General features: G+C 42.5%; 1 long non-coding RNA gene across 1 annotated transcript; it reads right to left on the bottom strand.

Annotated features, from left to right (window-relative positions):
• Positions 1-16,203: 16,203 nt before the first annotated feature.
• On the bottom strand, positions 16,204-87,642 carry LOC143214119 (uncharacterized). Its single transcript, XR_013010101.1, has 2 exons — positions 87,435-87,642; positions 16,204-16,406 (listed from the first exon to the last, which is right to left on the bottom strand). It is a non-coding gene; the product is annotated as an uncharacterized LOC143214119 (long non-coding RNA).
• Between the last annotated feature and the right edge of the window lie 49,396 nt (positions 87,643-137,038).

Raw genomic sequence — 137,038 nt, 5'->3', positions numbered from 1 at the left:
GTATCGCGAAAACTCGCTCGCCCGAACTTGTCCGATTCTTTCCGAACCCGTCCGACGAGATCGGGTAGCTTGAAACGCGCTCGAGCCGAAAATTATAAATTAAGTTTCTTTTCCCTTCTACGACACATTTTTTTTTGCACGAAGACGTTTCAACACTCTACACCTACCGAACCTTAAAAGTAACTGGTAAATGTTGCTTTGTATGAAAATGATAAGATTGATTTTATTTAGACTTTTTGCAGCTCTCCTATTGTAATATGTTAATGTATTAGCTCGTTCGGAAAGTCATTTCGTTTTCTCCTTTGCTGAAGAAATAATTCAATTCAATTTGATTTCTATTTCTTGCAATCAATATAGTCAATTTTTATTTTGCATTGTAACAGACCTACATAACGTAGGCCTGTTACGAACAAACCCCTGTCACACCCTCCACCCGTGCGTCACGGACATCGAAGGACCACGACAACCCGGCCTAGGTAGGGAGATCACGACGACAGTCGTGATCTAACTCTACTCCTGTCCATCCTGCCTGCGTCCTACGCCACTTACAGGTTCAGGTAGCACTCTCACGGTCACACGTTCTAAGCTCACGGGCACCGTAGCATTACCATCGCGCACTGTATCCTGAGGCACCGTATCCTGAGGCACCGTATCCTGAGGCACCGTAGCTTACGCGTCTGAAAGGCAGCGAGCATAATTTATTTGCCTGCAACCGACTCGTCTCAGTTATTTCACCCGTACCGACTCCGTTCCTCGCGTCGTCACTCCACTTGTCGTTTAGGACCATGGATCGGCGAGCTGTTCAACATCAAGGAGCCCGGACGCGAGGAAGCCGAATGACGACGAAACACACTCGTTACATGGCGTCCGAACAGGGACCGAAGGAAAGGCATCCGCGTCGCGATTACCTTTTCAAAATAGACGATCACCGGTTCAACTCGATAACGCGCGCGTAAACAGAGGACCAGTACGCCGCGTAACACTCCTGAGCCGCGTTGAACCGTGACCGCGCCGGCACACACACGCGTTTCGTACCCCCGATGCCATCTCTGGATGCGCACCGGTATTACCTGCCCCGAGAGTCGAAATTTTGAACGCACCGTTGCAAACCCCCGCCGAGGAAATCGGTCAACCACCGGGACTACGGAAGAACGCCGTCAACAGTGGGCCGATCTGATTAACCTGCAGATCACCGACCTCTTCAACATGACCGAACCGAAGACCCCGCAATTCTTAAACATCATGCAACCAGGCACGTCCCGACAAGCCGACCCAATGGACAGCGCCAGGTGAACGGCCGCAGAAGACCAAGACGACGCCGGAAAGAAAATGGACCGGATGCGGAAATGGGCATGCACAACGGACGGCAAGGACCCTTTCCGGTTCCTCGAACGGATAGGGGAACTAGCCCATTCATACCACATCTCCGACGCGGAACTGTTAGAAGGAGTGCCGGAACTTTTACGAGGAGACGCCCAAGACTGGTACCGGAACAACCGCTACCAGATCAGCACATGGGAAGAATTCACCACTGACTTCCTGATGGTCTACGCCGAAAATAAGACCCCGGTGCAACGAGAACGTGAAGCACGAGCACGCGTACAGAAACCCGGGGAACCGTTCCATGAGTACATGAACGCGCTCACCACCCTCATGAGACGAGCGCTCATCCCAACGGACGAATATCTAGAGACCATTTACGAAAACATGCTGCCAGATTACACGGCCATCATCGATCCAGAATCGATCTCCAGTATCAGAGACCTGCTCCGACACGTACAACGCATCGAGAGAGCCATGGAACGAAAAAACCAGACTCAACGTGCTACCAGCCGGCCCCTCGCCGCAGCTACCACCGAAAATCGAGATCACATACCAAGCCAGCCACGCACCGAACCAATCGAGGTACGGCTCGCCCAACTGAGCAACACGCCCCGCGGGGAAGGGGACGCCAGCGCGATTCAAGGTGACAACACCAACAATTACAATCGAGTAACACATTGCTGGCGGTGTAAACAACGGGGCCACACCCGTTTCGAGTGTAGAAACGCCTACCGGAAATTTTGCTCGCGATGTGGTCGAGACGGAATACTCACGAAGGAGTGTCATCCATCGGGAAACGACGCACGGGGCTCGTCGCGAGCGGGCGAACGCCGGCCCCAGACAAAGTATACGCCCCGCCCCTTCCTACCGATTCGAATATTAGGAAGGGAAATCGACGCCTTGCTCGACACCGGTGCCCAATTGTCTTGTATTAACGCCGAAGCGTACGAATGGGCACTCGAACAAGGCATGCGAGCGTCCGAACCGAGCACGCTGATCAGCCTGGCAGACGGCACGAGCATGCAACCCGCCGGCCGCATACGACTATCATTCACCGCACTAGGCACCGAAAACCAGCAGGACTTTACCATACTGCCGAATATGGGTCCGCCAGTATTACTGGGCATTCAAGCCATCGCGGCACTCCGAATGAACCTGAAACCGCCATACGACATAGCAACCTGGCCCACCGCCTGCTTGTCCGAACCATGCCAGCAAATGGACCTCCGCGTACCAGATGAAGGTGCCCGCCGACAGTTCGACGACTTCCTACAAGCAGAAATGAAACTATTTGAAACGGTACCGGGACGAACAAATCTCATCGAGCACCGTATCAAATTGCTCGATGAAACCCAGAAACCTGGCAATGCAGGCGATAATAAACGAGGAAGTCGAAAAAATGCTCGATAACCGAGTAATAGAGCCGTCTAGCAGCCCGTGGAGCACACCGGTGGTAGTTGTGAAAAAAAAGGACGGAAAGCCCAGGTTCTGCGTCGACTTCCGTCGACTGAACGACCGATCCGAAAAGGACGCGTACCCACTGCCGCATATCCAGGCTACTCTCGACAAATTACGAGGGGCAAGATACCTGACCACCCTCGATTTAAAAAATGGGTACTGGCAAGTCCCACTCGAAGATGCCAGCCGACCGCTCACCGCCTTCACGGTACCAGGAAAGGGTTTATTTCAGTTTCGAGTCATGCCGTTCGGTTTACATTCGGCACCCGCCACATTTCAACGGCTGCTCGACAGAATAATCGGTCCTCAACTCGAACCATACGCGTTCGTGTACCTGGATGACATAATCATCGCCAGTAAGACCCTCGAGGAACACCAGCGACATTTACGAGAAGTCTTTCGACGCCTCCGCGCAGCCGGACTCCACCTGAATCCCGACAAATGTCGATTCTGCGTTAGCAGCCTCCGCTACCTCGGACACATTGTCGACCAGCAGGGGATACGAACCGACCCAGAAAAAACGAGTGCGATCGCAAAGATAACCGCACCCAAAAACATCCGGGAAGTTCGACGTTTCCACGGCATGGCCTCATGGTACCGGCGGTTCGTACCAAACTTTGCGGAAGTAGTAGAGCCGCTCACACAGCTTACACGGAAAAACGCAAAGTGGAAATGGACCGAGGCCGAGGAGAATGCATTCCAGACACTGAAGGAGAAACTGGTCACCGTACCAGTACTCGCCTGCCCGGACTTCGAACAGCCGTTCACTCTCCAGACCGACGCCAGTTACCACGGCCTGGGAGTCGTGCTCACACAGGGTCCCGCCAACGAGGAAAGAGTTATCGCATATGCCAGCCACACGCTGAGCACCACAGAGCGAAACTACAGCGCAACGGAGAAGGAGTGTCTGGCCGTCGTCTGGCGAATTCGGAAAATGAAACCTTACCTAGAAGGTTACCATTTCACGGTTCTCACAGACCACCAGGCACTTCGTTGGTTGCAACAAATCGACAGTTCAACCGGACGACTGGCGAGATGGGCCCTCGAACTGCAACAGTACGACTTCGACATCCAGTATCGGCCAGGAAAGCTGAACCATGTAGCAGACGCATTATCCCGCATCGTGTAACGACTCCTGGTACGAGAAGAAGATGGAAGCCGTGCAACACGATCCCGCCTCAGTTCCCGATTTCCGGATTTACGAGGGAAAACTGCAACGACGAATACCGCATCAGCTCGATTACAACGAGCCAGATTCCGGAAACGCATGGAAAATATGCATACCGGCGACCGACCGAGAGGCAGTGCTACGGCAATTTCACGATGACCCCACCGCGGGACACCTAGGAATCGCCAAAACGAGCGTCCGCATTGCCCAGAGGTACCACTGGCCAGGGATGTTCCGAGACATCGCACGACACGTTCGCAGCTGCGTCAGCTGCCAACAATACAAGTCACCGCCTGTACCACCACCAGGACGCCTCCACGCTAATCCAGGGACACAACCGTGGCACACCGTGTCCGTAGATCTGGTTGGGCCACTGCCGCGATCACGCCGCGGACACATCTGGCTACTCGTCGCACTCGATCGCTTTTCGAAGTGGGTCGAACTCACGCCCCTTCGAAAAGCCACCAGCACTGCTGTCGCCGCGGCGATCCAGAAGGATATTATCCTACGTCACGGAGCGCCACAGATCATTATATCCGACAACGGACGCCAATTCATTGGAGAGGCGTTTACCAGTCTACTACAGGCAGCCGGCATCACGCACCTCCGTACACCTCCGTATGCACCACAGTGCAACCTGGTCGAGAGAGCAAACAAAATCGTGAAAACAATGCTAGTTCAGTACGTCGGGAAAAACCACGACCGCTGGGACGAAAAATTAGACGAGGCAAGGTTTGCCATCAACACCGCATGGCATGAGGCGACCGGATACACGCCGGCATACCTGAATCAAGGCCGAGAGTTAAGAGTACCAGGACAGCAAGCAGCAGACGAGCCAACTGCCACCCCGCACCAACGCTGGAAAAATCTACGAGAAGCCCAGGAACTGGCCAAACTTCACTTAGCGCAAGCCTTCGGCAGACAAGAGAAATATTACAACCTGCGACGCCGCGAGTGGAGACCGGCCATAGGGGATCGCGTTTGGAAAAAGGAACACATCCTGTCCGACAAGGGAGCGGGCATAGCTGCTAAGCTAGCCTCAAAATACAGCGGTCCCTATACGGTACAACGCATAATATCGCCAGTTATCGTTGACCTCCAGGACGGAAGGAGAAAATGGATTCGGCACATCCATATCCAGGATCTCAAACCGGAACACAGCCCCGAAAACGACGCTCGCCCAGAGAGCGCCGAACCGGACGCGCAACCAGATACCCCTGCGGAACAAACCAGGGTACCTGCACCCGCACCCGCCCCTGCCCCGACTGCTACTCCGGCCCCACGCGGCCGAGGCCGACCCCGAAAAATAATCCAGAGCATTTGTCCAGTTCACAGAACCAGTTCAGTTCACCAGCAGCCAGGCACACACAGCTCAAAGGAGCCGCGAAGCAAGGAATCAGGGAACGAAGGTTTCCCCACACCCGCACGCCACCGCGACACACTGACGCCAATACGGTACCAAGGGAAAAACGCGACGTGCCCAACAACATGGTACCTACTACCAAATGGCCGACGCATTGAGGTACCACTACGGCTGACCACCTCCAAACGCTTCCTGGCGTCTATAGGGGACGAGAGGTGGGTCCTAAAATTCGACCAAGCCGGACGACTGAGGCGATGCCGACAACGAGAGGGGAACAACAACGACGCAGCACCACACTGATATTACATACACATATACACCTTTTGTTTTTCTGACACCAGCCAGTATTACGAGTTTCTTTTGTAACAATGTATACCAAACCTGTTTCTTCTGAATAAATCAGTCTCGCCGCCTTTCGCTCGTCACCCCGAAGAAGGAGGGGGGTGTAACAGACCTACATAACGTAGGCCTGTTACGAACAAACCCCTGTCACACCTCCACCGGTTATACACGACGACGCGAATCTAGTAACGTACCACCGGCCTCCTGTCATAACAACAACACCGCCTGTACCGCACGTACCCCGCACCCAGGCCCGTATTCCAACGGGAATCCAAATCAAACTTCCAAAATACTGTTCAGAAGAAGGTATACGTCACCATCAAAATACCGCACCGCACCACCATCCCTTACCACCAAACCATCCCTATAAAAGCCGTCGCGAACAGACTAGAATCACCTGAGTCTACCAGTAGCCATCCGGGAATCACCTCGTACGATATTCCAGTGCTCTGAGTATACTACCTGTAACCGTCCACGTCTCCGCCGTTATCGGCATCCTGTTTCCGCTGGTACGAGCCGTGCTCTACCTCGAAACAACCGGTGCGTCACCGGTCTTTTTCGCTAGGCGCGTCGCCTCCGAGAGTCAACGAACAAGAAGTGGTGTGTCACCCCTTCGGCTTCGTCGAAGAAACCCTGTCGTCCTGTACTTCCGCTAGTGCGAGCTGTGCTCCACCTCGAAACACCCGGTGCGTCACCGGTCACTTTCGCCAGGCGCGTCGCCTCCGAGAGCCGACGAACAAGAAGTGGTGCGTCACCCTTTGACTTCGTCGGAGAACCACCTGTCCCGTTATCCTGTCGCTCCGCTGGTGCGAATTGTACTCCACCTCGAACATACCCGGTGAGTCACCGGTAAATTCCGTGAGACGCGTCGTCCACGAAATCGGCCGAACTAGAAGTGGTGCGTCACCCTTCGACGTCGCCTAAGAACCGCCTAAAAAGTCACCCTCGTGAGGCGAGTCGCTCACGAGGCCAGTCGAGCCAGGCAAGGTGCGTCACCTTGACCGAACTCCCTGAACGACTGTCCGGAGGAACTTCGATGACCCGTGCGTCACGGACATCGAAGGACCACGACAACCCGGCCTAGGTAGGGAGATCACGACGACAGTCGTGATCTAACTCTACTCCTGTCCATCCTGCCTGCGTCCTACGCCACTTACAGGTTCAGGTAGCACTCTCACGGTCACACGTTCTAAGCTCACGGGCACCGTAGCATTACCATCGCGCACTGTATCCTGAGGCACCGTAGCTTACGCGTCTGAAAGGCAGCGAGCATAATTTATTTTCCCGCAACCGACTCGTCTCAGTTATTTCACCCGTACCGACTCCGTTCCTCGCGTCGTCACTCCACTTGTCGTTTAGGACCCTGGATCGGCGAGCTGTTCAACATCAAGGAGCCCGGACGCGAGGAAGCCGAACGACGACGAAACACACTCGTTACAGCATAAAGATCCGCAGTCTATCCGTGACACACCCTCGGGTGGCCCGGTGGCCCGAGAGTGGCTCGACTTCGTCAAGCGTGTTCAGGCCTCAGACAGAAGCGGACAAGTTCGTGCGAACGCAGAATTGAATCTCGAGTATCGCGAAAACTCGCTCGCCCGAACTTGTTCGATTCTTTCCGAACCCGCTCGACGAGATCGAGACACTCCCGGGCAGCTCGAAACCCCTTGGCAGCCCGATGCACTCGGGTAGCTTGTAACGCGCTCGAGCCGAAAATTATAAATTAAGTTTCTTTTCCCTTCTACGACACATTTTTTTTTGCACGAAGACGTTTCAACACTCTACACCTACCGAATCTTAAAAGTAAGTGGTAAATGTTTCTTTGTATGAAAATGATAAGATTGATTTTATTTAGACTTTATGCAGCTCTCCTATTGTAATATATTAATGTATTAGCTCGTTCGGAAAGTCATTTCGTTTTCTCCTTTGCTGAAGAAATAATTCAATTCAATTTGATTTCTATTTCTTGCAATCGATATAGTCAATTTTTACTTTGCAGAAAGATCCGCAGTTTAGTAATGACAAACGGAAGCATTGCCATCCCTACACGATAAACGAAATTACTTTCCGAACGACCTGATAGTATGTAGTATGTAATTTAAATAAAAATATTAATTTTGTCAGTAAAAAGAAAGACTGCTGCTGCTACACATTTGTACAATAGACATTTACTTTACCGACATCTACCACATAGCACGTCCTACATTAGTGCGACCGTGTTGCCCTCTTACGGCGAGGCAAAATCGAGCCCCGTTCTCCGTGCAGTGTCGCGGCAGCAGGGATCCAAAACGCAACATTGCTGCGACGCAGTGCAGCTGCAGATCGGAGCAGTTGGTTGTCTGGGTATATGTATAATTCTCTTATTGTATTCTTATTTCCGTCATTATCACCATTGTAATAATTGTTTACAATATAATCGATAGTTTATAGATGAAGGAAAAATGAAAGTAATTACTACGTAATATTCTACAAATGTATTAGGACCTTGAATAAGTTCTCGCTGTTTCTTTTACAAAATAAAAGCTTTATTTAAATTATAAGGAACAAAAACATTTCATTCAAAGTATTGCCCATCACTAGCGACCACTTTCTCCCATCTTTCTGGTAGCATATGAATTCCGCGTCGGAAAAACGACATGTCTTTTGAGGCTATCCAAGAATCGATCCATGTTTTAGCTTCTTCATAAGAATGAAAGCGCTGGTCAGCTAGGCCATGTGCCATCGAACGGAATAGGTGAAAATCAGAAGGGGCTATGTCAGGTGAATACGGCGGGTGGGGTAGAACTTCCCATTGAAGCGTTTCCAGGTAGGTTTTCACTGGTTTTGCAACATGAGGCCGAGCGTTGTCATGTAGCAAAATCACTTTGTCGTGTCTCCGCTCGTATAGCGGCCGTTTTTCTTTTAAGGCTCGACTTAAACGCATAAATTGAAGTCGATAGCGCTCCCCCGTGATAGTCTCATTCGGTTTGAGCAGCTCATTATAAATTACACCCTGCTGATCCCACCAAATACAGAGAAGAAGCTTCGAACCATGGATATTTGGTTTTGCAGACGATGTTGATGCATGGCCGGGCTTAACCCACGGATTTCTACGCTTTGGATTATCGTAGTGTATCCACTTTTCATCGCCAGTCACGATGCGGTGCAAAAAACCTCTTCTTTTCTGCCGTTGAAGCAGTAGTTCACACGTGAGAAAACGCCGTTCGACGTCTCTCGGCTTCAATTCATACGGTACCCAATGTCCTTGCTTCTGGATCATTCCTAAAACTTTTAAACGTTTTGAAACAGTTGACTCATCTACTTGTAATGTTTTTCCAAGTTCTGCTAGCGTCTGACATCGGTCTTGATCGAGTAATTCCTCCAACTTTTCGTCTTCAAATTTTTTCGGTGCGCCAGAACGTTCTTTATCCTCAAGTTCAAAATCATTATTTTTGAAGAGTCGAAACCAGTCTCTGCATGTCGTATCCGACAAAGCATTGTCACCATAAGTCTCAACAAGAATTCTATGTGCTTCAGCTGCAGATTTCTTTTGAATAAAGTAGTGCAATAAAATTCCCCGGAAATACACTTTATTTGGCACAAAAGTAGACATTTTCAGAACTAAGAAAAGATTACTTTGCACTTAACACGTAAAAAGATTACTTTACACTAAAGTGAACTACCATACACTGAAATTTAAGGTTAGATACACTACTGCCTTGCATGTGTGTTACCATTCGAAATTTCACGAACGTGTGGGGGCTACCATAACATATATAATGATGAGATGGTGTTGCTAGCGGGCCCTGCCTTAGACGGTGGGATGTCGGAAGGCGGTTGAGGACGGTATATATGCTAATTGTTGAGGAACGAGTACTTGCGGGAAAGGACCTTTCGAGTGCCTGTCCCTCTTGTGGCGCATGTATGAAGTTCGGCCTCCACGTCGTGTAGTCCCTACAAACGGGGTACTGCTACTGCCATCTTTGAAGAAACAGCGAGAACTTATTCAAGGTCCTAATATTAATTTCTTCAGCTTTTCTCTCATGGTAACTAGAATTACTTTGTTGTGGGCTAATTTTTTGCTTTTTGCTACTTTTATCCTAGCTACCTGAACCAGAGAGTATATGAGAGTGCTCACGCCCGGGTTATGGCCGTGCCACTTTTGGCTGCCATCATCTCTTTTAGTCCGGACAAGAACCCGTCTCGACACTTAGTCCGGACAAGACTAGGGCTGTTCGAGTACTCGCAAAATGCGAGCCGAGCTAAGCTCGACTCGATTGGTCGAGTCGAGTCGAGTACTCGCACGAAGCGAGCGGCTCGATCAATCCAGTCGAGCTTAGCTCAGCTCGCACCGATCCACAGTGCGCCGGAATGCCTGTTTCTTGGACAAAATTCAATAACTTTTGTTCTGTTTATGATAGAGACATGAAACAAAGTGGGTTTTTTTATTTATATTGAGAGCAATCACAATATGATATTATTATAAATATAGTATTTATTCAAACATTAAAAAACGATATTTATAAACAAAATTTTGTTTTATTGGTGGTTTTCAGTAGATATATGAATTCGCAGTTCAGTTCTTCCGAAACTGAAACTTCGTTTTAATTTAAATTTTTTTCATAAATAGCAACTGATCGGAATTGTGGAAGAAATACTAAAAGTTGCATTATACAACTTCTTTATGTAGACCTATATTGAAAATTTAACAAATACGCTTTGTAGATCTGTGTTAATTGAACAACAAACGTCTACTATTTGATCTTCCTAAAATTCGCGTACAGATTCGCTTGACACTAATTTCCAACTGAATTTTTTAAATCTTTTTCTCAAAAACTGAATTATTTTGACATAGTATGAACATTGTTTTAAATCGATATGAAGTAGTGACTTTTTCGATTTTTGTCAATGGTTCGGCGCACTGTGGCGAGCGTGCGATTCGTACGAAACGAACGGCATGCATGAAGGAATTGATCCGAAATAAATTCAAGCGTAATACGACATTGAAGTTCTCGCCGTGCCACGTTTAAATTATTATATTGTACAAACTTTAAAAAACGCAATACTCTTAAAAAAATAATTTTAAAAATATTTTATTTGTCTATATTTCAATATATGAACAATACTTCCAGCAGATACGATTAGAATCCCACACCGAATGATTTTCTTTTTCGTTAAACACTTTTTTTTCTTCTTTCTTAACCATATAATTGTTGTAGTGATATTTCTCAAATATATTGTCAAAGCAATATTTATATTGCATTTTTACGTTTGTTAAAAATGTTCAATATTACATAATACACATACAAAAGGTAAAGAAATATCGAAAAAGTTGATTTTTATTTTTTTTAAGTACATTGCACTATATATATATGGTATATATAAAATTCTGAAAAACATTAAGAAAAATGATTTCGACAATATCCCATTACTGAATTTTTATAAAACTGTTATCTCCCATACTTCAATAGGAAATATGCATTTTTTTCGAATGTTTTAAAATATGCAATTTTTTAAAGACGTTCGCATAATTCGAAAATCTGAAAAGCATATGCATTAATAATCACGATGGGACACAACTAACATATTAATATAAATAAACGAGTTATGTACTCTGGAAACTTTAAAATAAAACTCATTTCACGGCTACACATCAGATACATTGTATACATTGTTCGTTTCGTGTAAGCCGTTCGCTTCGGTGCGAGTAAGCTATCTTCTCGCATCGGTGAGATCGGTGCTTTGAAAAATATATTTAATATATCTCTACAACAATTATATGGTTAACAAAAAAGAAAAAAAGCGGGATTCGATTCGCAGCGGGAGACCTTGCCGTCTGCACTAATTGTATCTGCTGGAAGTATTGTTCATATTAATTGAAATATAGGCAAATAAAATATTTTTAAAATTATTTTTTTAAGAGCATTGCATTTTTTAAAGTTTGTACTTTATTTTTCTGAATACAAGAATGTTCACTATTACATAATACACCTACAAAAGGTAAAGAAATATCGGAAAAGATTATTTTTATTTTTTTTAAGTACGATGCACTACATAAAAAATTCTGGAAAAAATTAAAAACGGTTGTTTTAACAATATCTCATTATTGAATTTTTATATACCTGATATTTCCCAAACTTCAATAGGAAATATGCATTTTTCCGAATTTTTGGTAATTTCCAATTTTTTAAAACCTGTTCGCAAAGTCTGTAAAATCTGAAAAAATATACATTAATAATCATGATAAGACACATCCAACATAATAATTTAAACGTGGCACTGCGAGAACTTCAATGTCGTATTACGTTTGAATTTATTTCGAGTCGATTCCTTCATGCAAGCCGTTCATTTCGTACGAATCACACGCTCGCTGCGAGCCGCGGTAAGCTCGACTGGACTCGCATCGATGCAAATAACTCGCACCGATGCAAGTAACTAGCACCGATGCGAGCCGATGACGTCGACGCGAGTAGCTCGCTTCGATGCGGGTAGCTTGCATCGATGCGAGCTACTCGCATCGTGCGAGCCGCTCGCTTCGTGCGAGTACTCGACTCGGCTCGACCAATCGAGTCTCGACTCGACTCGACCAGTCGAGCTCGAGCTTAGCTCGGCTCGCCTGCAGCCCTAGACAAGACTCCGTCTCGACACTTAGTCCGGACAAGAATCCGTCTCGACACTTAGTCCGGACAATAACCTACGTCATCTTTGGCCTTGATCAGAACGAATAGTTTATATCGTTTTATATAAAACATGTAACTAAGATTCTTTCACGAAGTGAAGGAAATATCCTGTATTAAAATAACTGCAAAAAATAATTATTTAATAAGGTCTAATAAAAGACAGGATTGCAGAAGTAGACACGTCGTACGGAATAACTAATTTAATTTTTTATTTAAACAAAAAAGATCGAACAACATTTAAGCTCTACTTCCAACAAACTAGAAAATGTATGTACAAGGTACTATTTACTTAGGACTTTTAGAAATTATATTTGGTTTGAAAGTCGCAATTTAACTATGGACTGGAAAATAAAAGAAAGGCGAAACAAAACAATTAATCGAAAATAAAAAAATCATTTATTATCACAAATTAATATCATTTATTACACACACACTCAAAAAACACAAATATTATAATACATAGACAAATATAATCCAAATAATATAAAACAAATAAATAATTATTATAATAAATAACAACTATATATTGATAGGGATGCAATAAAAATTAACTAGGTGAAAGCCGATGGAGGAAGTATTGACCTTTTGGCAGGCAGCGATGACAGCGATGATTCTGCATATAGGAAAATGCATTTTATTATTCAAATCTGAAGGTTTCTTTTACTCTATTTAAATATGTATTATAATCTACTTAAACCTATTTAAAAAATAATACAGATTATTTACATGTTCAAAAAATTATATTTGTTGAAACAATTTAATTTACCTAGAAAATTCTGTTTATAAAAGGATACGAAAACTTTTATCTGAGCAAAAATATACTTTGTTTAGACAATTTTTCTTGCTAGATTCTGATAAAAAAAGATGTTAACTAATAAAAAAATATTTGTTTTAAACTTGATTTGTTTCAAAACGATTGTTGCAAAATTTAGCATATTTAAAAACTGTACTTGCTTAAATAGATTGTATAGTTAGAAAAATTAAATTTATGAAATATTTGATTATCTAATACATTTAAATAAAAAACATATTTGATTGAATTGTAAATGATTAATTAAACTTACATTAGCGGATCTTGATCATTTCCATCGTTGACTCAGCTTCTCCCGACTCGCGTTTCAGCTACTCGGTCCACCGAAACGCGAGCTCGGAGAAGCGTGGAAAAATTGACGACGATGGTCTGTATCTAATTCAAAGATCCTTTCGGATCCTTCAAGATCCTTTTGACCAGCTCGAGGCTTGAATGAACACGTTCCGAGGCCCGAGGGTTGGGCCCCCTAGACCTGAGCCCAGAACACAATAGCAGTACAATAAACACGGCCGGGGGATTGCCCGGCCGTGTTTATTGCACCACTCGGCCAAGGCGCCCGAGGCACCGATGATAGGCAAAAATATTGAATTAGATACTTTTTCCAAGATATCTTCACGAGTAAAAGCAGTAAGCAGTGACCGAATTCTATCGAGTTTAGACTTTTCTTAATCGGAAGAACGCCACGAACGGTCTCGTGGCACTTTCGTGAGGGCATCACGGAAAAATAAACAAGTTCAGGATTCACTTGTCAGGGGTTTCATGCCGAGCTACCTGGCTTCACGAGTCGTGAAGATATCTTGGAAAAAGTATCTAATTCAATATTTTTGCCCATCATCGGTGCCTCGGTCGCCTAGGCCGAGTGGTGCAATAAACACGGCCGAGCAATCCCCCAGCCCTCGGGCCTCGGAACGTGTTCATTCAAGCCTCGACCTGGTCAAAAGGATTTTGAAGGATCCGAAAGGATCTTTGAATTAGATACAGAAACTAGTTACAAATGTATCCGTAGCTTCGGATCCTTCTGCTTCGGATACAAGAGTATCTAATTAAACGTCGGATACAAGTTACTTTTGTATCTATATCTTCGAGAGTAACTAATTACAAATTTTGTATCTATTATTCGTGATCCGAAATTTGTATCTAATTACATATTTTGCCCAATCCTGTTTAGAAGGCATATCTTAGATTTTCATTATAGGCACAGATAAAAAAGTTAAAAATCGTAACCTGTTAAATCGTAACCATTTATCTTCAAAATTCCAAGCAATAGTAATTTAAAAAAAAAATTCTTATACATTATCTATTAAAGTGACTTTTCTAACATCTTAAAAAAATCCATTTTTCGTAAATCCATTCCAATATGTCCACCATGGAGATAGAAGAAAGGTCAAAGAGTCACTGCACACGGTGTGCGAGTTGATGGGAAAACTCCAAGATGAATTGCTGCAGCTCTCAACTGACCGTGGAGGTCTGCAAAGTATATGTATAACACATCATTGCTATTGAGGCATAGAAAGATGTCCGAGTCATTCTTGGTGGCACCGACAGTAAAGTAATAAAGAACCATTCTTGACACTAGTGCGCTGGTAAAGAACGACTTCATTCCATTCAAACCGATGCACAGTGGGCCCAAACGCCAATCTAGCTGATAAAGTCGTATTTTCAATCATATACTATTACTTACTTTTTTATTTGTTTCCATTCTTAAATCCCTGTAGATGTTTAAATTATATTCTGTTTTGCTCTGAAGACTTTTGATATAGGGTAATATTTACGCAAAAGTCTATAGTCGCTGCGGCCTTTAAGAGTCCCCCAGAACGGTCAGTGCTTTTGCTACTGGTAAACGTTAATATTAAATGCGAATATTTTGCCTTTCATGGGTTTTGTAGAAGAAAGTACGTACTTTCATTCTGTAATTACAGAATTTGCAAAAGTTAATGAATTTTCCAAATACCCGTGTTCAAAGGTAGACAATTTTTTACTTCATGCATTTCAGTTTTTCGAATGTAAGTAACCAAATTTACGCGTATTCGTCGAATTTCCTGTTTGATTTCGTAATGTAGACTCTGTTTTTTAATTCTTGTAAAAATCAGCTGCCAGAATTTGCCAGAAATTGTTTAATGTAACTTTAAAGTTTGGAACAGTTTGCGATCACTCATAAAGAGGGTTTAAGATTTTTGTGGTTCATAGTACTGACTGAGAGGAGTAAAAAATGTTTAATCAATGTAGGTCATAAAATTAATACTTCTAGTGTAAAACGGAATTTTATGTTTTCTTGTGACAGCACATAAACGAATAGGATGGCTGTATAAGATTTAAAAGACTGATACCTTATAGTACTTACTTAATTGTATTTGATATAAAGAATGTTTTGTGAAAGATTTTTTTTAATATTATAAAAATTGACAGGATTAGAGTAAAAATTGCACGAGTAAATATGACAAGCATTGATAACTGTGTGTCCACGCGGCGATAGATGAACACTCAGTAATCGATGAAAACTCTGAACAGGATTCTGGTTATTATAAATGTTTTTAGAATCCAAGACTTTCGGTTTTCTGTGCAAGTCAAGTAACTGGTAATTACCTGTCTATCATAAAATAAGGACCGCGACCGGGCGCGACCTCGGCTGCGGCCGGGAAGTCTCAATCATGGTTGGGAGAAATAGTCCTCGGTCGTAAGGTTTTTCCCGTAACAAACACGAATTTTTGGAAAAAATGGCTATATTTCCCTGTCCAGAGATCGTCAGTATCTCTCCTATAGTGTAGGTGTCTATTCAGTGCATGGATGTGTGTACAAAACTAATCAAGTGTGTATGTTTGTAAATATATGTGAGGTTTTTATTTTAGTGTCCGTTTCAGTTCATTTTGTGACTAAAAACGCTAGTAACTTTAATTTCCGCAGAAATGCTCTTTCTCTCTAAAATTACATTAATGTAAATGACTATAAAAAGTTTAAAAAATTTTGTTGTGTTCCAAATTACCATACATTTAAAGATTGAAGTCTCCCGGTTACAGCGACTCCATACAAGTTGCAATAAGAAGCTGCGTTTGATCACTATGATTTTTTATCAGCTAGATTGGCATTTGGGCCCACTGTGCGATGAGGGTTTCGGGGGTTTTACCTCTTCATTAAAAAGGTATCGATGGCCAAGAGTGGTTACTAATATTGTTCTCGAGGTATAAATAGGGTCATTTAGTCGTATACAGTCTGCTGGTAAAAATACCAACTCGAGACCAGCGGTATAGACAACGGCTCATAATAGCGGTCCGCTCGACTCGTCTCTACCTGAAACGGGGGGTACGTATTTTATTTATCGACATAAGTCCCCAACACGGGTCTGCCGAGGGTCATTTATACGCCAGGGATACTATTCTTTGAGTTTTTCCGAACGCCGAGAAGTGTAAACATATTTTTATGGAACTTTCACCAACATATCGTGGCATTTTTCTTGAGATTTACATAATGGTAGCACTTTGAATATTGAATATCGATTTTCTTGGCTTGTTTCATGTTTAGCGAGCTAAAAAAAATAAGACATTTTTTCCTATAACTCTGATTCAGCGACTATATCGGCACATCCACTGAAGGTGTACGTCTTTGAAGTCAATCGGTCGACTAGACTCTAGTCACTAGAGTTTGAGATATCATGTCAGCCATGTAAAAAAACTTTGTTTCGAGAAAAATGCGTGTTCAAAGTTTCTCATACCCGTTATATGAGAATGGCATACTTACGACTAGTCTGCTAACCCAGGTCCATACAATGGTCCTTCCTCGTGTTCAAAAAGTCCTGTTTACTTTCAGAAAATGCAAAAAATAAAAAATCAATTTTTTTAGTGGTGTAGACTAGAATACCCACTTAATAATAACTGTAGCTAAAAATATTAAAAAATCGGAGATAGTGTTGATGACAATACCTCATTATTAAATTAAGGGGGCCGTCTCCTAGCAGATGACGGTCGCGCGTGAACACTCACACACCGCTAGAGTACACTCACACACCGCTAGACCACGTATACGTACGCGAGAATTGCTAGGATCAGGGAAATGCGTTCTGATTTCTCGACAATGCAAAGACGGGGGTTTTTATTAGTCAAAATTGCTAGATAAAAGATCAATCTAGCGCGCTGTTTGCTTCAAAAGTCGTTCTTTTACGTTTCCGAGCAATAATTTTGCAATATTCGGCTGCATGTTGCCCGTTAGATGGCGCTGCAGTCACGCCGGCGTACTAGCCTCTCCGACGGGCAACATGCAGCCGAATATTGCAAAATCATTGCTCGGAAACGTAAAAGAACGACTTTTGAAGCAAACAGCGCACTAGATTGATCTTTTATCTAGCGATTTTGACTAATAAAAACCCTCGTCTTTGCATTATCGAGAAATCAGAACGCATTTCCCTGATCCTAGCAATTCTCGCGTACGTATACGTGGTCTAGCGGTGTGTGAGTGTACTCTAGCGGTGTGTGAGTGTTCACGCGCGACCGTCATCTGCTAGGAGACGGCCCCCTTAATAATATTCAAGATGGTGGCATTTACGCCTCGATATGAAATCTGTATTTCTTCGAATTCTTCCGGGTTTTTTATTTTTTACAACTAGAGTTTGCAACTACAAGATTGGGAAAAATTAAAATACACCTCTATCATTATAATTAATGTTATATTTAATTTATATTAATTAGAGATTTGTATATTAGATCTATATCTTACAAGGGAACATATTCAGATGCGAAATTCGGATTTTGATAAAACTTTGGGAGTTTATAGTTCTTTGAAAAATATTTGATACGTATTTTTTTTTATCGGCAACCATCCACTTTGAAGGGGTGAAAACAGCCCTCAAAGTTGGGGGTCAAAACCATACTTTTTGAGATATCTCGGAAACCAGAGGTTGAAAAAATTTGAATTTTTTTAAAATTGTGTGTTTTTCAATGGACAATGTAGTCGCGCAAGAAAATTTTAACAAAAGTTTTTTGTTTAAACAATATATTAAAAATTTGATTTCTTTTTGTAGTTTCTCTTATTTATTGTTAGTTAATTTTAATGTAAACTTGGGTGCGTGATCTTTGATCCAAAATAGGAGATACATGTTTCAGGATTTTCTTTTTTTTTTGCCATTTAACAATAATTATGCATAATGGAATATAGTCTTGCACTTGGCGTGTGGGGGAATTCTGGCTTGTTTTATCGAAATATAAGCATTTAGTATAAACGTATATAGTATTTTAAACAATACCACTGGATTACATGTCGTTTATTGTTTTATCAGCAGCTAAAGAAGGTGGCGTAGGTACCAGCGTGACGCGGTGCTAATTACCGCGGCGGAGTAAGGGTACCGACTGGTATGTATAGCCAATTCGTCTGCGAATTTCTGCGGTCGTTGGGCTTTCGGTCAAAATATACCTGGAGCCTTTTCAAATACACTGTGGATCCTTCAAATAATTTACTTTTACTGATTGTTTATTTTTAGATTCGTTTTTACAAACATGAAGGTCAATCTGATGAACATTATAAACATTTTGATGGAAACATATCACAGCAATAATAACAAGGAAACACCCAACAACCGGAGAAATTTGCAGGAGAATTGGCTATACATACCAGTCGATACCCTTACTCCGCCGCGGTAATTAGCACCGCGTCACGCTGGTACCTGCGCCACCTTCTTTAGCTGCTGATAAAACAATAAACGACATGTAATCCTGTGGTATTGTTTAAAATACTATATACGTTTATACTAAATGCTTATATTTCGATAAAACAAGCCAGAATTCCCCCACACGCCAGGTGCACGACTATATTCCATTATGCATAATTATTGTTAAATGGCAAAAAAAAAGAAAATCCTGAAACATGTTGTTACGTCCCGGAGTCTGACTTTTGCGAAAACTATCGTTCCGCGACCCATTCCCCTTACTGGACGCTCTCAAATGCGATACAACCTTTTGTCCACGCGGCACGTTACGTCCGACGTCTGACTGGGAACCACGACTTTCGCGAACATGCGTATTCTACTTAACGCTTACAGTAGATTCGCCCCAAAGCGGCGGACGAGAACAGAGATAACTGAGACGGCGCGAATCTTCGCAGGGAAATATCTAGCAACTTATCGGACAGTTGAGTATAGCGATCGGTGAAGACAGGCAGGCTTCCTTTATGCGAACTGCTTCCGTTGCTCGCTGACGGCTGCAGTCGAATCAGGCTGGATCGTCGTAGGAAGGACGATGATCCTCACTCGTCCTGGGAAGATCACGTCGTCGGTGATCCTCGGTTGGCGGGAGATACCCCGCTGTTGTCCTCCGTCCCGCGTTCGTTGACGCGCATGAGCTTTCGTAATTGATAGCGACGAACGCGAATTGAATAGGAAAGCGCGAGGATGTAGGGAGAAGAACTAAGCGAGACTCACTTATTAAATTAATAACTGGGAATATATTTGTAACGTATGAAATGAAATTATAATGAACTAGAAGCGCGTGATATAGCAGGACCGCTCAAAGGCGGATGAGAGCGAGGACTCGTCGGAGTCTGGACCGGGACATCCAGGAGGCGACGAGCCTCGCTGGAGTCTTGAACGAACGTGACAGACTGGCTGTCCGAATTGAACTGACTAACTCTTTTTAGGATCGTGAGGTCGAATACATAGGTGTCTTATTTTCTACCGGATGTCTCGTTAGACATAACGCTATGGATGTTATGAGAAGCGCGCGATTAATGATTACGGTGAATGCTACGTGATACTGCTACGGGGAATACATTAAGATATGATTATTATACAAGGGTTAAGATAAGAATGGGTATATGGTATGAGGTGAGAATCGGATCTGATGAACGGAGCGAAGTATGACTACTTATAACTAATCAATATTCTTAATAATTACGGTTACAATATCCTACTCTTATTGGCTATGCTTATAACCTATGGCAACACGTCGGCAGACGTGACAATGTATCCCCAATTTTGGATCAAAGATCACGCACCCAAGTTTACATTAAAATTAACTAACAATAAATAAGAGAAACTACAAAAAGAAATCAAATTTTTAATATATTGTTTAAACAAAAAACTTTTGTTAAAATTTTCTTGCGCGACTACATTGCCCATTGAAAAACACACAATTTAAAAAAAAATTCAAATTTTTTCGACCTCTGGTTTCCGAGATATCTCAAAAAGTATGGTTTTGACCCCCAACTTTGAGGGCTGTTTTCACCCCTTCAAAGTGGATGGTTGCCGATAAAAAAAAAATACGTGTCAAATATTTTTCAAAGAACTATAAACTCCCAAAGTTTTATCAAAATCCGAATTTCGCATCTGAATATGTTCCCTTGTTAGTTACATATCTCTTCTCTATCTCTATCTCTATCTCTATCTCTATCTCTATCTCTATCTCTATCTCTATCTCTATCTCTATCTCTATCTCTATCTCTATTATTATATATAATAAAATCGTGTCTGTCTGTATGTTTGTAACGGCAACACTTGAGAACGGCTCAACGTAGAAAGCTGGGGTTTGGACCGTTAAACGCGGCGTTTCTTCGGGAAGGTTTAGGAACAAACCGCATTCAAAAAAGTCTATTGGTTCAAAAGTTGTGACGTCATTAGTGAAAAAAGTCAACTTTTTCGCTCTCTTTTCGGCACATTTCTGCTTATAACTTTTGATCGAATGGACTTTTTCGAATGCTCTTTGCTCTTAAACCTTCCAGAGAGAGAGAGAGGGAGAGCGAGAGGGAGAGAGAGAGAGAGAGAGAGAGAGAGATATTTTTTACAGAGATCTTTAGAGAGATCTTTATTACATCTTTTTTCCTTTTTTATCCTTTTTTATCTTTAATCGTTTGCACTATGCCATCTCGCAAGCGACCGAATCTTGGAAGGAGGTCGCACAATGCCGCTAAAGTCAGGTGTGTTCGAGAAAACGAGACCGATCTCCAACGTCAACAACGCCGGAGAGATACGAGAGAAATACAATCTACTCTCAGGTTCCGAGAATCAGAAACTCAACGTAACGAACGCTTAGCTTCTAATAGAGCTCGACTTTCAAGATCGCGAGCTACTGAATCGGAGGCTGAGCGTGAGCTACGTTTCACCTCTGATAGAGCGCGGCATTCGGCTTCACGGAGTAGAGAAAGTTCTACACAAAGGGAAGTTCGTCTGGAGTTAGACCGCCTCAGACCAGAGATGGGCAGTATTCAAATAAAAAATTATTCAATAAATTTTTGAATAAAAGATAAATAACTATTATTCTTTATTCGAGGGCTTGAATAAAAAAGTAACTATTATTCAAAAATTATTAGAATAATTTTTTATTCACCGAGAATTTATTCAAGCTTAGAATAAAATTTTTATTCTTTATTCTTATTCTTTATTCTTATTCTTTTTTCTCGAAAATGAATAAATCCATGAATACTTTCGGCCAGCTCGAGGCTACAATGAACACGACCGACGCCCGAGGGTCGAGCCCTGAGGCCTGAGCCCAGAACACAATAGTAGTGCAATAAACACGGCCCGACAATCCCCCGGCGAGCCAGGTAGCTCGGCATGAAACCGCTAAGGAGCGAATGGTGAACTTATTTATTTTCCGTGCTACCCTCACGAAAGTCACACAAGCCAATTCGTGGCGTTCTGCCGATTAAGAAAAGCCTAAACTCGACGGAATTAGGACCGTTTCTAGTGGTTTTATTAATTAAAGTATGCTCGAAATTTTTATTCTAATAACTTTCTGGCCATCACCGCGCTAGCGCGACGAAGCGACGGGGACTTGGGACGCCTTGGCCAAGTGGTGCAATAAACACGGCCCGACAATCCCGGTGACAATCACAGTGATGGGCAGAAAGTTATTAGAATAAAATTTTCGAGCATACTTTAATTAATAAAACCACTAGAAACGGTCCTAATTCCGTCGAGTTTAGGCTTTTCTTAATCGGCAGAACGCCACGAATTGGCTCGTGTGACTTTCGTGAGGGTAGCACGGAAAATAAATAAGTTCACCATTCGCTCCTTAGCGGTTTCATGCCGAGCTACCTGGCTCGCCGGGGGATTGTCGGGCCGTGTTTATTGCACCACTTGGCCAAGGCGTCCCAAGTCCCCATCGCTTCGTCGCGCTAGCGCGGTGATGGCCAGAAAATTATTAGAATAAAAATTTCGAGCATACTTTAATTAATAAAACCACTAGAAATGGTCCTAATTCCGTTGAGTTTAGGCTTTTCTTAATCGGCAGAACGCCACGAATTGGCTCGTGTGACTTTCGTGAGGGTAGCACGGAAAATAAATAAGTTCACCATTCGCTCCTTAGCGGTTTCATGCCGAGCTACCTGGCTCGCCGGGGGATTGTCGGGCCGTGTTTATTGCACCACTTGGCCAAGGCGTCCCAAGTCCCCATCGCTTCGTCGCGCTAGCGCGGTGATGGCCAGAAAATTATTAGAATAAAAATTTCGAGCATACTTTAATTAATAAAACCACTAGAAATGGTCCTAATTCCGTTGAGTTTAGGCTTTTCTTAATCGGCAGAACGCCACGAATTGGCTCGTGTGACTTTCGTGAGGGTAGCACGGAAAATAAATAAGTTCACCATTCGCTCCTTAGCGGTTTCATGCCGAGCTACCTGGCTCGCCGGGGGATTGTCGGGCCGTGTTTATTGCACCACTTGGCCAAGGCGTCCCAAGTCCCCATCGCTTCGTCGCGCTAGCGCGGTGATGGCCAGAAAATTATTAGAATAAAAATTTCGAGCATACTTTAATTAATAAAACCACTAGAAATGGTCCTAATTCCGTTGAGTTTAGGCTTTCCTTAATCGGCAGAACGCCACGAATTGGCTCGTGTGACTTTCATGAGGGTAGCACGGAAAATAAATAAGTTCACCATTCGCTCCTTAGCGGTTTCATGCCGAGCTTCCTGGCTCGCCGGGGGATTGTCGGGCCGTGTTTATTGCACCACTTGGCCAAGGCGTCCCAAGTCCCCATCGCTTCGTCGCGCTAGCGCGGTGATGGCCAGAAAATTATTAGAATAAAAATTTCGAGCATACTTTAATTAATAAAACCACTAGAAATGGTCCTAATTCCGTTGAGTTTAGGCTTTTCTTAATCGGCAGAACGCCACGAAGTGGCTCGTGTGACTTTCGTGAGGGTAGCACGGAAAATAAATAAGTTCACCATTCGCTCCTTAGCGGTTTCATGCCGAGCTACCTGGCTCGCCGGGGGATTGTCGGGCCGTGTTTATTGCACCACTTGGCCAAGGCGTCCCAAGTCCCCGTCGCTTCGTCGCGCTAGCGCGGTGATGGCCAGAAAATTATTAGAATAAAAATTTCGAGCATACTTTAATTAATAAAACCACTAGAAATGGTCCTAATTCCGTTGAGTTTAGGCTTTCCTTAATCGGCAGAACGCCACGAATTGGCTCGTGTGACTTTCATGAGGGTAGCACGGAAAATAAATAAGTTCACCATTCGCTCCTTAGCGGTTTCATGCCGAGCTACCTGGCTCGCCGGGGGATTGTCGGGCCGTGTTTATTGCACCACTTGGCCAAGGCGTCCCAAGTCCCCATCGCTTCGTCGCGCTAGCGCGGTGATGGCCAGAAAATTATTAGAATAAAAATTTCGAGCATACTTTAATTAATAAAACCACTAGAAATGGTCCTAATTCCGTTGAGTTTAGGCTTTTCTTAATCGGCAGAACGCCACGAATTGGCTCGTGTGACTTTCGTGAGGGTAGCACGGAAAATAAATAAGTTCACCATTCGCTCCTTAGCGGTTTCATGCCGAGCTACCTGGCTCGCCGGGGGATTGTCGGGCCGTGTTTATTGCACCACTTGGCCAAGGCGTCCCAAGTCCCCATCGCTTCGTCGCGCTAGCGCGGTGATGGCCAGAAAATTATTAGAATAAAAATTTCGAGCATACTTTAATTAATAAAACCACTAGAAATGGTCCTAATTCCGTTGAGTTTAGGCTTTCCTTAATCGGCAGAACGCCACGAATTGGCTCGTGTGACTTTCATGAGGGTAGCACGGAAAATAAATAAGTTCACCATTCGCTCCTTAGCGGTTTCATGCCGAGCTACCTGGCTCGCCGGGGGATTGTCGGGCCGTGTTTATTGCACCACTTGGCCAAGGCGTCCCAAGTCCCCATCGCTTCGTCGCGCTAGCGCGGTGATGGCCAGAAAATTATTAGAATAAAAATTTCGAGCATACTTTAATTAATAAAACCACTAGAAATGGTCCTAATTCCGTTGAGTTTAGGCTTTTCTTAATCGGCAGAACGCCACGAAGTGGCTCGTGTGACTTTCGTGAGGGTAGCACGGAAAATAAATAAGTTCACCATTCGCTCCTTAGCGGTTTCATGCCGAGCTACCTGGCTCGCCGGGGGATTGTCGGGCCGTGTTTATTGCACCACTTGGCCAAGGCGTCCCAAGTCCCCGTCGCTTCGTCGCGCTAGCGCGGTGATGGCCAGAAAATTATTAGAATAAAAATTTCGAGCATACTTTAATTAATAAAACCACTAGAAATGGTCCTAATTCCGTTGAGTTTAGGCTTTCCTTAATCGGCAGAACGCCACGAATTGGCTCGTGTGACTTTCATGAGGGTAGCACGGAAAATAAATAAGTTCACCATTCGCTCCTTAGCGGTTTCATGCCGAGCTACCTGGCTCGCCGGGGGATTGTCGGGCCGTGTTTATTGCACCACTTGGCCAAGGCGTCCCAAGTCCCCATCGCTTCGTCGCGCTAGCGCGGTGATGGCCAGAAAATTATTAGAATAAAAATTTCGAGCATACTTTAATTAATAAAACCACTAGAAATGGTCCTAATTCCGTTGAGTTTAGGCTTTTCTTAATCGGCAGAACGCCACGAATTGGCTCGTGTGACTTTCGTGAGGGTAGCACGGAAAATAAATAAGTTCACCATTCGCTCCTTAGCGGTTTCATGCCGAGCTACCTGGCTCGCCGGGGGATTGTCGGGCCGTGTTTATTGCACCACTTGGCCAAGGCGTCCCAAGTCCCCATCGCTTCGTCGCGCTAGCGCGGTGATGGCCAGAAAATTATTAGAATAAAAATTTCGAGCATACTTTAATTAATAAAACCACTAGAAATGGTCCTAATTCCGTTGAGTTTAGGCTTTTCTTAATCGGCAGAACGCCACGAATTGGCTCGTGTGACTTTCGTGAGGGTAGCACGGAAAATAAATAAGTTCACCATTCGCTCCTTAGCGGTTTCATGCCGAGCTACCTGGCTCGCCGGGGGATTGTCGGGCCGTGTTTATTGCACCACTTGGCCAAGGCGTCCCAAGTCCCCATCGCTTCGTCGCGCTAGCGCGGTGATGGCCAGAAAATTATTAGAATAAAAATTTCGAGCATACTTTAATTAATAAAACCACTAGAAATGGTCCTAATTCCGTTGAGTTTAGGCTTTCCTTAATCGGCAGAACGCCACGAATTGGCTCGTGTGACTTTCATGAGGGTAGCACGGAAAATAAATAAGTTCACCATTCGCTCCTTAGCGGTTTCATGCCGAGCTACCTGGCTCGCCGGGGGATTGTCGGGCCGTGTTTATTGCACCACTTGGCCAAGGCGTCCCAAGTCCCCATCGCTTCGTCGCGCTAGCGCGGTGATGGCCAGAAAATTATTAGAATAAAAATTTCGAGCATACTTTAATTAATAAAACCACTAGAAATGGTCCTAATTCCGTTGAGTTTAGGCTTTTCTTAATCGGCAGAACGCCACGAAGTGGCTCGTGTGACTTTCGTGAGGGTAGCACGGAAAATAAATAAGTTCACCATTCGCTCCTTAGCGGTTTCATGCCGAGCTACCTGGCTCGCCGGGGGATTGTCGGGCCGTGTTTATTGCACCACTTGGCCAAGGCGTCCCAAGTCCCCGTCGCTTCGTCGCGCTAGCGCGGTGATGGCCAGAAAATTATTACAATAAAAATTTCGAGCATACTTTAATTAATAAAACCACTAGAAATGGTCCTAATTCCGTTGAGTTTAGGCTTTCCTTAATCGGCAGAACGCCACGAATTGGCTCGTGTGACTTTCATGAGGGTAGCACGGAAAATAAATAAGTTCACCATTCGCTCCTTAGCGGTTTCATGCCGAGCTACCTGGCTCGCCGGGGGATTGTCGGGCCGTGTTTATTGCACCACTTGGCCAAGGCGTCCCAAGTCCCCATCGCTTCGTCGCGCTAGCGCGGTGATGGCCAGAAAATTATTAGAATAAAAATTTCGAGCATACTTTAATTAATAAAACCACTAGAAATGGTCCTAATTCCGTTGAGTTTAGGCTTTTCTTAATCGGCAGAACGCCACGAATTGGCTCGTGTGACTTTCGTGAGGGTAGCACGGAAAATAAATAAGTTCACCATTCGCTCCTTAGCGGTTTCATGCCGAGCTACCTGGCTCGCCGGGGGATTGTCGGGCCGTGTTTATTGCACCACTTGGCCAAGGCGTCCCAAGTCCCCATCGCTTCGTCGCGCTAGCGCGGTGATGGCCAGAAAATTATTAGAATAAAAATTTCGAGCATACTTTAATTAATAAAACCACTAGAAATGGTCCTAATTCCGTTGAGTTTAGGCTTTTCTTAATCGGCAGAACGCCACGAATTGGCTCGTGTGACTTTCGTGAGGGTAGCACGGAAAATAAATAAGTTCACCATTCGCTCCTTAGCGGTTTCATGCCGAGCTACCTGGCTCGCCGGGGGATTGTCGGGCCGTGTTTATTGCACCACTTGGCCAAGGCGTCCCAAGTCCCCATCGCTTCGTCGCGCTAGCGCGGTGATGGCCAGAAAATTATTAGAATAAAAATTTCGAGCATACTTTAATTAATAAAACCACTAGAAATGGTCCTAATTCCGTTGAGTTTAGGCTTTTCTTAATCGGCAGAACGCCACGAATTGGCTCGTGTGACTTTCGTGAGGGTAGCACGGAAAATAAATAAGTTCACCATTCGCTCCTTAGCGGTTTCATGCCGAGCTACCTGGCTCGCCGGGGGATTGTCGGGCCGTGTTTATTGCACCACTTGGCCAAGGCGTCCCAAGTCCCCGTCGCTTCGTCGCGCTAGCGCGGTGATGGCCAGAAAATTATTACAATAAAAATTTCGAGCATACTTTAATTAATAAAACCACTAGAAATGGTCCTAATTCCGTTGAGTTTAGGCTTTTCTTAATCGGCAGAACGCCACGAATTGGCTCGTGTGACTTTCGTGAGGGTAGCACGGAAAATAAATAAGTTCACCATTCGCTCCTTAGCGGTTTCATGCCGAGCTACCTGGCTCGCCGGGGGATTGTCGGGCCGTGTTTATTGCACCACTTGGCCAAGGCGTCCCAAGTCCCCATCGCTTCGTCGCGCTAGCGCGGTGATGGCCAGAAAATTATTAGAATAAAAATTTCGAGCATACTTTAATTAATAAAACCACTAGAAATGGTCCTAATTCCGTTGAGTTTAGGCTTTCCTTAATCGGCAGAACGCCACGAATTGGCTCGTGTGACTTTCATGAGGGTAGCACGGAAAATAAATAAGTTCACCATTCGCTCCTTAGCGGTTTCATGCCGAGCTACCTGGCTCGCCGGGGGATTGTCGGGCCGTGTTTATTGCACCACTTGGCCAAGGCGTCCCAAGTCCCCATCGCTTCGTCGCGCTAGCGCGGTGATGGCCAGAAAATTATTAGAATAAAAATTTCGAGCATACTTTAATTAATAAAACCACTAGAAATGGTCCTAATTCCGTTGAGTTTAGGCTTTTCTTAATCGGCAGAACGCCACGAATTGGCTCGTGTGACTTTCGTGAGGGTAGCACGGAAAATAAATAAGTTCACCATTCGCTCCTTAGCGGTTTCATGCCGAGCTACCTGGCTCGCCGGGGGATTGTCGGGCCGTGTTTATTGCACCACTTGGCCAAGGCGTCCCAAGTCCCCGTCGCTTCGTCGCGCTAGCGCGGTGATGGCCAGAAAATTATTACAATAAAAATTTCGAGCATACTTTAATTAATAAAACCACTAGAAATGGTCCTAATTCCGTTGAGTTTAGGCTTTTCTTAATCGGCAGAACGCCACGAATTGGCTCGTGTGACTTTCGTGAGGGTAGCACGGAAAATAAATAAGTTCACCATTCGCTCCTTAGCGGTTTCATGCCGAGCTACCTGGCTCGCCGGGGGATTGTCGGGCCGTGTTTATTGCACCACTTGGCCAAGGCGTCCCAAGTCCCCATCGCTTCGTCGCGCTAGCGCGGTGATGGCCAGAAAATTATTAGAATAAAAATTTCGAGCATACTTTAATTAATAAAACCACTAGAAATGGTCCTAATTCCGTTGAGTTTAGGCTTTTCTTAATCGGCAGAACGCCACGAAGTGGCTCGTGTGACTTTCGTGAGGGTAGCACGGAAAATAAATAAGTTCACCATTCGCTCCTTAGCGGTTTCATGCCGAGCTACCTGGCTCGCCGGGGGATTGTCGGGCCGTGTTTATTGCACCACTTGGCCAAGGCGTCCCAAGTCCCCGTCGCTTCGTCGCGCTAGCGCGGTGATGGCCAGAAAATTATTACAATAAAAATTTCGAGCATACTTTAATTAATAAAACCACTAGAAATGGTCCTAATTCCGTTGAGTTTAGGCTTTCCTTAATCGGCAGAACGCCACGAATTGGCTCGTGTGACTTTCATGAGGGTAGCACGGAAAATAAATAAGTTCACCATTCGCTCCTTAGCGGTTTCATGCCGAGCTACCTGGCTCGCCGGGGGATTGTCGGGCCGTGTTTATTGCACCACATGGCCAAGGCGTCCCAAGTCCCCATCGCTTCGTCGCGCTAGCGCGGTGATGGCCAGAAAATTATTAGAATAAAAATTTCGAGCATACTTTAATTAATAAAACCACTAGAAATGGTCCTAATTCCGTTGAGTTTAGGCTTTTCTTAATCGGCAGAACGCCACGAATTGGCTCGTGTGACTTTCGTGAGGGTAGCACGGAAAATAAATAAGTTCACCATTCGCTCCTTAGCGGTTTCATGCCGAGCTACCTGGCTCGCCGGGGGATTGTCGGGCCGTGTTTATTGCACCACTTGGCCAAGGCGTCCCAAGTCCCCATCGCTTCGTCGCGCTAGCGCGGTGATGGCCAGAAAATTATTAGAATAAAAATTTCGAGCATACTTTAATTAATAAAACCACTAGAAATGGTCCTAATTCCGTTGAGTTTAGGCTTTTCTTAATCGGCAGAACGCCACGAATTGGCTCGTGTGACTTTCGTGAGGGTAGCACGGAAAATAAATAAGTTCACCATTCGCTCCTTAGCGGTTTCATGCCGAGCTACCTGGCTCGCCGGGGGATTGTCGGGCCGTGTTTATTGCACCACTTGGCCAAGGCGTCCCAAGTCCCCATCGCTTCGTCGCGCTAGCGCGGTGATGGCCAGAAAATTATTAGAATAAAAATTTCGAGCATACTTTAATTAATAAAACCACTAGAAATGGTCCTAATTCCGTTGAGTTTAGGCTTTTCTTAATCGGCAGAACGCCACGAATTGGCTCGTGTGACTTTCGTGAGGGTAGCACGGAAAATAAATAAGTTCACCATTCGCTCCTTAGCGGTTTCATGCCGAGCTACCTGGCTCGCCGGGGGATTGTCGGGCCGTGTTTATTGCACCACTTGGCCAAGGCGTCCCAAGTCCCCATCGCTTCGTCGCGCTAGCGCGGTGATGGCCAGAAAATTATTAGAATAAAAATTTCGAGCATACTTTAATTAATAAAACCACTAGAAATGGTCCTAATTCCGTTGAGTTTAGGCTTTCCTTAATCGGCAGAACGCCACGAATTGGCTCGTGTGACTTTCATGAGGGTAGCACGGAAAATAAATAAGTTCACCATTCGCTCCTTAGCGGTTTCATGCCGAGCTACCTGGCTCGCCGGGGGATTGTCGGGCCGTGTTTATTGCACCACTTGGCCAAGGCGTCCCAAGTCCCCATCGCTTCGTCGCGCTAGCGCGGTGATGGCCAGAAAATTATTAGAATAAAAATTTCGAGCATACTTTAATTAATAAAACCACTAGAAATGGTCCTAATTCCGTTGAGTTTAGGCTTTTCTTAATCGGCAGAACGCCACGAAGTGGCTCGTGTGACTTTCGTGAGGGTAGCACGGAAAATAAATAAGTTCACCATTCGCTCCTTAGCGGTTTCATGCCGAGCTACCTGGCTCGCCGGGGGATTGTCGGGCCGTGTTTATTGCACCACTTGGCCAAGGCGTCCCAAGTCCCCATCGCTTCGTCGCGCTAGCGCGGTGATGGCCAGAAAATTATTAGAATAAAAATTTCGAGCATACTTTAATTAATAAAACCACTAGAAATGGTCCTAATTCCGTTGAGTTTAGGCTTTTCTTAATCGGCAGAACGCCACGAATTGGCTCGTGTGACTTTCGTGTGGGTAGCACGGAAAATAAATAAGTTCACCATTCGCTCCTTAGCGGTTTCATGCCGAGCTACCTGGCTCGCCGGGGGATTGTCGGGCCGTGTTTATTGCACCACTTGGCCAAGGCGTCCCAAGTCCCCGTCGCTTCGTCGCGCTAGCGCGGTGATGGCCAGAAAATTATTACAATAAAAATTTCGAGCATACTTTAATTAATAAAACCACTAGAAATGGTCCTAATTCCGTTGAGTTTAGGCTTTTCTTAATCGGCAGAACGCCACGAATTGGCTCGTGTGACTTTCGTGAGGGTAGCACGGAAAATAAATAAGTTCACCATTCGCTCCTTAGCGGTTTCATGCCGAGCTACCTGGCTCGCCGGGGGATTGTCGGGCCGTGTTTATTGCACCACTTGGCCAAGGCGTCCCAAGTCCCCATCGCTTCGTCGCGCTAGCGCGGTGATGGCCAGAAAATTATTAGAATAAAAATTTCGAGCATACTTTAATTAATAAAACCACTAGAAATGGTCCTAATTCCGTTGAGTTTAGGCTTTCCTTAATCGGCAGAACGCCACGAATTGGCTCGTGTGACTTTCATGAGGGTAGCACGGAAAATAAATAAGTTCACCATTCGCTCCTTAGCGGTTTCATGCCGAGCTACCTGGCTCGCCGGGGGATTGTCGGGCCGTGTTTATTGCACCACTTGGCCAAGGCGTCCCAAGTCCCCATCGCTTCGTCGCGCTAGCGCGGTGATGGCCAGAAAATTATTAGAATAAAAATTTCGAGCATACTTTAATTAATAAAACCACTAGAAATGGTCCTAATTCCGTTGAGTTTAGGCTTTTCTTAATCGGCAGAACGCCACGAAGTGGCTCGTGTGACTTTCGTGAGGGTAGCACGGAAAATAAATAAGTTCACCATTCGCTCCTTAGCGGTTTCATGCCGAGCTACCTGGCTCGCCGGGGGATTGTCGGGCCGTGTTTATTGCACCACTTGGCCAAGGCGTCCCAAGTCCCCGTCGCTTCGTCGCGCTAGCGCGGTGATGGCCAGAAAATTATTACAATAAAAATTTCGAGCATACTTTAATTAATAAAACCACTAGAAATGGTCCTAATTCCGTTGAGTTTAGGCTTTCCTTAATCGGCAGAACGCCACGAATTGGCTCGTGTGACTTTCATGAGGGTAGCACGGAAAATAAATAAGTTCACCATTCGCTCCTTAGCGGTTTCATGCCGAGCTACCTGGCTCGCCGGGGGATTGTCGGGCCGTGTTTATTGCACCACTTGGCCAAGGCGTCCCAAGTCCCCATCGCTTCGTCGCGCTAGCGCGGTGATGGCCAGAAAATTATTAGAATAAAAATTTCGAGCATACTTTAATTAATAAAACCACTAGAAATGGTCCTAATTCCGTTGAGTTTAGGCTTTTCTTAATCGGCAGAACGCCACGAATTGGCTCGTGTGACTTTCGTGAGGGTAGCACGGAAAATAAATAAGTTCACCATTCGCTCCTTAGCGGTTTCATGCCGAGCTACCTGGCTCGCCGGGGGATTGTCGGGCCGTGTTTATTGCACCACTTGGCCAAGGCGTCCCAAGTCCCCATCGCTTCGTCGCGCTAGCGCGGTGATGGCCAGAAAATTATTAGAATAAAAATTTCGAGCATACTTTAATTAATAAAACCACTAGAAATGGTCCTAATTCCGTTGAGTTTAGGCTTTTCTTAATCGGCAGAACGCCACGAATTGGCTCGTGTGACTTTCGTGAGGGTAGCACGGAAAATAAATAAGTTCACCATTCGCTCCTTAGCGGTTTCATGCCGAGCTACCTGGCTCGCCGGGGGATTGTCGGGCCGTGTTTATTGCACCACTTGGCCAAGGCGTCCCAAGTCCCCATCGCTTCGTCGCGCTAGCGCGGTGATGGCCAGAAAATTATTAGAATAAAAATTTCGAGCATACTTTAATTAATAAAACCACTAGAAATGGTCCTAATTCCGTTGAGTTTAGGCTTTTCTTAATCGGCAGAACGCCACGAATTGGCTCGTGTGACTTTCGTGTGGGTAGCACGGAAAATAAATAAGTTCACCATTCGCTCCTTAGCGGTTTCATGCCGAGCTACCTGGCTCGCCGGGGGATTGTCGGGCCGTGTTTATTGCACCACTTGGCCAAGGCGTCCCAAGTCCCCATCGCTTCGTCGCGCTAGCGCGGTGATGGCCAGAAAATTATTAGAATAAAAATTTCGAGCATACTTTAATTAATAAAACCACTAGAAATGGTCCTAATTCCGTTGAGTTTAGGCTTTCCTTAATCGGCAGAACGCCACGAATTGGCTCGTGTGACTTTCATGAGGGTAGCACGGAAAATAAATAAGTTCACCATTCGCTCCTTAGCGGTTTCATGCCGAGCTACCTGGCTCGCCGGGGGATTGTCGGGCCGTGTTTATTGCACCACTTGGCCAAGGCGTCCCAAGTCCCCATCGCTTCGTCGCGCTAGCGCGGTGATGGCCAGAAAATTATTAGAATAAAAATTTCGAGCATACTTTAATTAATAAAACCACTAGAAATGGTCCTAATTCCGTTGAGTTTAGGCTTTTCTTAATCGGCAGAACGCCACGAATTGGCTCGTGTGACTTTCGTGTGGGTAGCACGGAAAATAAATAAGTTCACCATTCGCTCCTTAGCGGTTTCATGCCGAGCTACCTGGCTCGCCGGGGGATTGTCGGGCCGTGTTTATTGCACCACTTGGCCAAGGCGTCCCAAGTCCCCATCGCTTCGTCGCGCTAGCGCGGTGATGGCCAGAAAATTATTAGAATAAAAATTTCGAGCATACTTTAATTAATAAAACCACTAGAAATGGTCCTAATTCCGTTGAGTTTAGGCTTTCCTTAATCGGCAGAACGCCACGAATTGGCTCGTGTGACTTTCATGAGGGTAGCACGGAAAATAAATAAGTTCACCATTCGCTCCTTAGCGGTTTCATGCCGAGCTACCTGGCTCGCCGGGGGATTGTCGGGCCGTGTTTATTGCACCACTTGGCCAAGGCGTCCCAAGTCCCCATCGCTTCGTCGCGCTAGCGCGGTGATGGCCAGAAAATTATTAGAATAAAAATTTCGAGCATACTTTAATTAATAAAACCACTAGAAATGGTCCTAATTCCGTTGAGTTTAGGCTTTTCTTAATCGGCAGAACGCCACGAAGTGGCTCGTGTGACTTTCGTGAGGGTAGCACGGAAAATAAATAAGTTCACCATTCGCTCCTTAGCGGTTTCATGCCGAGCTACCTGGCTCGCCGGGGGATTGTCGGGCCGTGTTTATTGCACCACTTGGCCAAGGCGTCCCAAGTCCCCGTCGCTTCGTCGCGCTAGCGCGGTGATGGCCAGAAAATTATTACAATAAAAATTTCGAGCATACTTTAATTAATAAAACCACTAGAAATGGTCCTAATTCCGTTGAGTTTAGGCTTTCCTTAATCGGCAGAACGCCACGAATTGGCTCGTGTGACTTTCATGAGGGTAGCACGGAAAATAAATAAGTTCACCATTCGCTCCTTAGCGGTTTCATGCCGAGCTACCTGGCTCGCCGGGGGATTGTCGGGCCGTGTTTATTGCACCACTTGGCCAAGGCGTCCCAAGTCCCCATCGCTTCGTCGCGCTAGCGCGGTGATGGCCAGAAAATTATTAGAATAAAAATTTCGAGCATACTTTAATTAATAAAACCACTAGAAATGGTCCTAATTCCGTTGAGTTTAGGCTTTTCTTAATCGGCAGAACGCCACGAAGTGGCTCGTGTGACTTTCGTGAGGGTAGCACGGAAAATAAATAAGTTCACCATTCGCTCCTTAGCGGTTTCATGCCGAGCTACCTGGCTCGCCGGGGGATTGTCGGGCCGTGTTTATTGCACCACTTGGCCAAGGCGTCCCAAGTCCCCGTCGCTTCGTCGCGCTAGCGCGGTGATGGCCAGAAAATTATTACAATAAAAATTTCGAGCATACTTTAATTAATAAAACCACTAGAAATGGTCCTAATTCCGTTGAGTTTAGGCTTTCCTTAATCGGCAGAACGCCACGAATTGGCTCGTGTGACTTTCATGAGGGTAGCACGGAAAATAAATAAGTTCACCATTCGCTCCTTAGCGGTTTCATGCCGAGCTACCTGGCTCGCCGGGGGATTGTCGGGCCGTGTTTATTGCACCACTTGGCCAAGGCGTCCCAAGTCCCCATCGTTTCGTCGCGCTAGCGCGGTGATGGCCAGAAAATTATTAGAATAAAAATTTCGAGCATACTTTAATTAATAAAACCACTAGAAATGGTCCTAATTCCGTTGAGTTTAGGCTTTTCTTAATCGGCAGAACGCCACGAAGTGGCTCGTGTGACTTTCGTGAGGGTAGCACGGAAAATAAATAAGTTCACCATTCGCTCCTTAGCGGTTTCATGCCGAGCTACCTGGCTCGCCGGGGGATTGTCGGGCCGTGTTTATTGCACCACTTGGCCAAGGCGTCCCAAGTCCCCGTCGCTTCGTCGCGCTAGCGCGGTGATGGCCAGAAAATTATTACAATAAAAATTTCGAGCATACTTTAATTAATAAAACCACTAGAAATGGTCCTAATTCCGTTGAGTTTAGGCTTTCCTTAATCGGCAGAACGCCACGAATTGGCTCGTGTGACTTTCATGAGGGTAGCACGGAAAATAAATAAGTTCACCATTCGCTCCTTAGCGGTTTCATGCCGAGCTACCTGGCTCGCCGGGGGATTGTCGGGCCGTGTTTATTGCACCACTTGGCCAAGGCGTCCCAAGTCCCCGTCGCTTCGTCGCGCTAGCGCGGTGATGGCCAGAAAATTATTAGAATAAAAATTTCGAGCATACTTTAATTAATAAAACCACTAGAATCGGTCCTAATTCCGTCGAGTTTAGGCTTTTCTTAATCGGCAGAACGCCACGAATTGGCTCGTGTGACTTTCGTGAGGGTAGCACGGAAAATAAATAAGTTCACCATTCGCTCCTTAGCGGTTTCATGCCGAGCTACCTTGCTCGCCGGGGGATTGTCGGGCCGTGTTTATTGCTCTACTATTGTGTTCTGGGCTCAGGCCTCAGGGCTCGACCCTCGGGCGTCGGTCGTGTTCATTGTAGCCTCGAGCTGGCCGAAAGTATTCATGGATTTATTCATTTTCGAGAAAAAAGAATAAGAATAAAGAATAAGAATAAAGAATAAAAATTTTATTCTAAGCTTGAATAAATTCTCGGTGAATAAAAAATTATACTAATAATTTTTGAATAATAGTTACTTTTTTATTCAAGCCCCCGAATAAAGAATAAAAATTTTGTATCTTTTATTCAGTACCCGGAATTTTTATTAAAATAAAAATTTTGCCCATCTCTGCTTCAGACATACGACTCGAAGAAGTGATGAGGCAGTGTTGGTGCAAGAAAGAAGACCAAATGAAGGACACCAGCCTGGTCTATTGGGCGCTGGACAACAACCGGAGGGACTTGCTCTGCTGCCGTGGATAAGAAAAGACATGGGTGGATTTCAATATAATCCATTAATTAATTATCACGTGGAGTCTGATATTGGACGAATGGAACGCGTGTGTGTCTTTTGCAATGCTTTGAAGTGGAAGGGAGAGACTGTTGGAATGTGTTGTAGTTCTGGCAAGGTCAGATTGTCCCTAATTCAGTCGCCTCCAGAGCCACTTAATTCTTTATTGACCGGTGATAGGCCTGAATCGCGTCATTTCTTCAAAAAAGTACATTCATATAACTCTGCATTTCAAATGACCTCATTTGGAGCAAATGTTATATCCGAGGGTAACTTCATGCCTACTTTTAAAGTCCAAGGGCAAGTTTATCATTTAATCGGCTCCCTCTTGCCTTCCGAAAATGAAATTCAACCGAAATTTCTGCAATTGTACTTCATTGCAGATTATCTCTCTCAGGCTGAGCAACGAGCAGGTAATTTTACCAATATGAACATTGCCTTGCTCAGGGAACTTCAAGAAATGCTACACAACAGCAATTCTTATGTTCAGAGTTTTAAGTCCGCCGTTGATACCCTCCCTGCCGGAGCAATTCCGGATTTGCAATTAGTTATTCAAGCTGATAGACGTCCTCGGGGGGAACACAGGGGTCGGTATAACGAACCCACTACTAACGAGGTAGCGGTGTTGCTGGTCAACCAGGAGTGTAGCTGTCGTGATATTATCATCAGTGGCAGGGGTGGTGAGCTGAGGAGAATATCAGAAACCCACCGCTCCTATGACGCTCTCCAGTACCCTCTTATGTTTCCCAGAGGGGAGGACGGCTACAACTTCTTGATTTTCCAAGTTGACCCCACCACTGGCGAGGAAAACGACCGCAAGAAAACATCGGCCCTCCAATTTTATGCGTATAGGATGATGATCCGTCAAAATGAGTTTAATCCCCTAATCTATTATAGGCAACTCACTAATCAGTTTTGGGTAGATATGTATGCCAAGATAGAGACCGAGCGACTGACGTATCTTAGAACTAATCAGACAAGACTGAGGATGGAAAGTTATATTTACCTCCGAGATGCCTTGGGCACGGATGAGGACCCGCAAAATATGGGCCAGTTGGTAATCTTGCCTTCTACCTTCACAGGAGGCCCTAGGTACATGCACCAACGTACCCAGGACGCCTTCTGCTACGTGCGCAAATACGGGAGACCTGATCTATTTATTACTTTTACTACCAATCCACGGTGGGGTGAAATAGTAAGGGAACTTCTGCCAGGTCAAGGCCCCCAAGATCGACATGATGTAGTATCTCGGGTCTTTAACCTGAAACTCAAAGTCCTGATTAATTTACTAACAAACAATCAGTTATTTGGAGCTGCTTCCTGCTACATGTACTCGGTTGAGTGGCAGAAGAGAGGCCTCCCCCATGCCCACATTCTTCTCTGGCTGAGAGAAAAGATCAGGCCAGCTCAGATCGATGACGTGATCCGAGCTGAGTTTCCCGACCCTGCACAGGACCCAGAACTCTACAGTGTTGTTAAAAACCACATGGTTCATGGGCCCTGTGGTTTTCTCAACTTGCTGTCACCGTGTATGAGAGAAGGTCGGTGTAGCAAGAAGTACCCCAGAGCATTCGTGAGGGAAACCATCGCTGGAGATGATGGCTATCCTACCTACAAGCGAAGGTCTGCCGCTCAGGGCGGGTTTACTGCGACACTTAGGTACGGTGGCCGTGATATTATCGTAGACAATTCCTGGGTAGTTCCCTATTCCCCTGTCCTTTCGAGAACTTTAAAAGCCCATATTAATGTAGAGTTTTGTAGCAGCGTCCAGTCCATAAAATACATTTGCAAATATGTGAACAAAGGTAGTGACCAGGCTACCTTTGGTGTTAGGAACAATAGGGACGAGATCACGACTTATCAGAGCGGAAGATACATTAGCACCTCCGAGGCTGTGTGGCGTATTCTCTCATTTCACATCCACGAGAGATTTCCTCCAGTGATCCGCTTGGATATTCACTTGGAGAATGGCCAGAGGGTTTACTTCCAGCCTGAAAACCTTCAGGAAAGGCTGGAAAACCCTAAAAACACCACATTGATGGCCTTCTTTAAGTTGTGTACAAAGGACGCCTTTGCCAGTACACTCCTGTATGAGGAAGTTCCTTCGTACTACACTTTCAACCGACAAAGAGGAGAGTTCTGTCGTAGAAAGCAGGGCACACCCGTGGAAGGACATCCAGGAGTAAAGAAAGAGCATGTTATTGGGCGAGTTTTCACCATCCACCCCAATAACACAGAGTGTTTCCACCTTAGGATGCTATTGTACAATATCCGAGGCCCCACTTCATTCGCCAGCCTAAAGACAATTAATGGCGTGGTCCAGCCAACCTATCAGGCTGCCTGTCGAAGTCTAGACCTGTTAGAGGATGATGAGCAATGGCATCAAACTCTGACAGAGGCAGCAGTCTCTGATAGCCCCAGAAAGCTGAGAGAACTGTTTGCCATCATTTTAATTTTCTGTAGTCCCTCAGACCCTCTTGAACTCTGGCACCAATTTAAAAGAAGTCTTTGTGAGGATGTGTTTAGGGACTGGCGAAGGAGGTCTATAGACACGTCTTCCAGAGTTGGGCAAAATGTAATTTCAATTACAATTACAATTACTTGCCAATTACTGTAATTTGGAATTGCAGAAATACAATTACAATTACATGTAATTGTAATTGGTAATTGCAATTACTGTTGTGAGCTGACGAGAAGATCCCCGGGGGGCACAGAGGCAAGAGGGGTCTCCAGCTAGCGCCGCCTACCCCCACCTCTGACGGTCCGTACTCGCCGCCTACCCCCACCTCTGACGGTCCCGTACTCGCCGCGTGACCACGCCCTTTCAGCTGCTACGTCACAAGACGCATAGTAGTAGGATTCCCGTATTTACAGAGGGCTACGATGTTTCACGACTTACAGCCAATATTCAATGCCGTGAATACGAGGATCCTATTGCAGTCATCAAAAGTGACAATTTACACAAGGAGAATGCAAAGCCTTCGCGTCACAGATTTAGTTGAGACTTTACAGAGTTACAGATCTCGTTCCCCTGATTACGAATATACCCCATTATAGAGGCAACTATTCAGTAATTTTCAAGATATTTGCAAATTAAAGTTTTGTGGACGCAACATGTCAGTTTACATAGTTCACTCTTTTACTAATTGTAAGTAATGGTGTGGCGTAGCGGCAGCGAGCTGAACTGCTATGCCGTGGACTCGGGTTCGAGTCCCGTCGTGGTAACTTTTTTTATACTTTTTTTTTAGCTTTTTACATTAGAGACAGAGAGCGAGAGAGCGGGAGAGAGAGAGAGCGAGAGAGAGAGCGGGAGAGAGAGAGAGCTTATAATATATATACGATTATTAATATGTGCTGTAGAATGTTAATGTCAATACTGATTTGAACATTTTATAATAAGAATAGGAAAATAAGAAAGTTTTACGTCATGGCAATTTTCCAGCAGTATTCTGAATTTTGTGGCTACGCCGTTGAGTACCCTCACTGAGTACCCTAGGGTACGTCTGATTCCCTCTCTTCGTCACGCGACTCGAGTAGTGGGGGTGACTGCGTCAGCCAATAGAACGCTCTAGTCGAAACTGCGTGTGAGCCTAGGCGCCCCCCCTCCAAGCCAACCAATCGGGTGCGCATTCTTGCCTACGTCACCGCATTCCTGCCAGGGATCTTCTCGTCAGCTCACAACAGTACTTTCCGCTGTTTAAACAGGACAACGGTTTAGATGTACTGTTGTGAGCTGACGAGAAGATCCCTGGCAGGAATGCGGTGACGTAGGCAAGAATGCGCACCCGATTGGTTGGCTTGGAGGGGGGGCGCCCCTTTGGTTCGATACTTAAATTTTGAGGAGATGGCATGGAGTAATGAGAGAGAGGCTGGCCTCCATTGGATTGGACAGCCTCTTCTAACAGTGCTAAGCCCCTATCATAGCACTGTTCCTCAACATCATGGGAAGACGTCAGAGTTGGGCAGGAATTAATTACATGAGTAATTAATTACATCTTCAATTATAATTACATGTAATTGTAATTGTATTTCTGCAATTCCAATTCCAATTACATGTAATTGTAACTGTAATTGTTAGTAGCAGTTACAAGTAATTGTAGCCGGTAGCTGCAATTACTTGTAAGTCTTGTAACTGCTACTAACAATTACAGTTACAGTTACATGTAATTGGAATTGGAATTGCAATTACTTTCGCTCAACCAGTAATTGTAATTGCGGACCACAATTACAATTACAGTGATTCGTCAAGTACTGTTGTGAGCTGACGAGAAGATCCCTGGCAGGAATGCGGTGACGTAGGCAAGAATGCGCACCCGATTGGTTGGCTTGGAGGGGGGGCGCCTAGGCTCACACGCAGTTTCGACTAGAGCGTTCCATTGGCCGACGCAGTCACCCCCACTACTCGAGTCGCGTGACGAAGAGAGGGAATCAGACGTACCCTAGGGTACTCAGTGACTCGACGGTGCGAGCAGTTTATAAGCAGTGCAACGCAGATAACGGCTCCGCGCTTGTGATACATAAAGTGTGATAAAAAAGCTCAAAAAGTGGAAAATTTTGTGACGGGTAAGAACGTTTAATAATATTACACACTGGCTGAAAAAATTACAACAAAAAAATTAATAGTTTAAAAGCTATCAGCAACTAAAGATTCCAAGCGGCCAACGGCCGCCGGCAAATTCAAAAAAAAAACAAACAGAATCAGAAATTAAAGTACTATTATACTAAAAATAATTCACCCTCAAGGCCCACAAGGCACCAAATAACCCGAAATTCAGGAATATTACTGCTAAGCTCAAATTTCGACCGATACTAAGTAAAACAAATGAAAAAAAAAGAAAACGAAAAGTGACAGGTACAACGGTAGAGTGGACAAAGAAAACGCGACCGCGGAAGTTTTGTCCGACTCCCAAGTGAAAACGGTGAAGAAAGCGAAATTAAATAGAAAATATCTACTGCCAAAAACTTACTGGGACAGAATAAGAAACAGTAGGTCTCACTTAGAACAATAAGAACCTTGTGAAAGTGAACTGCCACTTAGGTTAGGAAACCTGTCAAAAGACACAACAGTAAATAGGAAATATGGAAGACCCCGGAGGCACAGGATCCAATATAGAAAAGATTAGGGAACTCATACAAAACTCCCTTAGCGATGAGAGCCTACATATACTCTCAGGAAGCATGACCCCCACGGAAATCAAGGAACTAATGAGCTCTACCATCCGAGAGGCAAGCGAAAAACCAACGGTGAACAAGACACAAGGAGGAAAATCAGACCCTGGAAAGAAATTTAGCACCATTCAAGAATCTGACCCAGACAGTGAAACTACGGAACTAGAGGTCTTCTCTGAAGTGGAAGAGAAGCTAAAGAAAACGGACAGGCAGAACTACAAAACACCGATACTGGCAAACATATACAACCCGACTAACAAAGGAACGGAGGCAAACCAGAACAGAGAAAAGAAAACGAACACCCCAAAAATCACTAAAGTTACAACATTACAACAACAAATGAACCTTAGAGATGAACTCGAAAGAGGAAACGTAGGGTTACAAGGAACCAACAACCAACAGAACACAGAACCAAAGGAAGGAACAGACAACAAGCACGCAAAAACGACAGAAGAGGAAGAAATCAACGACAATAAGCCAGACACAGATACCGAAACAGTAGACAGAATGCTCACCTCGGACGAGATCATTAGGAAATATGAAACAGGATCGGGGAGCCTCTACCTCAAGAAATTCCCCCGGCTTTCTAACATAACAGCCGGTACAGAGGAAGAAAGAACGTACAGGATGAGAAATTACGACGTCAATGTAAACGTCACTGAGGTAGTCAACAGCATCCACACCCTACAGAGGAACTTCTTAGCAATCGAAAGAGAGTTACAAAAATCCAAATACACAAAGAAAAGTACAAAACTACTGACAACTATAACAGTAAGTGAGATGAGAGAGACGATCAAACAAACCAACAAGCTTCTTAACACACTCGAAGCACAAGACCGTGAGGTACAAGACATCCTCGAAAATAAAAAGAAGCAAGTAAAGAGACTTCTGGACCTCTCGGCGGAAATAAGGTCAACAAAAGAAGACAAAACAGGAAAGACTAAAAGAAAGAGGGACTCCCCGACAGACGGAAGAGGAATCCATAAACAAATACGGAGAGTCCAGGAAACGGAAACAAGAGACTCAGACGCAGACAATGAAACCAATACTACGAACGATGAAGCCACCCCCGCAAAAGACAGATTCAGAACACAGACACGTAAACATAAGAGATCCACGAAAACGGAAACAACTAAAAACTCACATATGTTCATATTCGGCCAACCGAACCACAATACAGAAACGTCTTCTAAACAGGTGACAGACAAAGATACTAACGCAACTAACAGAACACCTGCAAACAACACTAACAAAATTTCGTGGGCGGACGTAGCCAGGAAGTCTGCGCCCTCCACTTCAGATGGACTAGAACAAAAGAAGGGCAAACAAATTAAGAAACTTGAGATACAGGCCTCCAAGAGAAACAATGCCATAATAATCAACACTAAAATAGGAACACCCGACGCCGAAAATAAAAAGGAAAACGGAAGAGAAAAAAATAAAACTTTCGCTGAGATCCTTACAGAACTCAAAAACAAAAAGACACTTGATCCCAAGGAAATCACTAACGTCAGGAAAACGAGAGAAGGTAATCTTCTTATAGAAATCACGGCGAACGCAAACGCAGAAAAAATCAGAGCACAAGTAGAAGCAGCCACCGATAACTTGTACCCGGTGATCAAAAAAGTACAGAACACTACAATAGAGATAGACAGTGTAGAACCCTCCATCACAGAGGACGAGATACAGAAAGAATTGTTCAAATACTTAGAGTTGAAAGGCAATACTTCAGACATAAAAATTATTAAAAAATACACAAACAACAACGGACTTCAAAAATTCATTGTCAGATTCCCTACCCCGGACAAAAAGATAGACATTGCAAGCAAAGAAAGGCTGAGATTAGGATACTCTATCGCAAAAATCAAGATCCTTCCCAACATCAACAGGTGCAACAGATGCCACTCTCTCGAGCATCAAACAACAAACTGCAACAAACCAGCTAACTATATAGTCTGCCGAAAATGCAGCGAAGAAGGCCATCTTATGGAAAAATGCACTAATGCACCTAGCTGCAGACTCTGTAAGGAAAATGGATATTCTCAAAACAAATGCCTACATGTTACAGGCTCTTTAAACTGCCCGTCTTACAAAGAGCATGTGAAAAACCTATAAGAAGCAACCCGGCTCATTCTGGAAACCATAAAATAGAGACAAAAGAAAAAAGAAATGGAAGCACAACAGGGAAAAGGAGCAGTGCTGGAACATCGATCAAATTGCTACAAATAAATCTAAATCACACCTACCGAGCGACAACAAACCTTGAGTTCAAACAATCCCATATGGAATACGACGTGATAGCGATTACCGAACCGACAATAAAAAATAGAAAATGGATATACAATAAGAAAAACACTGCAGCAGTCCAAGTCGGGTATAGATCCACGATCTGGCACTACCAAGACCGGAACATCATAGAAGACCACTGGGTAGCAGTTTACATAAGAGATACCTACTACTTTTCCACGTACATCTCACCAAACTGCAAATTCGAAGAATACAAACACATAGTAGACGAACTCTTCACACAACTCCTAAACAGGACGGACAATAACTTTGTAGTCACCGGGGACTTCAATGCCCACTCCCCGGAATGGGGTGATAAGAGACTGGACCAAAGAGGAAAATACCTGGCCCTGGCAATCCACGAAAATAACTACAAAGTAATACAAACCATAGGTACCTACACCTTCAACAGAAACGGACGAAATTCTAAAATAGACATCGCCTTCGCACCTACGGCAAACTACAAAAAATTCAATAGAGCAGAAATCCTCAAAGGAAATACAGAATCGGATCACCTTTACATCGAATACATAATGGACTCAGCAACAAATATGCCACGTAGATCTCTACTAGACCCGACAAAATGGAAGCTCACAGAAAAAAACAAGGTGAAATTACACGCTGAGCTTATAAAGAGACTAAGCCAAATCAAGACGCTAGATCACTATTACAACAAAAACGACCTAACAAGAATTTATAGTAAAATAGAACAGGAAATCACAGTTTTTCAAACAGCAATAAACGAAACCTGTAGCAAAACTCTAGTCCGATCAAAGATGTTCCAGAATAAAAAGGAAAACCACTGGTGGTGCGAAGATATAAAAAGACTAAGAAGCCTCACAAATAACACCAGAAGGAAATACTTAAAAATTCTAAAGAAAAGAAGAAATAAAGAGCACCCGGAAGTGGAAACAGCCAGGGTAAAGTACTGCAAGAACAGACTGACTCTTCAAAATAAAATCAAGAAAGCCAAGGCACAGTCCTGGGAAAAATTCATCTGCAGCTTGAAGAACAACCCATGGGGCAAACCCTATCAGATAATCAGAAACTTGATCAAAGAGAAGAAACAGGCACCAATCATCACCAAAGATGCCGCTTCAGCAACACTAGATGCACTCTTCCCTGAAGACAAGCCAGAGCTATGTCTACAAAGAAGAAATAAAGATATCATGGACCCAGAAAATCCTGATACTTCCATCGGTGTTCCAATAACATACATAACACAGCCAAACGGCGATACATACGACATGCACACACAGAAGCTAGTCGCATTCAGACCTGTCACAGTAGAGGAAATCACGAAAATAACAAACGACCTTAACAACAAAAAGGCACCCGGCAGAGACAATATGAGCGCGCCTATATGTAAATCTATAGTACACGCGAACCCACAGCTGATCACAAAAATCATGAACTCGTGCCTAAGAACAGGATACTTCCCCAATCAATGGAAGGTACAAAAAGTGATCCTAATCAAGAAGCCGAACAAACCGGACGGCGTACCAAGCAGCTACAGACCACTTGCCTTACTAAGCACCTGGGCAAAGATACTGGAGAGACTAATCAAAAACAGAATGGAAGAACACTTGGAGACTAATCCGCTGCACAAAAACCAATTTGGCTTCCGTAAGAACAGAGGCACGATTCATGCCATCTCTGCAGCAACAAACTTCCGTGACGCTGCCACAAAGAAAGCACACTACACAGCGATCGTAACATTGGACGTCAGGAATGCGTTCAACTCGGTGACATGGAAGGCCATTAGAGATGCAATAACAACGAGAGGTTTCCCTGCAAACCTACAGAAAATCTTATTCAATTATCTGTCAAATAGATCGCTGATTTACGAACCACAAAACAAATCTTACACGATTAAAAGAGAGATTCACCGCGGAGTGCCTCAGGGAGCTATAATAGCACCGCCGATGTGGAACATCGCATACGACGACATATACAAACTGGAAATACCCAAAACCGTCAACATCATCACCTACGCAGACGACGCAGCACTATTGGTTTCCAGTAGAAATCTAGAAAAAATGAAAAACGATATCAAAACGACAATAGATACAATAGAAAGATGGATGGGCACCAAAGGACTAGTGCTAGCAAAGGAAAAGACGGAGATGACCCTACTAAATAGAAAGAGAATAGACTCACCGTTTGAAATCAAACTCAGAGAGGACGTAATCATTACACCAGCAGAGAGTATCAGATACCTTGGAATCTACCTCGAAAAAAATAATAGGTACTTCACGCAAGTTGAGAAGAGCACGGCTAAGGCAACAAACGCTGCAAACTACCTAGCACGTCTGACACCGAACATAGGAGGTCCAGGAGCACCGGCTCGATACTTGTACTATTACGTGTTCGAATCCATAGTAATGTACTCCGCAACTACATGGGCCATGGCCATTGAGGTTAGAAGGAACTGCAGACTCCTACAACAATCGCAAAAACTGGCTTTAGTAAGAGTGGTGCGAGCGTATAGGACCACCCCTCTAATATACCTGAATATACTTACTGGAATCCCGAACATAATAGAGACAATCAAAGAGAGACACAAGCTCGCAACATGGGAACTTCAATTCCTAGAGGGATCAGAACCGCCGAACACCCACCTTCAGTCAAGAATACCAGGTCCAGCTCTGAGAACTCGAAGAAACATCAGAAGGAGGATAGTAGAACACCAAATTGTTTCAAACAACGAACGCAACAATCAACCAAACACACCACGGACAACCAACGAGGGAACACCGCAAAGAAATACAACACCGACAACAGTAATCTTACAAGACCGCCAGGATCAATTAAAAGGAGAAAGGAAAAGACAGAGAGAAAGAGAAAGATTAAATACTCTCAGAAACCTACAGGAGAAATGGGATAAAGAATTCTCATCTAAGCTCCTCTATGAGTGGATTCCGGACATGGGAAAATGGCTCTCCGTCCAGCGTCAAAATATCAACCACTACACGATACAACTCCTCACAGGACATGGAATCTTTGCAAGCTACCTGCATAAAATAAACCGATGCGCTACGGACAAATGCTGGTTCGAATGCGACGCACAGGATACACCAAGACACACACTAACAGAATGTCCCAGATGGAAAGCGGAAAGAGAGGAATTCTGCAAAAAGCATGATATTACCCACCCGTACGACATCAAAAAATTCTCTGATGTTATCCACAAATCCGACGAAGCCTGGAAGGAATTCCAAAACCTATGCAGCTACATTATGAAGGATAAACAACAAACAGAAAATGACAGACAGAGAGAAGAACGCAGGAAAAGATTCGAGGAACTAAACAGCAGACACAGTAACCACACTAGCAATAACACTGCAACAGGACCGACAGGAACCAACAAAACCGGAACTCCTCGCCAAATACGAAACGCTGACCAACAATCTCAGAACACACAAACAGGCAAACAAATTGCAACAACCAAAACACGTGCGAACAGACGTCAAAGAAGTACAAGATGACGCCACCACCAACATAAACGACAACATGGTAGCCGTAAAACCGCAAACCAATCAAAACGAAGTAAACATAGATCTTACAGACACCAGAGGGCAAAACGCTAATGCAAAATAGAAACGTCAATATTAAAAGTAAACAGAACATAGTAGAAGGATAACCAACTACAACGAACACATCGCACACGGAATAAGCACTGAAAATATAGATGATAGATATCCAATTCGGAAGGAAAACCGAAACGGCTATAGAACGCCAGATAACACAGACTAAATGGACTACAGAAAGGATACAAGAAGGGGAAACCGGTGGTACACGTAATACAAAACACAATAAAGATAATAGTCACTAACCACGCAACAAACACACGGAAACGAACGCAACAACCAAATAGGACCACAGGATACGAAGAAAGAAGAGATAGGATACGAAGAAAGAAGAGATAGCGACGCATAAGAAGAAGAAGACGACGTAGAGTCGACCCATAAGAAGTTAAAGATGACGTAGAGTCACCACAGAAGAAGAAGAAGACACAGAATCGGACAACAACAATGGAGGAACCCCAGGTCAGGCTGAAGTAAAATCTTCGGATAGTTCCGGTCGGACCTTCCCAATGGTAAGTGGAGGATCTCCAGTGTAGGGTGAGTGTTAGTGGGTATACCCCGTGACACTGTGTATCGCACTACCCCGCACAGCGTCACCCAGGGCATTGCACGTGCTCCTTGACATTTTCAAGGTCACAGCTGAGGGAGTCCCACACACCCCGGGGTTGCGATGATCCCGGGGCATGTACATAAAGTATTAAACACCCTATACTATAAACAATAAAAAAAAAAAAAAAAAAAAAAAAAAAAAAGGGTACTCAGTGAGGGTACTCAACGGCGTAGGCACAAAATTCAGAATACTGCTGAAAAATTGTCATGACGTAAAACTTTCTTATTTTCCTATTCTTATTATAAAATGTTCAAATCAGTATTGACATTAACATTCTACAGCACATATTAATAATCGTATATATATATTATAAGCTCTCTCTCTCCCGCTCTCTCTCTCTCTCCCGCTCTCTCTCGCTCTCTCTCTCTCCCGCTCTCTCTCGCTCTCTCTCTCTCCCGCTCTCTCTCTCCCGCTCTCTCGCTCTCTGTCTCTAATGTAAAAAGCTAAAAAAAAAGTATAAAAAAAGTTACCACGACGGGACTCGAACCCGAGTCCACGGCATAGCAGTTCAGCTCGCTGCCGCTACGCCACACCATTACTTACAATTAGTAAAAGAGTGAACTATGTAAACTGATATGTTGCGTCCACAAAACTTTAATTTGCAAATATCTTGAAAATTACTGAATAGTTGCCTCTATAATGGGGTATATTCGTAATCAGGGGAACGAGATCTGTAACTCTGTAAAGTCTCAACTAAATCTGTGACGCGAAGGCTTTGCATTCTCCTTGTGTAAATTGTCACTTTTGATGACTGCAATAGGATCCTCGTATTCACGGCATTGAATATTGGTTGTAAGTCGTGAAACATCGTAGCCCTCTGTAAATACGGGAATCCTACTACTATGCGTCGTGTGACGTAGCAGCTGAAAGGGCGTGGTCACGCGGCGAGTACGGGACCGTCAGAGGTGGGGGTAGGCGGCGAGTACGGACCGTCAGAGGTGGGGGTAGGCGGCGCTAGCTGGAGACCCCTCTTGCCTCTGTGCCCCCCCGGGGATCTTCTCGTCAGCTCACAACAGTATACATTCGGCAATAACATATTCGTCCGTACCTCGTACGATCGAGACAAAGAACTTCACGGTTCACCGAATCCCTATGGTCCGCGCTCTCATTATAAATAAGACGAAATCGCGCGAATCGCTCTCTTCCAGTTTCGGAATTCCTACCATTCAGTTCTATTGCGTCTTCAATTGAGTTCAGTTCAATCATTTTCTCGCGTTTTCGGACTCTGTTTCATTTACGGATTATTCACGGGATACAGGTCGTATTGCACCTTACCATTTCTACTATTTCATCATATTCACATATTATTTGGTCCCAAATTGTTAATCGAGTTTGCTCGTAGATTATTGTCACATATTTACAGATATTATTCGTGGCTATTCTGTTGCACGAGGTTACTCTTACATCATTACGATTATTGTGTTCATACGAGCTCGCTCGCATTATCTTTCATATTACAATTGCTATTTCTGCGCTATTTCGTTCATACGAGCTCGCTCGCATTATCTTTCATATTACAATTGCTATTTCTGCGCTATTGTGTTCATACGAGCTCGCTCGCATCATCTTTCATATTACAATTCTTATTTTTGTGCTATTTTGTTTGTACGAGCTCGCTCGCATTATCTTTCATATTATAATTCTTAATTTTGTGCTATTCTGTTGTACGAGCTTGCTCGCACTATAATTCGAGCTCGTAATTCTTATTTTTGGTGCCATTTTGCTTTGTACGAGCTCGCTCGCAAATCACTACTCTGTATCTATTCGGGTTCATTATACCTTGTTTGTTTAAACCCATTATTTCGCAGCTTTATTCAGCAACACCTTGCTCCTCGCTATCTCCCATGCCCCGTCGCGCCGGTAGAAGCTACCAAATCGGTAAATTGGTGCGACAGCTCCGCGCCGAAGGAAGAGGCACCGTTTATAACCCGTATTTGGGAATCGCCAAACGGCCCAGGATCATTCGCGACGTCCCCTTTCTCCGTCGGGTGATAATAGTGAACCGTCGAAAGATCGCGATACCCCCGCGACGCGAAGGGACCGCTGACCGCGCTGAAACGCCTCCGCGCCGCGAAGAAACGACCGTCGGACGGCCAGATTCCGCGCCTCCTCTCCCGTGGAGGTTGATACCGATCCGATTCCTTCCGAGTCTCCCTCCACTAGAGGAAATCAGTATCGAGGACCCGCGTTACGAACGTTACGTCGTCCGCAGAATACTCACCCTAAGGTGGTATTATTCAAGTGTCATCCCAGTGACTGAGTGGAGTGATCGCGGGTGTGTGCGTGTGTGCGTGTGCGTCTTCGGGTTGTTCAATCCCGATCGGTCCGCCGATCGATTCCTCACATTCCTCATATTCCGTACATTCGTTCCTCTAACCCTGAATCGGTGTTTCAATCGTATACGTCTGAGCCCAGAGGGTGCTTGGTACCGAGAGAACATCTATTCCCTTCGATCGAAAATCCTGTCACGAATCGAACAACCCACGCGTTCGGACGAGTAACACACACGCCCACATAGTGACACTCCGATCGCAGGGAGCTGTTACTGTCATCGCGCAGTTCGTCGCTCCTTCGCGGCATTCACGCCGGACGACGTCCGTCCCGTTTACATTCATTTCCCTCTTCGCCCCCTTTAGCAACAGACACCGGTATCGGGTCCCAGATCAGACGTGGACGTTACGCGCCACGTGGATCTAAGATCGTCTCATTAAATTACTCGGTTACGTCCCCGTCCGGCCCGCTCCATTCCGTCGGACCGTTCCCGACCCGCGACGTAACACATCAAATACATCGTAACCTCCGTACGACTCATTTCTGGAAATTCTAAAAGTTGATATTTAAACTTAAATTGCGGCCAAAGTGGTTCGAAGTAGGCCGAGATTTTTTACACGAAGTTAGTTTAATATTACATCTTGTCAAAACTGACAAACTGAAGCTGATTGTTACGGATAGAGAATATATTCCGTTCGTTTCTCACAGGAATCTCTTCCAGATCGTCTCTGGCGGGAATCTATTCATTGTAGGGGTATATAAACCCTTAGATTCTCACTCTCGCGGGTTAGTACTGCAGTAGACACGTATCGCGTCACGTCGTGCTGCATTTCGGAAAGTTAACTTCTAACGAGATCGGGCTAAAGTACCTTTCGGATCAAAGTCTAACATTATAGATTCCGTTTGTTCGGTTTATAGTCTATTGGTCAGTGTTGAAGTTGTTTCCGAGTCCCCCGCATTGCCAGTGCGTGAAAACCGAGCACCGTAGTTTAGGTAAATTCTTTCTTTCACATTTCATATCTTTTTCTCTCATTTCCAATCGCGACACATACACACTTGTACTACAGACTTTTATAAGTAGAATATATTTGTGTTATTGGTAATTAGAGCAAGTTCATTGAACCTATAATTATCGTCCAAAATCCTTATATAGTAATTGAACGTTCCCACACGATACAACCTTACCGCTCGGGTTGTATCATTTAGATTATATTAGTTACGAGGTCTACTAACTATCCTAGCGACTCCCTGATTTCGCATCAGGTTCGTTCGCGCCTTACCAATTATCAAATAGAGATTTTTCCTACCTAGTGGCTCCCCGATTTCGCATTGGGTTCGTCCACGAAAACTATACCATCCTAGCGACTCCCTGATTTCGCATCAGGTTCGTCCGCATCCTAACAGCTCCCTGATTTCGCATCAGGTTCGTCTGTGCTTTTATCCAACCTCCCAGCGGCTCTCCAATCTCGCATTGGGTTCGTCCGCGCTGTTCTACAACCTCCTAGCAGCTCCCCGGTTTCGCATCGGGTTCGTCTGCGCGTCATTTCCTAGTGACTCCCCAATCTCGCATTGGGTTCGTTCACGAAGTTTCACCTTCCCAGCAGCTCCCTGATTTCGAATCAGGTTCGTCTGCGTCTGATTCTATTCCTAGAGGCTCCCTGATTTCGCGTCAGGTTCGTCCTCACTGTCTACATTCCTAGCGGCTCCCCAATTTCGCATTGGGTTCGTCCGCGTACCTTAACTAACAAATTGATACCATTTTCCTGGGTTTATAACCCTTCGCCGGCCACTCGTGCTACTCGCGGCCCTGGCTCGTAACATGATTAACACTTTTAAGATTTGCTTGCATAAATAAAAAATGAGCGCAACGCAAAGAGGCTTCCGATTAATCCATATTAGTTAATGTTGAACAACTTTATCGCAAAATTATTTTTGCCAGTTAATACAATAGTTTAAGGCATGTGTAACAGCCACTATAAATTGTAGACCCCTAAGTATTTAATTATAGGTGCAATAATTAGATAATGAAGTGAATTCCCAAGAGAGAAAAAAGGTTATTTACTATGCCTCCGTTAAATTCTTTTTTGAAATCGGACTCTGGCACATTGTGCACTCGCTATATGGTAAATACATAAAACAATCTTCTTTTCTTAAAAGTCGAAAATTTGTAAAAACGATTTTATGCCGCCTCGGCACCACTGTGTTGCGTCCCATCAATCATACACTGCATAAATTATGCAATGGGCTTATATTATACCATCGACGAGGACCACAGGTGGCAGAACTTGCGTAGAGAGGTGCGAACATAATTTGTTCAATTTCTTGCAACATGGGAAGCTTTCGCATACGTTTTGTTCTGGGGCTGATCGCTCTTTCACTGGGACGTAAGTATCTTGAAAAGGGTCTAGCCGGATAAGCATGGGCCAGCGGCCCCCGCTCCGATTTTCCTGATTCCTGTCTTAAAACGTCGCTTTATGTCTAAAAAAACATTGTGTAAAATTTCAAATGTCTACCCCTACCGATAGGGGTGATATTGAGGTAAACTCCCCCGCACTTAATTGCAATTTGCTCTAAAACGAGAAAAGATATCGACATGGGATAAACGGCAAACAAAAGATATAGATACACTCTATGTTTCAGATTTTTTTCAGAATTTATTGCTAATTATTTATAGTTGAAAATAATTAATTAATTTTTTGGGAATTTTTTTCACTGTCTTCCCCTGGGTTGACATCTACCAAAAAATTCTAAAATATTGCTATGATTTTAACCTATTTTGTAAAAAAATTTCAAAAGTGTCCGTTTGGTGGAACAGTGTCAAAAAAAATAAAGTATGCCGACGAACGCTCGGTTTGATCAGTAACGGCGCAGCGGCCGAGTCCCCTTGCGGTGGCTAGTGACGGGAACGAACGAGAAGTCGGCGCGTGTACGGGAAAGCTGATACATGTAAAAATGCGACTAAATCTTCTAATATATGATTACAGTTGGAAGTCTAAACAATTATATTTTAGGAAATAGCTTACATTGAAGAAGAAAAATACGTGTAAAGCTAGTTTGTTGCTGTCAAGTAACAGAAAGAAGAAGCTTCTCACAAGTATGTTGTATGGTCACGGTGTTAGAGGCTCTGCTCGATGCTACGGAGGGCTCGAGTTCGAATCCTCCCTCAACTCAACTTTCTCTTCTTGTTTTTTTTCTTTTTTTAATATGTATTTATAAACTAAACGATTTTTATTGTTTGCGCTCCAATATTCTATATGATAAAATTACAAACACAATTATTAATTTGTAATTATCATATAGATTAAAATGTTTTACATGTTTCTAATTTTGCGGAAATATAAATCTAGTTTTTATTATTTACGCCCATATAATGGATTTATTTTTTTTCTTTTTACTCCTCATTACTTTACTATAATGCAATATGCTCCTTTGTATTTCTGCGCTCAAATTCTGAACACTGTGAAATAATAATATCTTGCGCGTACCAAGACCGCGAAGGGATGATTGCGTAACAATAATAATTTTTTCTTTTATTATTGCAATTCATCCGATGACTGGAACCGCACTCATTCTGATCGTGTTTGACCAAACGAATGAGCGTGTGGCCAGATAACATTGTAACGTCGACTAGCGATCAAGAAATATGCCGACTTTGCGGCATGTTCAAAGGCGGCTTGTCGCGAAATGCGCGAAACGCGAAACGCGTGAACTCATTCGACTGTTACGTTACCAGTATTGTTCGAAGACCAGGAGAGCTAACTGTTCTGTCATACGAAGTATGACATGTAAAACATTTTAATCTATATGATAATTACAAATTAATAATTATGTTTGTAATTTTATCATATAGAATATTGAAGCGCAAACAATAAAAATCGTTTAGTTTATAAATACATATAAAAAAAAGAAAAAAAAACAAGAAGAGAAAGTTGAGGGAGGATTCGAACTCGAGCCCTCCGTAGCATCGAGCAGAGCCTCTAGCACCGTGACCATACAACATACTTGTGAGAAACTTCTTCTTTCTGTTACTTGACAGCAACAAACTAGCTTTACACGTATTTTTCTTATTCAATGTAAGCTATTTCCTAAAATATAATTGTTTAGACTTCCAACTGTAATCATATATTAGAAGATTTAGTCGCATTTTTACATGTATCAGCTTTCCCGTACACGCGCCGACTTCTCGTTCGTTCCCGTCACTAGCCACCGCAAGGCAGAGTTGGGCGTTATTCGATTGAAATTTCATTCGAATAACCAGCGAATAAAAATTACGAATAAATTTTTATTCGCTGGGTTATTCGACTAAATTTTTATTCGAATAATTTTTTATTCGACTAAATTTTTATTCGAATGAATTTTTAGTCGAATAACCCAGCGAATAAAAATTTATTCGTAAAAACCCAGCGAATAAAAATTTATTCGAACAACCCAGCGAATAAAGATTTATTCAAATAAGCCAGCGAATAAAAATTTATTCGAATAGCATAGCTCAGCGAATAATGGTGTCGAATGACATCGCGTCACCGACATCGCACGCGGCACGCGGCACTCGGCTTGGCAGTCGGCACCAGCGACGTGTATGTGTATCGTGGCAACAAAGTATGTGTAAAGATAACGAAGGTCCCAGTCCCGGACCTAGGATCGGTCACCACTACTAACCTAACCACTAACCACTACTATTTAGGCGTCAAGCGTTATTTGGAATAATTTATTACTGAATAATTGTTTACCGAATGAAATCATTATTATATTCACAAATAAATCCTCATATTTTATTTATTATTTTTTATTTGTTATTCGAAATAAAATATGCTTAAAATCTTGGGACGGTTGCCATTAGGCAAATCTAGGCAGTTGCTAAGTTAAAATTAATTACAATATGTCGCAGTAAATCGAAAATAACTCAATAAAAAAAACATAAAAAACAAAGTTATCGCAATTGAAAAAAAAATCTTTTCTAATAATTAGAAAAAAATTTTTTTTTAATAATTAGAAATAATTTTTTTTTATATACCAATCGATTCGTCTTTGCATTTTATTTCAAAAAGTATTAAGGTACTTTACTCGAATATTGCATAGTTTAAGATTTATGACTTTTTTCCCGAATTACCATATACTCGACACACTGTGTGCTTGTGTGAAAAAGAATCACTGTTATTTAGTTATATCAATCGTCAACATCAATCCATAGCTCGTCTCGGCCTCAGCCTCGAGGTGTCGGGTGTCGATTGTCGATTGTCGATTGTCGCCGGCGCCGCGCCGGCTGCGCGCTGCGCATATTCTCCGGCCTTTATTCTTATTCGCTGCCGTCATTTAGAATAACCAATAACGAATAAAAGTCCCGGGATTCATTCGTGACTAACGAATAACGAATAAAGCGTTATTCGTTAGCTACGAATAATTTCCAGCGAATAAAATCGTTATTCGTTATTCTCGAATAAATCCTGGGATTTATTCGTTATTCTTTATTCGTTAGTCGAAATAAATTTTGCCCAACACTGGCCGCCGCGCCGTTACTGATCAAACCGAGCGTTCGCCGGCATACTTTATTTTTTTTGACACTGTTCCACCAAACGAACACTTTTGAATTTTTTTTACAAAATAGGTTAAGATCATAGCAATATTTTAGAATTTTTTGGTAGGTGTCAACCCAGGGGAAGATAGTGAAAAAAATTCCCAAAAAATTAATTAATTATTTTCAACTATAAATAATTAGCAAAAAATTCTGAAAAAATCTGAAATATAGAGTGTATCTATATCTTTTGTTTGCCGTTTATCCCATGTCGATATCTTTTCTCGTTTTAGAGCAAATTGCAATTAAGTGCGGGGGAGTTTACCTCAATATCACTCCTATCGGTAGGGGTAGACATTTGAAATTTTACACAATGTTTTTTTAGACATAAAGCGACGTTTTAAGACAGGAATCAAGAAAATCGGAGCGGGGGCCGCTGGCCCATGCTTATCCGGCTAGACCCTTTACTATTTTATTCATTTCGCGGTTAATTTATTTATAATTTATTAAAACTTTTGTTCTTCGATTTGTAATAAATGTGTAATCTCTTATGAACAAGTCAATGTTACACAGCGAATAGATAATATAAATAAATAAGTAAAAAAATAATTTTCCCCGGACGGGAATCGAACCCTAGTAAGTCTAGTACATTGCCACTACACCAGGATATTATTCGTTGTACACTTTCTCCACAATAGCATATTTATACTAATGTTTATGAAAAAACTTTGTTTATGAATATCTCAACAATTATTGAGTGGTTGCCCCTATAATGGTATATATTCGTAAAAGGGAGATCGAGATCTATAAGTTGTGACGTTGCAACGTTTGCGACGTCCCTTCTCCGTTAATTCCGCGCATATTTTCGAGAGCGATAAAGGACCGGACCGCCCTCTAACGGGACACGTACCGAGACAGGATTCGAGAGCGCTCCTTTAAGAGATCCCGATATTATCGAGGACCTCCTAATGACATCTGTCGCGCGTGCCGAGAACGGCAAGTTTCTGGGCCGTATATGGAACGCGCAGAAGGAACCACCGACCGTCCGAATTGTCACGGGAAATGAACAATCGCCCCAAGGCCAGGAAGCGCCCGACGGAAAAGCGAATGGCCGTTCCGAGATATTAGAGCTTGGTGCGAGGACACTCGGCAAGCAAACCGGAGGCGCCGCCAGGACAGCAGCTTGCGAACATCTCGTCCGATACGGACCGACGGAACACCCTGACGTCGCACAGTGGTCCCTTTCAGCGATTTAGCTGGCCAAAAGTCGATTTCAAAAATTTACCTAAAGTGTGAAATTTTTGGTGCTTGCTGTAGTTTAATATATGGGGGACAATCTACTAACATTTTTTTTATCATTCAGGCACCCATGAAGTGCTGTACTTCATCGAAAGTTAAAGATTTTCGTAGTACGTGTCTTGCTGCTAAAATTCGATGAGACAGTTTTTATATGTTTCAAATAAGTTGTTCACATTTCTTTCCAGTATAAAAGTTTTGCAAGTAAGCATGGACTATACTTTCAACAATTTTGTATCTTTTTATTGCATATCTTATGGTAATTATTTACACTTCAACACGATTAGTACGTAAATAAGATTTGTTAGGATTGTAACACTTTATGAGTAATTACGTTGTATATCAGGTTGCGTCCGAGAATTTTTTTAAGAGCGGTTGTAATTGTCAAAGGTTTGGGCTTACAGCAAAACAAAAAAAAGTTGCACGAGTCTGCACCTTTTTTTTTACAGCATTTTGTTTATCGCGCCAAGCGGTCCTTGCGTTTCGGGCGCGCACGCTTTCCAGACGTAAACACTTGAGATGAAATGATGTTTTTAAAATACTTAAACAAATACAAAATGATACTATATGTGATTTGAAAACGTTGCGGGATCATTAAACATTATAAATAATTTTGGCCAGCTAAATCCAATGAAAAGTTTCGGTTCGGAAGCTTTTCGGTGCAAATCCCCAATCGTCACCACGATGTTTTGAACATTTCGGATAATCTGGCAAGAAAATGTTTCGAACAAAAGTTAATCGATACTCGGTCATCTATAAATTTCAATAAAAAAATTTGACAAAAATTTTTTTTTAAATAAAAAATATGATCATGTTAATTTTTTAAATGCTACTAAATATTGTTTATTTCATATTGTTGTAGCTGATGTCAAGACGAATCCAATGACCTACTTAACTACGGCTTTAAATCTTAAAATAATGCTAGAATAATTTTGTCCAGCTAAATGGCCCGTTTAGACCACTGTGCGTCGTCTCGCCCCATCAAGGGAGAGCTGCCCCGGGGTTGGTGCCCTCGTAGCCAGGAAGAGGAAGCCCCTCCGCTGGTCAAGTCGAGCGATAGGCTCCTTGACCAATTTCGTGATTGCCCGGGGCCCTAGGGCGCGAAGAGGGTACGCTCCTGTGCCGTCGAGTCACGCCGTGGAAACACGCCATAGGCAATTCGGAAAAGCGGTCGAGTGGGGGGAACCGCGTTCGATCCGCTGGGCGGCCGAAAATCGATGGATCACTGTCGCGCTGGCTATCGTAGACCGCACACGTGTCTGCCCTTGAAAACGCGTTGCGAATCACAAAGTAATACTTGCGCCGCGAGAGATTGCGTGTCCTGTTGAGGGTTTCCGTGCGCCTAGGACTACGTCCACCCGAGCCCAGGCTTGCTGTACGCTCTATCGGGAGCCGGTCAAGTGAATCGGAACGACAAACAGCACGAGAAACGGTAAGTCGCACTTGTGATCCATTCGGTATTTTCGTTGCGCGCCGGCTCGACCTTCGTCGTGCGAGGACGAACGCTTCCCGTTCCGTCTTCGATAATTCGCTCGCATTCCTCTCGGGATGCTTTCAGATTGTTCGGGAATATTTCGAGAGAGTTTTCCTCTGTAACTTGCGTGCGAAAGAGTGTCTTACGAGGAGTCGCGTTCGTGAGAGTAATTCAATTCGATATCTTTGCGTTTCTCGAATCCTGTGTCTCCGGTCGAAGCGCGTATTCTGTCCGTCGGCGTTCGATCGCGTAATCGATAACGTACGCGTCGGGGCGATTCACGTGCGGAAGTCATCGCGGCAGTCTCGCAGTTCGCCGGTCATCTGCGCCTCGCGTTTCCGAAGTTAGTTGCGAACGAAACGACGGTCATTGCCAGCTGTATCGTTGCGAGCGAAATCGGTAGGACAACCGCGCGGCGAACGACCATCTTTTCGCTATCTTGTACGAAGAGCGCGGGCTCTCGGGTCTCGGCCACGTGGCCGCTAATTTTGTAAACCAACGACTGCTGCAATAAATAGCTCGAGACCATATCGTAGTCGGATTATTCGATTCCCTGTGAGATCCGTCCTGCCGAGAGGGCTGTCCTAGTCATCCCGTGTTCGAACCATCTGGCCCAGTCGCGACGTCATTTTCGATCCGCGTATCTCGAAGATTCGGCTCTCGACCTCGGCTTCTCCGAGCTCGAGCAGTGCTTTGCGTTTCGTGTGGCATCCTTGCGGTGCCTGGCGCCCGAACCTTTAGCTTTCGTGAGGAAATCGTCGAATCTTCGAGTCTCGTATTGTCTCGGGCGGACCGCGTGCACTCGGCTCGCACGCGGCCTGGTCTCAGCGCCTGTAAGGCCCGAAGGTAACCGGCTTCCGCGGGTCAAACCGCTCGTCGGAAAAAGGTTAACGTGACAAAGTATACAAAATCTCAACTAAATTGGTGACCCGAAGGCCTTGCACTCTCCTTGTAAGTTGAATGCATTGGTTGAGAAACCTTCTAATTGTGCTAAAATATGCCACATGTTGGCTACGGACTGGTCTATTAAAGAAATGGCAATGGGTCGATGCAAAGAAATATGAACAAAAATTTAATAACTTCCCACATTGACGATCAAAGACAAACTAACTCCTTAGAGCACGTCAAAACAGACAGCGGTAATTATTTACAAAAGCACCACCCTCTCCGATTTTGATGAAATTTATATATGTTATAGATATGGACATTTTGAACAACTTTTTCCTTTTCCAATATAGGGGGGTCGCTTTTAGTTTTCGAGATATTTGCAAAAAACTATCGCGAATACTGTATTGAATTTTTCGTATTCCTGAACGCTCCGCTGCAACGTAGACTGTTTCGGTGCGGCGTTTGTTTACATTTTGACGCTGTAGAGCAGGCATGCACAGGTGGACAATTTGGGAGTAGAAGCAATCGACCCTGCTCCTGAGCAGGGGTCGGAGCAGTGACCTTGCTTGGACGTATGGAAGGGGAACCCACCAATTGTAAACGGAGCACGAGAGAAGACGAGAAGAAGAGCGTATGAGAGTGGGGGCGGCGTCTACGTTGTTGTAGTCTGACCACTCCGGCGCGCTCTGCACTTCCCCACGCCCCTCCCACTCGTCTTCTCTCGTGCTTTGTTTACAAGTCACGCTTAGTGGGTTCCCCTTCCATACGTCCGATCTGCTCTGAGAGCATACGGGGAGCAACTTGGGAGCACGGGAGCTGCTCTGAGAGCAAAGAGCTGTGCATGCCTGCTGTAGAGCGTCTGGATATTCGTATGCGTGGTTGGGCCGGCCTGACGGCCGGCCCCCACCACCTAACCCTAACTAATTCTGATAGCATAATCTTTTCATTCTGTTCCGGCTGAGTCGGTACGCTCGATCTCGCCAGCGCGCTACTTTCATGTATAGGAGTTTAAATTCAAACACCTTAGCGATGACCGTTAGCGCTCGAGAAGATCGCGAGCAGCGGAGAAAAACAATGCGAGCGTCGCGAAGTCTCCGTTGCCCGTGAGAGAGCGAAGTCGAACAGAAGCGTTTAGAACCGCGAATCGAAAACACACGTACGACAAGCAGAGTATCGCGCCGAGCGAATCGAGAAAGCAAACGGTCTAGGACCAAGGAGCCCGTGTTCCTACTGTTAGCTAATAAAGACGAAGTGTTTATTTAAAACGAGGTTCTCGCGTTGTTCAATCCAACCTGGACTAATTCCTTCCTCACGTGAACCGGCGATAAAATAAATATTTAGAGTGTTCCGATAAGATCGAAGGGATCGCGAACATTTTATGGTCCTTCGAGCCGGATCTTTATAATATCGTGAGGAGAACAATTGCCGAGGACAGTGCTGTGCAATCGGATCACTCCGATTGACCAAAAGACATTAACAATCTCTTCTAGTAAGTACGGTTAGTGAGTTCAAACCCACTCGGGAAACCGTTAAAGCAAAACCAGTGCGCCAGTTTAAAATTAGCCATGGATGACCTCCAACGTGTTATCGTCGAGCAAGAAAGGACGATCACTCAAATTGAACGCGCCTTGCCCAATTTGAAAAAAGTGGGAGTTCAAAACTATACTACTGCAAAGGTTAAAAACCGAATGAAGGCCCTGGACGTACTCTGGGACAGGTGTCAACAACTGGACACACAACTACACCAGGAATCCACCGAGGCTGACCGCATAGACCTGAACTACTTCGCGACTGATGCCTTCTCCAAACCGGAGGACGTGTATCTGACGACTACCGACTACATGTCCGAGATTCTCCACACACTGACCAACCACCCATCCACCCACACAGCCGGAGACGATTCCAAGGACCACACTAAGGGCGTCACAGGTCGTAAGACAAAATTGTCACGTATCGATGTACCGACATTCTCGGGTGTTCGTATTGAGTGGGAGGATTTTCGCGACATGTTCCAATCAATGGTCATAAACGATGAAACGTTAACGAATGTCGAACGTCTTCATTATCTTAAAGCCAGTTTAACAGGCGCCGCGCTTAAGTTATTGAGTAATATTAGAATCACGGAATCGAATTTCACCCACGCATGGAAGAAACTCAACGATGAGTTCGAGAACACGCGACTACTCATAACGACTCATCTAAGCGCGATTGCGGACACACCGGTAATGAAATACGAAACTGCAGACGGACTCCGTGCGTTGCGCGATACGGCGGACTCGTCAATCACCGCCCTCAAAAATCTCGGCCGTCCGGTAGATAATTGGGACGATTGGCTGGTCCATACTCTTAGCCAAAAACTAGCTCCGCGAACGCGTCACGAATGGAACCTCAAACTCGGAGAATCCTATGACCCTCCGACGTGGGAGCAGTTCATTGCGTTCATTAATACGCGAATGCGTGGTCTAGATGGACCCTCCACAGGCACCTCCAATGCGTCTCGAACCGTTGCGAAAACGCATATAGCGACCGTACAACCCAATAGTGCGACCACGAATAAATGTCCGCATTGTTCCGGGAGTCACCCCCTCTATCGTTGTGACGAATATAACCGTGCCGATCTACAACGCCGCCTCGTTATCGTAAAACGATTGAAATGTTGCGTGAACTGCCTACGTAAAGGGCACTGCTTGAACGAGTGCCGCAGTCAATCAAGATGCTACAAATGTAGTCAAGCGCATCATACGTCGTTACATCGCGATACCGACAGCTCGATGGCGGGCCGTAACCCTCAAACGAAAATCAGCACTCCCGCGAGTGCCTCCGCCAATCGTACGACAGCGAACGGTTCCGAGAACGCCATATCGAATTCAAACGACTGCGGAATCGACTTTGCCAACGAGACGTCATTAGTACACACAGTACTTCAAACCCAAACACGCGCCCAATCGGTTATTCTTGCGACAGCACGTGTCATCCTTCGCACGGTAGAAGGCCGCATGATACAAACAAAGGCCTTACTCGATCAAGGTTCCACATACAGTTTCATATCCGAAACACTAGCACAGACGTTACGCACTCGGAGGCAAAAAACAAGCCTAACCGTCAACTGTTTTGGCGACACATATAGCGGGAAATCCAAGTCATTCCTCAATCTTGGGATTGAACCGGTACATGGGAAGGGACCGTCCCTCCCAATTAACGTGTACGTATTTCAACGGATAACTTCATATGCTGCAACAAAGACACGCCCGGTCGCGTCTTGGCCACACTTACAAGGGCTGGAGCTCGCGGATCCTGAACCCTTCGACAACTGTCCGATACATTTACTTATTGGCGCAGATCTCTATGGTGCGATTCTCCTTAATGACCTTCGCCAAGGCCCCTTCGGCAGTCCGACTGCACAACTAACGATATTCGGCTGGATACTTTCCGGACCCTCTACCGGTGGGGAGTCAGCTGAGCATTTTAACGTCGCGTCCATTCATATGGTCAACGCGGAAGCCGACGAGTTACTAAAACGGTTTTGGGGAACCGAAGAAGTAGTCGTGAAACCGCATCTTACCGAAGATGAGAAACAATGCGAAAGACATTTTAGAGAGACGCACCAGCGGGACGAAGCGGGACGTTATGTGGTACGCCTTCCCTTTAAAACGTTCCCCCCGCCGATCGGGGAGTCATTGACAATTGCGACGCGTCAATACACACGACTCGAGCGACGCTTGGAGCGAGATACAGGACATGCGCAAGCATATCACGATTTTTTAGCGAAATATCGAGAGCTCGGACATATGGAGTTTGTTCCGTTAAATGAGCAGTCTAACGTCCCAGCAGTATACCTTCCACACCATCCCGTGATAAAGGAACATAGTCTAACGACAAAACTGCGAGTCGTATTTAACGCATCGTGCGCTACATCAAACGGAACGTCCCTCAACACATATTTACAAGTAGGCCCCAAATTGCAGAACGAACTGTTCGCTGTTATCGCGCGTTGGAGACAGCATCAATTTGTCCTGACTGCGGATGTCGCCAAGATGTTCCGCCAAATTCGCGTGCACCCGCTGGATTGCGATTATCAGCGCATACTCTGGCGTCCCCCTGGTAGCGACGTTGTGAGACCCTGTCGACTAACTACCGTCACTTACGGTACAGCGTGTGCACCCTATTTAGCTATTCGCGTACTGAATCAACTAGCCGATGATGAGGGCGACAAATTTCCTCTTGCTAAGACTATATTGCAACAAAACATCTATGTAGATGACGTACTATTCGGCGCTGACGACATCAACACCGCGCGGGAGATGTGCCGTCAATTACAAGCCTTGCTTCTAGCCGGTGGATTCCACTTGCATAAGTGGTCGGCTAACGATCCTACCCTCTTCACTGAGATTCCTCAGGGGGAACATGAAGTTCCACTGGACCATCCCCTAGAGGTCGATACGAGTCTGAAAATTCTTGGAGTAGCGTGGTCCCCGCGGACCGATACATTTCTTTTCAAAACCCATATCCCTGGTGACATTGGCTCAACTAAACGCACCGTGTTGTCTTCCATCGCCAAGCTATTCGACCCTTTGGGATGGGCCACTCCTATCGTAATCACGGCAAAAATGTTGATCCAGGAGTTATGGATGCGCGAGCGTGACTGGGACGAAAGGCTTCCTTCCGATCTTCTCGAAAAATGGCAATCGTATTGTCGGTCACTCCAAGACTTGAACGAAATCCGGATTCCCCGTTGGACCGGAGTAACGTCTACCACAGCCGAGTACGAATTACACGGATTCTCCGACGCGTCGAGTCGGGCGTTCGCGGCCGCCGTATACATCCGCGTGATTCAAGCTAACACGAGCGTGAAGACGACCTTGATAGCCGCGAAATCTAAGGTGGCTCCGCTTAAAACCCTTAGCATTCCGCGTCTCGAACTTAATGCCGCAGTTCTATTGTCGAAACTCATAGAGTCGATTCTTTCCACTCTGCAGTGTCCCACCGCACCGATATATTGCTGGACTGATTCTACAGTCGTTCTCGATTGGATGAATAAGCATCCGTCCACGTGGAACACATTCGTGGCTAACCGTGTCGCGGATATTCAGTCACGACTCCCTTCGGCGTCATGGAGACATGTTCCGACTGCCTCAAATCCGGCTGATTGCGCGTCCCGCGGCATTCTTCCGAGCGAACTTAGAGATCACGCGTTATGGTGGCACGGGCCACCATGGCTTGGAAAATCGCCTCAACATTGGCCTGCTCGACGAACTGATTGTCGGGAAACCGACCCAAATCATGATGCTACCGTGATCGCAGAACTTCGAGGGGGCAGGGTTCATACCGTGGCGCCGGAAACGACAAACATGGAATTGCCCGAGCAATTCTCTTCGTGGCCGAAACTCCTTCGAGTCACCGCCTACATCCTTAGATTCATAACGAACGCGAGACCCAAACAATCGTCGGAGCCAAAAACTCTGACGAGATTAACGGCCGTAAATGTCCACGAGGCACGACTGTACTGGTGCAGAACAGCCCAGTGCGCAGCCTTTCCAAATGAAATTCAAGCGCTCCGCCAAGGACGCGCTCTCCCATCGAAGAGCCCATTGCTCAAATTACACCCTTTTCTGGACGAACATAACATCGTACGTCTTGGCGGGCGGCTGAGACACTCTACATTGCCGTATGATGAGAAACATCCCATCATCCTCCCCAACGGTCGAATAGCTGAGCTCATTGTCGACCATGCTCACCTTCGAGCCCTTCACGGAGGTCCACAATTAACGCTTAGAATCATGCGTCAAATGTATTGGGTCATTGGAGCCAGAAATATGGTACGATTCCGTATTTATCGTTGTGTCGCTTGCACGCGCCATCGGGCAATTACACCAACACAAATTATGGGTGACCTTCCGTCCGCGAGAGTCACTCCCTCGAGAGCGTTTTTACATACCGGCGTCGACTATGCCGGTCCTTATTACATACTACCCGTCACGAGCAGGGGTCAACGTACCCGAAAGAATTACGTTGCTCTGTTCGTATGTCTTTCCACACGTGCAATACACCTTGAACGCGTAGGGGATTATACCACTACCGCGTTTCTCGCCGCGCTCAACCGATTTGTAGCGCGCCGCGGAATTCCCAGCGATCTATACAGCGACAACGGAACGACTTTTCAAGGAGCTGACAGAGAGCTCTCCCGCACGTTTCGGACAATTACCAAAGACGCCAACCTGGCATCTCGCCTAGCCATCGACGGAACCACGTGGCACTTCATACCTCCCGCGACTCCTCACTTCGGTGGTCTTTGGGAGGCCGGGGTCAAAGCAATGAAGCACCATTTGCGTCGGGTTGTGGGCAACCATACCCTCTCTATCGAGGAGTTCAATACGCTACTTTGTCAAGTCGAAGCCTGTCTAAATTCGAGGCCAATTTTTCCAATGTCGAACGATCCACACGATTTTACGGTATTAACGCCGGGACACTTTCTGATTGGAGTCCCATTGACCACCGTCCCCGCAGAAACTGTTCTAAATGTAAACGAAAATCGTCTATCTCGCTATCAACGCGTTCGCCACATGTACGAGCATTTCTGGCGCGCTTGGCATCACGACTATTTACACTCGCTACAACAACGACATAAATGGGTTAAGGAAACTCCCAATATCCGTGTAGGGAGGATGGTCTTATTGAAGAACCATCTATTACCACCATGCAAGTGGGATTTAGCGCGTGTTGTTGCCTGCTGCACAGGAAAAGATGGCAAGGTCCGTGTGGTGACGGTCCGAACCGCTACCTCTACCTTTGTGAGGCCAATCGCCCAGATCTGCCCTTTACCGATCGCGGCGTGCGAAGCGGAGTAACGTTACTCATAGGTTGTAAGTAATTTGATTTGTAATTGCACACATATAAGCGTTACCGATCGTACCTGGCGGATACGAGGCGGGCGGTCTGTTCCGGCTGAGTCGGTACGCTCGATCTCGCCAGCGCGCTACTTTCATGTATAGGAGTTTAAATTCAAACACCTTAGCGATGACCGTTAGCGCTCGAGAAGATCGCGAGCAGCGGAGAAAAACAATGCGAGCGTCGCGAAGTCTCCGTTGCCCGTGAGAGAGCGAAGTCGAACAGAAGCGTTTAGAACCGCGAATCGAAAACACACGTACGACAAGCAGAGTATCGCGCCGAGCGAATCGAGAAAGCAAACGGTCTAGGACCAAGGAGCCCGTGTTCCTACTGTTAGCTAATAAAGACGAAGTGTTTATTTAAAACGAGGTTCTCGCGTTGTTCAATCCAACCTGGACTAATTCCTTCCTCACGTGAACCGGCGATAAAATAAATATTTAGAGTGTTCCGATAAGATCGAAGGGATCGCGAACACATTCTATACAGTGTGTCCCAAAATTCGTGTACTTCCTTGAAATGGGAGGTTCCTGAGACCATTCTAAGAGACATTTTCCTTTGCACCAATGTCAACTGCGGCTTTGTTTAGGAGTTATTAACGAAAAACCCGGACCAATCAGAGCGCGCCCTGGGCCGCCGCGCCGCGCCGGCAAGCGTTTCTCGATTATGTGAATGCTCTCCGATTTCAATGAGCTTTGGATATGTGGTCAAGATCATTATTCTGAACAACATTTCTCTTTAGACTTTTTGGCGATCGGCTTTAGTTTACGAGATTATCGCGAGAAACTTTACTTGTAAATCCATGGGATCGATGTACTACTAGCTTCTATCCGATTTCAATGAGATTTGGATATGTGGTCAAGACCATTATTCTGAACAACATTTCTCTTTAGACTATTTGGCGGTTGGCTTTAGTTTGCGAGATTATCGTAAAAAAAGAGAAGAAGCAGAAACTGATTGTATTAAAAACTCACGTATTCAGCCGTAAATCCATTTGCTGCTTCGAAATGTGTGTCTTGAAATTTCTCCACACTCACAATCACTGTTCACATTTGTCAACACATAGTTATGCACTAATAATAATTGCCATATCCCTTGTACTCCTGCACAAATCACAACAATCAGGTAATGCAATCACTAGACCGCGGATTTCATGCATTTGTAGCAAACATGAGTAGGTGCATTTTAAGACAGTAGAGAGATTAAAATAATTTCAAAACACCATAGTATTATTTTCAACTTCTTAAAATGATCACAGTGAGAATCAAATATCTGTCAGGCTCCTGTCTCTTGTAATAGCGACAGCCAATATTAATTTTGCATAAAGATCCGCAGTCTAGTGATTAGTTTAATTATCACTACCAGAAACACAGCTAATAGCAACCGTTAGCTTTGAATTGACAAGTCTTTGGAGATGTTCTCTCTACCGCGGCTCGAACGACACTGATTTTCCGCAAGATTTTTCTAAAGAATTTAGGAAGGGCATTTAGAGTGTCGAAATTCGAAATGCACGCTGTAGCACGTTTACGAAAACGACGGGACGGTTAGACGAAAAACAGGACGTTGCACCGTCGGAGGCCGCAACTGTATTGCGCGAGTCGTCATGTTTATTATAGGTATCGGGCACGTGCCCTCATCAGAACTTGTCAAACAATTTCCTATATATACGCCCGGTTCTATCATTTGTTTTTCTACTAACCCATGCCCCTGCTCATTTGTTAGTGCTCGTATAATCGTCTCGGTTCGTGGTTGAATAATAATTTCTTCATCTTGAACTAATGGCCAGTGTGTGTCCAAAATTTCTACGCGTACTCCTGGTCTAATTATTGCCTTGTATTTAGTAATGAAATCGTATCCCAGTATTCCATCTACTTGTAAGGGAAAATCATCTTTAACTACGTGACAAGGATGCATAACGAACCTATTACCTAGTTTCACATTAAGTTCAATTTTACAGATGGTAGGGATATCAGTGTTTCCTATACCCCTCAGGGTTACTACGTCTCGTGTAGTGCGCACTTTCCCTATAATTTTGCTATACTTGAGTAACGTAACATCTGCTCCCGTGTCGACCAACATGCGAATTTTTGGATACTTTATCTCCTTCGCTTCTATTTCTACTATATTTTTTGATTTGCTCCCTTCATTGGTGCAATTTATTTGATAAGATTCGAGAGTTGGCCTTTCATGTGATTCTGCTCGCCCAGATCTGTTTCCCATTCCGTTACCATGTGACTTATCTTCCGTATTCCCGTACGCTTCACGTCGGTAACTAGGTATTTGCTCAGTATTTCTGGTTTGTATCTCCCCGTTGTTGATTCTCATTAATGTTCTACAATCGCGCTGAACATGCCCGGGTTTTTTGCAATAGTTGCAAACTACTGTTGTGTGATACATCTCCCGTCTGGGACCGACGCTTTGGCGATTAAACGCGGGGCGATTAGATGATATTTCCGGTCGCGGCATGCTTAGGCGCGAGTAACAATTCTTCGCAAGGTGCTCTTGTCTGTGACATCTTTCACATTTCGGTTCATTATATCTTTGTCCTACTCTGTCTTTATTAAATCCGGCGCTTCCATAATTTCCATAACTGCGACTGTTGTTCGGCCCAAGTGCCTGTTCTTCTTCGATAGCGGCAGTTATAGCTGATCTAAGAGTACCAAACGCTCGCGATCTAATTATCACTCTCAGTTTTTCCTTCAACCCTATGCTGAAAACGTTTATTGCCTGCTCGTTTACTGATTCTACTAATGCCTTATTTACTATGTTGCTGTTTCCGGGTCTCGATATTAATTGTGACAGTTCTATCGTTAGTTTTTCTAACCTTGCTGCGAATGACCTGACATTTTCGTTATCTCTCTGGCGACATGCGTTAAATTCCGATTGTACTGCGCATAGCGAACATTTTTCCTTAAATAGTGCTAGTAGTAGTGTTTTTAATGAGTCAAAACTGCCTATGTCTCGATATTCTAGTTCTATTGCCGCCCGTTTCTTAAGTTTTGTCCCTAAAATTGCTCGCAATAGTAGTGGTCGTTCACCTACGGAAACTAATTCTGATGCGATCTCGCATGATTTCAAGAAAGTGGTTAACTCGCTAGCTGATTCTCCGCCGAAGTCTTTTACTAATGAGAGCGCTTTTAGTACGGTTACGTTGCCCGTTGCTCGGTCGCTACCGTTGGTTGTCATGTTTCGATTTTCTAGTAGACTGAAGTCGATATTTTTAATACTGAATTCTCTCTGTATAATTATATTATCGTAACCTTCACTATCGCTCGACGGGTCGCTGTCTAGGTTTATGTACGGTGCGGGTATACGTGTTCGCCGCGATGCCGGTGGATCGGAGTAAGGGGTATGCGTTTCTCTTTTCCCAGTGACTATGTGGGATTTATCGAATATTGACTCAAAAGATCTTGAGATACGTTTATGGTAAGGTAAACGCACGCGTTTTATATCTTCGCCTTTCTCCGACATACAAGATTCTGGTTACAGTTTTTCCAATTTAAATATAATTTCTGCACTTACAATATTAGAAGTCGCATTTCGCTTGGCTCTGCTCGGTCGTTGGTCCTCGGACTGCTGACTGCTGCAACTATAGCCCTTTTGACTTCTGTTAGCTCCTGTCCTAGGTCGCCGGAAAGGAAGTCTGGAGTGGTTGGCCTCCTAAGATTGGTCCTCAGATTGCCAACCGTTGCTGGATCCTCCTTCAGATTGGTCCTCAGACTGCTGAACGTTGCTGGATCCTCCCTCAGATTAGTCCTCAGACTGCTGAACGTTGCTGGATCCTTTTTGAATTAGTTCTCTGACTACCAAATGTTGATGGATCCTTCTTCAGATTAGTCCTCAGACTACTGAGTGTTGCTGGGTCCTTTTTCGATTAGTTCTCTGACTACCAAATGTTGATGGATCCCACCGCTGCCACCAAATTGTTGTGCCGCAGCCGGTTACTGAGAACCTTTTTTCCTTATTTTCACAATTACAGAGAGTAATAATATATTGACATAGTTGCACGCGTACTCATTCTGCCCGCGTGGGGCGGTGTCCGGAGTTTTTATGTTGTATCTCTTGTTGACTAAGCATTGGCAGGTCGATTGCCTCGCTTTAGCAATTCGCTGAGGCAATCTTATGAAGGTTGTTGCCTTGGCCAAATGCTTAGTTGCAACTTCCGGATACTACAGTTCATTTTAAAAAGTTGAAAATAATACTATGGTGTTTTGAAATTATTTTAATCTCTCTACTGTCTTAAAATGCACCTACTCATGTTTGCTACAAATGCATGAAATCCGCGGTCTAGTGATTGCATTACCTGATTGTTGTGATTTGTGCAGGAGTACAAGGGATATGGCAATTATTATTAGTGCATAACTATGTGTTGACAAATGTGAACAGTGATTGTGAGTGTGGAGAAATTTCAAGACACACATTTCGAAGCAGCAAATGGATTTACGGCTGAATACGTGAGTTTTTAATACAATCAGTTTCTGCTTCTTCTCTTTTTTTACGATAATCTCGCAAACTAAAGCCAACCGCCAAATAGTCTAAAGAGAAATGTTGTTCAGAATAATGGTCTTGACCACATATCCAAATCTCATTGAAATCGGATAGAAGCTAGTAGTACATCGATCCCATGGATTTACAAGTAAAGTTTCTCGCGATAATCTCGTAAACTAAAGCCGATCGCCAAAAAGTCTAAAGAGAAATGTTGTTCAGAATAATGATCTTGACCACATATCCAAAGCTCATTGAAATCGGAGAGCATTCACATAATCGAGAAACTCTTGTTCGTTGCGATGTCACGGCGTACCACCGACACTCGTTTGCCGGCGCGGCGCGGCGCGGCGACCCAGGGCGCGCTCTGATTGGTCCGTGTTTTTCGTTAATAACTCCTAAACAAAGCCGCAGTTGACATTGGTGCAAAGGAAAATGTCTCTTAGAATGGTCTCAGGAACCTCCCATTTCAAGGAAGTACACGAATTTTGGGACACCCTGTATAGCCGTCATACAGAATTTGAACTAGTAATGAAAAAATCATGCGATCGGAATTAGTTAGGGTTAGCCAGCGGGGGGCGGAGAGGGCCGGCCAACCACGCAATACGAATATCCAGACGCTCTACAGCGTCAAAATGTAAACAAACGCCGCACCGAAACAGTCTACGTTGCAGCGGAGCGTTCAGGAATACGAAAAATTCAATACAGTATTCGCGACAGTTTTTTGCAAATATCTCGAAAACTAAAAGCGGCCCCCCTATATTGGAACAGGAAAAAGTTGTTTAGAATGTGTTGCTGCATAACATATATAAATTTCATCAAAATCGGAGAGGGTGGTGCTTTTGTAAATAATTACCCAGACAGCTATGGGAGCGCCAAGTGCCATGGTCGCCTGGGGTGCAGGGGGGAGGAGAGGTACCTAAATCAGGGATGGGCATTTTTGCCTCAATTGAGGCAAGATCGTCCACACCACAGCGCCCACTGCCTCCCACCAGCTCCACCGTTATCATGGAGAAAGAACGCATTTCGCCCGTAGCGAGCAGTGCGCATGTCTCGCGAAGGCTTCGCGCATCGCGGCCGCGAGGAAACGAGGAGCGCCCTATGCGACGAAGGCGCGCGTTGCATGGAAGAGAGGTTGGTGGGAGAAGCAGGCGTTTGAGGGGCTCACCCGTGCCCATCCCTGACCTAAATGATCGCGCTGTGCCTTTCAGATCGGTTGCGCCCGACGTAAGGTTAAAAATAAGAGAAATTCAATAATATTTTTAAGCTGATCGACTTTCGTTCGACACATTTATTTCTCAGACCATCACAGTGGGCTGGATCGAGAAATTTAGTGACATCTTGTTATAACTCTTGAACCATAAGAGATATCGGGATGAAATTTGCACTAAAATTCATTTAAAAAATAGTGAATTTTAACTGTAAACAAATAAAATTTTTTCTATTTTGTTAAACAATAATTGTTAATTAATTTTCATTGAATTTTTCTATTAAAATAAAATTGTTTAAGTATAATCTTCCAAACTATTTTTTACTCTCTCTTACTAAATATGTATTTTATATTTACATTTCATACATGTAATGTTTTATAGAATACGTAAAATATAAATTCAAGAAATCTTTTTATAATCAACGCATACAAAATGTACTGAGGAGGTAAAAACGTCTCACAAGCGTGTCAAAAGATAGTTTTTATAATAATTTATAATAATTATAAATAATTTTTCAATTTAATTGTTTTAAAATCATGTCTATTCTATATATTACGACGTTTGTTATTTCGTATTATTTCATGTATGTGTAATGTGTTTATAAAGGATGAAAATATCAACAAAAAGATAACAAATATAAAAGATAAGCCAATTATCTTACCAAAACGTTTTTAAATTGATGTTAACTGGTAAACTTTTGGTCAATTTGTTTAGTAATAATAATAATAATAATAATAATAATAATAATTTGTTTATTTTGTCAATATGGATCACTGTGGTCTCTCCAAAGATTTTGTTTCAACCAAACGTAGATAGAACAGTGGATCTTAGTCAAAACCTTATCTGCAGCATAGCATAAACATCTCGCAACTCGATAATCTAAACAGTTCGCTAGAAGAGTTTCTCAATTGTTAACTATGATTCAATGACAGATGTACTTACCCAAAAACAGTGATACTCACTAAGAAAAACTAAGAAACTCTTAGTGTAGTTATATTATTACCGTTCATTATATTTTTAACAATAAATTTTTTTTTTATTTAATTAATTGTTAAAAATTACATACTTGTTTTAGGTAGGTACGAACTTTGAATGCAATTGCAAAAATATTCATATTTGTATGGTATTTAAGTACTATATGTGAGTTGCTATGCGTCAGGTGGCACGTCCCGATAACTTTAAACAATCATAATTTCCAATATCGGATCGGTTCGGATATGATTTTTGTGGGGATATGTAGAGGAAGGTCCAATGAAAATGATCTGACTTATCCGATTAGGTGCCGTTAGGTCCTCTAAAAGATACACCTTGCAAATTCTAAGAAAGTATATAGATTTTATTCATTTCATTAAATATTAATTTTTAATAGATTGCGAGTAACCATCCTCAACTAACAGCGTTAATTGTTACCGCAAAGGACTGTTTTTCATTTACACAAAAGACCCAGAAGAAATATTAAATAGGGTAATCAGGACACCTCGATGAAAAGAAGCAATTTTTCGCTGAAAAATACTCCATCCCAAATGTCTATCTTTGTGAATTTATATTAACTACAGTTTTTGTGAACGAACATTAATGTTTTCCGCTTCGATGTTGATGGACATTTAGGAAGCAATACGAATTTATTAGAAATCGATATGAGAAAGTCGATTCTTTCGTGAAATGTCACTAAATTTCTCGATCCAGCCCACTGTGGGTAGTGGACTAGAATTTAAGCGTGGCCTCCGCACGCAGTGCTCGATTTCTGCTACGACAGGCCTGATTCACTGGGATCTTTTATCTAGCGCTTTTGACTACTGAAAAACCCCATCGCCTGCATTATTGAGAAATGAGAAGGCGCATCATCCCGCACCCTGTTGCAATCCTAGAGAAACGAGTATACTCCCTTCACATTTAATTACGTATAATAGATTGTTCGAGAAGAATTGGTGTAAAAAGCCAGTAACAGCAGTTCGTTTATCGTTCAAGTTGACGATATTAATTGCAAAGTGTAAAAGATTCATTTTCAATGAGACACCCTATACATGATCATTCTGATTTGCAGGAGGGGTAAGTTCTACCTACATACAAATTCACGAAGCCCATTTGCCAAAGGACTTCGAGGAATATAGCGACCTAGATTTCATTAAAAATCTACTGAATTTTTCGAAACTATGTATATCAATTTACAATATGTATTTCAAACAATAAAAGGGAATTGCAAAATCCATAATCATAAGTATAGTTAGTAAGAATTAAACATTGTGACGTTGCAAGCGTGCGACGTCACTTCGCCGTTTGAAATCGGTCAAACAGCCGAATTACGTGTGGACCGGACTGACCTTTTTCGGTTGCGAAAGCCACCCGCAGGACATAAGAGCACTCCGAGAGGAAAATCTTCCGATTTCGTTGTGGACTTTCAAGCACCGATTGAAGGAAGGTGCGATGATGATGCGTAACGGTAATGCTGTACCGTCGCGGGCTTCTCCGGGTGATCGAGTCCACTACGATCGTTCCACGTGGTCGGAGGTTAAATGAATCGAGATCACGAAATGCACACCAAACTATTTATTTGAATAGACCGCGGGTACAAATAAACTCGCGGTTGAGGATTAATGTTGAATTGGCGATGCAAAGTATATGTCCGACAGTACCGCAGCATATACTAGAATTGTATTCGAAACGTGTTCACGGGTCGCCAGTTAGAGAAGCAGTGTATAGACAAGATGGTTGTCGTTCGGTGCGGAGGAGCAGGAAGCTCCCCACTCCTCAGCCGTACCAACTTTGGCACGCGTCGCCTAGCGCGGCGTTCGCCCTAGGGATAATCCCTACATCGTATGTGGGGGCCACCATCGCATATACGATGCTGAGATGGTAGCTCGACCACTATGAAAGAGAGGAGGAAAAAGGAAGGAGCGTTTCGTCCTAGGCCCGCTAGAGGACTCATCAGTAAGGCTGACTAGCGGGCCCTGCCTTAAACGGTGGTTGCGGGAAAGGAACGAGTACTTGCGGGAAAGGACCTTTCGAGTGCCTGTCCCTCTTGTGGCGCATGTATGAAGTTTGGCCTCCACGTCGTGTAGTCCCTACACGTACACCGTACTAATGCCATCTGTTGTGCGTACGGAGTACGACGTTTCAGGCAACTATCGAAAAGAGAAATAGCGTACGAGGCCGAAAAGGTGCAGAGGGATCAACTACCGAATAAAAGGATGGCCAACGATCAAATCCGGCGCCGGAAGCAGCAAACAAATCATCACACACGGGCGAACAAACCCGGAGGCGCCGTAGTGGGACGAAGAGATCCTATAGGGAACAGCAGCATTCAATAGTCCCGCCGCCGTCTCATCCCGCTCTACTAGGATCTCAGCGTGGGTGGTGTGTCGGATTGGCTGCCGAGGATTATGCGAACCGCTCGCCGAGGGCGAGCGGGAATTCAAATGTCGCGGTAAATTAGGTAGTCGCGTAAAGTCTGGGGCCCTAGGACTTTTTCGTAGTTACGATCCTGCGACAACCTAGTTGCGTTGCGTACGGCACCTATCGGAAAATTCGGCAATACGCTCCGAGTGGGGGGAACCAGGATCGATGCGTTCCGTCGATGCGGATCGAGGAACCACTGTCGCACAGAGCTCCGTAAAGAGTAGACGTTTTCGCTAATTCCGATCGATACCGAAATACCGAAGTAGTATCGCGTCGCGGGTGGCTTTTTCGACTTAGCGCGGAATTCGGATCGAGGGGCAACCTCCAGCGAGGCGTTAGAGGTCCGTCGTGAGCGGCTGAATAGAATATCGTCAACGGTAAGTCGACTGTGTGATTTCTCGATTCGTTAATCGTGGTGGCTCGTGTTATTCGCGCGAGGACGACACGTGTTCGTCTCGTCCTCGGAGATTTCGTAAGAGCCGAGGCGCAGGGCGCCTCGAGCCTTCGCTTGCGTCCTCTTCAAGGACGCTGTGAGCATTCGCGACGAAAGTTCCCTTAATCTCGAAGATCGGAAATCTTCCTCCGGAGTTATGTCGGTATCGAATAGTCTTCCGTTCGGATAGTCGGTGGTGTTAGAAGCGATTCGGTCGAGCAACGGTAATTTATCGTATTCTCGCGGAGGTCTACGTCTTGTATCGAAATCGTACGGTCGCGGATTTGTAACCCGATGTAATCCGTTGTATCTGGCCGAAGCGTAGGCGGAATTACGCGTGAACCGCGGCGGTCTACGCGCCTCGCATCCCGCGTTCGGCCGTGGATTATTCATCGCACGTCAGTAATTTCGTTTCGTCTCAGACTCTTGCGACAGTCTTAGGAATTGCGCCGTTCATCCGCGCCTCGCAGAATCTTGTATCGACGAGGAAATCGTATATTGTACCGTAGTATCGTACGTCCGCGATAAAATCAAGATCGACTAACGCGCTCAGCGAACGACCATCTTCCGCTACAATGTACAAGGAGCGCGGGCTACCGGTTCGCGGCCTCGTGGCCGCTCGCCTGTATATTTTATTTCAAAGACCATTAAAGAATTAGAGCCAATTTCGTGTCGTTGATTCTTGACCTGCGAGATCCGTCCTGCCGTGAGGGCTGTCCCCGTTACCTCCTGCGCTCGAACCATCCGGCCGTTCGCGTCATTGTTTGATACCGCGTTTCGGGGAGGCTTGACCCTCGGACTCGACTTCACCGAGCCCGAGGTCACCATCGTGTTTCGCGTGGTATTTTCTAATACCTGGCGCCCGAACTGTTATCGCGTTGTTCGCTCAAGCCTACTCAGAATTCCGCTTTTGCACCGAGAGGACCGTGTCCGCACGGCCGCGCACGGCCCGGTCTCAGAGCCTATAAAATCTCGGGGTTGACCGTTTTTCGTCGGCCATAAAACCGCTCGGAAAAAGGCCAACGTCGCAACATATAATATTCACCTAGATATAAGTTCTCACACTTCGAACCTCACGTCCGCCATAGTTCTTCGTATTCTGTCATATTATATTTCACTCCCGCCATAATTCTCGGTAATCACGCCACGTTATATTTTTGCAATCTCGTTCTCATAATCAACCATAAGCATCCTGTAACCATACACCGTATTCACCGTAGCTCGTAATCCCGATATCATAATCAATTCCGCGTAGCCGCTAACGTTTCTCTTTTTTTAATAACAACGATGAAATCGACGTGTCGTAGTGGTCCGAGGAGGGCCAAGCAGCGACAGTTCCAGTTCCGACTTCGCAACGAACAGTACTCCCGCCTCTTGCGTCCATCCGCCCTCGTGCGGTCTCATCGTTCTCGCGCGCGTTTCTAGTTCCGGTTTTTGTCTTAATTATAATTTAGTTTCGAACGATGTATCGTTGTAACGTTGAAAGTTATAATATACGCCTAGTTATCACATCATCAGTGAGTCCCGGTCAATTCCTGCCCCTACAACGCGCGCTTGCGATATACTCTTTTGCATATATTTCGTCTGCTTCTGCGTTTCCGCTTTGCACGTCTGAGCGTAATATTGCTCGGTGCGTTCCTCCGGATTCATCGGGAAACGCAGAAGCCTCTATCGACTCTCGCTTATTAATTATACGAGTATCGCATGCCGCGCCGCGCCGGTCGCCGATACCAGTTGCGGAAACTCGCACGCATCTACACGAGTGAAAACGGTGGGCAACAGTTCCTGGGTATCACACGTGAACCCAGGATCATCAACGACATCATCTTCCGGGGACGGGTGAAGATCGTCGTTCCCGTGACGACCCAGCCAGATTCTGGTACAGTCGCCAACCAGCAGCGAGAGCAAGCCAGCTGAAGGAGGCCTGCCGTACCCACGGACCACCCGTTCTACTGCCCGAGAGCCACTGACGTTTTCTACTCAGAAATCCCGTGATTCAGACCGGCTGCACTATCCCCTTCGTCGCCATCTCACTGTCAGTAGTAAGTGCTAGCCAGTAGATGTTGTTCGCGAAGGTCGTGGTCCCGTCAGACGTCGGACGTACGTGCCGCGTGGACAAAGGTTGCGTCATATTTGTGCGTCTAGCGTAGGTCACGTGTCGCGAAGCGATAAAATCACGCGGGTAACCTTCCGGACGTAACAGTGAACACATTATGATTCGTGTAGGATTCTTAAAGACCAGTGTCACGTCTGCCGACGTGTTGCCATAGGTTATAAGCATAGCCAATAAGAGTAGGATATTGTAACCGTAATTATTAAGAATATTGATTAGTTATAAGTAGTCATACTTCGCTCCGTTCATCAGATCCGATTCTCACCTCATACCATACACCCATTCTTATCTTAACCCTTGTATAATAATCATATCTTAATGTATTCCCCGTAGCAGTATCACGTAGCATTCACCGTAATCATTAATCGTGCGCTTCTCATAACATCCATAGCGTTATGTCTAACGAGACATCCGGTAGAAGATAAGACACCTATGTATTCGACCTCATTATCCTAAAAAGATTTCAGTTAATTCAGTTCAATTCGGACAGCCAGTCTGACACGTTCGTTCAAGACTCCAGCGAGGCTCGTCGCCTCCTGGATGTCCGGGTCCGGACTCCGACGAGTCCTCGCTCTCATCCACCTTTGAGCGGTCCTGCTATATCACGCGCTTCTAGTTCATTATAATTTCATTTCATACGTTACAAATATATTCCCAGTTATTAATTTAATAAGTGAGTCTCGCTTAGTTCTTCTCCCTACATCCTCGCGCTTGCAATACTCTCCTATTCAATTACGAAAGCTCGTGCGCGTCAACGAACGCGAGACGGAGGACAACAGCGGGGTATCTCCCGTCAACCGAGGATCACCGACGACATGATCTTCACAGGACGAGTGAGGATCATCGTCCTCCTTACGACGATCCAGCCTGATTCGACTGCAGCCGTCAACGAGCAACAAAAGCAGTTCGCATAAACGAAGCCTGCCTGTATTCATCGATCGCCATACTCAACTGCTGATAAGTCGCTAAATATTTCCCTGCGAAGATTCGCGCCGTCACAGTTATCTCTGCTCTCGTCCGCCGCTTTGGGCGAATCTACTGTAAGCGTTAAGTAGAATACGCATGTTCGCGGAAGTCGTGGTTCCCAGTCAGACGTCGGACGTAACGTGCCGCGTGGACAAAAGGTTGTATCGCATTTGAGAGCGTCCAGTAAGGGGAATAGGTCGCGGAACGATAGTTTCGCGAAAGTCAGACTCCGGGACGTAACACCTTGATTTTTTTAAATCGAAAGACCTACTTTTTGTATCATGAATCGATAGACTATCGAATTCTGAGTAAAAATCTATTGACCTCCATATGTCCTAAATCTAATAATTAACGAGATATTATCGAAATAATTTTCTTTCTTCTTTTGATAATACATATCTCGTTAACTATTAGGTTTAGGACATACGAAGGTCAACACTTATATGTATACTCAGAATTTGATACTCTATCGATATATGGTATAAAAAAAGGACAAAGGAAATTGCAACTTAAAGTTTGCACATTTTAACACGTCTTCTTATGGAGAATACCTAAAACTTCACTTCAAACCCTATTTAAACCTTGAAAAAACGCAACTAAAAACTCCAGTTTTTTTATATGTAGTATAAATTATGTAATTAATTATGTTCAAAATTTATTAGGATTCACTAAACAGTTACAAAGCAAAAAAATTATAAACTGTTACAAAACGTCTTTATCGTGTTGTCTCTCACTAGCATGGAAACGCGACAACTGTATACATACATATACATAGACCCCTGAACATAGCTACAGAGGATACAGTATTCGCAAAAGTTTAATGCAAAATATACTCATGAATGGCTTTCATTGCCAATATGTATATTGATGGATTTCGAATTTCTTGTACTTTTGTCTCCCATTGTACCTCCAGAACAGCCTTAAGTGTCTCGTTTCGTATCAGGAAAACAGGTCAGTCGTATCCAGCATAAAGGCAACGCCAGTTGCGGGGAATGATCTTTGAACAAGGGATTTTTGTACAGCGTCTTACGAGGCTTTCGTGAGAAAATGAAATCACGGATTCAGTAGACGTTCCACAAATTTTGGATTACGCCTCGATCTGGTGATTCGTCCTCTGTTTATACCTGCCAAAGAAATTGTCCCTTCCCGAGTTTTAGTAGGGAGTTGCAGGAGAAGTAGGATTCAGAACTCTAAGATACTTCGACGAGAACAGAGTACGAACCTTCTACAAGAGCATTCTGACCATAGAATGCTACGAACCGTCGCACTGTGGGTTGAAACACGAAAAACACGGACAAAAGTCATTTTTATGACTAAACGAAACATGTAAAATTGTATTATTAACTTGTCAGTAGATAAATGAGGCATCATTTTCTACATTTCATTTTTCAAAATTCCATATCTATATCCTACAATTAAATGCTAAAGTTCAATAAAAATTCATGAGCTTATCTTCTCCTGAATTTTTTAGAATATCGTCTCATTTAGTACGTTATAACTTAATACACGTATGAGTAAGGATGTTTTGCATGTACTTAGCTGAAAGCGTGTTTCAAGACGAAAATAATAAGCATGGATTTGATATGCTTTTGTTGTATATAGCACCTATAAACATTGATGAAACAAAGAGTAATTTTCAAGCTTTTTTTCTATTCAAATACAGTTATAAACCGAACGCCAACGATCGCTACAATAAAATTTATACAACGTTATTGGTAGACATGTGTACAATAAAACTAAAAAGGTTTCACCTGCAGATAGCAGCAGATGTGTATACTGTCTCACAAAAACGATGACGCGCGAGGTGAATGCGCGGTTGCGCCGCACAGTGGGTAAAACCGATGAATTCTGTGTCAAAATCAAAGAACTTTTGATAGAAATGAGATAGAACTATGAATTTTTTAAAAATGAAAGCTGAAACTTTGCAGAATATGGGATAATTATGAAAATTGTGGTACGAACGTTTTTTAACATTGAGAAAATTCGTTAAACGTGCACAATTTCAAGAAAATTGTGGTTTTTCCAATACTACGCACGGAAAAAATTTTTTCTTATCATGCTATATATCATTTCCAGTAGATTTTTTCACGCTGATTTCAAATCTGGTATCAAAATTTGTCTACGACCTCAGAATTTTGCAACAAATTTAATTTTTTGTGAACACAACTTATGAAATCATTTTTTCGTTTAAATGACTTGGTAACCCACTAGTTTGAAGGCATATTGTATTCTCATATATAAAACACATTAAAAATAATCATAATGAAGTATTTGAACGTTTACTTAACGTATATCTATAACATACAGTAGCGGACAAAAGTTTATGACCGCTCTAAAGAAAACGATAACTTTTTTAATATTGTACTATACGATTTGACAATAAAAAAAATATCATAGGCCGAGTCCCTCCGTGAACCCTCTATTTATGTAAATCCGTTACTATCCGCGAACGTGAAATCACATACACATACATACACATCGGTGAAGAAGACAACAGTGAAGAGGATGACTATGGGATATGGTCCGGCCATTAACATAAAGTAAATTATACTATAATTTATACTATAAATAGCTTAAAAATATACCATTATTAATAATAAAACAATTAATAACATGTACGTCCCAATTCGAGAAAACCGTTTCTAAAAAACCTTACATAACTTTTATGGGTTTGGAATTAAACAAAATCTGATTGTTAATTTGAATTCAGCACCTCAAAATCTATAAAACGATACCATTTTTATTAATTTAAACTTAGAAATAGCTTCAGAAATGATTTTTGTCCGCGTTTATCGCGTTTCAACCCACTGTGCGTCGTTTTAGAACAGTGTTAAATTAGGATTTGAACTTGAATTGTGAACTTGAACTTTGATCTTAAACTTGAACTTGATCGTGAATATGAACGTGCACGTGAACCAGAACTTGAGAATTCGAACTTCATTTGAACTTGAACTTGAACTTTGATCTTAAACTTGAATTGTGAACTTGAACTTGATCGTGAACATGAACGTGCCCGTGAACCAGAACTTGAGAACTCGAACTTCACTTGAACTTGAATTGTGAACTTGAACTTTGATCTTAAACTTGAATTGTGAACTTGAACTTGATCGTGAACATGAACGTGCACGTGAACCAGAACTTGAGAACTTGAACTTAACTTGAACTTGAACTTGAACGTGTACTGAACGTTACAACTACACTGCGGGTGTTTATGCAATTTTCAATTTTTGTAGAAGAATTTTAAGAAAGCGGAATAAAATGGATTCTGTAGTATGTATAGAATATTCTAGAAGAAATTTAGAATCGACAAGCTTCTAAAAGCTTCTAGAAGCATAGTTTGTAGACGACCGACGTGAGGTAGCGACGTAAGGGGAGCGCGCGAAAAGACGAATCGCGCTTAACGACCGCTGTTGATTTCACGTACGCGGATAGTAACGGATTTATATAAATAGAGGGTTCACGGAGGGACTCGGCCTATTTGCTATTCCGAGAGAGAGGACGAGGTAAGGACCACGGCCGCTCTTGGTTAGCAGTAGCGCCCTGGCAGGAGAGTACGGCGATAATACCTGGGCGCCTGCCGGGAGAACGGAAGAGGACGGGAGTCTTGTTCCTGGTCGCTCGTTCGACATGGAGAGTACGGCGATAATACCTGGACGCCTGTCGAACGAGAGAGAACGGGTCAACTCTTGGCCGCCCATGCCTCGGCAGGAGAGTACGGCGACAATACCTGGACGCCTGCCGAGAGGGAACGAGAGAGTGTTCCTGGCCGCTCGTCTCGACAAGGAGAGTACGGCGATAATACCTGGACGCCTGCCGGGAGAACGGAAGAGGACGGGAGTCTTGTTCCTGGTCGCTCGTTCGACATGGAGAGTACGGCGATAATACCTGGACGCCTTGTCGAGCGAGAGAGGACAGAGCACCTTATAGTCGTTTGAGAGAGAGAGGATGAGAGAGAGAATTTATATGATTGTATTCTGTAATTCGAGCAAATTGAATAATTTTTATACCTCACCTTCCTGTACCTATATTCCTAATCCAAAATTTTATTTGTCCAGCATATCCTGTTATTCCCTACCGTAATGGCTACAATTCTTATTTTCCGTGGTAGTAGCCTTATTAGATCTGAAATAAATTAAAATCGTACACAAAATTCTGTCATATTTCAAATTCTAGCAAATTTTGAAAATGTTCAAAAGCCATAATTGTAATAAAGATCAGTATAACATTACGAACGATAAGTGTGTTTTACGAATGTAAAATAACATACAGTTACTATATTGTTACTATATAATAACACAGGCCAGTTGCAAAAGAATATACATAAAATATAATACTATAAGTACTATAAAATTTATTGTATTACATAACAATTTTTTAGTTTAATATTTGCCTGCATATTATCAGTACAATAACTGTATTAGCGTTATACAAGAATAGAAATAAATAATATCATGAAGAAGCATACATACTACATACTGTAATAGTTGAAATAATATTTGTTGTACTTTACAGAAATTTTTTTAGTACTTATCCTTTGTTCTCTTCCATCTGCGACCACAAATAGTGTAAAAGTTTTTCCTCGTTAAATTATTGCTAAGACAGTATATCGATTCGTATATACTATATTTTATATTTAGTAATCTTACTAAATTCAGAATATATTCCATTATTGGATTTTTAATGTTCCCTATAATACTTGAACAGGAATATTTCGTTATGCTTTCTCGCTCGGTCGAGAGTTTTAGCAGGCGGGCTAAAATGATCCACCATTCATCGAGCAAGGGTTAATAATGTTCCTCTGCGCCGCCGTCAATTTCGTTTCATCATCCTCTGTCAAGGATCTATCTCTATCACCTCCAATGGATGTGAAGTACACATAATACAATACAAATGGTGCTCGTATGCATCCAAACGTCATGCATATTTAACAGTAAGAGGCTTAATAAATTAATTCTACATATATGTTGCAGTCAGCATATTGATTGTTTCATATGTGAACATACTAAGTTCGTATTACAGGCAACAAAATTTAATCTCCTACTAGTAGAAACATAGACTAACTTGATTTAGAAAGGTATGTCTAGACAACAATCCAACCATTATTATATTTATACAGGGTGAGTCCGAAGAAACAGAACACCTACTGTTGTGAGCTGACGAGAAGATCCCCGGGGGGGCACAGAGGCAAGAGGGGTCTCCAGCTAGCGCCGCCTACCCCCACCTCTGACGGTCCGTACTCGCCGCCTACCCCCACCTCTGACGGTCCCGTACTCGCCGCGTGACCACGCCCTTTCAGCTGCTACGTCACACGACGCATAGTAGTAGGATTCCCGTATTTACAGAGGGCTACGATGTTTCACGACTCACAGCCAATATTCAATGCCGTGAATACGAGGATCCAATTGCAGTCATGAAAAGTGACAATTTACACAAGGAGAATGCAAAGCCTTCGCGTCACAGATTTAGTTGAGACTTTACAGAGTTACAGATCTCGTTCCCCTGATTACGAATATACCCCATTATAGAGGCAACTATTCAGTAATTTTCAAGATATTTGCAAATTAAAGTTTTGTGGACGCAACATGTCAGTTTACATAGTTCACTCTTTTACTAATTGTAAGTAATGGTGTGGCGTAGCGGCAGCGAGCTGAACTGCTATGCCGTGGACTCGGGTTCGAGTCCCGTCGTGGTAACTTTTTTTATACTTTTTTTTTAGCTTTTTACATTAGAGACAGAGAGCGAGAGAGCGGGAGAGCGGGAGAGCGAGAGAGAGAGAGCGGGAGAGAGAGAGAGAGAGAGAGCGGGAGAGAGAGAGAGAGAACGGGAGAGAGAGAGCTTATAATATATATACGATTATTAATATGTGCTGTAGAATGTTAATGTCAATACTGATTTGAACATTTTACAATAAGAATAGGAAAATAAGAAAGTTTTACGTCATGACAATTTTTCAGCAGTATTCTGAATTTTGTGCCTACGCCGTTGAGTACCCTCACTGAGTACCCTAGGGTACGTCTGATTCCCGCTCTTCGTCACGCGACTCGAGTAGTGGGGGTGACTGCGTCGGCCAATAGAACGCTCTAGTCGAAACTGCGTGTGAGCCTAGGCGCCCCCCCTCCAAGCCAACCAATCGGGTGCGCATTCTTGCCTACGTCACCGCATTCCTGCCAGGGATCTTCTCGTCAGGTCACAACAGTACATACTGTTTTATATACGCAACGCAACGACATATGTAATTTTTTTGTGTTTATGATATTTGGTTAGATATAAATCCGTATACTGTACAGCGACCCTCAAGGTCATGCAAGGTCGGAAACGAAACAAGCATTTTGAATATTTAATACCAATGTGTTTGCAAGTATTTCAAAATGCTTCTTTCGTTTCTTACCTTGCATGACCTTGAGGGTCACTGCACAGTATACGAATGAATTCGACTAGACACGCGCTCTTATGTGACATAAGAAATAATAAAGCATTCTATTTAAAAAAATTGACGGTCACCTTCGTATCTAACAAAATATCATAAACCCAAAAAGTTACATATGTCGTGGCGTTGTACGTATAAAAAACAGTATGTACTACTTTTTCCTCTTTCATGTTTCATCATTTCATCATTTCATCATTATGAAAACCTATTTCCACATTTAAAAAGTCAAAATGGCTGGATGGAAGAAATTATTTTACATGTTAATTACGGTGAAATAGATCACGTAGCTTTCTCTCTCTCTGTACACTAAATAAATATATTATTACTTATTACAACTGTGAAATAATATAATATTTACGTATTGCACAGTTACGCGATCTACATACATATGTATTTAGTATTGCGATTCCGTATCGCCCAATAGAAACGCTTGCGACTCTTCTCGCTCGCTTTTTCACTACGTGGAAGGTGTAATGTCTAAAGAATATTCAGCAATTTTATTCACCCGAAACAACAAACAATTCAAACCTAACAACTGTTTGTAGTTACTGGAATATTTCACATCTCATGTGTGTCGTATGAAATTTTTACATGATGCGTACAGTTGCAAAGTATCGTAGTGGGCGAAATGACACTATTGGTTTCCCTAAAATGAACATTTTATTATTTTCCGGTGTAGCTGAAATAATTTTTGATATCATATGTGTATTAGGTTGGAAGGAAAGAGTTATGGCGCATTTTAAATAAGCAAGTAATTTTACTCGTATATCGAAAACACGTGTTGCTAATTAGTCATTGGGATACGGGAATTGACAGGTTACCTGAATGATGGCAACAAGTTCTTACGAACAATGAAAAAAGAACGGTATTTCAAAGAGCAAGAATCGTAGAATACGACCATATATTTAAACATTTTTTCACACTAGATTCGGTGGAAAATTTGCAGAACAAAGATATGTCTCTAATATATTTTCTAGTAATTATTTTAAATCATTATTTAAGAAGAATTCACCAAGCGGTAGGAACGTTTCCTACTTCCATGATGTTATATAGGAGACCTACCGATAGTTTACCTAAGGAGTTGTAGAGCACATAAAAACCTTTTTTTTTGTGCCACGCATAGAAGGCAGCCGCGACCCTCGTCGAGAGTTTATGACCTGACGGATGCGGCCCCGCGCGAAAAAAAATTTCGGAGAGAAACCGGACGGATATTTTCGAGGCCGGGCGCCCTATCCTTAAGCATTGGTGCCGGACGGAGGCTGTGGCAAACTAAACAGTCCTTTAGTCTATGGTGGACGGGCTGGCCCTCTCCGCTCCCCTGCCACCTAATCCTAACTAATTCTGATCGCATAATCGTCCCATTGTAGATATTCAATTAATTGGTTTAACAATTGAAATTTTGAAAACATTTTACATTAATTTTCAAAATATACATATTTAATATCTACAATTAATTGCAAAAATGGATCATCACCAGCTTTGTTGACCTCATAGCTCCATAAAAATTCATTTTCATTCACATGTGATCTATGATTGAATCATCCTTAACGCCGCCTCTACTTAGACTCTAGATTGACATTAAAATAGTAAAAAAAATTTGTCGGTAAGGTAGGGACTGGACATTGAAATGGTAAAATTTTTTTTTCGAGTCGACAAAAATCCTTCTGACAATCATCATTTTAGTAAAAAAAGAACCTATTTCCAAAATCCAGTTCTGACGATGGACGTAAACGGAAATACAGCCAAAAGTTGTTCAAAATGTCGAAATCTATAACATATTTAAATTTCATCAAAATCGAAGAGGAGTAAATACCTCTTTCTAAATAATTACCAAAACTTCTTTTGTTTATAACTTTTTAATAAACAACGAGCGCCGGCTAATACGTCTTCAGGGGTACTCAGAATGTTGTACTTGACAACATATGTCAAGATCAAGATCATCCGAGGTGCCTTCTCTTAACGTAAGGTTTACCCCCGTCTCTCCCCCAGTCTCCAAAAGACTAACGCTACACTAGGGCCCCTGTTGTCCGACGCAATTTTTATTTCGAAAACTTTTGTACTACCATCATACTTTCGGAGTGACTATAGGTGTCAATAATTCGTGCCTCGTCCTGTACATATAGACGATGTAAATTGTACCATGCCATATTCGGAGAGAGTCGAATGTCAATATCGTGAGGTCGGTCCCTCGTTTATCTTAATCAAGTTGATGATCCATTGCAAGCCTTGTTACATATTGCGACAATGTTCAATTTAGTTGCTCCACATTTATCATCAGATCATGGATGCGGATTATTATTTAAAAGAATATTTTTTAACTTCTTTTTAACTTGAAATAAAGTTATTGAAAATCTTATTAATAGACTTCTAGTAAGTAAAGTGTGAAGAGTACTGATTGATAAGTTCTACTGTTCTTACATCTCTTTTAACATGAGATCGCTTACCATAGAATTGTTTAACCCTGATTTATTTGCACCTGGCGTCTGCGAGCGCTGTTTGAATATCTTTCCCATTCTGTTTAATGTGGCAGTCTTCAACTTCCTCACATCTTGCATGACAGTTTCAGTTCGTGATGATCTATGTGCCATTATCGGTGATTCATCTTGCTGCTGCATCATGTTTGTCCCTTTCCTCACATCTAACGAAAACACAATTTTATGAAATTATTGATTGCATCGGTACGTTACAATTAATTTCAAAACGATTTCAAATCGTCTCTATGTGTACATTAAAGTAAACAGTATGTACGATTTTTTGGTATTCAGACTTAGCGAAAAAAAATACGAAGTTCACCTCCGGAAATCAAACATTTTACACTTCTTTTACGTAATCCAGTAGATTTCGACGTGAAAATTCCGAAAATCCAAGTTTTAATGTTAGAAATTTACTGGTTCAAAAGTTATGCCTGTACAAAGTTGTTCGATTTCAAGCGTTTTTGCCAGGTATGGCCATCGCCATTTTGATATGTAGTGAGTGTTGCGCGTCGTCTGTGGCATAGACGAGATATAGGAATAGACCTGACACCCAATGTATTTTGGTGTCCGTCGGTTTTGGGGCGTTAGAGCCTCACACAGAGGCCCCATTACTAGGGGTGTGCGAGAACCCGAACTATCGGGAACCTGATGGTGGGGACGAGTCGAGAAGAGGTCGAGTCGGGTCGGGTCGGGTTCCCGAAAATTTCGAGATTCTCGAAAAATTTCGAGATTCCCGAAAAATTTCGAGATTCCCGAAAAATTACGAGAATATGACATAAGACACTCTTGAAAAGAATTCGTGATGGACAACATTCTTTCAACTTCGAAAACATCTAGAATAAAAAATCCGGAACTATGAATGTATTCATTAAACCGAATATAAATGATTACTGGGTTCTCGAAATTTTCGGGAATCCCGATAAATTCGTGTATCTCGAAATTTTCGGGTGCCCGTCCCGATCTCGAAAAAATTTCGTGTTCCCGACCCGACCCGATATTTCTGGTTCTCGCACACCCCTACCCATTACCATTCAGTGTCAACACTCAACATAAAACACGATTTCTCGTGTTCTAAAGAAAATGACTTTATACTCCATTCGCATTACGTGTAAGTACTTAATATGATTTGGCGGGAACAAACATACGTGATGCTTCGGTTTAAATGTTGAATATGATATATATATTTAAAATTACTTATTCTAAATATATGCATCGTTAACGGACAATTCAGTAATGTTACTTTTTACGCCTTCCTAATCCTGGTAACATTACCAAATAAATGTTTATATAAATATATGTATGTGATACAATACTAATGGAACTTATAATTTATTTTTTTCCATAATCCTTAAGTTCACCCCACACAATGATCCTATCCATACTTCTTACCATAAACCCTCCTTACCCCTCTCCGATGGATGAAAACCACCACCTTCTCGTGGTTTCCATTGAGGAACGGCACCTTTTTTGTAGAACATGTATGATTCCTATAAAAACTAATATCTATAAATGAAGTCATGATTAAAAAGGTGTTGTTGGCCAAGAGTGGTTACTGGTTACCAATATTAATATTGTTCTCCAGGTATAAATAGAGTTATTTAGTCGTATACAATCTGCCTCTACCTGAAACGGAGGTACACGGTGTACTTTACCAGCTCATTGTGACGCCAATTTTAACGATACCATCTTTTTCAAGGGCTCAGTTTAAAGGGCAAACTTCAAGGAATACTACCTGTTGCACCGAACCCTGACTGAGGTGTCGGCGTCTTAATTGACCAAATAGTCATTTCTACTGCGGAAGGAATCGAGGTGGTATTCAGACTCAGCGTATTATTCAATGGAGGCCGAGTTTCTACGACCTCCGCAACAATTTTAATTAACCAATATGAATTTTAAACTGTACAAGGAAGTTGTCCACTGACGTGGTAGTATATGTTACAAAATACTCCGCGGGGCTTTTGATGCCTTACAGCTTCGGACGCGGAGGATTGTTACGCTCAAAGATCGTATAAAGAAAGTATTGTTTTCGTAAAAACAAAGATTGTATATTAGTATACTAGCGGATACAAAAGACGGACCCCTGCGAATTTGCGCTGCTATTTATAGTGGGCAGGCTGGTTGTTCGGAACTAGGACGGAGTGGGGGATTTGAAATAAACGTTTTAATTGCTGACATTGGACGACAGTTCGACAGTTGACGCTGTTTTGGAAAAGGAGCCGAGAACGGTAGCGGGCGAGTTCGAAGGATGCCCCTCATGGTTACTGCTGCCGTGTTTAGTACACACGCGGTCGGCTCGGCGCACAGTGGTCCCTTTCAGCGATTTAGCTGGCCAAAAGCCGATTTCAAAAATTTACCTACAGTGTGAAATTTTTAGTGCTTGCTGTAGTTTAATATATGGGGGACAATGTACTAACATTTTTTTTATCATTCAGGCACCCATGAAGTGCTGTACTTCATCGAAAGTTAAAGATTTTCGTAGTACGTGTCTTGCTGCTAAAATTCGATGAGACAGTTTTTATATGTTTCAAGTAAGTTGTTCACATTTCTTTCCAGTATAAAAGTTTTGCAAGTAAGTATGGACTATACTTTCAACAATTTTGTATCATTTTATTGCATATCTTATGGTAATTATTTACATTTCAACACGATTAGTATGTAAATAAGATTTGTTACGATTGTAACACTTTATGAGTAATTATGTTGTATATCAGGTTGCGTCCGAGAATTTTTTTAAGCGCGGTTGTAATTGTCAAAGGTTTGGGCTTACAGCAAAACAAAAAAAAGTTGCACGAGTCTGCACCTTTTTTTTACAGCATTTTGTTTATCGCGCCAAGCGGTCCTTGCGTTTCGGGCGCGCACGCTTTCCAGACGTAAACACTTGAGATGAAATGATGTTTTTAAAATACTTAAACAAATACAAAATGATACTATATGTGATTTGAAAACGTTGCGGGATCATTAAACATTATAAATAATTTTGGCCAGCTAAATTCAATGAAAAGTTTCGGTTCGGAAGCGTTTCGGTGCAAATGCCCAATTGTCACCACGATGTTTTGAACATTTCGGATAATCTGGCAAGAAAATGTTTCGAACAAAAGTTAATCGATATTCGGTCATCTATAAATTCTAATAAAAAAAATTTGACAAAAATTTTTTTTTAAATAAAAAATATTATCATGTTAATTTTTTAAATGCTACTAAATATTTTTTATTTCATATTGTTGCAGCTGATGTCAAGACGAATCCAATGACCTACTTAACTACGGCTTTAAGTCTTAAAATAATGCTAGAATAATTTTGTCCAGCTAAATGGCCCGTTTAGACCACTGTGCGGCGTTTACCTATGAGTTCGTTCACCTCGGTTCGATGTCAAATCCGTACAGCTGATATTGAAAAACGCCAAACACGTGAGCGTGTTCTTATGATCGGAGTTTCGACTTCGAATCTCTCTCTGGGCAAGCGATCCTTTACCGCGGTCTCCCGCTCGCGGCCGGTACGCGTCAAACACTACCATATATTTTTTTAAAATTTAAATCACTGAGCCCCATCATCGAAAAAAACTTAAAAAAAGAATTTGTTTAAATTTTTCGACATTATAAAGTTGATTGTCGGGGTTGAAAAAATTATTTTGTGATAGCCCAATCCTTTCCGAATAAAACAAAACTAGAGGGTTATTGTTGCTCGCTCGCGAGTAGGGTTGTTTTTGCTCGCTCGCTTTGCGAGAGCTCGCGGATAGGACTGCTCTTGCGAAAGGGTTAGTGGTACGCATGGCTAGTAGTACCTATAGTTAATAATGTTTTTTTTTATTTGGTGTGTGACTCTCCACGAGCCACACAAAGAACTTCCCGATTCGTTAGTTGCAGTATATTATTATCATTATTTTTAGTACGTTTTAAGATGATTATACGTTCTCAGGGAAATTCAATAGTTTTCTACTTCTCAAGATGTTTGCTATATGGCGTCGCATTAAACGAACGTCGTAGGCTCGTTGCTCGCTTGGTTCCTTGTTATAGCGTACTAATGTTGCAAAATAAATTGTCTTAATTAGTTTTTCGCAAACGATACAACTTCTCATTATCCGGGTTTGCAGTATTGATCTTGGATTTCTTCGATACTGTTAATTTAAATTGTCCCAAAATATATAAACTGCTCAATTTTGAAACTCTGCTCAGTGCTACATACAACATTTGTAAAGTTCGCCTTTCTGATTTTTTAAAATTCAAACATACTTTCTCGTATTTTTGTCCCTGATTTTTATGAATCGTAATCGCTTCAGCAGGAACCACTGGAAATTGACTACGTGTGATTTGATATTTTTCCTCACTCGACATATTTACATGATTCGAGATTTTTAGTATTGGTGTTAAATTTTGATGAATATTTACATTTTTCATATAATCACGATAACGAGTTCTTACTTTCACTCCTACTCTGGCCAATTGAAAATCTAACCACAATATAGACGAAATTTTAGTATTTTCTTGAAAAGTAATAAATTTTAATATTCCGCATGTGTGTGTGCTCCATTAACCAATCCGTTTTCAACATCAATGTTATTAATAATTATCATATAGTTTATATTAATTTTCAATTTAATCTCAGTTAATAATTCGTTTTGAACTGATTGTTTTTTTAAAGATTGTAATATAAATTTTTTTTTCTACTTTCATCGATATTCTTTGAAAATGTATTCTCGGGAGTAGAGATGATTAACTCACTCTTGCATTGGGATAATTTTCGATTATTGTAAGCGGAAACATCAGCGTAAGGTACAAAAAAAAAAAATTTTTTGTGTAATTACGTTTGTTTCTTCGGTGGAAACTTTCCGTTCTCTCGTATAAATTGCATTGTAGAATCAACTCCTTTCGAAAAAAACTAAAAATCTAAAAAACTACTTGACCAATATGGACCAAAATCTAATCAGCTCTAAGTTACGACGGGGCACATCGATTGCATCATTCATCATCCTGATCGCGTTGTTACTTTTTCAGAAAACGTTAACGAAAAATTTGATACCATAGAAACGGCCATACGCACACACACACACACACACACACACACACACACACACACACACACACACACACACACATACGAACATTTTGCTGAAAATAGTCTAAAATGACTGCAATGACCATGAAACGTGAAGATCTGCTAAAAAATCGATTTTCGATTTTCGGGGTCATTACAATAACTTCCCTATAAAATCGGGAAGTTAAAAATATGTAGCTCAATCAGACAAATACTTCCTGAGATAAAAATTCGAAAGTGAGGCACGTTTTCGCCAAAATGGGCAAAAATTGAAAACTTTGACGATCTGCTATTTATAAAAAATTTCGAAACCGGCTAAATGATGACTTAAACCCCCCTAATTTCACATGGACTACAACATATTTCATTTAGAACAAAATCGACGTTGGTGCCTGCAAAAAGTAATCGAGTTGGCATGGAATGACCCGTATTGGTTACAAATAGGGATTATAAGCAACTGTCAGATACTGCATGCCTTTGCTAACTTATACCTGCTCTAGCAGTCTTCCTTACAATAAGGGCCACATGTACGACAGTAGTTTTCCCAACGCAGGGTTGTCCCCGATCATAAATCTCAACCATCCTCTCCAGTTCTTTCTCTCTCTTTCCGTCCTCTTATTACATACAACCGTATTCCTTGAGCCGTCCTTGACGTAGACGAAAACCAGACGTCCTGACCAGCGACCATCCCTTACTTGAACTCTCTACTTTCACTTTTCCTCTCCTACAACTCCCCTACAATCCCCCTACTCCAAAGACATCCTTCTCCCCTTTTTTTCCAGCATCCTTACTGCAGGAGTTATCTGAGCTTGAAACCGTCGACATCGTAAAGAGTAAAATAAAGACCAGTAACATTCTTCCAAACCTGTTCTTATTCATTTCGGGATCACGACACAAAATTGGCGCAGTCGGTAGGACCCGTCATTGGTGAAAGAATAATCAGACTTTATCAAAAGTGTTCTCCACCTACGGATTTTTATCGTGACGGGAAACAATAGTGTTAACCGGAAGATTCTACGGATCCAGTCCCCTCAGAGAAGGAAGTCAACCGCTGGCACGCACAGGAACTTCACGCACTTCACTGGTAGACGACAGGTACATACATCTTTGGATTTTGTTGCTTGGTAATCGCCTTTTGTACTCAGATTACGATGGCTTCTCCATCTCCAGTTATTTCCTCAAATTCCACAAATTCCTCCGAGTACCCAATATCATTTCTATGTAAACTAATTCCAAAAGAATTCTCTGGTAACCGTTACGAACTCGGACAATTTATAGCCAATTGCAATAATGCAGATGAACTCGCTTCGGAGAGACAAAAAACGCCTTTGTTATATTTCATCCTTTCACAAATTTCTGGAAATGCTAAAGAACAACTTACTCTTCAAAGTTTTCGTAATTGGACAGAATTAAAGGAACGGCTTAAACTATTATTTCAAGATAAAAAACACTATTGTCAAATAATGGAAGAACTAAGTAATAGTAAACAGTATCATTCTGAAAGTATTACCGCTTTTTATCAAAGGTTATTAACTTTATCCTCGAGAGCTCTTCGCGCAATACAACAATATTCGGATGATCCTCTACAAATTCCAGGAAAAAAGAAATCCGTGGAAGAAACGACCTTAAATCGATTTGTTTACCACAGTTGTCCGCAAATTTCTCAAATGCTGAGATGGAAAGATTTTGACAATTTAAATTCCGCGTATTCCGCAGCCGTCGCAGAAGAACGAGCTTTAGATATGCATAGATATGTTAAGCGAAGATCTTGCACCATTTGCGGTAGAACAAATCACGAGTCGTCACAATGTAGATCAAGATTGGCCGGTCCCGATCGTAGTAGAGTTATTAATAACGTTCAAGTTTCTAATTCAAATCAAACCCCTTATCGAAATCAACAGCAGTACAGACCTCCGAACGAATTCCGTCAATCTCAAACGCAAAATCGAAATCAAAGCCATATTCAACCAAACACGACTCAACATGCAAATCAGTCAAGGTTTTGTAATTATTGTAAGAAACAGGGTCATGTAATTACGGAGTGTCGGAAAAGGCAATTTAATAACAATCGAAGACAAGAAATATCTAATCATACAACCCGACAGACAGAAAACGCCGCGGTACATTTAAACTCCCAGGAACCCCCAGCGATGGACACCGAGCTGGAGGGTCAAATCTCTCGCTTAGCGGTATTCGAGAATTAAACATTCCTATTCCAAGCGATAATTTAGATTATATTACGGTGTCTTCGTCATATTCGAAAAATGAAAATCAAACCTTCACGCTCTTAGTAGATACAGGTGCAAACATATCGTTAATCAAAGCATGCAAATTAAATCCTAATACGTATTTTAATTCTAAAGATAAATTGGTATTACAAGGTCTTAGCGTGAATACTCCAGTCGAAACTGTAGGCAGTTGTTTGATTCCTGTAAAAGTAGGTGATTCCACTGTCGATATAAAATTCTATATCCTAAATCAAGCAACAAACGTCCCTTTCGACGGCTTATTAGGTAAGGATTTTCTACAGAAAGAATCTGCAACTATCGATTATCAATCACGCACTCTATCTTTTAGATCATCGACCATACCGATCTACTTAAATCCTCACAAATCTGAAATTCGAGAAATAAATTTAATTAACCTTAAGGCGCGAACAGAAACTCTTATCGAAATCGAAGTACAAAATCCCGAAATCCAAGAAGGTATCGTTCCGGAATTAGAGTTACAAAAAGGAGTGTATTTGTCAAAAGCAATCACTAAAGTAAATCAAAATAATAGAGCTTATGCTACGATTTTGAGTACGCGCATAATAGATTTACAAATAAAACCAATTTCGGTGTATTTAGAACAACTTCCATCTAGCTCCACAATCCTTGTAGCAAATAATTCAACCAACCCTCCATTAAAACGACAACAACTATTAGAAGAAAACATACGGTTGGAACATCTAAATTTAGAAGAACAAAGATCAGTCTTAAATATTTGTAAAGAATATCACGATATATTTCATTTTTCTGACGACATTTTATCCGCAACAAATACTATCGAACATGAAATTAATTTAACAAATTCTACACCCATTTTCACGAAGTCTTATAGATATCCGGAAGTTCACAAACTCGAGGTGAATAAACAAATTGATAAAATGTTAAAACAAGGGATAATACAACCCTCTATTTCTCCGTGGTCATCCCCTTTATGGGTTGTACCGAAAAAATTAGATTCCTCCGGTGAACGAAAATGGAGAGTCGTAATTGATTATAGACGATTAAATGACGTTACAATCGGCGACGCCTATCCCTTACCCAATATCGAGGATATTTTAGATCAGCTAGGACACTCGAAATATTTTACAACTCTAGATCTGGCGTCTGGGTTTCATCAGATTCCAATGCGAAATTCTGACAAACAGAAAACAGCCTTCACTACCCCCTTAGGACATTATGAGTTCACAAGAATGCCCTTTGGTTTAAAAAATGCTCCTGCAACCTTCCAAAGGTTAATGAATTCAATCCTAACGGGTTTGCAAGGTCTTTAATGTTTTGTCTATCTTGACGATATCGTCATTTACGCCTCATCAATTGAAGAACATTCAATAAAATTAAAATCTATTTTCGATCGTTTAAGACAAAATAATTTAAAACTACAGCCAGATAAATGCGAATTTATGCGACATGAAGTAGCATATCTAGGCCATATTATATCAGACAAGGGCGTACAACCAAATCCTGACAAAATTAATGCTATTGCTAAATTTCCTACACCTAAAAACCAAAAAGATATCAAGGTTTTCTTAGGACTTGTCGGTTACTATCGAAAATTTATAAACGATTTTGCCAGAATAGCTAAACCATTAACAATTTTATTAAAAAAGGATATGATTTTCGAATGGACTTCTGAACAAACAAAATCTTTCGACGAATTTCGAAGAGTATTAACGACACAACCGATTCTTCAATATCCTAATTTTAACCAAGAATTTCTCCTCACTACGGATGCCTCTAATTATGCCATCGGTTCCGTTCTAAGTCAAGGTCCTATCGGAAAAGATTTACCCATCGCATATGCTTCTCGCACTTTAAATAAATGCGAACAAAACTATAGCACGACAGAGAAGGAATTACTTTCTATTGTCTGGAGTGTTAAACATTTTAGGCCCTACCTGTACGGCCGACGGTTCTGTATCGTAACAGACCATAAACCTCTTACCTGGCTATTCAATTGCAAAGACCCGGGAGGTCGATTACTACGCTGGCGACTAAAACTAGAAGATTATGATTATAAAATTATATATAAACCAGGTAGACTCAATTCGAACGCGGACGCATTATCCCGCCCTCCATTAATACACATGATTCAAAATAATCATTCTTTTGACAGTTTTATACAGTTTCATTATAAAAATCTCGACATTACAAAAATCAAATCTATTCCCTGTGACAAGTTCAATTATTTTCCAAATGTCTTATTTTATTCGAAAGATTTAGATGAGAGTAATTTATTTTCAGCAGCGTTACGTAACAAATACGACATGTCCAGAATCAAAGAACCCGATGATTTATACTCGACTATAAAACTCATCAAAGACTCTCAAATTACATATGTCTGCATTTGCAAGCCATTCCATTTCGATAAATTAGAATATAAAGAAATATTTTACACACTACAAAATTTGAATAATCATTTACAAGAAAACAATTATTCTGGAAATCTCTATATTCACGACGTTACAATTAATAATAAAAATATAAAAAGAAACATGTTCGGCGAAATTATATATTATATTTTTAAAGATACAAACGTTACACCTATCATCTTAGATACCGAACGCGTCACTCCCAAATCAAAAGACGAAATTATACAAATCTTACAAGAAAATCACGATTCCAAATTGGCTGGTCATTCAGGTTTCCTTAGAACATATAGGAGAATCAAAGAATTTTATAAATGGGACTCAATGAAGAAAGACAAAAAATTATATAAAGAAATGCCCCTCTTGCCAAACAAATAAAACTAACTTCCGACCTTCTAAAGCTCCAATGGAAATCACGTCTACGTCCAATAAACCTTTCGAAAGACTTGCAATCGATATTGTTGGACCTTTACCACAAACCTTAAATAATAATCGTTTCATACTGACTATGCAAGATGATTTAACCAAATTCTCATACGCTACTCCTATACCAAATCATGAAGCTGAGACCGTCGCCAGGGAATTGTCTAAATTTATAACTTTATTCGGAATTCCTAGATCTATACTCAGTGACCAAGGAACTGATTTTATGTCACGTTTAATGAAAGATCTGACTAAATTATTTAATACCAAACACATAGTATCTTCCCCTTATCACCCGCAGACTAATGGTGCACTAGAAAGATCACACTTAACTTTAAAAGATTATTTAAAACACTATATTAATAACAAACAAACAGATTGGGACGAATACATAAGTTTTGCAATGCTAGCATATAACACACATGTACACAAATCAACCGGATTTACTCCGTATGAAACACTCTTCGGAAGTAAACCATATCTACCGAGTAATATAACTCACGAGCCTACACTAAATTATTCTTATGACGATTATGTAGTTAATTTGAAACAAAAATTAAATCATACACAAAAGGTAGCAAGAGATAATTTAATACAGTCCAAAAAAAAAATCAAAAACCTATTACGATAATAAAATTATTTTACACAAATACAACGTCGATGATTTAGTATACATTTTAAATAAACAGAGTACTCCTGGACTAAACAAAAAACTTACACCGAATTATAATGGTCCTTACAAAATAACAAAGGTTAACTCTAATAACACAGTTCAAATTTTAAAGAATAGGAAACTAATTACGTACCATACTAATTTGCTGAAACCTTTTGTTTCGGGCACTGAAGATGAATAGAAATCTTCATTCTCAAATCATCCTACCACTACTGATATTCCTTTTACTAACCCCTAGTCATCCTCTCAGAACTGAACGTTACTACGAAATATTCGAGATAAATAACAATGTAGGATTATATTACAACCACCTAGGCAGCATAAAACTTTCAAACTCGGAATATACTTTATTGACCCATATCAATCTTACAATCGTGGAACAACGATACCATCAACTCCTTAGATTTTATGTGAAATCGTTAGACATGTGTAAAAACAAACCTACACAAACATTATATAATAATAATGCAAATTTTTGTCACCAATCTCTTCAGAATATACAATCGCGTATCTCAGCAATTGAGGATAAAATTGAAACTTTAAAGTACATGATAAACAACGAATCGATTAAAGGGAAAAGGATAAAAAGAGGATTATTTGACAGCACAACTTACATTTTACATTGGCTATTCGGCACTCCTAATGCCGAAGATGTCGAATTTTATAAAAAAAACAATGAATTCAACTATTCTTGAAAATAGAAATGTCCAATTACACTGTCCAACAAATTTCAACTTTTTTTGTGATTTCAATATACTGTTGGGTCCTTCTTATAGAGTTTTTTGCGCTGATTCCGAATCTGGTTTTAATTTTTTTCCTATACGTCCAGTTTTTGAAAATCATGGCTTTGAAAAAAAAACATATTTTTCAACTTTAAACAAATATTGTGATGTTATTATAAAAGATATTGAATTGTTGTTTACAGCAAACGATTCTGTAGACTTTCCTGAATACAGTGATATCCAATATTAATACATTATGATTGTTTAAACATATTTAAACAATGATTAAAGACGGAGATGCACCACTTTTGCACCAATTTTTGCGGATATTTTCGAATTTATCTCAAAAAATAAGGGTCCAGCGAAAAATTGAACTATACCACGCGAAAGAGCAGACTTTTATCTTGAGAAACCCCCCTGTGAAGTTTGCATGGTCGACGTTTTTACCGAACCAGAAAGCAAAATATCTTCGCCCGACATGCGTTGACGCCAGTGGTGCTCTTCCACTAGCGCGGTCGTTCGTCGGGATACGGCGCGGCGCGCTGCGGTGAAACGGCGCGTGGCTATAAGCGCGCAATTATGTCAGCTTACTTAAATGTAATACTTTATTAAATGTTATATTATTGTTATTTATTATTTATTAGTATATTTATTCTGTATAAATTATTTTATGTATTTTTTAATGTTAGTCTCTCGTTTATAGTATATTTAATACAAAAAATACCTTTTGTAACAAAAAAATAATTTATTCACACACTACACTATTACACTATTTACAATGCTAATATATATGTGTACACTATTCAGATATAATACACTATATCGATTTAATATGGAGCAAACTATTTTAATTATGTATTTTAGTCAATAAAAATAGTCCCGTTTATATTGTGTTTGGACTTATTTTACTCGGAAGAATCTCGAGTGTTCATTGGCACTATAATTACAATACATAGATAAGACGACAATTACTGAAAATAGAATTTTTCAGTCACCGCATTGCAGACTTACATTGTATGTATTCCGTTGTCCGTAGACCGTCATTTATTTCAAAATATGTATCGTGTTGGTTCTTAAGAAAACTGATGCCAGAGTTCAGTTTCGGCTTTGTGTTTGTTGAAATCAGTCGTGTCAAGCATTTCAAATCTGCATTGCTACGTATAAAACTTCATAAAAAACATTTATAGTTATTTATAGTATTTTAGTTGTTGTGTATATAATATATGTATTTTAGTAGTGTATTATATCTGAATAGTGTACACATATATATTAGCATTGTAAATAGTGTAATAGTGTAGTGTGTGAATAAATTATTTTTTTGTTACAAAAGGTATTTTTTGTATTAAATATACTATAAACGAGAGACTAACATTAAAAATACATAAAATAATTTATACAGAATAAATATACTAATAAATAATAAATAACAATAATATAACATTTAATAAAGTATTACATTTAAGTAAGCTGACATAATTGCGCGCTTATAGCCACGCGCCGTTTCACCGCAGCGCGCCGCGCCGTATCCCGACGAACGACCGCGCTAGTGGAAGAGCACCACTGGCGTCAACGCATGTCGGGCGAAGATATTTTGCTTTCTGGTTCGGTAAAAACGTCGACCATGCAAACTTCACAGGGGGGTTTCTCAAGATAAAAGTCTGCTCTTTCGCGTGGTATAGTTCAATTTTTCGCTGGACCCTTATTTTTTGAGATAAATTCGAAAATATCCGCAAAAATTGGTGCAAAAGTGGTGCATCTCCGTCTTTAATCATTGTTTAAACATGTTTAAACAATCATAATGTATTAATATTGGATATCACTGTATTCAGGAAAGTCTACAGAATCGTTTGCTGTAAACAACAATTCAATATCTTTTATAATAACATCACAATATTTGTTTAAAGTTGAAAAATATGTCTTTTTTTAAAACTCCATTTTCTCAAAAACTGGACGTATAGGAAAAAAATTAAAACCAGATTCGGAATCAGCGCAAAAAACTTTATAAGAAGGACCCAACAGTATATTGAAATCAAATTTGGTGTTGGACAGTGTTATTAATGAAACAACAAATCTCAATTATTAGCAATACTATACAAAATTTTAATTTATCTATTCAGAATCTCCGCGCTGATGAGGATAAACTTAATGAAAACATCAAATTATTCAATAACTTTTCTAACTTGACCACTAATTATCTCAACGATATTTTTACGCGACACCTTATTTTCGAACAAATATTTTCGTTATCACAAATATCTTCAGAACTAGAGGACTATTACAATACAATTATCTATTCTATTACATTGGGAATTCATAATATATTACACCCACAGATAATTACCCCTCAAAATCTGCTTCACGAATTGAATAGCATTATTCTCCAGAACGGATTGAAATGGCCTATCGCATTAACATATTCTAACATATACAAGTACGAAAAACTGCATCAGTTAAATATTGTTTGTATCAATAATATATTAATATTCAATATTAAAATTCCATTAGTCGAAGAGATGCAATATGAGCTCTATGAAATGTTACCATTCCCTGTTCCTCTTAACCCTCCAAACACCTACTCATATATTCAACCAAGTTCTCCTTACATCTTACTGAGTAATAATAAGGTGTATTACGCATTGCTTCAAAGTCTACAAGCATGTTTAACAGTCGACACCAGGGAACGTATTTGTTCCATCAAACACGTGACTCGAACATCTGGACAACCAACATGCGAGTCAACTCTACTCACTTCCATCGTTAAGAGAGTACCATCATCATGTCAGATCTATACAACCGAACCTGATTTCGAGATGTGGCATTACATCCAAAATAACGAATGGATCTTTACTGCCATGCATCCTTTACAACTATCTCTGTCATGCTCTCCGACACACATTGAAGACATTGAACTAATATCCGCTGGAATTATTCGACTTCAACCCCAATGTAAGGGTTATACGAAAACAATAGTCTTGGAACCATCACAAGGAATTACTACAAATCGTAGTCGCAAAGTAATCAACACCAACATCAACGCCGGACCTGTGACGAGGACGCAACTCTCACAAATTCTGGAAGAAGAATCCAGCTCCAAGTCAGAAGAGAGGGAATTCGACCCTCATTTGACACGTAATTTTGATGGCTGCCGCCAAGACGATCTTCCGATCCGACCGACCTTACCACATGGACTAAGAAGATCATCATCCCGTGCCCCTTCCGTAAATATGGATTAACCCAATCGCGACATAACACATTTCGACTCATATATACATTTTAATATCAATATTGAAACAGGTGTGTTTCGTCGTCGTTCGGCTTCCTCGCGTTCGGGCTCCTTGGTGTTGAACAGCTCGCCGACCCAGGGTTCTAAACGACAAGTGGAGTGACGACGCGAGGAACGGAGTCGGTACGGGTGAAATAACTGAGACGAGTCGGTTGCGGGTAAATAAATTATACTCGCTGCCTTTCGGACGCGTAAGCTACGGTGCCTCAGGATACGGTTCCTCAGGATATAGTGCACGTTGATAATGCTACGGTGCCCGTGAGTTTAAAACGTGTGACCGTGAGAGTACTACCTGTAAGAGGCGTAGGGTGCAGGCAGGATGGACAGGAGTAGGGTTAGATCGCGACTGTCGTCGTGATCTCCCTACCTAGGCCGGGTTGTAGTGGTCCTTCGATGTCCGTGACGCACGGGTCATCGAAGTTCCTCCGGACAGTCGTTCAGGGAGTTCGGTCAAGGTGACGCACCTTGTCTGGCTCGACTGGCCTCGTGGGCGACTCGCCTCACGAGGGTGACTTTCTAGGCGGTTCTTAGGCGACGTCGAAGGGTGACGCACCACTTCTAGTTCGGCCGATTTCGGGGACGACGCGTCTCACGAAATATACCGGTGACGCACCGGGTATGTTCGAGGTGGAGTACAACTCGCACCAGCGGAGCGACGGGATAACTGGACAGGAGGTTCTCCGACGAAGTCAAAGGGTGACGCACCGCTTCTTGTTCGTCGGCTCTCGGAGGCGACGCGCCTAGCGAAAGTGACCGGTGACGCACCAGGTGTTCGGGGTGGAGCACGGCTCGCACCGGCGGACTGGCAGGACGACAGGGTTTCGACGAGGTCGAAGGGTGACACACCACTTCTTAATCGTCGACTCTCGGAGGCGACGCGCCTAGCGAAAGAGACCGGTGGCGCACCGGGGGTTCGAGGTGGAGCACGGCTCGCACCAGCGGACTGGCAGGACGACAGGGTTTCGACGAGGTCGAAGGGTGACACACCACTTCTTAATCGTCGACTCTCGGAGGCGACGCGCCTAGCGAAAGAGACCGGTGACACACCGAGTGTTCGAGGTAGAGCACGGCTCGTACCAGCGGAACCAGGATGCCGATAACGGCGGAGACGTGGACAACGGTTACAGGTAGAATACTCACAGCACTGGAATATCGCACGTGGTTGTTCCTGGATAACTGCTGGCAGACTCAGGTGATTCTAGTCTGTTCGTGCCGGCTTTTATAGGGATGGTTTGGTGGTAAGGGATGGTGGTGCGGTGCGGTATTTTGCTGGTGACGTATACCGTCTTTCGAACAGTATTTTGGAAATTTGATTTGGATTCCCGTTGGAATACGGGCCTGGGTGCGGGGTACGTGCGGTACAGGCGGTGTTGTTGTTGTGACAGGAGGCCGGTGGTACGTTACTAGATCGCGTCGTCGTGTCTAACCGGTGGAGGTTTGCTAGGGGTTTGTTCGTAACAGGCCTACGATATGTAGGTCTGTTACAATATCATTGCGTCATTTTTTTTTGTATTATTCTAGCGATATCTTTTTTCATATTCTTGCGTTATTTCTTTTTTTACTACTCTCACATTATCTTTTCTATTATTCTTACGTTATCATTCTCTTATTCTTACGATATTATTATTATTCTTGTGTTATTTCTTCATTATTTCCGCAATATCTTTTCTATTTTTCTTGCGATATTATTATTATTTCTTGCGATATTATTATTATTCTTGCGATATCTTTATTATTTTTCTTGCGCTATATATTTTTATTTTTTATTTTTTTATTCCCACATTATCTTTTCTATTATTCTTGTGCGATCTTTTATTATTCTTGCGTTATATTATCCGTATCAATTCTAAAATCTTTTCTGTACCATTTATACCCCAACGATAGAGTCTAATTAATTCACGTTTTAAGATCCGTAAATTAATCTAAAGGAGGGAGGTGTCAGATACTGCATGCCTTTGCTAACTTATACCTGCTCTAGCAGTCTTCCTTACAATAAGGGCCACATGTACGACAGTAGTTTTCCCAACGCAGGGTTGTCCCCGATCATAAATCTCAACCATCCTCTCCAGTTCTTTCTCTCTCTTTCCGTCCTCCTATTACATACAACCGTATTCCTTGAGCCGTCCTTGACGTAGACGAAAACCAGACGTCCTGACCAGCGACCATCCCTTACTTGAACTCTCTACTTTCACTTTTCCTCTCCTACAACTCCCCTACAATCCCCCTACTCCAAAGACATCCTTCTCCCCTTTTTTTTCCAGCATCCTTACAGCAGAAGTCATCTGAGCTTGAAACCGTCGACATCATAAAGAGTAAAATAAAGACCAGTAACATTCTTCCAAACCTGTTCTTATTCATTTCGGGATCACGACACAACCGAAAATTGTTTCTCTTGTTGGTCAATGTTATCGTTCAGAGAAATTCATTTCGATCACTTATAACAGTTATCAATGGGAGATAGAGGTGTGCGAGAACCCGAAATATCGGGTTGGGTCGGGAACACTAAATTTTTTCGAGATCGGGACGGGCACCCGAAAATTTCCAGATTCTTGAATTTATCGGGATTCCCGAAAATTTCGAGAACCCAGTAATCATTTATATTCGGTTTAATGAATACGTTTGTGGGATAAAAATAACTGACTACGTGCAGGGAAATAAATAAAACAGTATATATATATATATATATTTAAAAATAAAGACAAGAGAAAACAGTCCCACACAACGCGATTGACCGCAACTAGCAGGCCGAAGTTGTCTCACGTGCGCTTTTCTCTCGACTGCCTCGTCTTCGTTTGAAGAAAACGCATCAAGCTCGCATTCTACGCACGCACGCGCGCGCGCGCGCGCACACACACACACACACACAGTTCCTTAAAGCTAAACAGTCCAATGCTGTATCTTAACCTAAACAGCCGAAGAGTATCGGTCCTCGACGGCGCCGAAATCACTCGACGGGGTGTCGTTTTCGCCTCGACGTTTCGACACGGTCCCGTCGCCCGACATCCGACACCACACATTCATAGTTTCGGATTTTTTATTCTAGATGTTTTCGAAATTGAAAGTGTCACGTCTGCTGACGCGTTGCCATAGGTTATAAGCATAGTTAATAAGAGTAGGATATTGTAACCGTAATTATTAATAATATTCATTAGTTATAAGTAGTCATACTTCGCTCCGTTCATCAGATCCGATTCTCACCTCATACCATACACCCATTCTTATCTTAACCCTTGTATAATAATCATATCTTAATGTATTCCCCGTAGCAGTATCACGTAGCATTCACCGTAATCATTAATCGCGCGCTTCTCATAACATCCGTAGCGTTATGTCTAACGAGACATCGCGTAGAAGATAAGACACCTATGTATTCGACCTCACGATCCTAAAAAGAGTTCAGTTAATTCAGTTCAATTCGGACAGCCAGTCTGTCACGTTCGTTCAAGACTCCAGCGAGGCTCGTAGCCTCCTGGATGTCCCGGTCCGGACTCCGACGAGTCCTCGCTCTCATCCACCTTTGAGCGGTCCTGCTATATCACGCGCTTCTAGTTCATTATAATTTCATTTCATACGTTACAAATATATTCCCAGTTATTAATTTAATAAGTGAGTCTCGCTTAGTTCTTCTCCCTACATCCTCGCGCTTGCAGTACTCTCCTATTCAATTACGAAAGCTCGTGCGCGTCAACGAACGCGAGACGGAGGACAACAGCGGGGTATCTCCCGTCAACCGAGGATCACCGACGACGTGATCCTCCCAGGACGAGTGAGGATCATCGTCCTCCCTACGACGATCCAGCCTGATTCGACTGCAGCCGTCAACGAGCAACGAAAGCAGCTCGCATAAACGAAGCCTGCCTGTATTCACCGATCGCCATACTCAACTGTACGATAAGTCGCTAAATATTTCCCTGCGAAGATTCGCGCTGTCTCAGTTATCTCTGCTCTCGTCCGCCGCTTTGGGCGAATCTACTGTAAGCGTTAAGTAGAATACGCATGTTCGCGAAAGTCGTGGTTCCCAGTCAGACGTCGGACGTAACGTGCCGCATGGATAAAAGGTTGTATCGCATTTGAGCGTCCAGTAAGGGGAATGGGTCGCGGAACGATAATTTCGCGAAAGTCAGACTCCGGGACGTAACAAAAGAATGTTGTCCATCACGAATTCTTTTCAAGAGTGTCTTATGTCATATTCTCGAAATTTTTCGGGAATCTCGAAATTTTCGGGAACCCGACCCGACCCGACTCGACCTCTTCTCGACTCGTCCCGACCATCGGGTTCCCGATATTTCGGGTTCTCGCACACCCCTAATGGGAGAAATTTACTCATAACAGTTATCGATGGGAGAAGTTTATTTCGATCGCTCATAACAGTTGTCGGCGAGAGGAATTTATTTCGATCGTTCATAACAGTTATCGATACGAGAAATTTATTTCGATCGCTCATAACAGTTGTCGGCGAGAGGAATTTATTTCGATCGTTCATAACAGTTATCGATACGAGAAATTTATTTCGATCGCTCATAACAATTATCGATGAGAGAAATTTATTTTAATCGCTTATAACAGTTATCAATGGATTTCATTAGGAGTTCATTTCGGTCGCTCATAACAGTAAGGCCGTCCACACACGGGTCGATCGTCGATTCGGTCGACGCGATTCCCCCGTCCACGTGACTTCCAATGCAAATGAATGGAGAGCCACACACGGGTCGATTCATGGTCGACTGAAATCGGCTCGTCTGAAATCGCGTCCGTCGCATGAACCGTCCACACACGGGTCGATCGTCGATTCGGTCGACGTGATTCCAGTCGCATGCGATTCCCCCTCCACGTGATTTCCAATGAAAATAAATGAAGAGCCGCACACTGAAATCGCCGCGATTCTAATCGCGTGCGATCGGAAGCGAAGTTGGAGAATCGCGTGGATCGTACGATTCGCGCGACTCATGGAGGTAAGTTTGTGCAGTTCATGTAATTTAATTTTCCACAGAAAATTGTACAACAGTTTATCAATCCCTGTGACTTCAATTTTTTTTTACTTTGCCTTTTGTTTTTGTTTTTCATAAACCTACATGATTATATTCAACTATGTAAATAAAAAGCTTACCTTAATGTTATTAGTATGCGTAATAACACGAAAAATGATAATAAATAAATAATAACCTATGTAACCTAAATACATAGACCACATCGAAGAGTGCAATGCACTCAAACTACAAAAAATAATGGCCAAATCATTTAAATTACATGAACTGCACGAACTTACCTCCATGAGTCGCGCGGGTCGTATACGAAGTCGACCACGAATCGACCCGTGTGCGGCTCTCCATTCATTTGCATTGGAAGTCACGCGGAGGGGAATCGCATGCGACTGGAATCGCGTCGACCGAATCGACGATCGACCCGTGTGTGGACGAAATCGCGTCCGCCGCATGAATCGTACATGACGAGCAAGACGTACGAACTTCACGACGCGATTACAATCGACCCGTGTGTGGACGGCCTTATTGATGAAGGAAATTTGTAATAGTTATTATTATATAGTACAATTTTCAAATGGTAGACAATCAATTATTTCATAAATTTTTTATTCATAAAATTAATTGCTATACTGAAAATTTAATGTGATGAACATGAGTTTTTCCAAGATTTCTCCTGACAAATTACATCTCAAATCATCTAGCGTTAATTTTAGAGCAGAGAATAATGCACGCTAGTTTTGATAAATACGGGAGTCTATATTTCTGATTTTCCCAGTAAACAATAATATTTTCGTCTATATCGATACGTTTTTCCCAAGTGAAACAGAATCGTCCGTGAACAAAGACAGTCAACAAACAGATTTTGTGGTCTTATGGTCTGTTGATTCGTCTTGTTGTACGAAACCTTCTCAATGAATTTCACAGGCTTGCTCCATCCGAGAAAGAGTATATACAACTCAATAATTAAATAAGCAACCAAAAGAATTTTCTCATAAATAATTATTATGAACAAGTGAAAAAAAATTCGATCATCGATAACTGTTATGAGCGATCGATGGTTCGTCACATGGCATTGCTTTATTTGTTATTACTTAACTTTATTTGTAATCGCAAAAGCGTGGTATATCTTGACAACGGACATTTCGGACGTTATTTCCTGTCGTGTAGTGTGCTCTCTAACCTTTCAAGTATTTTTGTAATATGGCATCATACATACAGTGACTCCCGCTAATATTCGGACACTCTTAAAAACACCATAACTTTTTTAATATTGGAATATACGACTTGAAATTTTTAGAGAAGTTAGAACAATTGGTTTGCTACAGAAGGTGACAAAAATTTTTTAAGAAAACTGCAAGTTGTCGGAATTGCAGAGAAAATACTAAAAGTTGTATTTTTCAACTTTTTTATGTGGGCTTATATGGAGAATTTAGAAAACACGTTTCGTAGATCTGTATCAATTAAACATATTCTGAAAATTTCATCAAAATCGGTCGACATTGTCATGAGTAAAAATTGCAGTTTTTCACGATTTTTTGCCTCCAACTGCAGTAATTCTAAGGATTCTTACATCTTTCAATGCCTGTCATTTTTTCCCGCATCAACCGATTTTTATGAAACTTTCGCAGTGCGTATAATTGATACAGATCTACAAAACGTACTTTTTAAAATTTCAATATAGGCCCGTATAAAAAAGTTGCAAAATGCAACTTATAGTATTTTCTCTACAATTCCGACCAAATGCAATTTTTGAAAAAATTTCTTTTCACATCCTGTAGTAAACTAGTTGCTTTAGCTTCCCAAAAAAGTTCAAATCGTATAGTATGTTCGGGATTCAAATTGAGGATTTATTAGTCGTTACGCCGACTGTCGATCGACGTTCGATATGTTTTGCTGCGATCTATATTTAGAGTCGAGTAGCGATCAACCGTTACCGTTTCGCTAGGCCACGGTGTGTTTATCGACACTCGTCACCGGTAAACATCCTCAATTTGAATCCCGAACCGTCGTCTTCGAGGATCCTGCGATCGATTATGATCCAATCGCGTGCGACCCCGCCTGTCGCTCGAAGAGCATTTAAAAGGGTGCTCTTCGGTCTTCGCGGTGAATCGTCTTTCGACCACGTCCATCTGTTTCTAAATCGCACTCTTGTACAAACAGTTCCGCTATTCCGATTCTTTCTGTCACGGTTCGCGATCTTCTGGCGACCACATCGTTAAAATAAAGTTCATAGTTACTTGTGAATCAAGCCAGATTCATTAATAACCGCCTAATTCCTCGAGTAAAACTCCTTCTCGTGTTCCTCACGCGCTCACGTCTGAGCGGTTCCGGATCTCGGTGATTTCGATCGTCGATCGACACCGAACATAGTACAATATTAAAAAGGTTATGGTGTTTTTAAGAGTGTCCGAATATTAGTGTCACTGTATATGCAAGATCAAAGTATGTACTACGCATTTCCATCACCTTTTGCTTTTCTATTACCGCAATGGTAAAATTGCAGTGCACGAAAGAATAAATTGTGTGCTGTTTGAGGACAGGATGTACCATCGGATTACCATTTCTCCCGCTTTTTTCAAGATTTTTTATGAGGTGCAAATTCCATTTCAAATAAAGCCGTAAAAAGTCATATAGCACAATTTTTTGTTAATAAAATAGAAAAATAGAACAAAATATGTCATAAAACATATTCTAATAACGGTAAAAAATTGGCTTTCATTTTCTTTTGGGAAAACGAAATGACTTTCCGGACGACCTAATATTTTGTTTATGTTACGTCCCGGGTCGGATATGATCCGACGAAACGATGCCCAGACAAGGCGGGGACGTAACCGACCAATTTATTTAAGACGATCTTAGATCCACGTGGCGCGTAACGTCCACGTCTGATCAGGGACCCGATACCGGTGCGTGTTGCGAAAGGGGCGAAGAGGGAAATGAATGTAAACGGGACGGACGTCGTCCGGCGGGGATGTCGCGACGGAGCGACGAACTGCGCGATGACGGTGACAGCTCCCTGCGATCAGAGTGTCACTATGTGGGCGTGTGTGTGTTACTCGTCCGAACGCGTGGGTTGTTCGATTCGTGACAGGATTCTCGACCGAAGGGAAATTGGTGTTCTCTCGGTACCGAGCACCCTCTGGGCTCAGACGCACACGATTGAAACACCGATTCGGGGTTATGGGAACGAATGTGAGGAATGTGAGGGATGTGAGGAATCGATCGGCGGACCGATCGGGATTGAACAACCCGGAGACGCACACGCACACACGCACACACTCGCGATCACTCCACTCGGTCACTGATCGACGAAACTTTAATAATACCACCTTAGGGTGAGTATTCTGCGGACGACGTAACGTTCGTAACGCGGGTCCTCGATACTGATTTCCTCTAGTGGAGGGAGACTCGGAAGGAATCGGATCGGTATCAACCTCCACGGGAGAGGAGGCGCGGAATCTGGCCGTCCGACGGTCGTTTCTTCGCGGCGCGGAGGCGTTTCAGCGCGGTCAGCGGTTCCTTCTTCGCGTCGCGGAGGTATCGCGATCTCTCGACGGTCCACTATTTTCACCCGACGGAGAAAAGGGACGTCGCGAATGATCCTGGGCCGTTTGGCGATTCCCAAGTACGGGTTATAAGCGGTGCCTCTTCCTTCGCCGCGTAGCTGTCGCACCAATTTACCGATTTGGTAGCTTCTACCGGCGCGACGGGGCATGGGAGATAGCGAGGAGCAAGGTGTTGCTGAATTAAAGCTGCGAAGTAATAGGTTTAAACAAACAAAGTATAATGAATCAAAATGGATACAAAGTGATGATTTGCGAGCAGAACTCGTGAAACAAAATATAATGACGGCTTGCGAGCAAGCTCGAACGAAATATATGGCACAGAATAGCAATGGTAATATGAAAGATGGTGCGAGCGAGCTCGTACAAACAAAATAACACAGAAATAGCAATTGTAATATGAATTATAAAGCGAGCGAGCTCGTGTGAACAAAATAGCGCAGAAATAGCAATTGTAATAAGAATTATAAAGCGAGCAAGCTCGTATAAACAAAATAGCACAGAAATAGCAATTGTAATATGAATTATAAAGCGAGCGAGCTCGTGTGAACAAAATAGCGCAGAAATAGCAATTGTAATAAGAATTATAAAGCGAGCAAGCTCGTATAAACAAAATAGCACAGAGAAGGCAATTATAATATGAAAGATAACGCGAGCAAGCTCGTATAAACAAAATAGCACAGAGAAAGCAATTATAATACGAAAAGTAATGCGAGCGAGCTCGTGTGAACAAAAATAGCGCAGAAAAAGCAATTGTAATAAGAATTATAAAGCGAGCAAGCTCGTATAAACAAAATGGCACAGAGAAATATCTGTAAATTTGGTATAAATGTCTACGAGCAAACTCGACGAATAATTTAGAACAATTGAGATATAACTGTAATGAAAATGGTAGAAATGGTAAGATGCAATACGACCTGAGTATCGTGAGCGATTTTGAACAGAGTCCGAAAACGCGAGAAAATGGACTAAACTAGATTAAAGTCCGAAAACGCGATTTGAACTCGACTGACGACGCTAGAGAACTGAACTGTATAAATTCCGAACTGGAAGAGAGCGATTCGCGCGATTTCGTCTTATTTATAATAAGAGCGCGGACCATAGGGATTCGGTGAACCGTGAAGTCCTTTTGTCTAAATCGTACGAGGCACGGACGAATATGTTGTCGTCGATGTATACTTTTCGCAGTTCGAACGAAACGACGGTTTAGATGTACGTACACCTGTACTCGCGGTTGCCATGCTGGCGTCCGCTTGTACCGGTGACTATCGCTTCTTTCCCGATTCCCTATGTTCACTCTCACGGGGATATGTATATATATACAGGGTGTCCCAAAATTCGTGAAAATCCCGAAAGGGGGTGGTTCCTGAGACCATTCTAAGAGACATTTTCCTTTGCACCAATGTCAACTGCGGCTTTGTTTAGGAGTTATTAACGAAAAACACGGACCAATCAGAGCGCGCCCTGGCCCGGCGCGCCACGCCGCGCCGGCAAGCGAGTGTCGGTGGTACGCCGCGACATCGCAACGAGCAAGAGTTTCTCGATAATGTGAACCCTCTCCGATTTTGATGAGCTTTGGATATGTTGTCAAGACCATGATTCTGAACAACATTTCTCTGTAGACTTTTTGGCGATCGGCTTTAGTTTACGAGATAAGTAACTTGTAATTGTAAATCGATCGATGTACTATCTGAACTATCTCCTCTCCGATTTCGATGCGCTTTGGATACGTTGTCAAGACCATGATTCTGAACAACATTTCTCTTTAGACTTTTTGGCAATCGGCTTTAGTTTACGAGATAATCGTAAAAAAAGAGAAGAAGCAGAAACTGATTGAATTAAAAACTCACGTATTCAGCCGTAAATCCATTTGCTGCTTCGAAATTTGTGTCACTGGGTCACTCGGTGACGAACTGCACAGATGTCTTCAGGTACACGGCAGTACCGAAAGCCAAGGGACGTACGGCCAGGTCGACGAGCTGCACAGCCGGTGGTAGAAGGCCTAAGGGATGCGCGGTCAAGTCGACGATCCAGAATTTAACTTTCACTTTCGAATCGATAAATAATTCGTATGTTTATATTACACAGATGCCTTGAAATTTTTCCACACTCACAATCACTGTTCACATTTGTCAACACATAGTTATGCACTAATAATAATTGCCATATCCCTTGTACTGCTGCACAAATCACAACAATCAGGTAATGCAATCACTAGACTGCGGATTTCATGCATTTGTAGCAAATATGAGTAGGTGCATTTTAATACAGTAGAGAGGTTAAAATAATTTCAAAGCACCATAGTATTATTTTCAACTTCTTAAAATGATCACAGTAAAAATCAAATATCTGTCTGGCTCCTGTCCCTTGTAATAGCGGCAGCCAACATTCATTTTGCATAAAGATTCGCAGTCTAGTGATTAGTTTAAATATCACAGTCAAAAAAACAGCTAATACATAGCAACCGTTAGCTTTGAATTTACAAGTCTTTGGAGATGTTCTCTCTACCGCGGCTCGAACGACACTGATTTTCCTCAAGATTTTTCTAAAGAATTTAGGAAGGGCATTTAGAGTGTCGAAATTCGAAATGCACGCTGTAGCACGAGAACGACGGGACGGTTAGACGAAAAACAGAATGCGAGAAGGACCGCTGTAAGCTTTGTGGCAAACACATGTTTAGTTTTTCCTGCAGGTTGGTACGTAGAGTCGATGGGTAACTGTTCGAAAACGTCATCCGTCCTTTTACCCAGCAAGGGGTAAAAATGTCAGGTCAGCGTAGCATCCCTATTGTCCTATACCTTCCTTAAGAAACTTTCTAAAAGAAGGACAGACGACGTTTTCGAACGGTTACCCATCGACTCTGCGTACCAATCTACAGGAAAACCTAAACATGTGATTGCCATAAGTCTTAAAGCGGTCCTTCTCGTATCCTGTTTTTCGTTCAACCGTCCCGTCGTTCTCGTGCTACAGCGTGCATTTCGAATTTCGACACTCTAAATGCCCTTCCTAAATTCTTTAGAAAAATCTTGCGGAAAATCAGTGTCGTTCGAGCCGCGGTAGAGAGAACATCTCCAAAGACTTGTAAATTCAAAGCTAACGGTTGCTATGTATTAGCTGTTTTTTTGACTGTGATATTTAAACTAATCACTAGACTGCGAATCTTTATGCAAAATGAATGTTGGCTGCCGCTATTACAAGGAACAGGAGCCAGACAGATATTTGATTCTTACTGTGATCATTTTAAGAATTTGAAAATAATACATTGGTGTTTTGAAATTATTTTAATCTCTCTACTGTATTAAAATGCACCTACTCATGTTTGCTACAAATGCATGAAATCCGCAGTCTAGTGATTGCATTACCTGATTGTTGTGATTTGTGCAGCAGTACAAGGGATATGGCAATTATTATTAGTGCATAACTATGTGTTGACAAATGTGAACAGTGATTGTGAGTGTGGAAAAATTTCAAGGCATCTGTGTAAAATAAACATACGAATTATTTATCGATTCGAAAGTGAAAGTTAAATTCTGGATCGTCGACTTGACCGCGCATCCCTTAGGCCTTCTACCACCGGCTGTGCAGTTCGTCGACCTGGCCGTACGTCCCTTGGCTTTCGGTACTGCCGTGTACCTGAAGACATCTGTGCAGTTCGTCACCGAGTGACCCAGTGACACACATTTCGAAGCAGCAAATGGATTTACGGCTGAATACGTGAGTTTTTAATTCAATCAGTTTCTGCTTCTTCTCTTTTTTTACGATTATCTCGTAAACTAAAGCCGATCGCCAAAAAGTCTAAAGAGAAATGTTGTTCAGAATCATGGTCTGGACAACGTATCCAAAGCTCATCGAAATCGGAGAGGATTCACATTATCGAGAAACTCTTGTTCGTTGCGATGTCACGGCGTACCACCGACACTCGCTTGCCGGCGCGGCGCGGCGCGGCGGGCCAGGACGCGCTCTGATTGGTCCGTGTTTTTCGTTAATAACTCTTAAACAAAGCCGCAGTTGACATTGGTGCAAAGGAAAATGTCTCTTAGAATGGTCTCAGGGACCACCCCCTTTCGGGATTTTCACGAATTTTGGGACACCCTGTATAAATACGCGTAAGATATATACAGGGTGTCCCAAAACCCCTTCGACTCCGGGAAATGGGAGGTTCCTTAGGTCATTTGAAGCAACATTTTCCTTTGCACCAATGTCAGCCGGGGCTTTGTTTAGGAGTTATTAACGAAAAACACGGACCAATCAGAGCGCGACCTTGACGCGCGATGGCACGTTCAGCCCGTCGCGCCGGGAGACGAGCGTGGCGTAACGCCGCGATGCCGCAACGAACAAGAGTTTCTCGAGATTATGTGAATCTTCCCCGATTTGGATGAGCTTTGGATATGTTGTCAAGACCATGATTCTGAACAACATTTCCCTTTACAGTTTTCGTCGGTCGGCTTTAGTTTACGCGATAAATGTAAAAACTTGTAATTGTAAATCGATCGATTGTACTATCTTCTACCCGGTTTGGATGAGCTTTGGATATGTTGTCAAGACCATGATTCTGAACAACATTTCCCTTTACAGTTTTTGTCGGCCGGCTTTAGTTTACGCGATAAGTAACTTGTAATTGGAACGAGGGAAAAAGCAGAAACTGATTGTATTAAAACCTCACTTATTCAGCCGTAAATCCATTTGCTGCTTCGAAATGTGTGTCTCTGGGTCACTCGGTGACGAACTGCACAGATGTCTTCAGGTATACGACAGTACCGAAAGCTAAGGGACGTACGGTCAGGTGAACGAACTGCACAGGTGGTGGTAGATAGCAGGTATACGACAGCACGAGGGATGTGCGATCAAATCAACGAGATCCGGACTTTTCACTTTCACTTTCACACAGATGCCATGAAATTTTTCCACACTTAATTGCAATACCACAATTCCACAAACAATTGCAATATCATTTGTATTGCAGCACACATCACAACAATCAGATAACATGATCACTAGCGAACGTAAACTTTCTAAAAGAAGAATATCCCGAATTTTTCTTTCACTTCTCACTGTAAGTTTTAGCACTGGGAACATTTCACGGCGACAGTCGATGCACTAAAATCCTTCAAAGTTGACGAATTGATCACTCACAATTATTTGGCACGTGTACGGTGTCCCTCCCTCTCGTTGTCCATAAATTAGTCTTATGGCCAGGCCGGTAATTGCACCGCTGGTGGTAGCTGTCAGGTACGCGATCGCAGTCAAATCCTAAGGGCTGCAAAAGGAGGGCTGCACGGCAAGTGCGTCTGGACGTTGACCTGGGTCAACGCACCTGTCACTTCAGTACGTGGCAGGTAGTTCTTGCCTCATTCCTGCATTGTATGTAAGCATTGAAAAGGGCATCTTCGTGGCCTTGAAAAGGGCCGATTAAAAGAAAAGGAGTTGGTGTTGCGTTAAATATTGGGGCCCTGAAAAGGGCCGATTGGAACTGTGACCCCAAATCAGTGCATCAGATGTTCGAAATGGCCGCCGTTCATCCGAATGCAAAGCTCGGCCCGCTGAATTGTCTGTTGAACAACTCTGTCAAGGGTTGTCCGGCTGATGTTCACAATGGCACCGTGAACTAGTGCAACCAACTCTTCCGGGGTGTTAACCGGCTGCTTGTACACCTTTTCCTGAAATGACATTTATTAAAGAAAAACAAAATGTAAGTAAACACGTGTACGATAATGAGTGGAAAATACCTAAAAAATACATGAAAATTGAAATTACCTTCAAATAGCCCCACAAGTAAAAATCCAGCGGATTAAGGTCAGGTGACCGTGGGGGCCACGCAACAGGACCACCGCGGCCGATCCACCTGTCCTGATAGGCTTCGTCCAAATGGGCGCGGACACTTGCGGCATAGTGCGCTGGCGCACCGTCCATTTGGAAATACATGTTCTGCCGGATCGCATAAGGAACATCGTCTATGAGATCCGGCAGAACATGTTCCAAAAAGATTCGAAACGTCGGGCCGTTCAGTCTATCGGGTAGAATGTACGGCCCGATTATGTGCTCGCCACAAATGCCGGCCCATAAGTTTACCGACCAGCGGGTCTGTGCTGCGCGTTGCCGAAGCACCCGCGGATTCTCTACGCTCCACATATGCGAATTGTGGGCGTTGAAGCACCCTTCTCTTGTGAAGAGTGATTCGTCGCTCCACAATATGCATGCGGGGAACGCCGGATTCCGCGACACTTCATCCAGCAGCCACCTGCAATACCGAAGCCGCCGGTCGAAATCCGCAGGTAGCAGTTGTTGTACCCGCACATATTTGAACGGGTGCATCCCACGATCCTGCAGAATTCGGTGTACCGACGACCGGCTGACCCTAGAAGTAAACATACATGAAAATGCATAAATCTATTGTTAAATTATATTTCTTTTCGCTTTAATGAAATACATGATAGCGGTGTACTTTTACTTACCTTGTTCGGCGACTGACGTCGCGCACGCTCACGGTGCCATCCTCTTCAACAATATCCAATACTTGTGCGACATGATCCGCGGACCTCGCTGTACTAAGTCGACCGGTGCCCACGCGATTAAAATCAAACCTCCCGAACGTCGAAAGTCTACGTGCCAACTGCCGAATGTAATGGGCTGACGGTGGTGGTGTGATGTGTGGCTGCTCTAGTATGATGCGTCTCGCAGTGGCAGCAGCATTGCCGTTGCAATGGATGTGCGTGGAAATCATTGCGTAGTGTTCTCGGTGAGAGTACATGATGCGACGTGGACTTGGACTAACTGCAGTTTTCCAAACAAGCTTCGACCACCCCTAAATATCCCTACCACGAAGCAAAACTGAGGATACAGGAACATTCTAAAAAACACGTGTTTTGCAGAAGTAGAAAGTGCAGCAGTGTGACTCCTGCCTTTCCTCCGCGATAGAAAACAGGGATCCGCATCTCCGAAAGGGATTGTGTCATAAATCAGAACTCTTCAGTTACTCGGGAGTGTCCGCAGGACACGGGAATGGAAAAATTTTCTCTTGCACATGTTGAGTTTAAGAATTTTTTGGGCCGTGCAGTTAGGTCCTAAAAGATTTACGGTGTGCGCCGCTTGACCTTACCGAGGCAGTCTAGCCGCGATGTAGGAGGCACGATACAGGAATAATGCAAATTACGCTGCCTTCCAGCAGTGTGTGACTCCCGCCTTTCCTCCGCGATAGAAAACTGGGATCCACTTCTCCGGAACGGATTGTGTCATAAATCAGAACTCTTCAGTTACTCCCAGGGACCCTAACTGTTATAACCAAAATGAAAAAAGTCATGGAATCTATCGATCGCATTATCGATCGCACATAACAGTTATCATCATTAATAAGTTATCTCATAAATTTTTTATTCATATAATTGATCATTGATCATATCGAAATAAATTTCTCTCATCGATAATTGTTATTCCATGACTTTTTTCATTTTGGTTATAACAGTTAGGGTCCCTGCGAGTAACTGAAGAGTTCTGATTTATGACACAATCCGTTCCGGAGAAGTGGATCCCTGTTTTCTATCGCGGAGGAAAGGCGGGAGTCACACACTGCTGGAAGGCAGCGTAATTTGCATTATTCCTGTATCGTGCCTCCTACATCGCGGCTAGACTGCCTCGGTATGGTCAAGCGGCGCACACCGTAAATCTTTTAGGACCTAACTGCACGGCCCAAAAAATTCTTAAACTCAACATGTGCAAGAGAAAATTTTTCCATTCCCGTGTCCTGCGGACACTCCCGAGTAACTGAAGAGTTCTGATTTATGACACAATCCCTTTCGGAGATGCGGATCCCTGTTTTCTATCGCGGAGGAAAGGCAGGAGTCACACTGCTGCACTTTCTACTTCTGCAAAACACGTGTTTTTTAGAATGTTCCTGTATCCTCAGTTTTGCTTCGTGGTAGGGATATTTAGGGGTGGTCGAAGCTTGTTTGGAAAACTGCAGTTAGTCCAAGTCCACGTCGCATCATGTACTCTCACCGAGAACACTACGCAATGATTTCCACGCACATCCATTGCAACGGCAATGCTGCTGCCATTGCGAGACGCATCATACTAGAGCAGCCACACATCACACCACCACCGTCAGCCCATTACATTCGGCAGTTGGCACGTAGACTTTCGACGTTCGGGAGGTTTGATTTTAATCGCGTGGGCACCGGTCGACTTAGTACAGCGAGGTCCGCGGATCATGTCGCACAAGTATTGGATATTGTTGAAGAGGATGGCACCGTGAGCGTGCGCGACGTCAGTCGCCGAACAAGGTAAGTAAAAGTACACCGCTATCATGTATTTCATTAAAGCGAAAAGAAATATAATTTAACAATAGATTTATGCATTTTCATGTATGTTTACTTCTAGGGTCAGCCGGTCGTCGGTACACCGAATTCTGCAGGATCGTGGGATGCACCCGTTCAAATATGTGCGGGTACAACAACTGCTACCTGCGGATTTCGACCGGCGGCTTCGGTATTGCAGGTGGCTGCTGGATGAAGTGTCGCGGAATCCGGCGTTCCCCGCATGCATATTGTGGAGCGACGAATCACTCTTCACAAGAGAAGGGTGCTTCAACGCCCACAATTCGCATATGTGGAGCGTAGAGAATCCGCGGGTGCTTCGGCAACGCGCAGCACAGACCCGCTGGTCGGTAAACTTATGGGCCGGCATTTGTGGCGAGCACATAATCGGGCCGTACATTCTACCCGATAGACTGAACGGCCCGACGTTTCGAATCTTTTTGGAACATGTTCTGCCGGATCTCATAGACGATGTTCCTTATGCGATCCGGCAGAACATGTATTTCCAAATGGACGGTGCGCCAGCGCACTATGCCGCAAGTGTCCGCGCCCATTTGGACGAAGCCTATCAGGACAGGTGGATCGGCCGCGGTGGTCCTGTTGCGTGGCCCCCACGGTCACCTGACCTTAATCCGCTGGATTTTTACTTGTGGGGCTATTTGAAGGTAATTTCAATTTTCATGTATTTTTTAGGTATTTTCCACTCATTATCGTACACGTGTTTACTTACATTTTGTTTTTCTTTAATAAATGTCATTTCAGGAAAAGGTGTACAAGCAGCCGGTTAACACCCCGGAAGAGTTGGTTGCACTAGTTCACGGTGCCATTGTGAACATCAGCCGGACAACCCTTGACAGAGTTGTTCAACAGACAATTCAGCGGGCCGAGCTTTGCATTCGGATGAACGGCGGCCATTTCGAACATCTGATGCACTGATTTGGGGTCACAGTTCCAATCGGCCCTTTTCAGGGCCCCAATATTTAACGCAACACCAACTCCTTTTCTTTTAATCGGCCCTTTTCAAGGCCACGAAGATGCCCTTTTCAATGCTTACATACAATGCAGGAATGAGGCAAGAACTACCTGCCACGTACTGAAGTGACAGGTGCGTTGACCCAGGTCAACGTCCAGACGCACTTGCCGTGCAGCCCTCCTTTTGCAGCCCTTAGGATTTGACTGCGATCGCGTACCTGACAGCTACCACCAGCGGTGCAATTACCGGCCTGGCCATAAGACTAATTTATGGACAACGAGAGGGAGGGACACCGTACACGTGCCAAATAATTGTGAGTGATCAATTCGTCAACTTTGAAGGATTTTAGTGCATCGACTGTCGCCGTGAAATGTTCCCAGTGCTAAAACTTACAGTGAGAAGTGAAAGAAAAATTCGGGATATTCTTCTTTTAGAAAGTTTACGTTCGCTAGTGATCATGTTATCTGATTGTTGTGATGTGTGCTGCAATACAAATGATATTGCAATTGTTTGTGGAATTGTGGTATTGCAATTAAGTGTGGAAAAATTTCATGGCATCTGTGTGAAAGTGAAAGTGAAAAGTCCGGATCTCGTTGATTTGATCGCACATCCCTCGTGCTGTCGTATACCTGCTATCTACCACCACCTGTGCAGTTCGTTCACCTGACCGTACGTCCCTTAGCTTTCGGTACTGTCGTATACCTGAAGACATCTGTGCAGTTCGTCACCGAGTGACCCAGAGACACACATTTCGAAGCAGCAAATGGATTTACGGCTGAATAAGTGAGGTTTTAATACAATCAGTTTCTGCTTTTTCCCTCGTTCCAATTACAAGTTACTTATCGCGTAAACTAAAGCCGGCCGACAAAAACTGTAAAGGGAAATGTTGTTCAGAATCATGGTCTTGACAACATATCCAAAGCTCATCCAAACCGGGTAGAAGATAGTACAATCGATCGATTTACAATTACAAGTTTTTACATTTATCGCGTAAACTAAAGCCGACCGACGAAAACTGTAAAGGGAAATGTTGTTCAGAATCATGGTCTTGACAACATATCCAAAGCTCATCCAAATCGGGGAAGATTCACATAATCTCGAGAAACTCTTGTTCGTTGCGGCATCGCGGCGTTACGCCACGCTCGTCTCCCGGCGCGACGGGCTGAACGTGCCATCGCGCGTCTAGGTCGCGCTCTGATTGGTCCGTGTTTTTCGTTAATAACTCCTAAACAAAGCCCCGGCTGACATTGGTGCAAAGGAAAATGTTGCTTCAAATGACCTAAGGAACCTCCCATTTCCCGGAGTCGAAGGGGTTTTGGGACACCCTGTATACATATCGCTGTGTACGGATTTAAACGCGATTTCGGTTTGGATTTTACGAAGGAAGTATACGTATACCATATATATATATATATATATATATATATATATATATATATGGGGGAGGGGTTTTTAAAGAAATGGAGGAAATGTTCAGAGGGTTAATGGGAGAAGTGAAGAGGATGAGGGAAGAGATTAGGGGGGAAAGGGAGGAAGGAAAAAAGATATTAGAGGAGTGGAGGCAGGAAAGGGAAAAGTGGAGGGAAGAGAGGAGGGAGGAAGAGTTAAATAGGGAAAGGATGAAGAAATGGATAGAAAGCGTAGAGGGAAGGGTAATAAAGATAGAAGGGAGACTAGAGGAAATAGGGAGGGAGGAGAGGGACGAGGGTAGGTGGGAGAATACAGACAAGAGGATAGATAGAGTAGAGGGAAAATTGGGGAAAGTGGAGGACTGGATAGGAAAAAAGGGGGAGGGTAATGAAATAAGGAGAGAAGAGGCTTTAGATGAGAATAGGAGAAGACTTAGGATTTTGGAAATTAGGCAGGACAATCGAGAAAGAGAGGAAAAGAAGAACAACATAATAATTAGGAGGATAAAGGTGGAGGGAAAAGATTTAAAAGTTGAGATTAGGAGTCTGTGGGAAAAGATGGAACTGAATGAAGAGGGAATTAAGGAGATTAGGAAAATAGGGAAGGTCGATAAAGACGGAAGGGGTATGGTACTCGTGAAATTGACCGACAGAGAAAACAAAAGAAGGGTAATGGAGGGCAAGAAAAAGCTTAGGGGGCAAGAAGAATTGATAGCTGACGATCTGACAGAACAGGAGAGGAGAGCAAGGTGGAAAATAGATAGAGAGGCAGAAAAAGAAAGGATGAATGGTAAAAATGTACAGGTAGGGTATATGAAAATGTGGGTAAATAGAAAAATGAGAAAATGGGATGAAATAGAGGAAAAATGGGAGGGGGGACAGGGAAACGAATAAGGGAGGAATCAGGGGGGGGGGTACGTTGGGAAAATAGGAATAATTCAGGTTATAGGATAGGATTCTGGAATGTGGCAGGACTGACTAATAAGGGGGAGGATTTTTGGAGAGGGATAGAAGAGTGGGAGGTGATTATATTACTGGAGACGTGGCTAGAGGAAAAGGGATGGAATAGAATAAGATATAGGCTTCCAAAGGGGTACAAGTGGGAGGTGCAGTGGGCGAAGATGGAGGAAAGTAAGGGAAGGGCTAAGGGGGGGATGCTAATGGGAGTGAGGAAGGAGTTAGAGAGGGAAAAAGGGGAAATAAGAATGAAGGAGGGAATGATAGGGACGAAAGTGAAGTTGGAGGGGGGATGGTGGTGGGTGGTTGGGGTATATGTAAACGGAGACCTAGATGCTAAGTTAGACGAATTAGGAGAGTGGACGGACCGGAGAGAAGAAGGGGTAAGGGTGTTAATAGGGGGGGATTGTAACGCGAGAACGGGAAGGGTAGGAGGAGGGGGGTAGGGGATACAGAAACTCAAAGGATACGAAGGTAAACGGGGATGGGAAGAAATTGTGTAGTTACCTGGGAGAGAAAGGATGGGGAATTATGAATGGGAACAAAAAGGGAGACGAAGAAGGGGAATGGACATATGTTGGGGCAAGAGGAAACTCGGTGATAGATTACATATTGGGGAACGAGGAAACGAGAGAAGGAGTAGAAAAGATGGAAATAGGGGACAAAATAGATTCTGATCATCTTCCCATAACAGTGTGGCTAAAAGGGGAAGCGGGGGAGGAAAGAGAAAAAGAAGGGTAGGGGTTGCTGTCGGAAGAGGGAATACGGGACTTTAGGGAAAAGTTTGGGAAAAGGGCAAACATAGGGGAGGGAAGTCAGACTGATTGGAAGGAATTGAAAGATAAAATAAAGGAAGTACTGGGGAAGGTAGGTATAAAGGATAAAGTAAAGAGGAAAGGATGGTGGGATGAAGAATGTAAAGTAGAGAAAAGGAAAGTGAGGGGGGAATTAAGGAATTGGAGAAGGAAGGGAGGGGAGGGATTAGAGTTTAAGAAGTTGAAAAGAGCATACCAGAGATTATGTGAGGAGAAAAAGAATAAGGAGAGGGAAAAATGGGAAAAGGAGGTGGGGGAAATAAAATCGGAAAGTCAGGTCTGGAAGCTTGTGAATAGGGAAAGAAAGAGGGGAACAAGGGTTGACGAAAACATAGGGATGGAAGAATGGGAGGAGCATTTTAGGAAGGTATTGGGAGGGGTGGGATGGAGAGTTAGAAGGGGAGAAATAACGGGAAGAAGAAAGGACGCGGAAAGGGATATAGAGATAGAGGAAATTAGAAGGGTAATTAAGGGACTGAAAGATGGGAAAGCCGCGGGAGGGGACGGAATCCCGAATGAAGTGTGGAGATATGGAGGTTGCGAGATAGAGGAGTGGTTAATGAGGGTGTGCAATAAGGTTTGGAGGGGGGAGGGATGGCCGGAGGATTGGTCAGAGGGGGTAGTGATACCAGTAGCAAAAAAGGGGACAGTAGTGTTGTAGAGAATTACAGGGGGATAACTCTGACACAAACTGCTTACAAAATTTACGCGGCGGTGTTAGCGGAAAGGTTAAGACAAGAGGTGGAGGGGAAGAGTTTGTTGCCGGCAAGCCAAACCGGTTTTAGAGAAGGATTAGGATGTATTGATAACATTTACGTGCTTAATTATTTAATAAATAGACAGGTGAAGAGAAAAGTAAGGAAGTTAGTTATATTGTTTGTGGACTTAAAGGCGGCGTTTGACACTGTGAACAGGGATGTACTAATAACGGCAATGAGGATAAGAGGGGTGAGGGAAGGGTTGGTGGAGAGGTGTGAGGAGGTATTAAGGGAAACTAAAAGTAGGGTGAAAGTGGGGGAGGAAGAAGGTGACAATTTTTGGACTACAAGGGGGGTAAGGCAGGGGTGCCCGTTAAGCCCGCTACTATTTACCTTGCTACTAGCGGACTTGGATGAGGAGTTAGAGAAGGGGTGTTGGGGTGGGGTAAAGCTGGGTGATAGAAAAGTTTTCACACTGGCATACGCCGATGACGTGGCCATGCTAGCGGAAAGCGAAGATGATATGAGGGGCATGATCGGGGTATTAGAGAGATATCTGGAAGGGAAGAGACTAGAACTCAACACAGAGAAATCCAAGGTGATGAGATGCAGAAGAGGAGGGGGGAGGTGGAAAAAAATGTCTTGGAGGTGGAAAGGGAAAGTGTTAGAAGAGGTAAAAGAATACAGGTATCTGGGTTACACGATTACAAGAGATGGGGGTCAAAGAGCTCATGTAGAGGAGAGGTTAAGGAAAGGGGCGGCAGCTATGGGACAAATATCGGCGATAGGAAAAAGGAGATTTGCCAAAGATTGGGGTAGGAGATTATGGTTATTCGACAGATTAATATGGGCTGTGATAAGCTATGGGGTAGAAATATGGGGCTGGAAGGAGAGGGCAGGTCTAGAGAGACTTCAAGAAAGATATTTGAGATGGTTGCTAGGAGTAGGTAAATTTACGCCGGGGTACATGGTAAGGGAGGAATTACAAAGGGAACTACTTAGAGGGAGGGCTGGCATAAGGGCATGGGGGTATGAGAATAAATTGGGGCAAGGTAAGGGAGGGGAGTTAGCGCGCCTATGCTGGGAGGAATTGAGAAGAAGGGATAGAAAGGGAGGGCAGAGGGACGGATGGGAAAAAGAGAGATGGGATTTCTTTAGGGAGAGGGGGTGGACGGAAGAGGAGATTTCGAAACTGATAGAGGAAAGGCAAGAGTCCATAAGCGAAGAAATAATAAGAAGGGAAAAGATAAAACAGAGTGAAGAAAGATGGGAAAGAATTAGGAACGCGAATTTTAATAGTTGGTATGGGAGGGTAAAGGGTGAGGGGCTGCCAGGATATCTAAAGAAAGGGTGGGGGGAGAGTAGATGGAAGAGAATGGCGAAATTTAGATTAGGCAATGGAATGAGGGGGGAGAAGTACTGGGAGGATGAAGAGGAGAAAAAATGTAGAGTGTGTGGTTGGGAGAGGGAAACATGGGAACATGTATGGGAGGTATGTATGAGAGTGCATGAAGAAAAAGGCTGGCAGGAGTGGATAGAGAAAGTGTTAGAAGATGAAGGAGGTGGGGAAGAGTGGCTGAGGAAATTAGAGGAATGGAGAGAAAGAATGGATGGTATGAATGGTAAGAATGGAATGAATGATAAGCAACCGGAAGAGGAGGTCCGTTTTAGCATGTAAGATTAGTATGTAAGATTTAAAGCATAAGTGTTAGGTTAAGGTATGTAAATCATTGTAAATAGTGTACATAGCGTCTTTTGTATATAGTTTGCTTCTCTCTCTCTCTCTCTCTATATATATATAATTTAGCTATAAGCATAGATATAAGGTAGGATATAAGTTAGTTTAGGAAGACGAGAAACGGGTAAAGTAGGGAATATGGTTGAGGTGAAAATGTAGGAAAATTGTAACCCTAAGGGGAACCAATAAAGTACATACATACATACATACATACTAAAAAGATTCGTTCCTCATTTTCAAGAAAATTACTCAATACGGTAATTTACAGTTAGACTATTTCGTGCATCAATCATAATTAATGTTCTGTTAATCGAATAAACATGAACCGATGATTATCGTTTCTCATTTAACCCCGTAATAATGAGCAAATATGAATCGGTTATAATTTAATTAACAATCAATAATCGCCCGTTTCAATCAAGATTATTGATCCTCGGTTGAAAATGTAAATATTATAGTTTGTTCGCGTGTAGGAATGACTTTATTTCTCGACTCAACAACGTGATTTACACGGATAACATTTGTTAAAAAGTTGCAAGGAACAAATGAAAATATTAAAAACCCAACAGCCTGTCACTGTCGTATCATATCGTATAAACTTTTACGACTTTTTACGCAAACTTTTCACGAGTTTTTACACACAGTCGTAAAAACTAGTTTATATGATTCTGAGGCAATGTTTCCTTTTGTAACGACGTTGATAAAGAGTTACCGTAGCATCTGCTTGGCACTTTTAGCGAAGCAATTGACAGATTACAGCGAAGTGCCAAGTTTCTGTATAAAGTGCTTAAAATATTCTAAACGTGCAATCAGAGAGTTGCGTTGAATTACAATCAAATTACTTCACGAATTATAATTACAAAGTAATTCGATTACATTGTATACTCAATTATTTCGTACAAATTTTACACTCCCCATTCACCCTATTGCAAGCCAAATACACCCTTTTGCAAATACAAATAATGTATTTTTAAGTATAATAAGTTTTTCTAAAAAAAGTCAAATAAAATGCAAATTAACACATTACCGACCGGTGCTTATTGCATAATTTTGAAGAATCTATGGTACGTGGCTAAGCACTTTTTAATGGAACCTTCAATAGCAACAGCAATTTTCATCATGAACTAGCAAGTCACCCTTAATAACATCATCTAATAGTTTCATTTAAGATTGCAATATTAAATAAAATTTCTATGCTTTCTTTTGGTACAGCACAATTATTGAAAATCCTATTAATAGGCTTCCGGTAGGTAAAGTGTTAATTGTTAAGAAATTCTTACTTATTTAAAAGTAATTCCCAATTCATTAACTTTGTAACGTATGAAAACTGTGTGGAAAGTGTAAAAACAAATTTTAAAAATGAAAATATGTATATATGTATTTATTGAAGCATATTGAATATTGAGTTTTAAGTTTCCCTCGCACTATTGACGCTGTTCACGTGTGTCTATAAATATAAATATATAATTTAATCTATATAAATAAATAATTACTTTTAAATATTCTTAATGAGTGAAATTGATTTGCAAAAGGGTGAAATTGGAGTGCAAAACCTATAATTCGAAATTCAGTCGCTCCGTAATTCTGGTCCCTCATCGAATCAAATTGTAACGTAATTCATAAATTATGATTACGCATCAGGTTCGTTCGCATCCTAACAGCTCCCTGATTTCGCATCAGGTTCGTCTGTGCTCTTATTCAACCCCCAGCGGCTCGCCAATTTCGCATTGGGTTTGTCCGCGCGACGCTCCCAGTGACTCCCCAATTTCGCATTGGGTTCCTTCACGAAATTTCACCTTCCTATCTGCTCCCTGATTACGTATCAGGTTCGTCTGCGTTTGACTCCATTCCTAAAGGCTCCCTGACTTCGCGTCGGGTTCGTCCTCGATGTCTATAATCCTAGCGGCTCCTCAATTACGCATTGTGTTCGTCCGCGCACCTTAATTAACAAGTTTAGACCATATTCCTAAGGCAGGCATGGCCAGAAATAGCTCGCGTGCTAGGGATTCTCAAGGAATACCCCCACTTTTTCCGGCCGCGCGTCTCAATCCCCTTGGCGGCCGTAGTTGCTCCGAGCACTATGGCCGCCACGGGGAGCGAGACGCACGGCCAAGAGAACTGGGGGTATTCCTTGAGAATCCTTAGCACGCGTGCTACTTCTGGCCATACTTGTCCTAGGGTAACAACCCTTCACCGGCCATTCGTGCTACTCGCGGCCCCGGCTAATAACAGACCCAACAACATGGGTCTTTTCGAAAAGCTGAAAGTATTGGTCAACTGAATGTCGTGAAAAGGAAATTTAAAAACAAAAATTGAAATTTATCAGTATGAAGGAAATACTAAAAAGAAGTGGCGAGAATACTAAACTTGCTCATTACAATTTTTTCAGCCGTATCTCTGATAATTGAAAATTTCTTTTTCACAATTCCGAGAAATTGCAATTTTTTCAACATTTCCTTTTTTTTATATCATCCAAAAATAATTCTTCTAACTTCTCAAAAAAATACTACTTGTTTAATTAAGTTTTTAAAAAGGTATTGTGTTTCACATGTTAATGCGTACTTCTTTGGAAAGTACTATTTCGAGAAAATGTATACTACAAGAATAGTTTTGAAGTACTTCAATAAACGTGCTTAAATTAATCAATGAAATTCGTAATTCTCGCTAATTGTTTTTATCATTTATAAAAGCACGTCGACATTCGAATATACAGGTTAATGATACTGCAGCTTTTTAAATCAGTAATTAATATTTTGTTAAAAAACTGGAGATGTAGACTGCGGATTTTATGCAGTTATAACAAAAATGGGTAGGTTTCGAAATTTAGAATAACAAAGATTAAAAGAATTTCAAAATGTTAATGTATTATTCTCAATTTGATAATATTATTAAAGGAAAACGGAAATGGAGCTTTTATATATTCCAATTTATGAAAAACTTTAGATTTTACACAAAAATCCACAGTCTAACAGTACATAGAAAATATATTTGATCTGTGCTTGTGAATTTACTTATTCGATGGTAGCCTCGAATTGATCGGTTTTGAATTTTCAATGAGTTCCTGCTTCTCTATTAATCGTGTCGACCTGTTGATGTCCCCGACTCTAGTTGCTTCTGTCATTATTTCCTATATTAAATTTTTATGTACAGGGTGTATAGAAAGTAATGGTCATGAGTTCTAGAGGTGAATCTACACCTCTGGATCGGTGGACATTTGTAAGAGAAATTTGCCGCAAAATTGTTTATACAGTAAAGTCGCGATTCTTGTCAACATTTTCATTAACTTCCCTTAATCATTTATGAAATTACCTTGGTATGATGGGGGTATCATTGAAATTCGTAGTGTAACTGTTATGCAGAAGTCATAAATTAAGGGGGGAACCTTATGTAAATGGCACGTTTCTCAAGAATTGTTTTTGAAAAATATAACGCGGAGATTGATTTAAAATTTGAGGTGTCATTTATTTTAATGTTATAATGTGTAAAAAAAAATATTTTTTATAAATTTTAATTGTTGATAACAAGGGCGCAATGTGTGGCGGTATGAAAATAGCATTCCGTAAATGCGCCGTGCAAAATGTTTCAGACAAAAGTTGTATGGTTTTAAGGGGAACATGAAACGGTGTCATTGATTTGACCTTGGATAGTCGTTTGAATATCACACGCGCGCGTGAAGGTTATCTTCAATTTCTTAAATATTACTCCCTATTTTTATTGCATATTCTTGTAGCTTGTTTTGAGAGCTTTCCAAAACACTATAATAAAATATTTTTCCCTGAAATATTTTCCGAGGGGGTCCGACTACCCGAGTCGCTCCGCTCAATACAACCGTTCACTTTATTTTGAAAATAACGTACAAGAACATCTCTGATCACTTTCTAACTTTCGTATCGTATTCCTGAGGAAATTTCCTATCGATTTTTAAATAAACAAAAAAAAAATGCTCAAAAATATCATTTTACACAAGGTTCCCCCCTTATGAATGCACCTGTTTTACAGTTTCGCATCCACAAATGGACATAGTTCATCGAGATTTCCTTTGATCAACACGCTTCGGTTAAAAATTCAATAAACACGAAACGATTACATGACTCACCGATTCCTATCGTTTGAACTCTTCATAACCTCGAGCGTCCGCGTCCATCGTTGTCACCTTTATTACACGAGAATTCGATAGATGCTGATATCCAGAATTCGGGGAATGCATCTTTTGTTTGTACAAAACAATCCTCGTTTAATGTTAAACTTTGGCAGCTTGCCCGTATAAAGCCATTTTATCGTGACGATCGAAACTCTTGAAACTGTAACAACGGTTCAATTACATGACTCCGATACTATTGTGTTTGTTTCATTGATTACTATTTCCCTGTATGATCGGGAAGAGTTTAAAGGGTGGAGAGGGGTAAGTGTGGTCCAGCGGCTCCCATGACAATTTTTATTGGCATCGTGTACAAAACAATGCTTTTTTAGGTTGAACGAAAATCCTCCAAAATATTCAATCACTAACTCCTTATTTAAGGATAGTCTGAGGGTAACCATCCTTAACTCCATCAATTTTTTTCTCGGTTGTTAATTAAGACATCAAGATGAAAAAAAGCGAGAGTACTCGAATTAACCTGCTGTGTTTCATACATTTTTCAAAATTGTGAGCAAATTATTCAGAGCAGAAAAAAAGTTTATTTCCCTAGGGGTGGGGGTTTGCAAGCTGCCGTTTGAGTGACACCTATCAAAATATTCAAGAAAAATATTCTGTTGTCTATCTAATATCTTTTTGTTACACTTGTTACGGATGACGAACAGGTGTTCAATATTATCTCTGGCAGGAACCGTCCTAGATAAACGAACAGAACCACCCTAGATAAATCTACATAGCTGTTTAGTTTAGTTTAGGGCCCAAACATACGCACGACCAACTGGTCGTTGAGAAAATACGAATGAAGGGTACTGACAAGTACCACCCGTCATTGCAGGGCTACTAAGCCCTTGCATTTCTACTCTCGTGGGCTGGTACTGTCGTAATCACGAATAGTGTCGCGTCGTGCTGCATCTCGGAAGTCGACTACCAGTGAGATCGGGCTAAAGTTCCCCTTCGCATCACAGTTTAACCGTATAGATTCCGCGAGTTCGATGCAAAATAGGCAGTGATAAGGTTAATAAGGACCCCCACATTGCCAGTGCGTCAACACCGTGCATCTTAGTTTAGGTAATATCTTCTTTCAATTCTTTCTATTCTAAATTCAATCCATTCGCGACAATTACACAATTCTAATACGAATTCTTATAGTCAGAATATATTTGTGTCCTTTGATAATAAACGCAAATTCATTAAACCCATAATTATTGTCCAATATCCTAATCAAGTAATTGAACGTCTCCACACGATATAATCTTACCGCTCGAATTGTATCAACTAAATTATACTAGTTACGAGGCTTAGTAATTATCCTAGCGACTCCGTGATTTAGCATCAGGTTCGTTCGCGACATTCCAATTGTCCAAACAGAGATTTATCCAACCTAGTGGCTCCCCAATTTCGCATTGGGTTCGTCCACGAAAACTATACTATCCTAGCGGCTCCCTAATTTCGCATTGGGTTCGTCCGCATCCTAACAGCTCCCTGATTTCGCATCAGATTCGTCTGTGCTCTTATCCAACCTCCTCGCAGCTCCCCGATTTCGCATCAGATTCGTCTGCGCGTCGCACTATGGGCCAAACGATCGCACTCCTTGTAGGCTATTTGTGACTGTAATGTAATTTAAATTAGATATCTATTTTCCATAATTATATTTTCATTTACACAGGAAGTAAGGTAAGTATTTCATCATTTTAACTTGTTTCTCAACAACGAATGTTTTAACTGCTGGTGATAAAAACAAAAAAATAATGTATCAATTACAGTCACACATAGCTTACAAAGAGTGCCAGCGACAATCGCAGCGATACGTCAAGTGATATACGTTAAGTAAACGTTCAAATATTTCATTATGATTATTTTTAATGTGTTTTATATATGAGAATACAATATTCCTTCAAACTAGTGGGTTACCAATTCATTTCGACGAAGAAATGATTTCATAAGTTGTGTTCACAAAAATCGATTTCCTGCAAAATCTTGAGGTTGTAGACAAATTTTGAGACCAGATTTGAAATCAGCGTGAAAAATTCTACTGGAAATTATGTATAGCATGTTAAAAAAATAATTTTTCCGCGCGTGGTATTGGAAAAACCATAATTTTCTTGAAATTGTGCAAGTTTAACGAATTTTTTCAAGGTTAAAAAAACGTTCGTACCACAATCTCCATAATTATCCCATACTAGCTTTCGCCCGCGGCTTCGCTCGCACAGGAAACCGTTTAATGTCCTCGGAAATTGCTATTGTTTCTCCATAAAACCTTTTAACCCCCCATTCACCCCTATAGAGTTTTAATTTTATGTCATGCCGCAATCTTAGATTTCAAAACCCCTTTTCACCCCCTTGGGGGTTCAATTTTTTAAAGTGCCGAAACAGATGTTTGATTAATTATATCAAAGAGCATTAAGACCAAGTATGAAGTAAATCCGACCACGAACAAAATATTCCTCATACAAACGTTGCAACCCCTTTTCACCCCCTTAGGGGTTGAATTTTTTAAAATGCCGAAACAGGTGTTTGATTAATTATATCAAAGAGCATTAAGACCAAGTATGAAGTAAATCCGACCACGAACAAAATATTCCTCATACAAACGTTGCAACCCCTTTTCACCCCCTTAGGGGTTGAATTTTTTAAAATGCCGAAATAGGTGTTTGATTAATTATATCAAAGAGCATTAAGACCAAGTACGAAGTAAATCCGACCACGAACAAAATATTCCTCATACAAACGTTGCAACCCCTTTTCACCCCCTTGGGGATTGAATTTCGAAATATCCTTTCTTATCCCTTGTATAGATCATAAGGGAAACCTCTGTGCAAAATTTCAGCTTTCTAAGTCCAAGGGTTTAGCCTGGGCGTTGATAGGTGAGTCAGGACTTCGCTTTTATATATGTATATAGATATAGATAGATAGAAGATTCTGCAAAGTTTCAGCTTTCATTAAAAAAAAATTTCATCGCTCTATCTCATTTCTATCGAAAGTTCTTTGATTTTGACACAGATTTCGTCGGTTTGGCCCATAGTGCGTCGTTCCGACACCCTAATTTCGCATTGGGTTCGTTCACGAAGTTGCACCTTCCTAGCAGCTCCCTGATTTCACGCGTCAGGTTTGTCCTCGCTGTCTATAATCCTAGTGGCTCCCCAGTTTCGCATTGGGTTTGTCCGCGTACCTTAACACATTATCTACCGGTGATTATTCCATAATTGTTGAAAGTCTATGGTTCATGGCTGAGGATTTTTTAGAAGAATCCTTCAATAGCAACAGCAATTTTAATCATAAACGAACAACTCACCCCCAATAACAAAATCCAATCATTTCCTTCGGGATTATTGTGTAAAAAAAGATTTTTAAGCTTCCATTTGGTGCAGTATAATTATTGAAAAGCCTACTAATAGGCTACCGGTAGGTAAAGTGATAACTAACAAATTGATATCATATTCCTAGGGTAACAACCCTTCGCCGGCCACTCGTGCTGCTCGCGGCACTGGTTCGTAACACACTAACCCTTAGCACACGAGTGGTGACTCTGAGGCGCCATTAAAAACTGCTGTACCATTACTTAAAATATTGTTTACATTATTAAATATATTGGTGTCTAATCGATTACTAAACATTTATGTATTGTAGGAGGTATTATATCAATTTCGTATCCACCAAATTTAAAAAATCATTGAGAAAAATAGCTCCGAGTGCAAGGGGTTAATACTTGGCATATTTGAAAGAACATTATAAATTATTTTCAATGCTTCTATGTCAGGATTGCATAAGAAGAAAATAATACAAAGAGGAAAGCAGTAGAGATGTACGTGCATTTGAGATGCTTTGTTCGCAATATATTACGTTCGCTCTTATAATCTCGCAAGTTCTCGGATATTATCTTCAACATCAAAGATCAACAGTTGAGAATTTCTCAATAGCGTAATTTTTCGTTCGTAATTCAGCATATTAAAATTCATATAATGTAACAATGTCTTGTGAAATTATTATTCAAAAGAAACTTTTATTGAGCTTCTTTTACATACAGCTCAGTCATTCCTATGGTTAAGTGTTAAGTTATAAATAATTTATAAAAAGCCGTAATAAATTGAAATTTCAATTTCTCATGTTTTATTTGTACAGGTTTTAGTTGCAACTAGAGCATATTAAAGGCAGAGCGTACGTTTAAAATGTGTAACAATTTTCCATTAATAATGCTGCTGTCATTCTGAGGAAATTATATTAGTCGTGCAAAAACCAACATAGCGAGGCTTCAGTCCCAAATTAGTACTATTTGATCGATTTAAAATTGAATATGACAATTAATAAGTCTAATTAAAACTGTTTAACTATCGTGATGAGCACTTCGAGATTCTCGATTGGCTTAGAAATTTAATTAATTTCATGGCATTGCATTGCGGTGTGCCAGAAACATGTAGCGTGTACGGACTTTTATTAAACCAAACGTGAATAAACATCAAACAATTCAAAAGCAATGTATATAACATTTTAAGTAGTGTTAAAAGGTGAAATATAAATGTTCAAATAATTATAAAAATGCAAAATACATATTCTGAGATGTTCCATCCTGTACAAATATTTCCACTTGCTAACACACTACTTGCAGTTAATCTCTCGTGCACGCGCTCGTAAAGCTAAAGCGATTACACATTGAATGTCATCGTTTATCAAAGTGATTTAATTTTATATTGCAGTCAAATTATGATAACGAGATCGACATTATTCAATTGTTATTAAATTATTATAATTAAAGAATTATTAATCTTTACGGTAATTGAAATAATAATTGTAATAACTGTGGTTCTTTATGCTTTACATACAACACAAGTTGTATATTAAAAAGCAGATTAAGGAAAAAACTAATTACGACATACAGGAAAGATAATTGTAAGTAAAATAGGTGTAAAAGAAATCCATACAACGAAAAACTTTAACAAAATTTCAAATAATTTCCTATAACATAAATACTTAAGGATATAGCTTAAGGATAGCTTCAACATTTTTGTAATGGAATTTTACATACAAGAATCCATAATTCATACTTTTCTGTAAATGACTGAATAGAAGGTTAGATAATTGAGATAAAGACATTATAAGGGTAACTGAAAAAATTATTATATATGTCAATATTATAATATATGTCACTGAAATAATTATGTAAACCAGGCCTGTCCAACTTCTTCATGGTCGCGAGCCATACGGTCCCCATCATCAAAAAATCCGATCGCCCACTCCTTCAGGCTTAGCTTTAACCTTAAGCTATTACAAATGCCATGCAGTAATGGTGTTTTAGAGTTATTTAAATCGAAATATCTCGTGAACTACTAACTTTTCGACATACATAGGTTAGTACGTTTTTGTAACGAATGTCCAGCTGCATCGATTGATGTATTAAAAAATACCTCATTCCATTAAAAAAATTATCGGTGACCTTGAAATCTTGTAATGAAATGACCTTGAAAATGTTTTCCCTTACACCTTTACATGTGGCCCTTCAAACAGTGTAACTTTGTCCTAAGAAGTTTTTTTGTACAACGAAAAGTAATGGAGATATTTAAAGTGGCTCACGAAAGTATTCGAACGCCCTTTAACACAGAATAACTTTTTTATAATTGTAACAAACGACCTGATTTTTTATAATCAATTACAAGCACTGGTTTATGAAATGACCCAGACAACCAGGGCTGCACCGGGCAGCAATGTCGCGTTTTGGATCCCTGCTGCCGCGAGGCTGCACGGAAAACGGTGGGGGATTTTGCCTCACCGTAAGAGGGCAACACAGTCGCGCCAATGTTTCGAATGCCGTACGCAGCGCCATACAGGCACGTACAGGCCTTGTACTAGGGAGCAGGGGGTCTCTCGCCCCGGTAAGGTGATACAGAGCTGGTCGCGCTGATGTGGATCTTCCACATTAAGATGTCGGTAAAGTAAATGTCTATTGTACAAATGTGTAGCAGCAGCAGCAGCAGTCTTTCTTTTTACTGACAAAAATTAATATTTTTATTTAAATTACATACTACATACTATCAGGTCGTTCGGAAAGTAATTTTGTTTATCGTGTAGGGATGGCAATGCTTCCGTTTGTCATTACTAGACTGCGGATCTTTCTGCAAAATAAAAAATGTCAGCGTCGATTACAGGAAATAGAAACTAAATTGAATTGAATTATTTCTTCAGCAAAGGAGAAAACGAAATGACTTTCCGAACGAGCTAATACATTAACATATTACAATAGGAGAGCTGCATAAAGTCTAAATAAAATCAATCTCATCATTTTCATACAAAGAAACATTTACCAGTTACTTTTAAGGTTCGGTAGGTGTAGAGGGTTGAAACGTCTTCGTGCAAAAAAAATGTGTCGTAGAAGGGAAAAGAAACTTAATTTATAATTTTCGGCTCGAGCGCGTTTCCAGCTACCCGAGTGCATCGGGCTGCCCGGGAGTGTCTCGATCTCGTCGGGCGGGTTCGGAAAGAATCGGACAAGTTCGGGCGAGCGAGTTTTCGCGCTACTCGAGATTCAATTCTGCGTTCGCACGAACTTGTCCGCTTCTGTCTGACGTCTGAACGCGCTCGACGAAGGCGAGCCACTCTCGGGCCACCGGGCCACCCGATGGTGTGTCACGGATAGACTGCGGATCTTTCTGCAAAATAAAAATTTACTATATCGATTGCAAGAAATAGAAATCAAATTGAATTGAATTGTTTCTTCAGCAAAGGAGAAAACGAAATGACTTTCCGAACGAGCTAATACATTAACATATTACAAGGAGAGCTGCATAAAGTCTAAATAAAATCAATCTCATCACTTTCATACAAAGAAACATTTACCAGTTACTTTTAAGGTTCGGTAGGTGTAGAGTGTTGAAATTTATAATTTTCGGCTCGAGCGCGTTTCAAGCTACCCGAGTGCATCGGGCTGCCAAGGGGTTTCGAGCTGCCCGGGAGTGTCTCGATCTCGTCGGGCGGGTTCGGAAAGAATCGGACAAGTTCGGGCGAGCGAGTTTTCGCGCTACTCGAGATTCAATTCTGCGTTCGCACGAACTTGTCCGCTTCTGTCTGACGTCTGAACGCGCTCGACGAAGGCGAGCCACTCTCGGGCCACCGGGCCACCTGATAGTGTGTCACGGATAGACTGCGGATCTTTATGCAAAATAAAAAATGTCAGCGTCGATTACAGGAAATAGAAACTAAATTGAATGTCATCTCTTCCCTTAATGATTTTAATAGAGG

The sequence above is a fragment of the Lasioglossum baleicum genome, chromosome 12 (genome assembly GCF_051020765.1).
Source record: "Lasioglossum baleicum chromosome 12, iyLasBale1, whole genome shotgun sequence".
NCBI lineage: Eukaryota > Metazoa > Arthropoda > Insecta > Hymenoptera > Halictidae > Lasioglossum > Lasioglossum baleicum.
The sequence above is the reverse complement of the archived record's forward strand: the minus strand, read 5'-3'. Positions and strand labels throughout refer to the sequence as shown.